Genomic DNA, 121,896 nt, shown 5'->3' with positions numbered 1-121,896 from the left:
AAGTGACTGCGCACACGTGCTCCTATGTATGTAGCCAAATGGGCCGTGGCAGAGGCGGCAGTTTGTGGGTGGAAAAAGAGAGGATCGCGGGCGTGACCTCACGGGAGTAAATACAGTCAGGCATTGAGAGCTGCTTTCCATTCAGAAAAGCACACAGACTTGACAGGTATGAAGGGCAGAAGAAAATAGTTCCAGGTCAGCAGGAGGCGCAGATGGAAAGAGATGGTCTGACCTCCACATAAACTCTGAGAAATAACAAAAAAGTGGAAAGAAAAAGCGGAGATCAAATAAAAGAAAGACATGGGGGATTTGTCCCGGGTCCACACATCAGAGTAACAAGTGTTGATATGAGTTTGAAGCAATATTTAATTTGGCTAAAATATGCTTCTTTTTTTTTTGAGACTGCAAATATCAGCTTAAATGTCCTAAAACAGTGTTTTTTCAAAGTGGGCGTACCAGAGCATCAGAAAATTTAACAGAAGATGAGAATTTTTTCTTTGGAGGAAAAAATAAATAAATATATATATATATATATATATTTTTTTTCATCATACATTTTTAATTATACTTTTTAAAATTAAATATTACCTCTTTTTCAATCAATATTATAAAATATACTTACAAATACATAATGAAATTTTGGTTACCATGCTCATCTTTCTGATTGGCTGCCAGTTGAATTTATAAATTCACATTGATCCCATGAAACGGATACGTTTCTGTGAAGGAAAAGACAGAAGGAACCGTGCAGCCCTGCAGTGAAGGACACTGCTCCTGCTGCAAAAACAAAAAAAACAAAAACACCCAAAGAACTGTGGGGATGGAATCAAATTTGACATGTGATTAATATAAAATATTTCACATTTTCTTATAATCAAAAGAGGAGCTGGTGGTGACAAAATATTTTTTTTTTACTGTGTAACATATAATGACGTAAATATTAAGTTCAAAAAGTCATAATATACGACTTGATAAGTAAATTAAAAAGATATGAGGCAGCACTTATGCTAAACAAAATGAATAATAAACTCAATATCAGATAAAAGTGAAGAAAAAATTATTTTGTAAAGGCACGCATATTCTGTAAAGAGAGTCTCGAACCAAACGTTGCTTTGTAGCGACATGGATTGGAAAAATTTGTGAACCTGTGGTCTAAAATACAAAGGAAAGGGGCATTTCTGTCTCTGGGAAAATGAATCTTCATAGAAACAGATATAGTCTAACTAACAAAAACTCTTTTATAAATATAAATCTCAGGAATCTGAGTGCAAGAAGCAGAGATGCTTCGCCGTTACTAAAAGGCCACCTTCAGTGTTGTTCCAGTCACTCTTGCCACAAGTGAGACAGTTCTTAGATATTAATGACGGGTTTGTTTCATAAATTAAAAGAACAAAAATTGTAATAAAAGTCTGATTTCTGAAGCGAGTCCAGGTTGAACAGACAGAATCCTGACGCTGAGATGGTTGACCTACAATGTGGAGAAATCCAACTATGTTGCAAAACAGACAAATCATATCAGTTACTCAGATTACAGTAACTGGTAATCTGAGTAATTATCAGTTACAGTTTAGCTGTCACTGAAGATGGCGCTCTGCAGCGATTCAGGATCCTGAGTCAGGGCGTAATCCCGTTTACGTCCACAGGGTGATACTTGTGCTCTGCTTCTGAACTAATTCACAGGAGAGAACCTCTGCACGCTGACTTGTGCAGACCCGGTGGGCCTTTCAGAATATTACGTCACTGCCTGCTTTTCCGATATGAGCATGTCAAATAATAAAAAAAAGTAAAAACTGCATTTTATAGACATATTTCTGCACGCGACCCACACAGAAGAAAGTGCAACAACTGCACAAAACTATCTAGACATCTACAAAAGACATGCAGTGCATGTTTTGTTTCAGGTAGAACTGAAACAGAATAACAGAGGGGTGTTTCCTGCCAAATGAACACTTGCAGCATCTCTGAACCACTGGAAACAGCTCCAGCTGAAGCCACAGCAGAATGGAGTGCTGCAGGTGAACTTTCCTGGTGTTGTTGTTGTTGTTGTTGTCGTCAGACTTCATTGGGCCACGGTTCCTCTTCCTCCCCGCAGTCGGTTTCATTCCCCAGAGGGACTCTCAGAGCGGTGCTTAGGAAGTCCTGCGGGACAAAGAGACGAGAGCAAGGTAAACACGTCGACCGGTAAGACCGAGGTGGAGAAACCGGAAGCAGTCGAAAAGCGAGGCGAGGGGTTCGGTTTGTTTCAGAAAGCATGAAATCAGGAACAGATGAAGTGACACGCACTTTAACAGCTCCACATTAGTCAGCATACGAAGGAATAAAGAAACATTTGTCAGAGGCTAAGCAGAAGAGATAAAGAAATCCTAATTTTTGTTTGCTGATACTTGGCTTATTTTATCTTAAAAATTACAACAGTCTTTAGTGGCACACAATTATTGTGTGAAAGAACAGTGATTTCAGACTTTTAACTACAAGGCATAAAAAAAATAAATCTACATATTTGTCCCTGCTGATTTGCCATAAACACTGCTGACCATGCTGCCTGGAAATAAGAAAACAAACAACACAAAAAGATTTTCTAATAATCTTTCTAAAACCTAGAGTACTGCCCTTGATGGTTTTCATTTAGAGTTCCTTGGAACCAGAACTAAGTGAATCAGAAGATAACTCAAGCATTGGCTTCAATTCCAACTATATTTCATGCTTAATTCTTATAATTCAAGGTCGTCTGCGTTGGAAAGGATCTGAAATTTGATCGTTCTGCAGAAATGTCAGAGATGTTCACAAGTTCTCTATGTCAAGTCTTATTTCAAGACTGAAATAAAAAAATAAATGATCACCAATTCTATGACATCTCGTGGACCTGTAACCCCGCGTCGCTGTGGTTTCAAGATTCCAAACTCACACTGTTTACTTTGAGGCTCGATTGGACAGATGTTGTGCAGAAATGTCTCATTTATGGAGGTTTGTTGCTGAGTGACTCAACAAGAACCAGGCAGGAAGTATGGTGTCAATTTATCTAAGGCTTTTATTTCAGCCAAGACCTCAATAACCTTTCTCTCCCTTTCCCCTTTTAGTCTTAAGTCAGATATTTAGAAACCATATTACGCAGCATTCACTTTTTAGAGAGACATTTGGATAATTATGTGCAAGATTTAATTAGTGATATGTTCAATATTCACTGGAAGAAGTTAGATATCATACATTTCTAAAGTTTTTTGCCTAGACATTTTAATGTGATCACCTGTTGTCATGTTTCCAGGTATTTTCCTGACACAAAGCAGAATGAAAGGTTGGGTGTCAGTTTTAGGAAGCTGGCATGAAAATAACTCTTGGTGAACAGGAAGTGATGTTGACTCACAGTTCTGGGGGAAGGAAGCCGGTGTCAAGGGAAAGGAATGACCCTGGTGGTGGATAGGGGGGAATTATGTTTGTGGATTCATGGATTCTTCATGCAGATTTACAGGAAACAGAGCAGATGGCCTATGGGATCTGGTTTGCTACTGAACAGAGTGTGTTGGAGAGCGGGCAGTCCGATGAAGGTTTGAGGGAAAACTTCAGTGGACGACTGTGGAGTGTGTGGATATCTGAATGGCTGAGGAGACGTTCGGTAGGATCCAGAATTGGCCCATGAAGCCAACGGAACAGCTTCAACCTTTGGAGGCACAGAGAACATGAGAAGTAAACGTGGAGCAGGGTAAGAGCTGGTGATGAACTCGATCAGACATCAGGTACACTTGGCTTGACTCTACTGGGAAAGGTTGAGTTTCAGGAGCAGATCATGGAGTGATTGTAGAAAGGTGTGGAGTCTGCAGCAGCACGGCCACGCTACCAGAAAAATTCTGTTTTCATCGGACTCACACACAAACAGTATGTCTTCCCATCTTCTCAGGGACTTTTGCATTTACTTCCACTCATTTAACCCTGACCCTACCCATTACCATAACCCAAAAAGAAACCCCTCTTCTTGCCGACTACACCATAAGGGGAAGTTGGTCCTCGCCACATAGTATTTCTTGTAAAAATGGACCTTACTCTTCAGCAAATACAAGGCCACACACACACACACACACCCCACACACACACTCAAAAACACACCAACCACCAAAATCCCAATACTATAGGTTGATTGTTGGTTCTATCGGTGACAAGGTAAAATATAATTTCCAACTGAAACATCAAAATTGCAACCCTGAGAATAAATATATATTTTATAACATATACTTTTCATTCTTTCGTTGTAAAGTATGCAGTTTGATTGATGACAAAAAGAATTAAGCTTCCAGATAGAGATAAAGAAATCTGTATGGATTATTTTGATCTTTGATTAATTAAATGGATTACTAACCTTCTCAGATGCTAAAGTCACATTAGCTTATTACTTCTCCACACTCATACTAAGGCTATCTCACCTTTTGGGCACAATAAACCAATATTGTCTCAACTGCAGCAGTATACAGTCTTAAGTTAAAGAGCTTAGTGAAGTATGGCCTTTCTTATTGGGTCATTCTGGTGTATGCAATGGCCTGTTGACATGTTGCTATGAAAAACTGGCCATAAGGATGCAATTGTTGATTCTATCAATGTGTGTAGGATCTCAGAGCCTTTTCCCAAAAAAGTTAGAAGGCCATCAGTTTATGGAACCAGTGAGAAACAAGTGAGAAAGATGAAAAGCAGTTGGTAATCTTCCCAGGGCGCAATAATCAACATGTCAGTGAGTTTGTGAGAGCGCAATTAGAAAACAAAACTCAACATGTGTGGCTTGTTAGGAAGATCGTCAAGAGTCTTTGCTAAAATGAACATGACAGGAAAAGAAAAAAATTAGGAAGAGGGGGGGGGGGGGGATGTAAATTTCAAAAAACCATAACATTAAAAAAACATCTGGAGAGAAATAAAATGCTGTTTTCAGAAAACTGACACTCCACCCTGCTGCACCAGCAGCCGATTCGCCAAACGTGGGGAGAGATCCCGCCTCATGGTGTTTGATTGCAAAACATTTCGTGCCTCCAGGCTTTCGACGCCACGTTAAACAAACGTACTCTATTCCTGTAAAACTCTGGGCATCGCCAGCATGAGTCACACCTACACAGAAGAAGTAAATATTAGTCAGCTGGCACTGTGCACCACAAAAGAAAAAAACAAAACAGAACAGAGACACTGCATATGACACCACTTTTGGGAAGTGTGTGCTTTAATACATTGCTAAGTCACACTTCACTTTGACCAATAAGAGCGTGACAGAGCCAAGCATTTGGAAAGTTGTTGTGCTTGTTTACTGATAATAAAACAAGTTTGGATTATTCTTTTCCGACTAACTTGTCTTATGCTTATTAGCAAACTCAGCAAGTCTGCTTTCCATGATACAGTGCCTGCTTAAAACCCCTTCTTGGATGTTGTACCCTGTTTTATTGCTTTTTCCAATCAGAATCAAGATCAACAAAATTTGGCCTTTGTAACGAGAAACATGCAAAAAAACCCAAACAAAAAAAATGTTCCTTTCATTTCTTGACGATGGATTTCACTGAACTCCAGGGGATGTTCAGGACCTTTTTGCTTCCATCCCCTGACATGTACCTTTAAATCACAGCATGAACAGTTCCAATTTGCTTCAACGGCAGAGATACTGATTAACCAGTGAATGGACATTCTAGACCCGCGTATCTTTATACTACAATCACCTGAAAAACACTCACTGCACTCAGGTGATCTCCATTCCACTACCAGCGCCTACTGGCCGGACGTCTGTTAAATTAGATCAGTCACTTTAAATCGGGTGAATATTTATGCAATCATCTGTTGTGTGTCTGACATTTTTATTTAATTGTCATCATTTTGTAGAAAACGGGTTTCAATTTGACATTAGCATTAGGGGTGGTCTAAAGCTAGTTGTGTAAAAGCAACAAAATGGGTAAAAAATGAATGAGGATGAATATTTTTTATGGGCAATGTAAAAATCCCGAACTATTTGTTTAAGTATAGGAAGGGGTGAGAAATTGAGAGAATTACAGTCATGATAGGAACAAAGAGCGTTCTTTAAAAAAAAAAAAAAAAAAGAAAATAAATGCTCTTCTTTCTAAATTTGTCTCTCAACTGCTTTTATTTAAATAAAATAAAAAAACAGGAGCCATTTCCCAGTGTGCGGTTAACACCTCTACTCTCTCCTCTCCCTCTTTGCTTTTCTCCGTTGGCTGAATGAAAGAGTAAGTGGGCTCAGGTTGTAATTACGCTGATGAATGATTACGCTTCACCTTTCCGCATGTAGCGCGTTGTTTTGATCTGAAGCCCTTTCCTACCCTCCCCTGTTCCGCTGGATGGGAGCTTTTTGCCCCTTTGTGTTCAGTAAGGAGATCCCCGTGTTTTCGTGGAGCCCGGTGTCTCCTCATGTTCTTTTCTAACCACCTTTTCTTTGATCTGTTCCTCCGTCTCTCTCTCTCTGACCCTCGAGTGCGGCGAGGTGTGTGCGTTTCAGGTAAGTATGGTTACAGCATTAACCTGTAAGGAGAAACACATGCACGCACACTGTGATGGTCTTGAAATGTGATCACGTTGCGTACGTGTACCTGTGACTTTTGAGAGTCTGAAGAAGCACAATGACGCGTTTTTTGTTTCGAAAGAAAGAAAGGACACTTTGAACACTGAAAGGCCATTTCGAGACCGTCCGAAATTTTACATTTAAGCCGCGTGAATTCGAGCAAATTGGTGAGACGACTGGCGACCAGAACCGGATGATTTTTCAGCTTGACCTCCTTGTGACCTGTCACAAACCCAAAGACATTCTTTGTTCAAGAACCGAGTGGAGAAGACTCAAATGTAGCTATTTTAAAACCCGTCAGTGGCACTGACGGGTTTTAAAAATACAGACAGAGGAAGGAAACTGTATTTTCTCGAACATGTCGAGACTTGTCTGGGGTTTATACTCGGGGAAGGACGGAGCTAGCTTTTAGGGAGATAACAGGAAGACTGAAAAGACGACTTTATAGTTTGTCTTGTTTCATCTCTACAGGCTTTCATCAGCTGAACGTGGAAATGTTGACGGCTGAAGAAGAGCAGGTAAATAAACACAGAAACCGCTGTTTACGGTTACTATTGCTGGCTGTGTTTAATAGTCAATGGACATTTTTATTGACATTACAGAAATAAAGCTGGCGTAATAATTGCTGACACCTCTTAGAATTGGATTTCTAACACCAGTACTGTACTCGTGTTAGAAATTCAAACCAATACTGGTTGTTCTTCGGCTTAAATTTCTACATGTAACTTTGTTTCAATCTCTTGATCTTCTATTATGTGTTATTCTTGTTTACTAACAGTTATCTTTCAATAATTTACCACTTAATTTACCGTCCAAAACATCTGCCAAAAGCTGATTCATATTATTTTTAAAAAGTAATATTTACCCTCTTTGACATCAGAAAGATAATCGAAAAAGATTAAAACCTGTTTATTGTGAATTTGTAAGCGAATCAAATGAAGTACTTTTTGTCTCTGTGATGAGTAAATGAAAACATTTCTATCCCTGTCTTCATATTTTCCACTCCTTAATTATATATCTCACTGATTATGGTTTAGAGAGTTTATTTCTCCTCACTCTGAGCTGCAAAAATGTTCACAATAATTTTGGAACACATTTCTAAAACCACATTTAAAACCTTTGTTCTCAATTCTAAAAAGCAAATATATTAAAATTTACAGTTTTAATCGCTACAAAACAAATGAAACAAGGTGTCGTAAGTAAAATAAAAGTTCAACTTCCTAAAAAAAAAAAACAACAAAAAAAACAGGAAGTGCCTTTGTTTCTTTTTTTAGCAATTTCCAGCCAGAATTATCTTGGAATGTGCAAAGAGGCCCCAGGAAACATCCAGCATCTCTCAGCGGAGTGTAAGATACCAGCAGAAAAGGAAAACATGCACGTCATAACCAACTGGCTGGTGTAGTGTGCAGAAACATCTGTGCAGAAACACAAAACGGAGACCACTGGGTGAAAGTGGGTAGAGAATGATTATCCTGTGCGACTTCTAGACCACGAAACGGTAATGGTCAACCAACAGGACATTTTGATCACTGATAAGCAGCAGAGGATAATCGTGGTGACCGATGTGGTCATCCCAGATGATGGAAGCATCAGGACAAATGAACACGAGACACTGGAGAAATAAATATCAATCCAGAAAGAGCGTGGTGGCTGAAGGCAACTGTTGTGCCCATTAGTTACCTCTCCAGTTTGTTAAGTTGTGCTTTTTTTCCCCCCACAAAGTTTCTAAGTTTCAAAGCAAAGGCCTTACTTCTATGCATATGTGCACAAAACTGAAACCAAGTAGAAACCGTGTTTGGCACTGGGCCTTGCACCGTTATCCTCTCCAGCTTCCCCGCCTGCGAGTTCATATCATTTACTGATAATCAAGGCTTTACAAAAACTTTGTCAGCTTCTCCTGCACATCAAAGATTTTGTTGTTCGCTAAGCGGTTTTCGACATGTAGTTCAGAGAAGTAAAACTGCATAGTGAGCAAATGTGAATCAAAGGTGCTTTTATCGCTTCCTCAAAATAACAAATAAAGCAAAAATATAAAGTATAATTGTTGAGCACAAAAACAAGTCCAACCCAGCTTGATGTTTAGACGTCTTCCCACTTCATCAATCTGTAGTCCTGGGTTTTATGCCGTTCCCTCGGTCGCCCTTTCACCCTCACACCTCCTCACTCTCTCCGTGTCACAGTTGACCCCGCTCCTACGTGCGTGTGCCGCGTTACTTGTCAGAGCGAGCTCTGGGATAGGGGGTCCGCAGGCCCTCCTGCCTCCTCCTTAGCTCACCCAAATAAGCAGAGGAGTGGAAGGGGGGAAAAATGATATGAAACCTGGAGTCACTGACCCCTGGTTCCACAGGCGGTTCACGGAGAGTTGAGTGAGAGGCACAGCACAGCTAAATAATCCCCCCGACCTCCATTGCTTAGTGGGCTGCAGTGTGAGCTCGCATGCAGCATTATCCTCTACTGAATCCTTCTGAAATTAGACTGAGGTCAGCTTTTGGATGCTAAACGAGCAGCTGTTTTAAACTGGTCTGTGCTAGAACAGTGGAAGAGAAACTATGTCACTAATAGTGAACTATTTTAATGAAAAATAAAATACAAATGCTTTCACCAAAACTTTTACATGTATTTATTTATGCAAATGTGGGTCATAATTTGAAGCCAGACAACTTAAAAATCTTTAAAGTATGCAAGATTTCCATATTGAGCGAGGATAAGTGATTTCAAAAACGCACCTTCCTGGAACACAAAGAGCTTTTTCTTTGCCCGATGAAAGCAGGAGGCACCTTCCAAATGTGGGTGACGACTCGTAACATCACAGTCTGGTGATTTTTGAGGTTAAACACAAAACTGTGTCTTTTCAAAATAGACCGTTCGTCAGCAGGACTGTGTCCAAGGTACGTGTGGCTGCTTGTCGGTAATACAAAAAAGTATTATGTCTACCTTTAGCAGGAAAGGTAGACGTGTTCTGGAAAGACGCATTTCTTGGTTGGATACAATTTTTGTCACGAGATTTAGAAAAATTCTAAATATTAGTTCAAAGGGAGCCCTAATCTGAAGAAAAATGAGTTCAGGCCTCATCGATGATGAGTTGAGAATGATGCTCACTCAAGTGAGGTTGGTTGCGAATAAATTCCTTTTGTTGCAGCGGTTTCCAGTTTTCGTTCGGTCTTTCACCTTCAGATGTCTGTACGATCAATTGGTTACTCTTAAAACCATACATTTTTAGCAATGACAATTAGCTGCATCTGTGATTAATTTTCTCCTACGTGTTTTAGTTGAATGGACTCGATTGCAGCCAGGGTCTGACTGCAGAGCAGGGTTTTAACTTTCCATATGTAGCATACTAGCATCAGCTGTAAATGGCTTTTAGAGCCAAATGGCGTGTTATAAGTTAAGGCTGTCTAAGGCTAGGAGTTACATGTCCCAAGTTGTCCTTTCTGACCGCGCTGAATTACAAGCAACAGACAGCTTGTGAGTTTTTCCATATGGTCCCATTTTTTTTTTACCTCTCCAACTACCAAGCTTAGATATTTGAAGTGATTTCTTCACATCATGAAATCAAATCTATAGTCCTGTGCAGACACGGTGTGTCTAATTTTTTATTTATTTTCTTAATTTCAGTCATTGAAATGAATATAATTGCTACAAGCCTAGAAAGGCCTTGTTAATCTGGGCTGTACAGCATTTATAATAATAATAATAATAATAATATGTTTTCTCAAGAAATAGTCTGGTTGCAGAACTTGATTTCACTTCTTCTAAATGATGTTTTAATGGCAGTTTCACAAGTGCTTTCTGACCTTTGGCCTCGCTGTCTCACATGTTAGATCTGCGCTAGGCCAGGTTAGCAAAACAGAGCTTCCCCGTTTTCTTTCTGTCTTCCCAAGCTTCACCCAGATTCCGTCCTATGGTCTTTACTTAGATTATCTGACAGAAATGAATACATGTTGTAATAAGAAAAAGTATTCAGTGTTTGGTAGAGATTGCGCAAGAGAAAATGACTAATCTTTTAAAGCTGAAAAAGTGGTAGCCCACTGTTGGCGTGAGTTTTAGAACTATTTCTTTCAAGTGCTAAATCATTTTGATGTACTTGATGCTCCCTCTAAAATGCTTATAAATGACTATTTTAACAATTCAAATGGCAAATATATCTTAGTATGCTTTAATCGTCACAATGGAGCGGTCTTAGCACCACTGCAGAAGCTAGCATCCACAGCCTTTCTTAGGTTCGCTCTTTGGAGGACAGCGAATCAACGGCAAGAAAAATTAGTGGCATTTCTGGATTGGGTGGTTTGCAAATGGCAACGAAGAGCATGACAAGTAACGTTGATCCTAGTTATTTTAGCTTCCAGAGCTACATTTTCCTTCAAATATTTTAGACATGCTCACTGTAAAAAAAAAAAAAAAAAAGAATCTGTGACTATAGGCAATTTTTCCTCAAGTAATTTGAAATTACATCACACAGAAAAATCCACTAATAGTGAACACTGAACCGTGAATCGGTAGGGCTTCACTGTAGGATAAAATGGATTTTCTGCTCATTTATCTCCTTGAAAGTCAAATGTTGTTGTGCAACTTCAGTTAATGACTTCCACCAACGGTTTGTTTCATGGGCAAATTGACCCAAATTTAATTTGCCTTTGGGATCAATAAAGTATATTTGAATCGAATTGGGAATGAGAACCAGAGTCAGTGGTATTGTTCAGAAAAAAAACAAAACACAATGACATTAAGTTTAAGGAAAGATTGGAGCATTTGTGTGTTTGTTGAGCTTATTTCTCAGCATTCCCTCTGTCCTGAATGAGATCATATAGCGACAGCAACAAGGAAATCAGGCATCAGTGGTCAGTCTGAATGTCTCTGGTAAAATTAAAATCAACTGTGGTTTTATTGTAAATCTAACTGGATTTACAATGACTAGATTTAACAAGAAGTGTCACCTCATTGCTACTGCTTTGCAAAATTTAAGAGTAAATGAGGAAAGTGTAAAAAAAAATTGTTTTGATAAATGAGAAAAAAAAATCCCTCTGACTCAATATCCCTTTTTGTTTGTTTGTTTGTTTTAAACATAATGCTGTACTGTATAGTTTCTCACTATGCTTCCTGGCTCACTTCACTGTTTCCTTGTACTCTGTGTTACTTAAACCAGTTATTGTGCAAAACTTACATAACCTTCACGGTAAAAGAACAAAACACAGGCATGTGTTGCCGCAGTAGGTGGGCGGCTGCCAGGGAGCGGAGCAGTAAGAGGAGGGATCCGTCAGCTCACACCAGCCCCGTCCGCAAGAATGACAGGCTTTTAAATGAAACACCCCGGTTAAAGGGGGGAACTGTTTCTAACTAGGATGGCAAACTGGCAAGCTGGAAGGCTCCGCCACGGACATGTGAAACCTTCGGACGCATTGCTAAAACAGCAAATAATTGGCCTCCCACTCCCGTCACCTCCATAACCTGTGAAAAAAAAAATGCCTCCATCTTCTCCTCTTCTGCTCTCATCATCGTCTCCCCTGTCCGTGTTTCACAGCGGTCCAGGGAGAGGCATGTAAATCTCGCCCCCTTTGAGCAGGCAAAAGGCTCCGGAGAAAATAAATCTGCCGAGGTTCACAGCGAGTTCAGCCAAGCCACTGCTCCAGGCTTTCTCCCTCCTCTCTCTGTCTCTTCCTCTCTCTCTTTTTCTGGGACTGTTGCATCTATCTCAATGCTTCTTTCTGCTCATCTTTTACTCTTTCAAACTGTTTAATTTCTTTTTCTGTTTTTTTCTTTTGTTTTTTTGTTGTTCTTTTTTTTTTTTTTTGACCACTCAACAACTTCCTCCTCTGGCCCCAAACCTCGTCAGAGGTTTTGCTGATATAACTACAATGACCACATCGTTCTGATAAAACCCCCCCTGAGTGAGAAAGACGGTCACGTCAAGTGTTGTGTCTGTTCTGCTTTACTTCTGTGTCTGATTGAATCTAAGTCAAAATGCTGTTGGTGTCTTTTGACAGAGCAGTGCTATGAGAACGTGAAGGAACTCCACGACAGATCTGTGATTCTACTTCAAAACGTAGAACCCAACTTTGATTTAACTTTACATCGGATACTACATCTGATACTGTAACTTTTCTGTCGTGTTGTTTTATTTTTATTTTATTTACTTATTATTATTATTATTATTATATTTTATTTTATTTTATTTTTTTCTCTGTCTATTTTCATCAACTGTACGACAGCGTTTCTCCTTCCGGAACTGCCTGCTGGGCCGGTTCTACGGAGCAACCCAAGGGACATGGGGATTGTTTTTTTGCTTTTGCTTTCCCTCGCAAAACTACGGAAGAGGATTAGGGCAACCGAAAAAAAAAAAAAAAAAGAATTCTGACTTTAAACTCAGAATTCGTTTTTTTTTTTTGGTGGCCCTAATCTTCTCCCATACAAAACGTTTTGCATTCTCTCGCAATAATGTACTGATCAGTCAATGTGGCATAATTGAATACTGTAAGCCTTTCTTGCTGTGGCCATTGTACTTTCTGCTTTAATGTATGTAAGGTTTTTCCATGTTAACATCTCGTTGTGGAATATCTGATGTTTTATATATTTTTCTTTAGGATAGAGATGCACCACAAACCTGTGATATAAGCAGAAACTTTCCATAAGTAGGAAAGAAAGAAAAAATACATTCAAACTATTCGGACTATTTCTGAGTTATTATCGCGGGGTAATAAGTCATCTGACAGTTTTGATTGTGTCTCTTTTGTGTTGCTGGTCTGAAGGGTTTTAAGGAATGTTTTCATGTGCAGTTGCGTCGCAACCTTACACAGACAGACATAAACACGCAGTGTATGAATCCATTTTCAATCGTTCACCAAAGAGTTAAGAATAAACACTGAGGCTCTTTATATGTGTATATATTTGAAATTGACAGGTGTGACTGTGTACTAAATAGATCAGCAAATATTGCAGTAAGCATATTGCAAGGGAATGCAAAAGAAAAACTTTTCCCCATGTCCCCTATAGAGCTCCGTACGGTTCAGAGCGAACAGTGGGAAGAGCGCTAAAGGTGTATTTATACAGGTGAGCGGGAAATCTCTCTCTCTCTCTCTCTCTCTCAACTACTCAATCAATTGTAAAATAATCGAGAGTACTTGAGTACTAAAATATTCTTTTACAACAGCCCTACTTCCTTGTTTAAAAAGTTCAAGTTTTAACATCTTGCTTCTAGTCTTGAGTAGTCCTGTGCCTCCATAGATCTCAGGAGGTACTTATCCAGGTGAGCTAGATTAGAGACCTGAGGTCGTCAGAGCTGTTTACTCAGCGTTCCCCAGACTGGAACTAAACAAGGGGAAGCAGTTTCCAGTTTCTGTGCTCCTCAGTTCTGGGGTCAACTCTGATGAGCAGAAACTGTTGACTCCTGAAATCAGAGCTGAAAACATTACTGATTACTGCAGCTTTACTTTAAAGCTTACAGCTCTTATTGTCGTCACACCACTTTCTGTCAGATCTTAACCATTTTCTTGTTTTAAAATTGTGTTTTTTACAGTTGATGTGTTTCTATGTAATACTGACATTGCATGGCTATTACTTTGACTTTTTTTTTTTTTACTTTAATTGTGACTTTTGGTTTTATCTGTAAATCACTTTGTGCACTCTTTGTGCGTGAACGCCTTTCGCCTTCCCGTAAACAAAGTCTCTGACACATCTTTTTTTGTTATGGTAAGTATTAGTCAGATGAGAAGATTCCAAACTTTTCCACTCAAAGGGCACGAATGTTAAAGTCGACAATGAGGAAAATGCCATCTGCTTGGCAGATTCCTACAGATTTTCTTCTTCTGCAGCAGCTAACTCGATCGCTGAGATTCGGCACGCTGCGTACAGATCGAGCATTGTTGGGCTTTTATTTCTGCGCTTACGTGAATCTAATGAGGTCGCAATCTTTAATCTCCGACGTACAAATAAAAGATCACCTGAATGTGTTCCGAGAACCACAACCAGGAAACTCCGTGGAAAAACAGGGAGACTTACCTCATTAATTCAATCTTTTTCTCTCTTTTTTTTTTTGTCACCGCAAAGATAACATCTTGGAGAAAGAGGGTGCTGTTTATTGCAGAGAGACAAAGAGCGTCTCGCTGGTGGATCACGTCAGGCCGCGGCTGACGGCTTAAAGCTCTCGTCTGATCTGGCTGTTTATCAGAAATGGACAGATAGTTTGCAGAAGGAACAGGAGGTCTGGCCACTGACTGCTTCCAGACCTCTAATGAATGAAGACGGATGTGAGGACACCGCGACTGACCCCCCCCCAACCTTGTAAACTTTGACCTGTGACACAGCATAGCATCGGATCAGCATGTGGCTCTGGAAAGAAAAAAAAGGGGGGGAACTCTGTCAAGAGGGGTTGGCTTCATTTGCTGTTTAATGATGTGACAAACAATGCTTGCAAAATGTATTAACATCCCTTTAACTTTATTTACGGTGTACTTTATTACCACTTTAAGCTATTTTTAGCCGTGGTAAAATTATTACAAACACAGTTTCCTTGCAATGAATGCAAACTTATTAAGTATTCATCCTTTTAGAACCAAGCTTTTATAATGAGCTGAACTTTTGCTGAAAAGCCGACTTTGCTGCGTCCAAATCAGCTTTAAACTTGGCTAGACATAGCAAACTTCTTGGAAGAAAGTGACCCAAATGCTAGTCTTCTACTGAGAATACATTTATTCCATCGAGCCAAATATTTTAGTTTTATCTTTAAAAAGGTCCAAAAGCCTTTTTACGTTTTGGATCTCTGATGAATAACCTCTTTCTTACAGATAGCAGAAAAAAGACAACTTTATTTGCTTGACTTTAGTTTTTTTATTAATTTTTTTGGCCTGCAAGACTTTTGCAACCTCTAACAGTCTTTCTTCCTGGACAGCCCTGTGTTCAGCTCCATCCTTCTTCCCATAAACTCTTCCCTGTCCCTGATGAAGAAAAGCATCCATACGGCATGATGCTACCACCACAATATACAGTATATTGCGACTCTTTCAAAAAAGACACACTTGTGTAGCTTATTACTAATAACTGTCCAGTTAATGGATGCTGAGTCCCTCTCGTCTGCAGCTCCTCCAGAAATAGCATTGGACTTTTGGAAACGGCTCTGTATTGGCGCATTTGAAGTTGTGCCACATCCTTTCCACTTTCAGGACTGACTTGACGAGTTTTGCTGTCTCCACGCAGCGTGATGCTACAAACCAGCTCAAATCTGTGGAAAATCTCAGCGCGCAGTAAACAAGCGAGGAAACAAAGGCACCACTGAGGATCTTTCAGATCAGATATGTAAAGAAAGTCCCAGTCCAAGCATGTCCACAATATGTCCATATTCCATTGATATACAACACCGTTCATTACTTCAAATCACCACTTCTGTCGTTGCCTCTGGAACTAATTGTGCGGCTGTTTGAAGTTTCTCTGTCATTAAGTGCTCCGTGTCCCAATCAGCCAGACTTTGACCGTCTCCCCGTCCTCTAATAGTATTGACGGTTTTTTTTTTTTTTTGCTTGACAAGTGTTGAGGATGCCTCAAAGTAATCTGCAACTCATTCAGCGGGGCTTCGTCCTTAATCTCCGACCCAGGAGAGTCCGGGACTCTCGGTTTATAGAGGGAGTGGTGCGAGTATTAGGTTACACTAAGACTGTAATTATAAGGCCCCTTGGCTGATAAACACACACACATGAATCCTAACAAAGACGAATGCATGGATTGCACTCACACAGACATGAACGCTTTGCTTCGGGATGCAGAACTTAACTGTGGTCAGGGATGTCTAACGTTGAGGCGGCCACCAATCTGGGGCATTTTGCAGCCCCGTCCTGCCTCGCGGCGCCTTTTCAGAGAGCTCTGCTATTGGATCAGACTCTGGTTTGTTTATCCCTTTGCTCTAACTGATTTGTCACATGTGGACATGGGAATCAAGCCTGGATGTGACTGAAACATCCAAGCTTGGGAGGAAGTCTGCCTTAGTCCGGCCTAATATACATACTGAAGTTATTTGTTTGAATGGGAAACGTAATCCAGCCTCAAGTAAGATCTAAACGGATCAAGTTGTTGATTTTAGGGAGGCTGGGTTTGAGCACATTGGATCTAGAGCCGCGTCACTTTTTTGAATATTGTTTTTGGTTTTATGCTAACTGTTAGTTGCGGAACGAGTAAATTCGACACTTTGCTGTGAAAAAAGAGAAACTACTAAAAATAAATGTCACATGCTAATCTCTTTTTGAGCAACTCTCAGAGCCAGATGAGTTTGGAAGTAAAAACACAACCAAACAGGCTTGTTCCAATTCTCCTCAAAAAACCAAATTCATGTTGCACTTTTCAACATGAGTGGCTGACTGTGCTGGCTCTTTGTGCCCTTGGACCCTTGTCCTTCATCCTCATAACCCCCCCCTCATGATCCTGCCAGGCTTTGCCCAGCTTAGGCCAACCTATTCAATGGGACAAACTGCAGGCTCCCCTAATCACCTCTCATTTCGAAGCAGATCAATGGCGCTGATGACAAGAGCTAAAGCCGAGACTCTGGACGAAATGAGGGCAGAACAAAACAGCCTTCTTAAGCGACAGAGGCCTCGGAGCAAATAACCGCAGGGTAAAGGGGTCAGAAGGTTGGTGACCTGGGTGGGAGCAGAGGTGGAGGTGTCTGACTGGACTTAGGGAGGGGTTGGGTCGGAGTCTCCCCCGGTGTCCCTGCTGGTGGGCCAGCTGAATAAACAGCTGGGAACAAGGGCCGTCTTCAGTGTGCAGAAGCACCGAGCTTCAGCCGTGCGATAGCGGTTTCAGGTCGGACCAGGCGAGATTTTAGCTTCGAGACAGCTCCAAGACAACGAGCCGCTTTCTTCACGGGAGAAAGGACAAGATCTGATCTCTGCATGCAGATAAAATGGACACGTAAAATGGTGTCTTGCATTCGTGTTCCTTGAATTTTTTTCTACCTTTTCCAGTGTTACAACCACAAACTTGAATTTCGGCAGCTGAATGGAGGGAAATCCTGGAATAAAACTTGTTAGAAGCTGCAAAAGTCTGGATGCCGAGTGAGAGAATCACTTTCTACATGAAATATACTGTTGTATTGTTGGATTAATACATCTTCATGCGCTTGAAAGGAAGATCCAGCACCAAGACCTCAGACTCAGACTGAGCTACATGCTACATGGAGACACTTTTCAAAGGGGCAGCATTATGTATTTTCCCAGTGCCATTTTATTGCACAAACAAGTAACTATGTTACCTTCAGTTGTTTTAAAACTGCTGTACATATGAAACATAGCTTAAAGGAAATTTGACTTCGCAATTTAACGCCTTGAAATTGGGCCTCTGTCTCTTTAAGAAGCTCCCGCTCTTTCTGACACTTCAGGAAGTCATCACAACAGCATTCTTCTATTAAGCCTGGAACATCTTTCTTAGGAGCGTGGCCCCGAGTCGTAGCCGGTATAATGCACAGTTCCACCAGGTGTTTGCTAGTTGCTGCTGCCGCTAGTCTGATGGAGCTAAGTGGGGGAGTAGCAGCACTTGGTGAGAAAACCAACACAGCTGAATGTCACGTTTGAATGACACACAACATTTTATGAACTGTCATCCTCCTACTACTTCCCGCTGTTTTTGTGATTAGAAACATCCGGCTGTTGATCATGTGACTGGTGTGATTGGAAAAAGCGTTTTTGTTTCGATACGGCGAAGAAAAAAAAACAAAAACCACTTGTCGACAACAGTTTGTTTTTTCTCCAAAATTGCCATGGTTTCGTTAAACGAATTTATTCTCGTAATTTCGATTTGTGCAGTTTTATGGAAGCACGACTGTTTTCTTTCCTCGTCACACTTCACTATTTTGTGTTGCACGTCCAAACAAAATCCAAATAAAAAGCATTGAGATTTTTTGGCTGCAATAGAAAAAGTCTCTGCACAAGTTCACCTAAGGCAACACATCCTCATTTCCGCATATGGTTCTTGCACAGGGACATTTAAACACTAAGTCAGCAGCAAAACATACTTCAGTCCCCTCTCATGTAGAACTCAAACAGCTTGTGTCTGTCGGGGTTCTGCCCCAAAGCAACACTCCTCTCTCTCTCTGCAAGCCATTGATCACCATTTATCTGGTCCTCCACAGGGCATCCACTGTCTCTTCTGATCTCAGAGTTCTCCAGGCGCCTGCTAAAAATCCGACTCCCTCCGCCCGCCAACAACAACAGCAGTCAGACTCCGGCGAATGGTACATATCAGCGCACTGTTTTTCGGGAGATGCATTCTTTTGCAACACCGATTATGTAAAAGCTTTGAGGTCAGACAGCTGGGAAAAGCTGAAATGATGAAAACGTTAAAGGGCCTGGACAAACAGTGAACCCTACAAAAAATGGCAGAAGTTTTTTTTATTTTTTTTTTATTTTGTTCTCCCATATATAGCCTCCTGCCCTTCATCTTTGATGCCAAACAAAACACAGACGAGCTCTTTTCACCTCGAGTCAGATTCTCTTCCTGTTGCATGTGACCCCAGTCCCTGCAAGACGGTATCAATGCGAGTTCAAGTTTAATTTTTTATTACAAACTTCCAACATGCACATAAAGGACACATCCAATGATATACACAGACAGTCTTGTTAGGGGAAGTTGGAGGGCAGGGTGGGTTCGCTCTGAGAATAAGTGGCGGGGGGGGAAGCGGGATCCCCACTGAGAAAGCAAACTTCACCAGTGGAGCTGTTGTTAGTAAGCTGATCTCCGAGCCTCTCGAGTGGGACATTGTCACCCCATGGATCCCTCCTGACAGGCTGTCACTCAACTCAGCTTTCCCCTGTGAGCCAATCAGGGCCCAGCATCAGCAATCATCTGGGAAAACTTGACCAGCAGGGGGGGAACTTAAAGAATCCAGCAAGAAGTTATGGTCAGTGGGAAGGAAGAAATGTTTCTCTGTGGCTCTTTGGTGTGAAAAAAAAAATGCTGATTTTGACGGATGACAGCAGATCAGCAAGTTTGTTTCTTTAGGATGCATTTTCTTATGAACTGTTAGCTTGGTCACATCGGATGGAGGGTGTCTGTGTTTGTCAAATTTGAAGTCTAGCCACAGATTTTGAATTTAGGTGTGAGCTTCATAGAGGCCCTTCCGATGCAACAATGTGGTTAGGATGTAGCTCTGGCTGTAACATCTGCCTCAAAAATTGACATCTACTTTGTTCCTTCTTGTAGACATCATCAACACTGCATCTAACTCCAGTCTGTGATCTAAATATTCATATTCTTCCATTATTAGCCTGTTTTAGATGCATGTTGTAGATGTATTTTAGCTTCTTGTGAGCTTGTCTCAATCAGACGAAGCTGGAACATTCAATATTTAGTTTATTGTTTTAAAGGACTGCCTCTTGTTTCAAATACAGTGCTGTATTTACTTTCCTTTCAATGTTGTTTGAATAATTTATTTTCTCAGTAGTCAGTTGGTGAGTGTTAAAAAGCAATGAGAAAACCTGTTCAACTAGACAAAAAAAAGTGCCGGTAATGAGATCCAGTGCCACCTAGAGGAGCGAGTGATAATTGCAACAAACAGAACTTCACCATTTACTTGAAACAGTTTTTTTTTTTTTTGTTTTTTTTTTTTACTACATGTTGCTAAAATTGTTTAATTGTTTAACCACACATGGTTATCAGTACAGCACTGACAATAAATTCAGGCAGAATTTGATTTTGTGCTATCAGGGTCGGACCCAGTGAACCTTTGAATCTCAATCGGTCTGAGTGATATGAAAGGGCAAGTTTAGGGCAAGGTAAACCACACCGGGCTCTATCTAGAGCTTAAGTGTGGGCTTAGTGAGAGCAAATGCAGGGAGCTACACATGCTCCAGTTAATTCCCCTGAGGAGCTGCATGAGGAATCGGTGTCAGAGCTCACCGTGTCACTGCGCATTGTGAGCTGACAAAGGGCTGCATGGAGGTTCTCTCCTGTAGACCGAGTCTACGGTTTCAGTTCTTCAGGGTGGTTGCCGACATGCTGCAAAGGAATTAAAGTGAATCTTCAGAGCATATCAGAAAAACTGTTTAGAATATTTAAATATTCTAATCTCTGGGGGTATCGGGTAACCGGGTTTCCCTTCCTGTCCAACTTGGAGGTTTGTCTCGTTTCTTGACCGTCATCACCTCGATAATTTGGAGACGGAGGCGTTGCCGGGTCGCTGTGGGTTTATGTGCTATATCTCTCTCTGGTCAGCAGACCTCAAGATAATGTCAAGTTCCAGATAAGGAAGGCTGAATTATTTTTCATATATCCTGAAGGAAAAGTGGACGACTCCATCTAAATTCTTTGTACAGTGATGTGAAAAAATAAGGGCTTTCCTGATTTTTAATCAAAAACTATTCATACAAAATAAAGAAAACTTGGGTGAACACAAAATGCAGCTCAGATTTACTAAATGAACAACATCCAAACCAAACTTGGACAATGTGAAAAGTAATTGCCCTGCAAACCTCCTAATTTTTATGACAGCCTTGGTGAAAACTAACAACAAGCATGTGTAATGACTGGCTCTGAGTCTTTTATATCGCTGTGGAAAGGTTTTGGCCCATGTTTTCTTTGCAGAGTTGTGTAAATTCAACCATGTTGGAGGATTTTCAAACATCAACAGCCTGTTGATACTTTTAAGATCTTTCAGCTGACTTCATATCTCCTAGCAGGCTCTATTTAAGAGATTTCTTGACGCTTCAGTTTTCCAGAAAAAGTGGCTGACCAAAGATCACTGAAACGTTAAAGCTGTACCAAAAACAGATCAAGTCTGTAATGCCGCAAATACTTTTTCACAGCACCGTTGTGAATTAACCGGCTGTGGCCACGATCCCGTTACAGTCGGGTTTTTTTGTCTGACTTCTGACTTCCCTTTCCATGACTCGCGGCTTCCTTCATTTAATTTCACAATAATGCTTCATTTCGCAACAACAACTTCCCTGCAGCGCACCAAAACAAGTCTTGCAAGTGATCCATGGACCACTGATTAGATTCTGCGACAGAGTCCAATCTGTGCAGCACGGATAAGAAAAGTGAGGGACTTGGAGGGGAAATGTTTTTTTTTTTTTTTTTGGTCGCTGGAGCTGAAGTGCGCTGCGCTGTGGTGGGAAAGAAATCTCCTTTGTTCTGGTGCTAGATAGGGTTTTTCGCCTGCCTCCCATTGTCTTGTTACCTTATTAATCTTCCGTGCCGACACCTGATAGCTGACATTGTGGCTCATTTGTCACCCGTGTTTACGTCTGGGACGGCAGAGTTTTGTCGGAATAGGATATTCTCCACCCCCGTGAACTCCCTCAAGGGTGTGGGTGCAGGGATAAGGGACACGGCGATTCAGCCGAGGGGGGTCAACATCTGGGTGGAGGAGTGCAGGAAAGGCCTCTTGGTTTCTAAGGCAGATCCTCTGAGCTATCCTGAGGAAACAAAGGTCTTATCATGTCCCAGAGAGCGCAGAATAGATTTAGAGCATGTTAATGAGTGACTGAGATAGTGAATGAGTCATAATATGGAAGGGAAGTACTCTTTTTTTTTTTCTTTTTTATATTTTAAACGGGCAGTACACCTAGCACATAAATAAAGTGTGGTGCATTTGTACAAATGATAACATTTCGACTCTTGCCTTAAAGTTTGAAACAATAGTTGATCCTTCCCAGAGGAGACAGTGGGACTAAACCTCGGGGAACGAACACGCGCTGCAGTCTGTGAATGTGGCTCCAGTGGAAATCACTTTGACTGGTTGGTGTGTCTGGAAAAACGCAAAACTAAATTCAGGCTGGAGAATTTTCAAACCGTTCAGCAGCTCATTGTATCATCCTAGGAAACCAATCGTTTGAGTTGACTGGTTTCCAGGCGATTATTGCTTTTAAACCAAGTCCACCAATTCTCTTTGGGGTTGTGTTTGGCTTAAAGTTGCCCAGCTTTATCCTAGCTATGTTAGATGTCTGTTGGAAGACCAAATTATGTTCATGTTTCAACTATTTAGGTTGAACGATTTGGAGGTTATCCTATTTTTTTCCAGTCTGAAATCCATTTTATAAGATTCACCAATACCACTGGCAGTGAAATACACTCAGTATGATGCAACCACCACCATGACTAACAGTCATTCTATGGTATGAAAGGCTTAACATAATTCCTCCTAGCAAATATATTCGCCAAATAACATTTATCTTATCTGGACATTAAACTCTCTGTCTCTCACCTAATTAGTCCATATTGATGTAGAACTCACCTCACTTTAGACATCTTAGCCCGTTGACCTTTAGGGTCAAATGGGTAAAACCTGGGTGGAATTAGGTTTTGAAGCAGGATAATGATCCCAAGCACACACATTGAAACTGGTTTAGGAATGGACAAATCAGGCCTCTGAAGTTGCCGTGCCAGGGACACACACTGGTTTAAATCATCTTTACTAGTTCATCCAAAGTGATTGGACAAGCCAGGACCTTATTAAAGTCTCGGAAAAGTTGACATTACAGTTGCAACTTTAGGGGACGTATGAGAAAAAAAATCCAAAATAAATTTAAAGCTGTGTGGTTGTTGTTTTTAAAGTTCATAGAAGTTTATTGTTGTACAATTATAGTCCCATGGGGGAAAAAGTGGTTCAAATGCATCACGAACAGCCAAAAATGTATTTGCCACAAAATTTAAATGAACTTTTAACCGAACCTGTAATTTCAATGCTGATGAAAGTTTTATAGACCAGAATAGGATATTAGACTTATGACCAATTGAGCAGAAAAGAAACGTTTGTAGGCCGCATTGTGGCATAGGTAGCACTATTGCCTCGAAACAAGAACGTCTGGGGTCCCGATGACGGCTTAATATCTGTACAGCATGGAGGTCTCTTTATTCTCCAGCCGGGGCACATGTCATCCGTTCAGACCTTCAGACTCTATCAAGTAAGAATCCTTGCAAAACAGTCACACGCTGGAAGAACGGAAACGAAATAAACAGGTGCAAAGGACTGAAGCGTAGAAAAGGAAAGGTTGGGGTTTGGTAGAGTTCAGGTGTTGCAAAGCTGGCTTGTTTCTTGGCAGGGGGCCAGCGAGGGGAGACAACGCAGCGCTGTTCAGCTCTGAACACACGCTCCGCAGCGTTGGGCTGTTGAATCGATGGACGAGGTTGCGAGGGTTAAGTCTTGGCTTTTCTTAAAGCAAAGAGAACATGATTTGGTTGGAGAAGCAAATAAAATCACATGGCTAAAAAAAGAAGTGCTGTTAGAATAACAAAGCAAAAAAAAAAAAAGAGAAAAGAATCGGGATATATTACACACATCCTCGTTTTTTCATCCACCTAGTCCTTTGGTTCTTCCTACAAGCTTAAACCCTTTCGTTTGATTTCGCCCCGCCGGTTCATGTTCCTCTGTGGCAGCACACACGCTGTGTCAGAGGAGAGACGAGGGGGCCTCGACGGTACACCGCAAACAATGTTTCAAAGAGCCAAAAGTCCCTCAGGCTCTGTAATAAGGAAGGAATAACAACTGATTTTTGTTTCCCCTCCTTGCCCTGTCTTCCAGGCTCGACCGCTCTCTTCACTTCATTATATTTTCATTCGTTTCAATCAGTGTTTCATTTCCTTTTCTCTGCTCTCGGCCCTCTTGGCGGTACGTGGAGGGTCAGAACTGAGGAGGAGGAGGAGGAGGAGGAAGAGAGTGAGGGACGAAGCGCACCCCTCCAAGATCAAAGGCTCGGTTCTATTGTGAAGACTGTACAATGGAGAACTGCTAAAATACCTCCTCCACTGCCCCAGACCCCTCCAACCCCCCCCAATGAGGCCAACTGGCAATAAAGCTGAGGTAAATGAAGTGATTTTAACAAATCAGGTCATAAGTTCATTACACCTGATTTTAGAGCTGCATCAGCACAGTGGCTCATGCTTCCACTGTAAGGTTGTTTTTGGGTGAAACCTACTTTTTTTTGTCACTTGGTGGCAGCAGAACAAACATATGATTAAGAAAAAATAGCTGTTGCTACCACATTGTTTCTGCCTTCCTCCAAGAAAAAAAAAAAGAGTGAAGACTAAATGCAGTCGAACTTATCTGTTCTTATCTTGAGCAACCACAAATGTTATGTCAGCGTTTTGTTTTTTTTTTTTGTCGGATTTGGTTTTTCTGTGCTGAGCAGTTAGAGTTCTGCAGGTTTGTGGAGCAAACAGCTGCAGATGGAAACAAAAAAAAGTTTGGTTTCTTTTGTGTGGTGAGAATGGAAATGTTTCACTTTTTCTTCATATCAAACCTTCCATCTGATCCGCACAGGTACTATTTGTTGTGTCAATAAAAGACGGCATTCAAGAATATAAAGCAATGAATGCACAGCCAAAAAAAAACAAAAACATGTACCAAAGCAAAATTCCTCTGTTTAACCAAATCCGTTTTATAAACACGGTGCCTTGCTAAAGTATTCACACCATTTGAACATTTCGTCACAACACTTTCACAAATTTGAATGAACTTTATCAAGGTTTCATGTGACACAGAGTAGTGCAAGGCTGAAAAGTGGAAGTTTTGAAAACCTGAGCCCAGCATGAGTCTACAGGTCATCCCTGGCTATTTATGAACTTATTCATAAAGCATATCTACAATATTTGAAGGAAAGTACAGCTTGGGAAGCTAAAATTCGGAGGCACAATGATACTAGACGTGCTATTGGCTGTTCTTTGCAAAGCGGCCAATCCAGGAGCACCATTTAATTTCTCTCTCACTGATGGGCTATTCCCGTTTGAGCAAAGATAAGGAAGACAGTAGATATCAGCTTCCACTGTGCTTATTAAGTCATATTGAAGTATATTTGGTGTTTGATCTATCAAAAATAAGTGTTTAGACACCTATTGTCGACCGAAACCCATAAGAAGTTCAGTTTAAAGTTCACCACAAACAAAGCAGCAAACTTGTGGGAAACTGGATATTTTGGCTTGTGCGAAAAACACGCTAAACATGGCAGAAAAGTAGCAACACATGTGACCCTGCACACGCCAACCCCCCAGTGTGAAACCTGGTGGTGGCAGCATCAAGCTATGATGCTAGAGGCGAAAGATTTGAAAATTAAGTGGAGGTGTACCGTCCAGTGAACCTGCAAGGTACAGCCAGAGGTAAAAGGGAATGCTATAAAGCTCTTTCACGCAGAAAAAAAGGCTCCATAAAAGACAAATGACAGGTAGTTCCACAAAGGACAGTCAAAATGTTTGGGTTTTTTTTCCCTTTTATTTCACGATTTCATGCTACTTTCACTCACTCTATCACAGAAGAAAAAAACATCACTAAATTCTGTGGTTGCAAACTGACAAAAACGTTTAAAAAAACCCTTTATAAACGGCGCTGTTCAGATTACAGATTGAGCGATCGTCACGTTACATAAATGGAAAACCCCCAGCTGCTTGAGAGTAACAAAAACGGGCATCATTATTACACGAAGTATTTAGACAGGCCCCTTTTGCTGAGATTCACATCTGTTTTTCTTTTTTTTTTTTGTCACGCTGTGTCGCATACACTGTGGTGAAAGTGTAACCGCAGTCTAGAGCAAAGCAGCGACATGACATACAATATCCTGCCTGTGCACAATCTGGATACGAAAACGGGGGCCTCCCCCTCAAATTCAAGATGCAGAGACAGATAAACCTTTAGTGTCGAGGCCTCGGAGCTGAAAAGTCCCCGCAGAGGAGAGCTGGTGGGTTGTGCTCTTCGAGCTGTAACCACTGACTGACCCCTTCATCCACACAACGGGAAGAAACCCAAACTCCCCTTCAATCTAAAAGGCCCCACACCTTAAGGACACTCTTATGCATTTGTCTTTTAGAGTTTTAAGTGCTCAAGAGTGCTTGTAGTTATTGCCTTCTTTCCTGTTTCTCTCCACCGGTGAGGTTCATCTGTGGGGATGGAGGGAGGAGAGAAGGAAGAAGACAGGCACTTTCATGGCTGAGTTAGGAGCTATTAGCCCCCCGTGCGCTTGGCCCTGTTCTTCCTCCTCTCAGTATTAATCTGCAGTGACAGCTTCACTGTTTACCAAATCCACCCAGGATCCTGGGGGATGACCGACCGGCGCCACTCTGCTCCATTAACCCCTGACCTCCAGCGTTACGGCAACCAGAGCCAGGCCTAGGGCTCGGGGTGAGCTTGGTCTGAGCCACCGGTCGGACACCTGTCCGACGTCCAAGAAAGAAGAGCTCCTGTCACACGAAGCCAATCTGTCCACAGTGATGTATCCCGGCTGAGCTTCACGTAGGACCAGAACAGAACTATACAGCTGTGTCCTCTTGTGAAATTTGTATTAGAAGAAATGGGTGTTAGAAAATGGAGGTGTAAGCTTTGGAGAGTTTTTTTTTTCTCCTAGGTAGTAGCTGCGTTTCCACTGACCATAAAATTGCGCAAATTGAAAGTACGAAATAAGATTTTCTTAATAGAAACACTGAGTAACGTCGAGCAACCAGTGATGGAAACCAGTTGCTTTATTGGAAGCGGTTTCCATCAAGTCTTCTAGAAACACGAGTTTTTAGAAAAGAAACATGTTTTTTGATTTTTTTTAAAAATGCTTGAATGAGGTGATTGTTTTTCTCAGCTGTATCAAAATTTGCGTATTTCGCAAAACTGCAATGGAAACACTCTTTTTGCATCAGATGAGTGATTTGATCAACCAACGGACGCCGCTACTTGCGGGGAAGACGAAGAAGAAGACAGAAGGAGGAAGATGGCGTCACCCTTAGCGAGCGAGTTCATTGTTTGAAGAAGTAAACATGGATTTTAATGGTGGAGCTCCACGTATCAGGACGATAATCAGTACAGCCTGGGTTGAATTTGTAAAATAAATCGAACCTGTGTTGTTCAGACTGTCACGAAGAAAGTCAGATACGGCTCACGTAAGGACAAAAAAAATTTCAAAAATCATATTTAGGTCACTTCAGGCTGTAGTGCGAACGTAGCCAAACACTGGTACTGTTGGTGCGCAGAATTTTTTTACAAAAACCTATTCAAGCTGGATTTGCCATCATCACACCCACTGCCAATTTACACTAAACTGTCGTGTTTTTAAATTTCTTGAAGCAGTTAAACATATTTGACATAGTTCTCCATGAGACTAAATTTACCAACAGCAACACTGGCTAGCTTGCACCATCTGCTGTGAGACAGATGTGATTTGAAGCGCAGATAACACGCTGTTTATATTGACCACATGTTCTTGTAAAGCATGCGGAGCTCTGACTAAGCTGTTCTGGTTGATCTTATAATGTTTAACTTGTGCTCATAAGCACTCTTGGCGCTGGCCAAATTGAGCCTCTCAACAACCGACTACGAGGTAGCTGTGACAGTGTCACACCACAGTGCTGATGCACTCTTATTGAGTCTGTCCTTGCTTGACTCTAGAGCATTTGTGCTCAAGAAGTTGTTGTTTTTATTGCTTTGATCAAAATGAAACGATGTTCAGAATGTTAGTGTGAGAGGTGAAGCCACAAGCTGATTTCCATCTGCAGCAGATGATATAAAACAAGATAAAAACAATAAATCACAGGATTTGTCAAAGTGTAAAATCTACATTTAAAAAAACACAAACAACTATCATTAAGCAACATTTATTAATCGCAGATTTGATTGGTCGTTTCACAGATTGACGGAACTGTCTAATTTCAACAGTATCTTGCCAAAGTATTCACACTCATCCTTGAACATCGGCCACAATTTGTCCACAACAACCACAAACGTCAGGGGGATTTTTACTGGAATTTCATATGAAAGAACACTAACCAATTTATAATTTTTAAATAAAGGAAAAACGATGCATAATGTTCCCCCTTTTTTTATTCCTACAAATACTAACCAATACATTTGTATCCTGCCCTTTTGAGTCAACGCTTTGAGAATCCGCCTTTGTTGCAAAGACAGTGGCAAGTCTTTCTGGGAAAGTCTTCACCAGCCGTCGATGTCTAGACTAGTTTTTCGCCACAACTCGCAACAAGTGGACGGAAAGCTTATGTGAGCGGCAATTTCGAATGTCGCCACAGATTGTCGATTGGCTTAATATCTGGAGTGACGACAGGAATCTGATTTTACCCACTTTTTTAAAAGTTTGACTGAACAGTTTTTTTTTTCACTGAGTATTGTTTTTCATCCAGTTTGAGTCAAACTCGTCATACAGTAATTCACCATAACAATCTGTACATCTGCAAAGTGTCAGTAATTGGGTTGTTTTTGTGTCTAAAATTCATCAGCGTATTTTCTTTTTAATCTTTTGCTTTTAAATGTTTCAAAAGGAAGTTGTGAAATCAATAACCCATCTAAATCCCGCCGCCCCACTTCTATATGATCTGGGCCGCTATTTACAAAACACTAAAAGTTAACATACACGGTTTAAACACTGAGATGAAAACATGAGTTACATAATAAGCTGGGGATCCTAATCATCAGGGCTTACATCTCTTTCGCAGCCTGCAGCTTGGTTGTTTTTTCAAAGAAATATACAATGGCGTCATCAGCATAGGACTGGAGACGCCTGCAAAAGCACAAAATCTTACCAAGTATTTTTGGTCTAGTTTCCAGTATAGATATCTCAGTACTCTTGAAGTAAGACAAACTAACTTAAAAGTAACTTTTTAGTAAGACATATAGTCTTGTTTTAAGTCAATAACCCCTTAATATTGATTAAAAAGTACTAGTTCCATCGGCAGATTGCTTCACTTATAACAAGACATTTTCCTCATGTTATAAGTTAATTTATCTACCAATGGAACTAATACTTTTTCATCAATATTAAGGAGTTATTGACTTAAAACAAGCCTATATGTCTTGCTGAAAAGTTACTTTTAAGTTAGTTTGTCTTACTTCAAGAGTACTGAGATATCTATACTGGAAACTAGACCAAAAATACTTGGTAAGATTTTGTGTTTTTGCAGTGTACAAGTAAAAAGCTTAAGAATTTTTTTTTTATTATACTAACTACAAAACAGAGGACCAAATGTAGAACCTTGAGGTTCATCGCAAATGTTTTGAGTAGAAATCTTGAAGGATGTGTTTGTTCGTCAACTCAACAGAACCAAAGGCTCTTCTTTCAGACCAAACAAGGAGGTGTGCATGCTGATGCTGCAGATGTGTTGGTATTCACAATGTCAAACTTGTACAGTCATAATGCACAAACACTCACAGTCACACTTCCCAGCAATGTGCTGTCATTGGTGCAAAGAAACATTAACATAAGCACTCACACACACACACACTGCGAAAACCATGCCAAACACACTTAGTCTTCTAACCAGACAGTGAGTGACAGAACACCAGGTCTTTCCATCAGCAGCCTGTACACTCACTCCTCCTCCTCTTTTGACCTCTGACCCTGATGACAACCGACTGTCATCACCGTCACTCCTGGAAGATAAACACTCCATCCCGAGTGTTTGTTCTCGTGTTGATGTACGCTCATTTTATGTGTATCTGAGTGTGTCCGTTCCTCTTTAAACATTTGGGTTGTTGTGATTTTTTACCTTTTTTTTTTACTTGACCCTTTTCTTCACCTCTTTTAAATTTTTTTTTACTCATCCAAGTTAATCGTCCTGCGCATACTTTGTTAATCAGCTCCAGTCCACCTGTAGCCTCGGACCGGAGCCAAAAACGACTTAGATTTTTCTGCTGAATGTTCATGGAAAAGTGAGCTTTCGGGCACAAAATGCTTGCCAAAATGAAAAATATTTACCCTGCGTGACGCAAGCACTTCCCTGGCATTTAAACACTCTCAGCTATATTTAGTCCTCACCACCAGACCAAAGTACTGCCCTCATCAAGATAACATGAAAGGCAGAAAATGACTCTTCTTAAGCAGCAGCTCCCCCCTACCCCCCATTCCTCTGCTCCCTCCAATTTAACTGTCTCAGCACATTTCCAGTTAAGGCCTCTGACGCATCGCCGAATTTCTAATTTCCCAAATTAACCGAGAATCCATGTTCTTGACGTTTCCGTACACCTAAACTCAGCTTGCTCGTACATTTTCCGTATTCTTTGTGAGTTGTTTTCTACAGAGAACGCAACAAACACATGCTTATTTGATTTTTCCACAAATGAAACAAATGTGGAACGGGGGGGTGGAGGTTGGCCAAAAGGGAAAAAAAGGGGGATTTTTGGTGGTGTTGGAGGGAAGGGGGCTGGGGGGGGGTAATGAGCAAGAGCCTGAAGCCAATTTAAGGCTCCTCCTCTCCCAGGAGAACCGCTGAGCGACAGCCAGCTGGAAACCATTGACAGGAGTTTGTAGGGGGGGGGTGGTTGTGAGTGAATGTGGAGACGGGCTTGATGGAGGGGATCACAGGGGGCCTGCCTGTCTTCGTGAATCTGCTTTTTGAAACCAAAGAAAGTGAAGAAAGCAAATTTAGGCCATAATATTTCCAAAAACGAGGGTGGGCAGCAAAGAGGGGGCGATGCGAGAACTACAGAGTTCAGTTTTTAAAAATCTACCCTTCTGCCACAGAAAAGCCCAAACGAGTGGAGGTTCATACTTTTCTAAGTGGGACTTGCAGGCCATTCGTAAAAATCCTATTTTCATCCAGACATTTCCAGGTGATCTGCTTTAAAACAAACATTATCTGCTCAAGTGTTTTGTAATATTATAATATTTCATTAAATGGCGTCAGCGCAACAAACAACATCTGCGTCTGTGTGTGGGATGGTGACAATGTGTTCATTTGAGTCATTCGGCTCTTCAAGCAGTGCTGCAACGCCTAAGTAAATCCAACTTTTCTGGAGTGCAAAGGATTGTTTTTAATCTAAATGAATGCCTGAAATTAGTAAAATAACTGTACCGTGAATTTGAATGCAGTTCTTTAGTTGGTTAAAGAAAAAAAAAACATGTTAAGATGGAAAAGTTTTTACAAAATCACTGGTGCCACATTTATTATTCCCTTCTCAGCTCTTCCTTGCCATTTTGAACAATGCTTAGTCTTCAACACTTCATCATTTTGAAACATCCAGAAGAAGGGACGTTTACCGATTTCTCTTGTGAAATGTCTCTGCATCTTCCAGATCTTGCTCCTCTGTTGTGCCGTATTCACTGATGCTCGCCCTGCAAGTTTCCTTTGAGATGCCGTTCTGGGGAATGTGATGACCGTAGAAGAAGGTTGAGTTTGTGTCCGTTGTACCATTTCTGTGGTTTGATCATTTTTCTACCGAAACTCCCACTGACGGTCTATTTTTAGCTCCCTGGCTGAGGCCAACACATTCGTAATTTAAAAACTTTTGTATGTTAAAGAGCTTATGATATCGTACACCCTAATTTTGATTTTCCACATTTCACTCCAACTCTCTACAATTGTTTCTCATATGACCAGATCACAGGTGTCCCGTTGAAAGATTTCTCTTTTTTTCTTGTATGCTTCCCAAACAACCATTTGACATGTAGTTGGTGTCTGGGGGTTGTTTTGGAGTCTAAATGACCCAAAGATGCCAATGTGTCGCACCTCTCAAACAACAAACATTTGAGACCTTTACATAAAATGATTGCCCTAACTATAATAACGGGCAACATTACTACACCTAGAGCATAGCCATAAACATATTTCTGCCTTACTGACGTGCCACGTTCTCTTGTTTTTCCCTCTTACGACACGGATGTCATAGACTGCTAACCAAAAGCTAAAAACACACGTATCATGTCTCAAAGAAATTATTGTGGTTTTGTTTTTCTGAATAATGAGGGGCATAATAGCTGCTTCTGGCAATCAAATAGTAAATACATCTCTTAATGCTCAGTGTGTGTGTCCAACTGAATAAGTGCACTCAAATAAAATAATTGGGAATTTTCTACATTTTTAATGCCAGATTTGTTCATGTTAAGTGCTCTGGGCACATTATAGTTAGTTTTTATCTATCTTTCTAGATTGTTTTGTTCATAGACTTTAGTTAAATTATTTTTCTTTGTCCCTTTGAAGTATATATTGTGTTTCGTTGGGTCCTTGTCGGACCTAACAGTTTGTTTTAGGAATGTACAAGAAGTGTCAAGGAGTATAGAGTTCAAACGCTGGGTTACTGAGTACACAGGTAGAAAAATGTATAACTGCTCAAACAAATAAAATAAAAAAAATCAGTGCATGCTGGTATCTAAATATCTGTTATTTTTTAACGTCTTGCGAGATTTCTCATCTCGATTCGTGAGACCATTTCTCCCCAAATTGAAGTGGCGAAATGATTCACTGCAAGACAACGTGAATAAAGTTTTTTTTTTTCTAAACCAACAGGATAATGAAGGGATTCTCACACAGAAAACAAGGCACAAACATCCTCTAAGTGGACCACTTCAAACCAACACCACACTGTGACATAGCCCACTGACTAACACACAACTTCAGCTGGTCATCTATGTGATTACCACATTACCAAGAAAACTTGGTTATGTGTAAAAAATAATCGGCTCCGGCTTAAAATAATATCCCTTTCCTTCCTCGACTGCTCCCTTTTGCACGCAGGGGGGCCGAAAGCGACCGCGTCAGCCGTGACGAAACGCGTAATAAACGTCTTTGCAAAGCAACGGAGTCCTGTCTCATTCACTCTCTCCCCTTTTAATCTCTCCTCTGGACTTTGGGAGCACTTGTGGAAAGTCTGTTTTTATCAGTGTATCTGTACTGGAGCCATGCGCGGCAGCTGGTTTCCATTTTGCATTGGTCGAAAACAGCAGAAGAAACATGGCTTCCCATGGCCAGGCGAATTGAGGTTTCCACCGCCGGAGTTTTCAAGCTTGTTTCGGATGTCAAAATTAATAACAAATAAAAGACCGAGACGAAACGTAATCCGTCGGCCCTCGCAAGAAACATCGGTTTTGTAAACGTTCAACAGAAATTTCACCGTGACCCGTTGGAAATGAGGAATGTCTGGGGTCTGGAAACAAACAGGAAACGATGAGAAGCATCAACATTTCTAGCCGTCTTCACGTGAACGTTTCCAAAAAGGATCCACAAAACGAATCGCACACAAATAAAAAATAAAGAAGTCCAGTGAAAACATTCACAAAGCTCTTGCTCTGGAGTTGGCTAACAGTCAAACACCTCATCCCTCCCTTTGTGAGATCGCGTCAACGGCTGAAGCCAAAAAGCAATCAAGTGTAATGCGTGCTGTTTCCATCTTTGCCTTTTTTCTCGTCCCTAACCGATATGAAGTTTCTGATCTTTGGAGACGCTCAAATCCCACAGCAGAGCGCTCGCAGCTAACAAATGATTACAAGAGCATGATCACAGTTTCTGGATTCCCAACAGTTGTCCTCCTGGGAGTCGTGGTCACAACTTGGCATGTCCTAATTCTCGCTGGCGTTCTCTCACAGGGTTGATTAGAAAGCTTGTTGTCCATCGCAGATGTTTCTTAAGGAGGAAAGATAAAGTAGCGTTTTTTTTGGGTTTTTTTTAAGGCTCAAATAAAGTACGTAAATCACACCGTGGGTGCAAGAGTGCAGCCACATGCGCGCTTGAAACTAGAAACCTCATCTGAGGTATCTGCGTGGGAAAATACCCAACAGTGATGGCATCAAAGGGAAGTACACGAGGAGGCCGATGGTGCTGAGCTTGCCGTCGCGCTCCGATCGTTTTAATCGCCGGTGTGAAAGTATTCATGCCTCTTTAAAGCTTTTCCACATTTTGACACGCCACAACCACGACCTGGAATGTGTTTTACTGGGATGCAAAGCTGTGAATTGTTGTGGAAAGGAATGATGAATGGGTTTCTATGAAGTAAAAATCTGAAAAGTGTGGCGTGCACCTGTATCCGGCCCCGTTTGAGTCAGTCCTTTGTAGAAGCTGTTGAGGGTTTCTCAAGCAAACGTCTAAAGAGCAAATTTGTTGGCTTTTTATTTTTTTATTTTTGGAGAAATTGCTCAGATTCGATCAAACTTGTCTGTGAACATTGATTTCCAACTCTTCCCTCAAATCCTAACGTGGATCTAGGATCATTGTAGCTCCGGCTGCTTGTTTATCCTTCTTTTCTTCCGCAATTTCCCCGTATTAAGTGACCGTCTTCCCATCAGCGGTGACCAACCTCTCTGTTCCTACTGAACCAAATCATGTGCAGCATGAAACTGCCACCACCAATGTTTCACCAGGGGAAAGTGTGCACTGTTATGCTGTTGACACAAAAATTAAAGTTCCTGAAATGAATTTAAGAACAAGAGACAAGATGTGCAAACATTGCTTAAGTTCATCAATCTGGAATTGTGAGATTTAACTTAATTCTGCAACTTGAACCAAATAATTATTTCACAATATGCAAGAAAAAAGCTGCCCCCACCTAGTTAAAGAGCACACACTTCCTGATTAGTTTTACTCACATTATCAAGTTAAAATAACTACTTATTTTGCTTTAGAATAATTTAAATTATTGTTTCAAATTGCATAAACAAAATTTCTGATCCAATAGTGAATTTCATTAAATATTACAATGACTTATGCTCAAAATTATCTAGTGTGAACAGAACATAGTCCTGAAGATAAATAAAATAAACATTTCCCTTAATAGTGCACAAGAGTCAGATCAAAGTAACGCACATTCATCTCACTCATAGTGCAACATAAAAACATGCCGCTAAGCACTCTGGGAAATAGTTCCCACTCCTGTCTTTGTCTTCTTTCATTTTTTTTAAGTGCTAACCTAAAATCTCTAGTTTATTCAACTGGTGGATGACAAAACTAATAAAAAGTTAACACAACTTACTGCTGTAAGATTAACTTTCACAAACTCACACATTTAGGTTCTACATCTAAAACTCGCTACATTTATTTGACTTAAAGAGCAGAAAATAGTCGACACAACTAAATGTTTTACAGTGTAGAGCCTCACAGCTCCTCGGAAAATGTTCAGAGGCATCCCTCTCCAGAAAACTATGCATTCTTCTGTCAAACGTGAAAATATCACATACATTTCCAATGTCACACAGTGAAATTTGTGCTTTTATATATAAGGAATTGCCAGTTTTATAGGTCAGCCTCTTTGGTACGAGATTTGAGCAAGCGAGAAGTCATGTCAGAGGGGGAGGCCGGAGCCGAAGCGCGTTCTGCCGCATCATAAGTTTTGAGAATGTCATAGCAAAAGTGGTGAGGTAAGAGCCATCCTCCACGCAGCAGACGGTGACACTCCGACTCAGGTTTGCCTAACTTGGTCATGGAGGACCAGTTCCACCAGCGCCCTTGATGGTCTTCAGCTTCCTGTGGGATAAAGGCGCCAAACTGTATGGGTCAAGGCGTCCTCCTTCATTTGTACGCCCAGTGAAACGAAAGGCACAAAGCACACAAGCGAGTTGAAAAGTGTTTGCAACGTATAAGAAGGCAAAACTGGCAAATAAATGACCCGAGCTCCCATAAAAGGCAGATGTTGCTTTAAATCGCAAAAATGCTCTGTTATGACCGCTCGTCTCCAAGTGTTTGTGCTTCATAATTAAAACATTTACTGCAGACCGGCATCATCCCAGTCGTCGAGCGGCTTGAGAAAAATACGTCAACGCTCAAGTGTTTATGGGTCTGTAGGTGATTTGCTTTAAAAAGGCAAAAAAAAAAGAGAAAAAGACATGAGCTGCAAGTTGTGATTTAAGTATTCCGATGAGAGGGAAGGGGCTTGAATTTATTGAAAATGGGTGGAAAAAAACAAAACAAAACAAAAAAAACGACTTTGAGACTTGGGTTTTCGTCACCACAATCATTAAAATCATTAAATCCACCCACAGAAAATTAAAAACAGTTTGGGTTTGAAGGAGGCTTGACACATCACTGCCTTGTCGAGTTCACCGGTCGGTTCTGAAAAGCCGAGGAGCTTTTCTTTCTTTTTTTTTGTTGTTGACTCAAACGTTATCGTGATTCACTGTTAATTACTGCTCATTATGTAACACAGATTCACAGACTCTGAACTCGGTCCATTGTCTCGAGTCCTAAGCGCCGACGCAGCGACGGCGCTTCCTTTGCCAGAGCAACGCAGCCTCCTCAAACACGACTGTCCACAGACGCACAGCCCACCGGCTAGATCCTGCAGCGTAGCACGTATGGAGGAAACGGCTCCAGTTGGAGAAATCAGATCCATCTATGGGGAATATCCGAAAATAAACCCCTCTGTTCTCCCATATCAGGCCTTGTATAAATAAGATAGCACTGCAGGCACACTGCACCATGGGAATTAGCCAATCCAGTCCTGTAAACATCAGCCAATGACTTCTGGCAGGCTGGGCCAGCTCTCAGGAGGGGAGGTTCTGCGCTGGAATTCATAAATAAATCACTTTTTTTTTTCTGGGAGGATTATGTGTCCACACTCCCCGGTCCTCCCAGCACCCTCCCCTTCCTTGAAAAAATAAACAGAGCAAAAGTAGAAATAGCGGCGCATAAGCATCACTACAGGAAATTATGCGGGCCCCTCGCTATAATTTGGGGACATTACTTTTGTGACAATTGCATTTTAGTAGAATAGAGGGTTTTTTTCTTCTTCTTTTTTCCCGGCCTTTCGTTGCACCGCCCCCTCAACTCTGCCGAGGTCAAATGACCTTTATCAGAGTCACTTGGCTTTCTAACCACCGGCTGCTTTGGACTTTTGTTTATGCCATTAACAGGGTTAAAGAGGAAGTAATCGACTTCCATTTAAATGTACTTTCCCAGGACATAAATACCTGCTCAGAAAAAAATAAAAATAAAAATAGAGGCACTAAACTGTATGGGTCAAGGTGTCCTCCTTCATTTGTACGGCCAGTGAAACGAAGGCAAAAAAACACCCACAAGCGAGTTGCTTGTGTTGCTTATCAGAGTTGGGATCTGTCTCCGGGTGAGACGTTTTTAATAGATTTGCGACGCGTGCTGCCTAAATATAAAAGGAGAAATAATGAATGGAAATGCAGTGTTGTTTAGTCAAAACTGGATTTGGAGAGCACCGTGTTGCAAGAATCTGCTTCGAAGAACACTCTGTGAGAACGGCTGTATTGCAATAGCAGCGGCGGCATGCATCACTTCAACCAAGTCGGTCGCATTTCTGGACCCGAATCAGGCCTCCTGTGTGTTGTAAGCACCAAATCCCCCCCCCCCCCCCCCCCAAAAAAAACCCCACATTTGTTTGTATGTGAGTTATGCAACAATAACTGAGAGAAAAGTTTTCTTACGCTTGGGAAAAGTTCTGAATTTTATTATTGTTGCTGTTGTAACAAAGTGGCAAAAGGGCGACTAAAGCCCTATTGTTAGAGATGATTAAATGTGTCTAATCGTGTTTCAGGTCAGGCTAATTACAGTGCAGGGCAAGTTTATTGCTTGGAAAAAGACCATTTTCCTACCGTCAAAAATGTAAACATGCAAAGTTTGCTAAACAACTCCTGAGACTTTAACTGGAATGGCGTGCTTTGGTTAGGTGAAACTAAAGTTTTGGCTTTTCTGCTGCCAACACTTCAGGTGGGTCAGGAATTTATTTATTTTTATTTTTTTTAAAGATGAACATGTGGACAAGCGCCTCATACCCTATTATTAAGAATGGTGGTGGGATCTGTGATGCTGTGGGCTTGTTCATCTTCTAACTGCGATCCATGACACTGGGATCCACCTGGACAATTAAAATAAAAGGCTGGTGGAATCTACAAGATGGCAAAAATATCTTTATCTTTATCTGGGTTTTCAATGGGATAATGACTCAAGACATATCAAATCAGTCACTAACCCAATCTTCTGCCACGGCCTTCTCAGTCACAAGATTCATATTTTGCAGAGAATATGTGTGGTGAGCTGAAGAGAAGAGAAATATATCTTTACCAACGGTGCCAATAATGGGCCCAGCGCTGTGTGAGGGATTTTAGTCTGAATCATCAGTGCCATGATCTGAGGGTCCTCGTATTTTTTGTTCGTATGTTCCCACAGTTTCCATTTATCGCTGACTCTTCTCTTTTTGAGTGTTTTGTTCTTACTTGTGTTCTGTGTATTTGTTTAGGTTTTATTGTTTTGCACCATTCCCTCGGCTCCTTGGGTCAGGTTCTAACCCAGCTGCATTGCGATCCGCTGATTATTTCCACATGGCTTTCATGTCACTAATCACCTCCACCACAACTTTGAGCCAGTCAGTTTCCTTTCTGCCCTGTCAGTTGCTTCCACTACCAACCAGTTTGCTTGTCCTCACCTGTTTACTGTCGTCTTGCTCCAGATCCCGTCGTTCCTGTTCAACGTCCTTCGTGAGTGAAGCAAATTAACAATCGTTCCGTTGTCCTGCCTGGACCTGTGTCCAACTCAACAGCAACTTATGACAGAAGTCAAGCTAACCTCTTGATTGTGACACCCATTTCAGACAGGATGCAGCCACCAAAAACGACAGAAACCTCAAATAAATGAGAGGATTGAACTGTGGTTGAATTGAAAACAATTTATCTTCCTTTTTACACAACATTAGTTTCAGTGAAATGGGTTATTTACAGTTATAGTTACTGAGACTTGAGAAATATTTGCGCTATGGCATGATGCCAGACCCAGTATGCCAGATTTGCGCAGCTCCCTGGTGAAAGTCGAGTAAGAACTCTTGACCTGGCGTTCACTTGAACTTGAACCCAACAACGAGAGCACCCAAATATTTGTTTGTCCAACTTCAGCGGTAAGAAAAACAAAGTGACTTGTGTCAGTTCTCACTAACAAATTCGCACATTCTTATTATCCACTATTATTCCTGAAAGTGTTGCTGCACCCTCCAGGGGACACTTGGCATCATGACTAGTGGAAAATTTTTAGGGGGTGGGTCGGTTGAATGACGGAAACATTTCAAATGGAACCAATGTTAATTCTTGAATTGTCAAAACTTGCATGTTTTCGCTTCGAAAATCAACAAAGCCGCCTCTCTGTGATAACTCCATCGCGTGTGAGTGAGCGAGCCAACACGGTCTGTTCCGCATCCGTCTGCCAACACATAATAAAGGCACATTAGTGAAAGGTGGAGCAGTGGGACACGAAACATTTTTTAAACTCAAATAGTTGGTTATTCTTCTTTAAAAAAAACTGTTGATAGACGGCGCTATCCCGGATTGCCAGCTTTCGTTTGTTGATGGCGCACTGGCTTCATAGAAAAAACGGTTTCCATCGGCCACTGCAGGAAAAATGTTCACAAGAAGAAGTTCTCCTAATTTAATAACGAGCTCGTCAGTCCAAATAAAGATACAAGGACATCATGGAAACTGTAATAACTTTAGTCAATGAAAGAGGGTGTTTTCCCAATGGAGGAGGTTGCTGTTGTTGTTTTCGGCCTTTAGCATTGCTGACTTCTTCTTGTGTGGGCATGAATGGGTTAAAAGGGCGCAAAGACGCCGCAGAGGTGCACAGAAGCATCAAAGTATGGAGCACTGCTCGCCTCCTCCTCATGTTCCGTACTGTCTGCAGCTAAGCTTTTATTCATACAGTTTAAGGCCTAGAAAAACCTTGTGGGTGTGGAGGATGCCTGCAAAAAGGAGACACAAACAGATCAACCTCCAGCATCCGGTTTGGTACGGTTTGCACACAGGTGCTACAAGCCCACAGGACACCCAGTGCTCAGTTTTGGCACACATGCACCGTACGTCACAGATACAAGTCAGGAAATTAAGTAAACGTTAACATCTGCTGGCATGTTGTTAAGTGAGGAAGAAATAGGTTGTTTCAACTCTGAAATAGCTTCAGCACACTTTTTTTTAGGCCCTATAACAACTGCGTCTGGGGAAAGTAAGGGGGCTTCCTTTTTCCACATCAAGAAGATAAGAAAGGAAGTGACATAAGTTCCTGTTGCAGACTGAGCCGCAGCAGCATGAGACGGCGAGGAATGCATGTTTTATGCTTTATGCTCACAGAAGAAAACACAGTGACACAAACCGGGCGAGATCTAAAAGAGATGAACATCAAATGCTCAGTTTTTGTATTTTAACTCTCCTTTAGTGCTCTTTCCCATCGCTCAACTGGGAAATTTGATGTTAATGTCACTTATTTTGCTCAAATAAAGCAAAACTGTGTGGGAATGCAAACTGTTGAGGCAATTCTCTGAAACCATGCAGTGCTTCAGTTATAGCTTGATATCGACAGTCAAGATATTGTCCTGCAGTAACCTGCGCTGACTTTGACTGTGAAAGCAGACAAAAAGCCGTGTTATCCAAGTTTAATCAGATCTGTCAACAAATCGGCTGACTCATACCTGTAATAAAAACCCAACGTGCTTCAATATCAACCATTCAGACACCAACAGAGGAACTCTTAACACTGACGTAAACCCTAAGAGAATGACTTGTGTTAAGAGAGTACACCAGAATGCAAATGTAAGCGACTGTACACGGAGTGGGAAGAGAAAAGGAATACACAAGTTTCTATGCTGCAGGGTGAGATGAGTCCCAGTACTCTTGACCATGGCCAGAGAGGACACATTGAGCAACGCTGTTTGTAAACTGAACCCTGAACTTGCAACTGCAGGGTTCACGGCGTGAGTCACAGCCTGCCTGTGGTGTGGCCAAGGTTTAGCGGCTCAGTAAACATGGCAGCAGACTGCCAAAAAGGAGAAAGTGCCCTGGAAAGTACCTAAGACAATTCACTGCGCAGACTGATGAACGCACGCGTTGGCCTCAATCGTTTGATAAGGCGCCTCTGCCTCTGAATATCTATGGAGGGAGGAAGAAAGCAGAGATTAAAATGTGCAACAAGAGAATGCCTGTAGGCTGAGTGTATTTTTGTTCTGCGTGGCATAGACGTTAGGGCTATTGGCAAACAAGAAACGCTAAAACGGAAACAAAGTGATAAGAATCTGAACGCTAGCATTTGCTCAAGTGGTCGACTTTGTCAACAAAGTGACATTTAGCTCTGGATCCTGAGGGGGGGTTTAGAGCACATCTAACCCAAACGTGGTCTCACCTTGGTTCGTGGGCGACACAATAATGACTCATTTGAGATGTGGCACTTTCTCATAATAGACGGTCTGTGGAGGGTTAACATGCCACCCTCATTCTAGATAGTGGACTCGCAGGGTCACATGAAGGCAGAGTTGACACACTGTCGCAGTCTGAAGTCCAGACTTTGAACCCACTCCTCTTTGGACTTGGCTGCATCTCAAACAGGCAGCAGGCCGTTTGCTTAGGCTGATAAACAACTCCCGGGCACGGAAACAAGCTGACTGAGAACAAGCAGAGCTGAACGGTTGCACATCCTACATTTGGCACATGCACACGTTGACTCTTTAAATTCCTTGACCGAGGGGTTTTGAGATTTTACGAATACATTTCCGAACAAATATGGCTCACTGCGGGCGTTTTAACAGCTCACAGTTTCATAATCACCTTTGGGTTTGAGGACATTCTCGAGCGTCTCAGAGCACACAAGAGTCCTGTGTCTTGTTTCTTCGCCACCGCACATTACATCAAAACATGAGCGCAGGAAATGGACAGAAAGGGGAGTTCTGAACACAACTAAAATAGCTTGTCAAAAACAAAGATCTACGTTGCTATCATTTTACGGTTGCATGTGTTGTCCATTGTTCGTCAGTCTGAGCTCATCGTATACAAAAGGGATATATTCTTAAAACAAAAACAGGTGTGGAGGCCTCTCTGTGAAAGGGAAGCAACTCTGCCTCCAAATCCAAGTCCAGTCTTATGCAACAGGCAAGGTAATTTACTCTAACCCACTTAGGAAAGAAAGAGATCAGTGTGGTGGCTGCAAAGTTCATTAGGCAGTGACTCTATTTCTTGGAAGTCTCGAGGGTGCTCTCTATGTTGGACACATGTTGGGCTGACGTGAAAAGTCCAACTTTGAGGAGGTCACCTCTTTTACAGCCATGAATCACCCAAAAATCAACAAGCCAAGTTGTTCCCACTAGAGCCTTTTTCCACCAAACTCTGCCCAGGGTCATATAAAACATGTGGCATGTCACAGTACACAGTAAAAGGGAGTAGAGTCTAAGATATAGGTTATAAAAAATATTTTTCCCTAATACCTTAAAGGGACAGTTCAGAATGTTTGACTGTTATTGTAGTTATCATATCTCCTGCAAATAAATCTCTTAGAGATCTTAATCTAGTATAAATCTATACTGCTGGTCAAGCTAACAGCTATAGCTGTCTGTCTGGTTCCCTAGACCAAAGTGGACTGCTGCCATCAACTCCAGACTCGCAAACATCACAGTGGTTTATGCAAATCATGCTATTTTATAACCATTTAAACTGTCATCACACTTGCTTTGGATGGTAATTACACAGAAGGTTGAGGAGACAGTGCGCCACAAATGATCTTCCTGTGGAGAAACACCTACTGAGATCAGAACTAGTTTATTTAGTCACATGTACAAGATGGAATTGACTTAAAGAAATGTGGTGCAAGAAAAGAAAGCAAGAACTCAGTGGTTAACGTGAATTGTATTTCTACAGATTATCCCACTGCCTGTCGCATCAGTGTCCAGCTACAGTCCTCAAGGACCGGCGTCCCACGCGTTTTGAATCTGTCAGCTGATTAAAATGGTCAAACTTCATCCCCAGCTTGTTTAACGTTTCTAAAAAGGAAAGTTTTGTCATCGCCACCAACACACCAGGGTTTCCTAGGAGTCTCCCCAGACATCTGCATCCAGACAGCGTCGCCTGTGCACAGCGGTCAATAACAGTACCAGCCATAGGGTGGTGCCAAACACACAGTAGATTTAAATGATGACCAGAAGAAGAAAAACAACTACAAAGCTTGTTTTAATGCACTGTAATGAGGATAAATCTGCCGTTTTCCCAATTATATTTTGATGAGGTACTCATTTAGCTTAGCTCAGTTTAGTTTAGCTTCATTTATTTCTTCTTCCCCTCTTCATAGTAATGAAGTAGTGCATATCGCCCTCTCAGAGGCTGTAGGGAAAACTGTCTGTCCTGAGTGAAACAATATTATTTATCTTAGCTGAAATTAGTATGAATAGGCTTGTCTGTACGAGAGCTACGTCAATCTCTTTATGTTTTTTACTAAAGTGGCACTTTGACTAGAAATCTTTTTTGTCCAAGAGGACATAGCTTATAGGAAGTTCTTCCAAAAAAGTTTTAAAAACAACCAGGCTTCTACATCCTTAAACAACTCCAATCTCAAAATGTTCAGAGTGGTGCGCACGCAATTTCAGGGCAATTTTTAAACCTCCGTCATGGTAGTTGACGGTCCACCACCACTGATCTTGATGTGTGAAAAACATACTAAATACCATAACATAACATAGAAAAATATAGACGGGCGAAAAGCATAAATATAGTCGTTGAAGTGAAAACTAAATGGACTTGTATTGTCTTAACTTAATTCAAAAACATCGATGATATTTTATGAACAAGTAAACTGGCATCACAGTTGTATTGTACTGTACAAAGTAGCTGATTACATAGGAAATTGAGGCAGGAAGCGATGAGTTACATTTGATCTTCCTGTGTGAAACGTGCCATACCATGAAAAGTGTTTTGGGCTGCCAGTAGCGGATAAAATGACGCTCACTTAAATCCCTTTAATATTAGACTAAAACCAGATACAGAAGGGAAGTTTACATGTTACTTCCATGTAAATAGGCACTTGACAGCAGTTTTAAAGGTTGATAAAATAGCATTCACCTGATTTTAAAGAAAAAAGTAGACAGTAGGACTCAGCTTTGGACTTGTCCTCTCTCAAATTAGCCACTCACTAATCTGGGTTTATGCTAAATGAACATGTTATCTACAACTTACAAGACATTAACTTCACTTTGAAATTCCTGAACTACTCCTTTAACTAACTTCAGGAATACTCTGTAAATAATTCACCACAATTTTATTGTTGCTTTCAAGCTGATGGCAATTTACGAGTGAAACTGCTATCGTTTTCCCCTGGGGAGGCTTTTGTTTAGTGTGTGTTTGGGTGCGTGCGCGGGTGCGTGTGTGTGTGTTTGTGTCCCTTTCTGGATCTTCAGACAGGGTGTGACTATAGTTTATGAATTTGACCTACAACTTTTGACATAACAGGACAGAAGATGATAAACAGATGTTCCACAGGATAAAACCAAACAGCCTTCAAGGCAAGCTTGCTTCAGTTCAAAGTGCTTTACACCATAAAAACAATACAATAACCAGTTATGAAACAAGTGATAATACATTTGTCAAAAGCCATCATCATCAAAATATGCCGCTTTGCAGGCAACTTGGAGTTAAGTGCACCCTTAACCCCAGGAAGGAAAATCCTTGACGTGTGTTAATTTTTTTACAAACATATGCATAGTTAAATATAAACACAGAGGGAGTAAACATTGCGATATTTTTTAAAACAGATTTTAAAAACTGCATAAAAGTAACACTTATGTGGTAACACACCTTGTGGTTAGAGTCGTTTAAGCAATGCAGTCACATTAGTCACAGTCCAAACCTAAATTTATCTGACAATATGTGGCAAGACATGAATATTCATGTGCCACTCTCCACTCTTTATGACTGGGCTGTTTTCGCAAAAGTTGTATCTCAGAGCACACAGTCCTGATGTGACTAAATGTGGGGAGGTTCAGGGTTCACGGTTTTGCGAGGCGCTCTGTGTGTCAAAGGATCTGGCCCTGATCTGTGATTATTCTCTAATAAATTCTCTCTGCGTGTGATTTCGTTTTTAAGCGCTCCCTAGGCGTGCTCAGGGGATTTACACGCTTCTAACAATCAAACTGGAGTGTCTGAGGGCTTGTGCTTGCTTTGTCATTATTTACTGCCAAAGTCCCAGGAGCGTCAGGAAGAGAGGAAGCTCCACCCAGCTGCCTGTTCTTCATTAACCTGGCTCAGACAGTCGAGCCGAGTCAAGGCCGCCGTTCACTGCCTCCTTTTAACTTTTATCGTGTCAGCAAGCAGCAAGTACCCGGTCCCCACCCACCAGCTTTGACACATCTGCATACACAGATTTTATTCTTTCCCCATTATCTCTCTGTTTGGGTTCCTCGCAAAATCAAGCCCCCCCTTCTCACTGTGCTCCTTTTCATTCCTCCATCCTCGCTGCCTCCCACCTCCCCTTCCTTTTCTTCATCTCTTGGGCCCTCTCACTGACAGCTGGCTCTGATTATGGCTGTGAAAAATGGGGCATTCAAGCCAGGAATCCCCCCCTTCTCTCAGATCCCCCCACTCCTTAGACATTCCTACAGCATGACTCCGCACTTTCTCCCCACTGCTTTGAGGCCTGTCTTTGCTTCCCTCCCTTCTGCTTCCCTCTGCTTTCTCTGCCTTTCTTCAGCTGTCTTTGTTTCTGTCTTGTTGTTTTTGCAGTTTCAATACTGTACCCTGCAGCAATCAGGAGGGTAAACTTTATGCAAGTACAAGTCTGTATGGGGGGCGGATTTCAGTCTCATGTTTAATTAGACCAGCTAAATATACAAGGTTTATGGGTAGAAAACAAAGGGAGGCAAATTGTGTTTAAATTAGCCATAGATGGTTCTTGTGTAGCATTCAGCGAAGAATTCATACTGTTCCTGACTTTCCGGGATTCTCTGACCATAATGACAAGTTTGAATAAAACATCCAAACATTTGCATTGAATTTAGGGCAGAAATGTCTACAGTGGAGGAAAGGAAGGAAGGAAGGGATGACAGAAAGAAAGAAGAATAAAAGGAAGGAAAGAAGGATGGAAGGAAGGAAGAAAGGGATGACAGAAAGAAAGAAGGATGGAAGGAAGGAAGGAAGGAAGGAAGAAAGGCAGGAAGAAAGGGATGACAGAAAGAAAGAAGAATAAAAGGAAGGAAGGAAGGAAATAAAGGACAGAAGGATTTTTCCCTTCCTGCAACATGGAAAATGTCTACAAATACAAATATTTTACAGAACGTATTCAGCCTGAAAATATATTTCAGTCCAACTCCACGCTTTTCCATACTTTCCCAAACAGCAACCCTGGCCGTTAGAGAGAGACGGAGGATTTGCGGAAACAGTCCACAGCTTCTTCGCAGATGGAGCCCGGTTTTAAAACATGACCAGCCCGCACAAGAACAAACACACTCCATCACTGCCTCATGCGCTGACGTTTATGGTACGTTACTTGACTGTATAATGACTACAGCATGTCAGAGTGCACACTGTTTTGGCAGATTTCTCCATACATGCTTATTTATTTGTCTTAACTGACACAGAGCGAAACCTCACTGTCACCAGAACCCGCAGTAAATGCTGACAGAGTTTTTGTTGCGTGATCTGGCTGCGCTGAAGCCGTTCAGACGGTAAAAGCAGCTCCATCCACACGCCGACTGCCAAACCTTCCACTCTCTCCTGCTCGGCATACTTGAAAATAAAGCGCTCGTCCGGAGTTCATAGCAGAATGTTGACGTCACGTTAACATTTGGCTAGGAATAATTTTCCCATGATGTAGAATAATCGAGGGATTAATGGGTGAGGTTTCACAATAGGACAATAAACCTGTTTTCTCCTGATGAATTATAGATTTCAAACCATTCTCCCACATCTGGACACTCCTTACTCTAATCGTCCGAACACATGCTAACTATTGTGAAGGCCGAAAGTTATTTGATTATATTGAATGGCAGCTGTGCATACTTAGTCCTCGGAAGTGTTTTGGTGTTTAGCTAAGTTTGTCTTTGCCAAAACATTAGCTGGAAGTCAGGAAATAAATTCAGGTCAATCTCTTGTTGAAAGTTTTATTCCTAATCACTACAACATCACGCATAAGCTGAAATTTGACCCAGCAGTATTTCTTCCTTGAAATCTTGACTGCGTTGGTAAAGCTTTGAAACCACATCGAAACCAGTGGCTAACACAAACAAATGCATCAATATAGTGGTACCAGTAGAGAAACAAAAATAGCCTGATTAACTGGGGGCTCTTTTTAACTTAGCTAGCTATTAGCCTGCTAAGGCTAGCAGCTAGCTAGCTTTCAACTTTCTCTTAAAGTTCTAAAACATTCTGTGTTACGTAATTGTGAAATGGACTGTGCTCTTCATTTTTAATTACCAACAAAAGCTGTCTTACCGATAACGAGTATAAGGTTAAACCGCAACTCATAGATGACTCTAGAGAATAGCTAATCCATCCATCGCTGGTCATAATATTGTCTCATTTATGGCCAGTTGGACATTTTGAGTATTCTTGGAATTGCTTCACCTTTGGTCCTTCAAACAGTAAAAGTTGAGACATTAAAGGGATTTCTGTTTTCACCATGTTGCAGGTAGGACTTCTAGAAAACAGCACACCAGCATTGCCTCTCTATGAATCTGATGCATTAGCATAAGTACTTTTTTTTTTAACTTGTAGTTTTTTTGACAAGCTTAAAAATAGAAACTGAAAAAATTATATACATCATCAGTGACATAAATCACTGGAACATTTAAATAAGTGCTACTGAAATGCTACAGCAAGGAGCTGATAATGCCATTACTTCATCTCATGCAATGCTATGCAGACCTTCTGTCTACACTAACGAAGTTTCAGTCACCTTCTTGATGGTTCTAACAACCGGGAAGCCCAAAATATTTTCTGGTTACTTCTGCTAATGATTTGAAAATTTGATGGACAGGGTCTGTATTTTAATTACTGAATGCTGGGAACCCTAAAAGAAAACTGGAATTCTGAAGTCGATAACTTATACACATAGTAGCCTCCTTTGATTACAATAGCTGGAAAAGCTGTTGACATTTGTTCACTACTCACCTTCCTATTTGCAGCAGATTGTCAGATAAGGCACTGTTAATAAATGTTAGGTGTACCCTTACATTTCCAGTGAGCTATTTTAGCAGTCATGTTGACAATATCCATGGCTCAGCACCAATAACTCAGCTACTAGTGCAGTTTATCACTAGCGTGGTTAGTCTTAGGTGTTGGCAGCAACAATTATTCCCAAATAAGTATGCGTTAGTACTCGCTTATTTGTATTAATGTTACTGTGCCATAGTGAGAAGGCATGCTTTCATATAGTCACTAAAAGAGTAAAACAACAAACAGCACCACTTCCATGTTGTGAGTGATTTGAAAATAAAGGTGCAGAAGTTATCATGAACTATCATGAACATTTTTTTTTTTCTGACTTGCCTTTAAGGTTATATGAGCAAAGTCCCAACATCGTCTTTTTGTGTTTGTGTAATCAAAGCAAAATGAACTAAACTAACGCTGGATTCCTCCAGGAATTGGCTGCCGTCGTAAACGTTCAGATTGATATTTGTTTCCTCAGGCTGTACCCACAGGTTTTAACACCTTTTTGTGGTTTTTAATCATTTGTTCTCACCCAGGGGTTGCTGGTTTTGCTTTCACTCACGGCTGAGTAAGGTTGTTTAAGCAATAAAAAATAATAAAGTGAGAAAAACTGTTGCTGTAACATCTATACTACCCATAGTCGTCACTGTGGCTTGTAGTTGTCTTGGAATTGGAAGATTGTGGGTTTGACTCCAGCATCCACATGTTGACAGGAATCTACTTTTCCAACATTTAGTTAAGAAAATACAGACCCTTTGATTGGCCAGTATATATACCAAAGCCCAATATTAATCCAATCCAGTTGCCATTTTACCATCCTCTATCTCTGACCTTCCAGGTAGCAGCTTCTGCAAAGGACTGAAAGAAGGCAAAGGCTTGGATTAATCCCACAAAAATCAAATGCGTGGTTTTCTCGTTCGCCAAACAATGCAGGTTTTACTTCTTGCTCTTTCTCTGCTTTAGATCTGTCTGCAGTAACATATCCAAATCTGAAATGACTGTTCTCATAAAATAAACCAAAAGTCATTGTTTCCAAAAACTCCAGTCTTTTGTGGTGTTTCCTGCATCTTTATATGGCTTCACTCAAGAAAAATTAAACAGGTTTCGATCTCAGACAGCATTAAACGTCTGACCGATACTTTTAAAGACGTGTATTGAAAATCCACAGAGCACAAATACAGCTGACTTGGAATGAAGTAGAACTTTCTGCTTATGACAAACTCTGATCCTTTCTCTCACAGTCTGACAGGGAGTGGAGAAAGCTGTTACAGCATCATCTAAGCTCTCCAGAGGCCAACAGATGTTTTGTGTCATGTTGCATAAACAAGAAAGAACACTTTCATCCATCATGCCGTTGAACTGCGAGCCTTAAGGCCTCTTATCCAGCTTAAGGCGTCTTGTAGAAGCAAAGACACATCAAGGGCGCCAACCTCGATATTACCTCAGTGGACATAAATCAGGCCTAAATACCACGCTTTAAAAATATACCCATTCAATGCCGCGCTGTCTCTTAGACATGAGAAAAGAAAAAAGAAAAAAAAGACGGTTCCGACATCATTGTTTCGAAGCTCTTCAACCTCCGTTCGTGTCAAAGTATTCAACCCTCATTTATTAAAAACAAAATCGTATGTGAGCAGAGGCTGATGTTAAACTCACATGAAAGCCCTGCGATGGAAGCTTTTGATTCACAGGCTTGCGAGTAAGTCAAACTCATATCCTGTGTTTAAAGACTTTCTGAAAATGGCCTCTTGCTCGAGGCATTTCAGGCACCCACCGTAATCAAAATCAGATGAAAGATGTCGATTCCAACACGTCTTCCACAGAGAGAGTTATATTAGGCTAATTAAGCACATTTCTTAGAAGCCAGACAATGCCGCACGGATGATATGTCACTGCTGACGTCACTCTGGGTTTGTTTTTCACATATGCAAAGATGGAGAACTTGACACTTTTCATTGGTATTTTAATTGTTCACTTATCCCCTAAATGAGTCACGGAGCGAGACGGTTGCCCACAGTGGAAGCTCCAGTACTGTACTATGATCCCACCCACATGCTAGCTCTGGTGCTCTGCCACTGCTGCACATTTATCTTTTCTTTTCACCTGCTAACTCTCTTCCAACTGTCTCTTTATTCGATACAGTAGACTTTACCGTTCTAGATTTTAGAGCTATGGACTGTGAGACCATGCGTAAGTAAGACATCTCTTAAAAAAAATAAAATGCCTCACTGCATGAAACAGGAAAAAAAAAAAATCTCATAAAACAACACGACTTTCCTTGATCTGAAGAAATTCAGGACGTGATGACAAATAAAGGCAATGAAAAAGACATTTCCATGAGGAATCAAGAACAGTGGTAAACATTTTGAAAAGGCCGACCCTCTAAAACTACTTCAAGAATGCATCAGAGACTCATCTGAGAAGTCACAAACAAAACCAAAACAAAGAACCCCCCCCCAAAAAAATCTGGATGATCCTAAATATTTTTAGGGAGACAGACAAACAAAAGTCCCTTTACATCTGGTGTAAAATCTACCACAACATTTCAGGACTAAAACAATATGAAACCCCAGTAGGACATGGCGGTGGTTGTGTGATGGGACAGCGTCTGTTTTCTGTTGGGACCTTCACCGATGGAACCACAAATTTGGTCTTTAATTCAAAGATCCCGAAGAAGAATGCCTTCAGTTTGTGGCCGAATACCGAAGTTTATAAAATCATGATTTGAAAACTACATTTGGTATTTACTCGGCTTGCCTTTGCCAGCTTTTTTTTTTTTCTTTTTTTCATTTGTTTGATGATCTGAAGCATCAAAGTGGGACAAAAAGCAAATCTTGTAAAAGACATCTTACATCAGCTGCTGTCTCCAATCAGACAGCAGCAAAATTGTGCCTGGATGGCTGATGACGCACTTGTAGTTCTTTATAAGGATTCTAAAAGTTACAAATTAACATTATAACTCAAATCCACCGAGTCGGACAGCTCCACTGGAGTAAAACACCCAACTAAAAGCTTCAATGACCAGAACGATAGATTGCCTGGGTGTACTTTGGCAGCAGTTTTGGCTTGCAGTTCTGGCAATGATGATGGTCTGAAGGTGGGGGCTGTCAGCCTGGGATTTTTGGTAAATGTAAGTCGGTTGGGTTGAGGGGACTGTAAACTCGCATTTCTGGGAAAGCCATTGACTTTTACAAGCCTTTGCGGAACCTACAAGAGTAGCAAGCAAGAAAAAAGAAAAAAAAAAACAGCAAACCCAAGAGTATTTAACGAGCACAAAAAGTGTTTCCATATTCATGTGTCACACAACACAGCAGCAAAGGGAGCACTCCCCTGGGTTGACACAGTCACGTGGCCTGCCACCGAGAATGATGTGACGTTAATAAAGCTTGCTGGAAGTGGACACAATGAGTGCATTGTGTTGTTTTAGAGAGCATGATAATAATATTAGACTGTTACCAAAACTTGAAACCAAAAAATGTGTTGTCTTTGGTTTTGGGGCTTGAGGCCACACAATGACTGGCAGTAAAGTAACAACAAATATAAATTTAACAAGAAACACAGAACTTTAATTGTTCCTGAACCATCTGGTCCTGCATTAGAGATGTTTGAAATCTTTAAGAGATAGATCCAGGCATATCAGTACTGTCATTTGCTTTCAATTAACACATAATCATTTAATTCTGTCTAATTATGCTTATGTCTGTTCAGAAAATAGCAATCTTGTTTAGCTCCAGTGTAAATGCTTGACTTGATCTGATGTTGTGCAACTTGAGTCTGAATCTGAAATCTGAGTGATCATCTGAGGCCAGTATGCAAAAAAAAAAAAAATCCTTCAATTGTTTACAATGAAGAAACTATTCTTTGAGCTATTCTGTGATCATAAATAAACTATCCTGGATAAAACAAGTCAAGAAGGAAGAAAATGGGATTTGTCTTGCTTAATTAATGACATTTTTGAAAATGTACACTGCTGTTTGGTGTAAAATGTATTTAAGTCGCCTCAAGTTGTCAGACTGACTGAGTTACGATGGCAGCATTTAACATTTCCAGAGCAGAACCTGTTGATCCATACAGCTTTTTGGCACTCAGACATGTGGAACCCTTTGTGTTATGGGGCTCCAGGTCACTCCCCATTGTGTTGTTGAATGTAGATGGCCGGAGCCCAGGAACTGCTCCGGATTGCATGTTAGGCACTGGCAAAGTCCGCTTAAAACCCTGGCCAGGAAAGTCAACCAAATGGACTGATTCTTCTCATTCAGCCTGAAGGATTCTTCACAGCTGCACGTTGTTTTACAGCCAGGGGGAGAAGACAGTCTGAAAGAGGGAGAGGAGGAAGGGAGGCGGACAGGGGAGCAGTTGAGCTGGACAGGCCTTGAAGACTATGAGGCTTGTTTGCTTTGAAGACAAAAAGAAGCGGCTTCAGCTCGGCTTGGACGTAAAACTGCACTCTGGCTCATTAGGCACTTAGACAAAACTCTTGAAGATTTTTTTTTTCCTTTTTAAACTATTGGAACAGACTGTCAATTTAGAAAGGGGGGCGGAGTGGAAGGGACCATTGACCATTTTCTACAAAGAAGGGTTCAACTAAGATTTTAACCGGGAAATATGCATCTGAATCCAGCTGGACTCTTGTGTAGCAACAAAATAAACCGTTTAAGTAATAAGAAAGACGTGTTAAAGCAAGAATGGCAACCTACCTGGCATGTTCCCACCTATCTCTCATACACTGTTCCAGGAAAGGACAAGCTCAGCCTACAAGGATTAAGTAGGCTGAGCTTAATTATACCCTAATAATTGTAGGGTACAATTATTAAAATGTTCATAATTTCTGGACTATTTCTCCCTCTGCTCTCTCAAGCCTTCCCAGATTCACCCATTCACCCATTTTCTCCTTGGGCTACATTTGCAAACTTATAATTTACTTACAGATTCTAACTGAGCACCAATGTTGAAGCAATAATGTGTCCTCTGGTTCAGGCCACGCTGACAGTACTCACCTGGAAACCCCTAGTTTGGTTCACGAGAGCGTTCTGCTGGTTCTACTCACCAGTCTAATCACCGTATTTTTCAAAAGTAAAAAAAATCTTTGAATTTATGTGTTCCAAGGACTTCCATGGCCACAGGTGTACATAATCAGGCACAGCATCCCGGCTGCTTCTACAAACATTTGTGAAAGAACGGGTCGCTCTCAGGACATCAGGAAATTCCAGTGTGATACCGTAATAAGATGCATCCTGTCCTGAAATGTCCTTGCTACTGAAATATTCCACAGTCACCTCTTGCGTGGTGTTATGGCAAAGTGGGAGCAATCTGGGAAAAACAACAGGTCGGACAAAAAAGTGGTAGAATCACAGAGTGGGGCCAGTGAATAGCGATCCGTATAGTTCCCAGAGGTTGCCAAATTTCAGCAGTCAGCATCCACACACCTCCAAACTTTATTTGAGATTAGGTTAAGAACAGTGTGTAGCTTCGTGGAATGGGTTTCCACGGCCACACAGCTCCATCCAAGTCTTACATCAACGAGTGCAATGCAAGGCTTTGGATACAGTGATGTAAGTCAGACTCCATAGCAGTGGTAACGTGCTGTCCAGTTGACAATTTGTCCCTCTTTGGTTGGCGATCCAATGGATGAGTTTGGGTTTAACAATTGCCAGAGGAACAGCACTGCGCCAGGTAAGTTCGTTGCATTGGGCATTATGGTGTAGGACCATTTTTCACATGATGGGCTCATCCTCTTGGTTCCCAGGAAAGAAAATTTCATGCTGCAGCATGGCAAGACATTTTGGAGCATTTTATGTTTCCAACTATTTGAGAGAGGTTTGTCTGTTCCAAAATGATTCCAGCCAGAACAAAGCCAGAACCATAAGGACATGAATGAGTCCCGATCTCAACATGACAGAACACCTTGGGGATAAATCAGAGCAATGACTGAGACAAACCGTTTCATCCAACATCAGCGTCTAACTCACAGCTGAACATTTAAAGCAGCTTTGCAAATAGTTGTTGTCGCTTTAAAGGTTGGGTCAATGGCACATTAAAATCTTTGTGTTACGATTGGGAAATTATTAAAGTTTGTGTTTTTGTAGTTTTGGCAATACAGTCTAACTCAGAGGTGTTCTGAGTGTTCTTATTATTTGTCACTGAGATGCAAGTAAGTACGATTTTACTTACACAGCACATTTGTAAGTAAAAGATAAAAATCTCAAAGCGATGTGTGAAATGTTACTTTAAAGCGGTGCCAGAGCCTTGCAGCCTGTATGTTTTCTACCTGACTAAAATCTAAAGGAGTTAAGAACTTTTATTCACTATTGTGTGCGCCGCATTTCTTTGGTGTGAGATGAACATTCTGGACCCATGGCACCTCAGAGCGAAAATGTATCAATATAATGTTTATGTGAATAGCATGTTCACAAGTGCAGGGAGGAAAGAGCACATGTTGGCAGGAACAAGTAAGAACTGTCAGGAAGCTAAGGATGGGTTAAATAGTTGGATTACAAACACATTCCTGTACATAGTTTTATCAGTAAACTTCTTGCTAGCCATTGTGCAACCCTCAGCGCTTGTTCAATCGAGTCCAACTCTTTCCTTACACTTTGCGGCTATCAAAAAGTCAGATTCCCTCGCCTGTCTGATATATCAGCGTCTTTACTTTTATCTCTGTGTCTTTACAGTTAAATAAAGATTTCGTTTTTTTCTGTACTTTCCTGGGACTCGCGTTGCTTGACTCTTGTTCATTTCCTTGTTCTCCTTTTAACTGAGAGCGGAAATACTTCTGGAGCTTATGTCAACCCATGGGAGTTGCAGCAGGTCAGAGAGGAGTAAAGAGCAGATGTTACGAGATCTTCTCATCGCAGCCGGGTTATCGCAGATGCAGCACATGACATGTGCAGTACCGACTACAGCTCACATGGCTCGTGAGACAGCAATTATTAAAGCAAAGTTGAAGGCTTGTTAAAAAGACATATGTGTTGTTTCCTCAGAAATAAGCACGTATGCTGACCTTGAGCATTCGCATGCTCATGTAAGACAACCAAACAAAGAAAGTATGTTTACTAATCTTACAGCACAGGGCTTAGTTATATTAGCTTATTTGGACTGTAATCGGTGACTGGACGGTGGGGTCGTTATCCAGGGTATGTCAGACACTGTTTATGACGTTTTCCCACACTTTATGGTCTGTTGAGCTGACATTTGCTTGACTGAAATCAAGAAGCCAAGGTGTCAGCTCGCTGGCTCCAGACGAGTTGGTGCTCTTAGCTCTACAGACGTGACTGAATCGTTGCAGTTTATGCTTCTGGATCCACTCTTTAATGGTTTGGAATCGTTCTCTGATGTTGCAACTGGTTAGAAGGACTTATGTTTTTGTTCCACTAAATGGGTTTGAGTCAGATCTTTCTTGTTTCTAACTGTGCCAAGCTTTGGCTACGACCAATAAGCTGATGCTATCGTGGCTCCGACTTCAGGCTGGGCAGGATGAAAGATATAGTTTTGCCAGGATGTGGAGAGACACAGATCATTTTTCACACGCCTGCCTGCCCTGGTCTTATTTTTTCTATTTTAAAAAACAAACAAAAAAAACATTTAAAGCATTTGGGTTTATGATAAAATTAGATTGGTACTTGTTCTTACCTTCCCACTGTTTCTCCAATATAACCCACCAAAGTTTTTAGTTTTGATTTCGCACTGGCAGCGTCTAGCCAGCCGCCAAGAAAACATCCTTTTCCAAACTTTCCTGCTCAATAATGTGACTCCCCCAGAAAAATCTGTCTTCAGTAAGTGTTGACCAATCCTGCTGTAAAAGCTGTATTTAGGTGCTTCTTGCAGCTTCCTGTTGGTACCAATCAGATCAGAGAGCTGGTTTGTGAAATATTCACAAGCACCAATTGTTAAAAAGAACGCTATTAAATGAAGTTGGCTTTGCTAGGTCATCACTTATAGGGATGGCAAGATGAATACGAGTTTTATCCAGAAAACATTTATAACAAACAGAGGATACTTTCATTTATTTCATTAGCTAACCACCTTAGCTCCGATAACCTAGCGCAATGAATAGTGGTATATCTAATGTCCTTTGTTTTGGTTCTTACCCATGAAAGTAGGAATGAAGCAAAATGTACACCCAATGAGAATACTAAATCTGAAATGATTTTTGTATCAATTTTTTCCATTGTTTTTTTTTTTTTCCCATTGGCAAGCGTAGCCTAATTTTAGCCCTTTCAATCCCCTAGGAACTATCAAACCGTGAAGTATATTCATGTAATAGATTGCAGATCATTTTTCACATTCTGCTGGCGACGCAACAAGGCTTTAAAAAGGTTCAGATTAAAATTACAGCTATAATAAAAGCAGATTTATGGGAATAAACGATCACACATCTGATACCGGTCGACTGAAATGTGTTCTTTTCTCACAGATCTACGAAGTTTAAGGAGAACCAACCACTGATCAGTCCGCACATCATCAAAGGCCGACCTCCGAACGCTTGTTCGGTGGAAGCTCCAATCAAACACAATGCAGCCTCTGTCATATTAACAGCATCTGGAAGAATATATCAATAACTGAAATGGTGGCACATCTAATAAATTTGAGGGAGTAAGGAGGTGAAGATTCATACGGGCGACGGGGTTTTAAGCGTTCTTCAGAGCCAGACACATGGACGGAGTAATTCTAGTCTAGAAGTGAGCACACATCGCTGGTTGTGAGGTCCGGGAGGGCTGCAAAGTCGAGACAGATGGGTCAGGATTTTTTGGTGGGAGAATGCTTTCCGTGGTTTTAGCATCATACAAAGCCCATTGATTTTTCCTTGCGCTGAGGGAGGGGCAGAGGAATATCTGGTTACATCATCCAGCACATAACCATGACACCTGGACCACAGAGGGGTCTTGCCAGTTGCCCCCCAGTAGAACAACATGAGGTGGACCCTGCAAACTCCAGGTTGAGGTACTTCATGTTCTCACTGCATGCAATGTGACAAAGCACGGTTTTCAATTAAAAAATAAAAAAAACAGAATTGTGGGGCATTTATTTGTATTGAGCCTCTTCATTCCTACACCCCTAGATAAATTCCACTGCAACTAATTTTGCCTTCAGATGTCACCCAGTCCCAAATTACGCATTCTGTGAAGGCCGTAGAGGTTTTTCAGAAAACGTCAGTGTGATGTTTGCACGCTTATAAAGATACACTAGACTGGAGTCAATGTCGCTTTACTAGTCAAGTCATACAAAATGCTTCTGATACAGCAATAGATGGTTACAATCCGTCTCTGGATGTTGTTTGTTCTCTACAACACACATGTGCACTTGCATCTCCATCTTTGGTGCATTCACTGACAGTCTGTAACATAAATGTATAAGTACCGCTGTATACATTACAGTGAACTAACTCTCATGAAGACCATCGCTTAGGTAGTATCCCGAGCTCTGGACATCTCACAGAACACTGTTCAGTCATCCAAAAATGGAAAGAATATGCATGTGTATGAAAGAAAGCCATGACATGACCCCCTTTTACAGTTTGCAACAAGCCATTTAAATGGATCAAGTGAACATATGGGAGAAAATGTTCTGGTTCACTGTGAAAAACACTGTGTGGTAAAAAACAAACAAAACAACAACAACAACAACAATAAAACTAATCCCACTGTGAAAGATAGTGGAGTTCCTTTAGCATAGACAGGAAAGCTGGTCAGAGCTAATGGGAAGATAACTGGAGCTAAGCACAGGGCAATCTTGGTTAAGAAAAAAAAAACTGTCAGAGGCCGCAGAGGAGTTTGAACTGGGGCAGAGGTTCACCTTCCAGATGGACAACAGCAGTAAACAGTCAGAGCTACGGTGTAATCAAAGCACACCACACCACTTTGGGTTTAATATAATACGAAAATCACCATGAAATACATTGAAGTTTGTGGTTTTAATGCTACAAACTCTGCAGAAGTTCAATGGGGTGCGAATGCAAGGCCCTGTGAGACGTCCAGATTGCAAGGGCTATTAGAAAGCTTCTGATGACGGTCTCACTTTTATTGCTAGACGGTTTTGAACCCGGCTTGGTCCAGTGCGCGAACGGAAAACAAAGCTCTATTTTTCCCATGAGCCCTCTGGACAGACTGGAAGATTGTTCCTCAGGAAGCATGGGTCAGGAAGTCAGATGAGGAAGCTAGTCTTTCGTTCTAAATGCTACCCCCTCCTCTGGAGAGTGCTGCGTCAGCAGAGAATTGGACATTAAATCCTCCTTAAAACGCTGACCCCTCGCTCCCTTGTTTTGTTGCTATTTTTGTGTCCTCATCTTCAACCAAAACATCATAACTCCTCTTGTTTTACTGCGAATTGGCACCAAAGAAGCCACAAACCGAGTTGCTGTTTATTTTGAACTCTGGCTGTGATCGCAATGCTGCGACATATCAATGGCTCGCATTGATGCTGTATCCCACCCAGTGTGAGAAGAAGGGCAGTGGAAGTGAGTGGATGGGCATGTTGGAGCAATTCATGGGAACAACATCGGCAAGACCATTTGGCGGTTCACCACTAACAATGCTGTGGCTACCCTTAAGGACGATTAATTGCTTCAAGCTCTCATTTTCCCTCTTCCCTCAATCTCTCGCTCTCCCTCCCAAAGTCTCCTCGGCCGGGGCTAGTTTCATCCTGCACGATGACCACAGCGCTCCCTTATGATCGCTACAGGTCCAGAACACATGAAAGGAGGCAACCATGGTGCCCTGGCTGTCAAAAATGATGCAAACAAGACATGGATTGGACTAAGTGGAGAGGGGGAACAAGAAAACCTACACATACGCAAAAATCAATGCAGCTTTCCAGCGAGCTTGGGCTGATTCGTGGTCAAGAAATCAAACTCTGCTCATATCTGGCTGTCCTAAACCGCTCATTGCTCAACATGCAGCTGGCTGATGAGTTGTTCTGTCGGTGTTTCGAAAGGCATGCTCGCATGTTGTTAAAAAGTGGGAAGTTCAAGAAGTCTTAAGTAAGCGATAACTTTTAATAGGAGCTGAATCGCCACAAGTTGTATTTCTGCCGTTCTGCATACAGTTCTCTAAAACTTTTTTTTTTTTCTAAAGGAGGAGGAACTCACTGCTGGGCAAAATTTGTTAGAATTGAAGTATCCAAAGAAGGGATGCTTGTTTATACTTTACAACGGTTTAATTGGAAAATTAAACCACCCATTGAGGAAAGTGTTTTTGTTATACACACAATATCTTTTTTAATTGCCTATCTTAAATTAGACAGTAGTAAATTTTTCTTTTTATTTTGTTTTTGTTATTATTATGTCCGCAGTAGTGATTATGTTCACAGTTTAATCAAGATAAGCGTCCTTATGTAAGTATTCTAAAAACTTTCACTTCTTCACTTTTTATCACACTGCAACTGCAAATGTCAGCGTATTTAAATGTTTTATAATAGAGCAATATAAAGTTGGGAATTATAACTTAAACTTTCACTAGGCCATTCTAACTTTAAATAATCTTGATCTTGATTCTTTTGCCGCCTCTGTCAGGTTTTCTTCCATCTGCATTCTGCATTCTGATGCTGACCACCTTCGCATAACATTCCCACAGCATGATAATGCCACCTCCATGTCCTACCACAGGGATGGCATTTTAATGGTGAGTGTTAGTTTACCCTCCGCACGCAGTTATTTAGATCTTATGTGACCAGAACATCTTTGTCACATGTCTCGTGTCCCTTTTCACAGATTTCCAAAAGTTGGAAATACCCAGAAAAACAAAGCAATGGATTCATACTGCTAACAGTGGGTAAGCATAAAGTCCTGTAATGTGAGTTGACTCAAGTTATTTTTGTTTGCAAACTGAGCATGATGCAAGTTGGAATAATAAGTAAATAGGAAAAGCAAGTCTGGTTTCTTTTGTAGTCTAGAACAATTATGCTTGAACAAACTATTTTCACTTGAACGCACGTTTATGGTAATGCCCCCTGATGGCTCATCAGCTGAAAATGCCAGTAAGTATGCAATTTTTTATTTTATTTTATTTTTCACTCCCACATGAAAAAAAATGTGGAGATTTCAGATGGAAATTTACTTGCTTCAACTTCTAGCGCTTGTCAACAACCCTGTCAGTATCCCCTCCCTCCCTGACCCCTCCCCAGAATACACATAATGTCCCTCCAGCAATAAGAACCGTTATTCCTCCTTTGAGACAGCTTTTTTATGAGCTAGCGGTCACATTAAGTGGGATGTGGTGTTGCAAAGATTAAAAATACCACTCTGCATATGTGAGCAATTGTAACACAGATAAGCTCGTGCTTTATATGAGGCTAGTAAGGTAGTGTGTCAGAGCAGAGGTTGATTACACAACATGCACATCTAGCTGACCCCTAATTCTACTCGATTCAACACACAAAGAGCACTGTGTTTGGGTGAGACAATATGCATATCTAGTTTTTGAAGAATTTACAGGAGGTATAAGTGATCTGATCTTAAAGTATTCATATGGCAGCTATCTAGATCTTTAAATTATGTCGGGGGGAGTAAGAAAGAAATGGGGAAATTCTAAATCTGGAGAGAGGAAAGGAAGAACTCTGCCCTCTGTTGGCTGCAATGAAGCACAACAGCAAACTGTTGCTTTAAGAGTCCCTGAATATGTTGTACTTAACTTTTCTTTCATCTCCTGTTCAATTAGATGAAAATTTAACATCCCGTCATCCCACTTAAAGTTTATCAGTGACCTCGAACTCCATCCTCGTCCTCCCTTCTGAGGAGGAGGGAGTGGAAGCAGAAAAGGCAGAAAACAAACCGTGCAGCAAAGGCCGAGGAGTGACTGGCTGCAGCTCCGATGGTGCCTGAAAAACAGGAGGATATCAATGACCTTAAGGCGCTCACGTGTTCTGAAATGAACTGAAACGCTAGCGTCTCAAGTTGATAAAAGTCAACATGAACTGACAGCTCATGACTCTTGTCTTTGCACTTTATCAGCTAAAAATAAAAAAGCTTTCAAAAATACCTTAGAAGTTTGTTCTGTATTGCCGGTTTCTTGTCAAGCCAACCTGTTCTCGCTTTGGAGACGTTTCTCGTGTCTGGAGGTAAAATTGAAAATATTTTGATTTGAAACAATGTGACGGACAAAACAAGACATCCTGCCCAGTGTTCAGAAGGGAATTTTTCAAACATAAAAAAACTAACCGCATTGAGGAAGTGTATGTTTGTGAGCATTGTGAATTTACTGGAATTACTGTTTGGCACTCTGAACCAGGGCTTGGGAAGCGACGGGGGGGTAAAACATGCTAATATGCCGAAATAAATGATGAAAAATCAGATAGTGTGCACAACCTTTTACACAGTTTTGTTATTTGTGGTTAGCTGGCTGCATATAGAAAGTGGGATTACATGTGGCTACTGCTGTTTGTGTTTACAGTTTCTTCCTTCAGTTTACCTGGAAGCAGGTACTGCCTCCTCCTCCTCCTCCTTCTCCTCCTCCTCCTGCCAGGAACAACCATCAAACAATATCATAGTGTAACAATTTAGAAACTTGGGCAGATTTGACTACATTACATAACTAGTTTTATGTATTGTTACTAATAATGTATGTTTTAGATCTGTTCTAACAAAATAGCATGTGAAGTAGAAGTTCAGTTTATTAGCAAGCTTGATGTTAGCATTAGTGCTTCTAATAAGCTACGTGCTAAATTTAATTTAACGCTAAGTCCCTGCTCATCAGAAACTTTTTTAAACATAAGTCTTATGAAAGCTCTTTTGTTAAGATGAACCAACATTATAATAGACTGTTTTGCCAAAAAACAAAATGCCACTGCTAATGTTAGAATTTGAACGTTTTTTATGCCTCATTTACTTACTATTATATTTAACTTCAGTTATTGCTCCAACACAGAAACTTTCTCAGCCACATCTTATAAAGGATCTATATCACTTGATATATCCATTCACAATACAACCCACATAAAAGTATCTGTTCTCTGTCAGTTACTGAACGCAACAAATAAAGCTAACAGCTAACTGATCAAACTATCATCAGCTAAATGCAAAACAAAAACCTCGTCTGAGATTTGTTTCAAAAGTAAAGTAGGCGGTGTTGTAAGACATTCACTTGTAGTGGACATTACATTTATAAACTAATGTGCTTAAACATACTGGAAAGTAGACGTTGATCTAATATTTTATACCCACCAGTCTTCTTTTGCATTCAGCATTAGCGCTGCATGCAAAGCTGGATACAAACATAAATCATTGTTCCAACACAATTAGGTTCTCAACACTACATTTTCCTTTCGGTGAGTTAATGTTAATTCCATTAATATAGCATATATTTATCTCAGCGTATCCTCTGACTCTTCTAAGGTGGACGCAGAGATGAGGAATGAGGCTAGCACTTCACTGAACTAGCATCTTCAAATGAATTTTTACCAAAATAAAGTAGCTGACTTGCCATTATTATACATTTAGTATGCATTTACCAGCTAATATTTTTGACTAATATGCACATAATTGCAATTACCTTTTTATTTCCTCATAAAACTCCTTTAGAAAGTTCACCTTGCTAGCACACTTTAGAAGTAAAGCTGTAGCTAAACTAGCCAAAACTTGATATGAGCGTAAATTCAACTTCATTCACAAACGTTCCAAACTTTTATTGATCTGAAGCATCAATTTATATGCTTCAGATATAAATTGAAGCATTTATATGTTCTGAACATTCAGAACATATAAAATGTTCTGAATACTCTTTTTCATAGCTTACACCAGGCAGCATTAAAGAAAACAATGTAACTTTTGAGGCTTCTTCAATGCTCCGTTGACCTGCCTGAGATCTTTACGACTCTCTGCTGGGAAGTTTCTAGCTGTGAACCTCGCAACTACGCGAGCACACATTACAGAATACTTAAACTCTGTTGTTCTGTTTCATGTCTGGTATGTTGCAGACCTGCGAAGCAATTTCACACCAGCGACATATTTTTTGTTATTTGCACAGTGGGGGGGGGGGCGGGAAAGCCCGTGGGCCATGCTGCTGTAAATATTCCTTAGAGGGAGACAATCGATCTGATTCACTTTATCAATCAGTGACGAGGCCTTTGAACTGCAGACGTGATTTCCAGCGGGTCTGTCATCCCACCCTGTCGTCTGTGAAAACACTCCGAGGGGAGATTGCTCCACACAGGCCTGGCTCGTAAAAACCTTTTTTTTTTCTTCTTTTTTTTATGTTCAAACACGCCCTCGCCGATCGTTGACAGAGTCCAGGAAAAGCAACTGTTTGCATAAAGTTCTTCTGCTTTTCTTATTGGACTGCAGGTCCACAAAGGCCTGAGTCAGGCTTTGTACCAGCTCTCTCCTGTGTTCAAACTCCTTTCAGCAGAATACCACCTTCTCTTCCACCTCCACTCCTGCAAGCAAAGAAACAAAGCTCTCCACCCCCTGTGTGGCTCCTATATAGGCAAAGGAGAGGAAGGGGAAAGGGAATGTTTTCCCTCTCTGTCCCCACCCCTCTTCCCTCACCTCCCCGGGGCAGTACTGTGTAGTAATAAAGCCCCCCCTCTGCCCCTACACCCCTCTCCATAAATCTTCTCCTCATGCCATCCTCCCCTTCTTCCGTCTCTCCCTCCTCCTCTCAGAACCCTGCCTTTCTTTTTCACTCTTCTCCTTTCTGCTGCGACCCAACGCTGATGTAAACAAACAGCCGATAGCTGCTCTGTCATGGATTTCAGCAGGCGGGAGGAAGATGGGCCTCAGTGGATTTGTATAGGTCCCACAGTCTGCAGCCGGCCCCTTTCCTGTGTCTCTGCATGCGTCACCCATGACAGAATGCAGTGTGAATCTGGTGAGGTCACTTGGGTATCGTGTTATCACCTGCCTGGTGAAATGATATGCACATATTCAATTCAAGGAGCGTACCTCTAGGCCTGCGTGTAAGGCACACCATTTGAGCTTTGGTTAAAAAAAAAAAAAAAAGACAAGAAAATAGAGAGGTAGAATGCATATAACTACAGTAGGGGAAAGAGTTTAGCTCCTGCTCTCTAAATTCACTGGAAAGTCCCACAAAGTGACGACAATTAGGAGTAAATTAATTACAGAGCAGTATGGTAGCTGAAACCCTGAGGATCATTTTATAAGTCTCAGTAAACAACCTTCAACTGCTCAAAATTATCCTAAAAAAAGAAATAAAGTAATCTATCTATCTATCTATCTATCTATCTATCTATCTATCTATCTATCTATCTATCTATCTATCTATCTATCTATCTATCTATTTATTTTATGGTGTGCATTATGGCTCATTGCCCAGGGCAGCACAGACATGGTGGCGTCACAATCCAGATTTCTATTACCTGACTTGTATGTTTCATCAATAATACAGTTTTGAGGTGGTAAAACATTGAGGACCTTACGTACGCTGACGTGAAGATAAAGTTTGCAGCTGCTTATGGCCCCCTGCTGGTCTGGAGGAGCTCCAACAGAGCTTAAATTCAAAGATGGAAAGTCAGCATATGCACACAAAGAAACCAAATGAATTCTTGATGGATAACAGAGCAGAAAACAAAGAGAGAAGAGAGAAGAGCCGAGAAAAATGTCCATGTTAACAAGTCGCAGCCTTTTTTTTTTTGTGCGGTTGCTTGTGAACGCAACTTTAAGGTTGGATTCCCTTCTCTGGAAAAAAAGAGAAATTAGATTATATGAGCACATTAAAGGATAGTGTAACAGTGTATTTCTTCCTTTTTCACTAATTTGTTAAAATTGCATTTTAACTATCTCATATCTTATTATCTCAGGAGAACTTTATAGTATTACCATAGGAAGCAAATAATTACAAAAAATTAAATATTTCTTTCTTTAAATTTACTGTTGGCTCACCAGCAGTAGTAGCTGCTAAAAAAAAACTTGTATTCGCAGAATAATATCAACATGATCGAATACTGCCGGACAATATTGAACGCAGGTCAGGTAGGCTTAACCGGAGGTGGCCCTCCCAAGGAAACTCTGCTTTGGGCCTCATAAAAGTTTGAGCCGCCTCTGGGGGGTTGCCACTGATCTGAAAGCAGCCGTGTCTAAGCCGAGCAAACTTCTGCCTCTGTTATTAAGAATTCACAGCAACGTAGTGATGTCAAAGAAACTGACAAGCCAGTGCACATATAAAAAAAAAAAAAAAGTCTGTCTGTAAAAGAAGAGGAACAAAAAAAAAGTTCAGAAAGTAACCGCCCAGCACTTCTGTGGCTCCTCCTCGCCGGCGCTTATAAAGCCAATGTCCGAGCTGAAGCGGGGCAGAGGGGGAGTCTGCAGGGTGTAAAATACATAGGAGCTGCGAATCAGAAACTCCGCAGACCTGCGTAACTTTTCTAACAAGCGGCGGCCGCTTTTTTTTTTCTTTCCTAACTCGACTTGGTTGCTGGAAAGATGACCACAGCCGTGGTGTCGCCTTTCTTCGACTTTGACATGATAAACAAGGTATTTTTGAACACTTTTTTACAATCTTGGGCTTAGTTTGGTGAGTCGCAGTGTGCAGGAATGAGGAGCCGCATGACCGCGGCCCTCTGCTGCCACAGCCGCCGCTGTACGCGCAGCCTGGTTTGTTTTGCTGCGTTTCCACTCGCTGTTTTCTTCATTTAGTCTAAACAATATGGCCGTGTTTTTTGGGGTTTTTTTTGACTTAGTTCATCCCCGGCAGGGCGTTTGTGTTTAATAATTATCTCCTAGCCGACTCCAAGCGTGTCGGTGCCGGTAGTTTGACATTAGTTTTAATGGTTAAACTCGGGTGTTTTTCATTTTCGGCATGTGCCACATCAGCTAACGCAACTGTTGCTTCAGTTCAGCCCCACAGGCCAAGATTGGCTTCGTCTAAAGAAAGAGAGGTGTTTTTTTTTTGCGCTACTTTTTAACACTCGCAGCAGCCACATGCTCTCTAATCATTAACTAGATTTACTGAGCTTTAGCTTTGGTCTTTGCTCCTGGAAGCTGTTGAAGGCTGCTACCTCTCAGGGGCGCTTCCAGAAAGTTTATAAAGAGAGCAGTAAATCTTGGGGTGAGCACAACAACAAAACCCGAGCTATTAATCAGAATATTTGGAGTTTCAGTAAGTTTTCCTCCTCCGTGAGGCTGGTTGTCAGTGATGGATACTAAAAAAAATGGCAAAGAAAACTTGCATTTGTAGTCATTCATATACACCCATTCACACTTTACTCTCCCAATTTCAAACCTGTAAACAAACAGTTTTGTACCCACAAGCTTGAACTGTTTTTCATCTGGTTAAATTTATTTTCTCATAGCAGCATATTTTTTATTTATTATGGCGATAAATCCTTGTAAAATGCTCAAATCTTATTCGTAGTTGAATAGAATTCTTTGTTGTTGTTTTTTTTTAAGGTATAAAAACTAGCTGTTACTACTTATTTCCATCCATTTTGATTCTGATCACAGTTTGGACTGTTTGACTCTTATGTTACACGGTGCATTGGGTCCACTGACCAAAAATGATTCCAAGGGACTAAATTCTAGTGAATCAGAAATAAGCTGGGTACAAAAATAACCACATTTGAAGAGGGGCAACATCCCAAAACATTATATCGAATAAGCATCTCGAATTCCTATGATTAAAAACATTATAAGTGTGTCTGGCTGAGGTGGTAAAGCCCCTGTATAACCCCCAATCCTCCCTTAGTGGCAGCTCTGTTTAAGCTCAGTGAGTGATGACTTCTCTTAGATGTGTCTAACACATTTTATTTCACCTTTCTTCCTCCCCCCCCATTGCTTCTGTTACTTTTCATTCTCATGTTAATCAGTCACCTGTGGTCGTTGGGTGGGTGTGTTGCGATGCAGACCCAAAGTTTCTCTTTGTAGTCCGGCAGGATGTTTTGCCTCTCTTTCGCTGTCTTTCAAATGACGCAGCCCACAGGCCTCTCATGTGCTGCTGTTGCTCCATTTACTAAACAGGCACACATTCCTAACCAGGGCAACTTGCCAAACCAGCTGCTGTTCTATAGGCCTGTATCCGCTTCTGTTGTCGGAGCCAAAAAGGAACAATCGTGCAGTTCGATGGGAGGTTTCTATTCAGTCCCTCCCCCCCCCGTACGCCGGTGACCGTAAATAAAGTCAGCTGGCTCCAAATGAGTAAACAGAAACCAGATGTGTAATCTAATTTTTGGATTAATGCTGCTGTTGCGTGCGTACGTCGTTGTGCGTTGCACTCAACGTACCGTCTCCAGTGTAAAGCATGGTGGAGGCACTGATATGCTGGGGGGATGTTGGATGGAGCTACTGTATCCAACCATATCCAACTGCAGTCACCATTACAATATCAATATCCTAACTACTGCATTTATGAAGGACTTGTTTTGGAGAAATATCTGGTTGACTGTTGACTGTCAGATGGCATTGTACTGAAAACCTTCTTGCCAGTGCTGTATCTGACCACTTGGATTGACTTTAAATTTTTGTCCACATTTGTTATTGATCTTACTGATCCTACGGCTCAGGCAGTGCGGTGAAGACTTTTTTTGGTGATGGATAATAATGTTACAATGTTTTGTTCTCTTAATACTATGCAGCCCTACTTTTTAATATGAGATATCTTTGAAACCCTTGTTACGTCAGTCCTGAAGGCAATCATAGACTATGCTCTCATACCACGTGTTTCTTTCTTTGCAGAACAATAAATTCAGCTACAGCAACAACCTGGGGGGCCCTCACCCAGTGTCTGTTCCTTGCACTGGCACCAGCGTGCCCCTCTCCAACGCCACCGGATCCCTGCTGGACAGGAAGGCGGTGGGATCCCCCGCAATGGCAAGCGTGTTCCATCGGCGTCACTCTGTCAGCAGCACCAAGTTCAGCCAGAACCAGTTTCTGAACAGCCTGAAGACGGTGGAGCACTCCTCACTCATCTCAGGGGCTGGCAACGCCAGCAGCAACAACAAGGAGTCCCGCCTGCGAGACCGCTCCTTCTCTGAGACGGGGGAGCGGCTCCTCAACAAGTGCCTGGGGCCCTCCAGCCCGACGTGCGGTGGCGGCGGCAGCAGCCCGGTGAACTCCAGCCGTTACAAAACGGAGCTGTGCAGGCCCTTCGAGGAGAACGGCACCTGCAAGTACGGCGACAAGTGTCAGTTTGCCCACGGGGTGCATGAACTGCGCAGCCTTAGCCGTCACCCCAAATACAAAACCGAGCTGTGCCGCACCTTCCACACCATCGGCTTCTGCCCCTACGGGCCGCGTTGCCACTTCATCCACAATGCTGAGGAGCGTCGCGGACCTCCGCAGCAGTCCTCCCCTTTAAACTCTTCCAACAAGATGGAGAGGCCCCGGCTGCAGCACAGCTACAGCTTCGCCGGCTTCTCCAGCTCCGGAGGACTTAGGGACAGCCCGACCTCGGTCACCCCGCCGCCCATGTTCTTCCCAGACGAGGTCCCAAACTGGCCCAGCAGCAACCCTTTCACCTACTCCAGCCAGGAGCTGGCCAACCTGTTTGGGCCGAGCCTAAGCGCCGGTACGGCAGGCGCGGAGCCAAATAGCGCCGCGCCGCCCTCTCCGACTGGCACGCCTTACTTCTTCAGACCCATGTTGGAGTCCCCTCCGCTGTTCGAAACCCCTTCTAGCCCCCCAGACTCTCTGTCAGACCAGGAAGGCTACCAGAGCAGCTCTGGCTCCGAATCGCCCTCGCTGGACAACAGCCGCCGCCTTCCCATCTTCAGCCGCCTTTCCATCTCTGATGAGTAACGGCACGCATCTAAAGATTGGTGACACAAAGAGAGCATGGCACTCCCCTCTACCTCTTCCCTTCTGTTCCCCTGAGCTTCCCCTGTCCTCCCTTACTCCAGATCCTTGTCGTTTTTAAGGATGTAATAATAAAATTAAGGGAACTAAATTGTAATTTCACCCCAGCTGATCTGCACATAAAGTTTTAGAAATGATGCCATGTGTCATAGTGCCAAACGAGGAGTGGAAACTGAACAATGAAAATCACAAGAACAACAATTGACTGTTTTTGTTTGTTTTCCCCAGGTGCCACTTGTGTATTTTTCTCTTTTCCCTCTTTTTTTTTTCTTTTTTTCATTCATGAATGTGTAGCAGTACAAGTGGCCTTGGAAAGGGGGAGTGCATTGCACTAACCCAACCTTCCCTTCCCTCCCGTCTTCCTGCTCTGTGTCCCCGATGACATCACTTCCCCCTGAGCTAGCTAGAAGGTGCTCACTAATGTAATTGTAGCTCTGCAGCAGACGTTTTTTACAGACTGATACGAGACAAAAACAAAGTAACAGACCCTGAAAATATATGAATAGTTTTTTTTAGTTTTTTTTTTAAAGGTTTAATAAAAAAATAAAGTGCCTGGGGCGGCTTCTGCATGCGTTTAGGGTGAATGGACTACTGTTTTTCGCTTCTTTACCTGCTCCCACGCCACTGTCGGTGCTCCTCAAGTCCCGTCTTCTGTTTCTGATCTGGGTGAGTCTGCAGGAAGGACTTTTGAACTGGAAGTTGGTTAAATACTCCCCTCGCCCTTTCATCTGAGTTTCCCCTCCTGTTGCTGGTCACTGGCTTATGTATTTTATTTGTCACTATTTGGGGAAGGAAGTCTTTATCGAACTGATCATTAAACCTGTATGACTTTGCTCCCGCTCCCCCACCTTGTCGCCCTCTCCGGTCTGGGGGATTTCCAGCATTCCCATGGTGCAGTTCAGATCGGACCTCCAAGCTGTTTTACTTTATCCCCCCCCCTTTGTCCCTCTTTACAACCTGCTCCACTGAGCATTCTGTACTCATTACACCCCTTTTGCTTTCATTATTTGATAATTATTTTTTATTAATGTTATTATTACGGTTATTATTTGAAAAAAAAAGAAAAAAAACTTTCCAGACAGAAGGTTTGCGTGTCACTGCTTATTTAACTTATCAGAACATATTTATTGGTGATCATATGCATTTTTTTGTTAATTTTGTTTTTTGTATTTATCTGGATAATGAACAATAGAATATATTTTCTTTTATGTTAAATTATGATCTTCCATATTAATCTAAAGATTGTGAAGATGTTTTTTGTCAGTTTTCCTTTTTTTTCACAGTTTAATATATTGTACTTCAATGACTTTTTGTTCTGCAACCTACACTTTGTCAGAAATGAAACTAATTTAAAGCAGAAAAAAATGCAAAAAAAGTTTGCGTTTTTGATTATTTATTATACTTTTTTTTTTTTTCCTTTTCCTACTCCCTCTCATTGGACTGCAATTCCATCTGAACAAGATTTGCTGGTGTTCATTCCAGATGTTTTCCCTGCACAACTTGCAACAATCTGACGGTCGCAGTTGCCAACTGTTATTACATAAATTGAGCTTTTTGAGATAAAATTCTTGGAAAAAAAAAAGCCTGCCTCAACTGGAGGACTGGTATAAAATGGATTTCCTCCCAGTTTGTTATTACAAGCAATAGCTGTGACCAAATGAGTTGAGGAAAGAGTTTGTTTTTTTTTCTTTTCTTTATAATTTGATCGGATGCTTGACGCACTTGCTCGGCCCCCCTTTTGACCAGTGGAAGTGCCTCTTTGAATACATTCCAGGTAGCTAAAGGCTTCTCAGCCTTTTTATATTTGATTAAAAAAAATAAAAAAAACAGAGTACAGTTTTTAAAGTCTATTGTTCTGTGTTGCCTTCACGTGTGGTGGAAGAGGTGAAAGGATCATGACACAAAGAAAGTGAAACTGTTGAATGTATTTTTTTTTCTTTTGTTTTTAGTTCAGCCATGTGTTTTCACTACAGTAATTTCTGTGAGTTTATATCAAAACCTTTTTTCCCTCTTTTTTTTTTTTTGTAAGTATTGATTGCAGTTAAGTCAATAAACCCCATATTTTTTGGAAAACTTAACATGTGTCTCGAGTTCTATCTTTGGGTTGTTGGTGCTTTTTATGAATTTTATGTGATAAAGCAACACACAGTAGTGTATATTCATAAATTCCCACTGGAATGTGGGAATAACGGGCGGATTTCCTTTTAGTATTCCCCCAAATAAAAGAGTCTGATGCTGCGTTTCTCCTTGAACACACCAATCCTGTAGTGAAACATGCATTTATTTTTGCAGGGAGAAGGAATGTGGGCACGGGGCATTGGATGCTGCATAATAAGCTTAAATCTTTCAGTCCTTCAAAGTCAATTTTTTGCAGATGCATCTTTTTGCTGCAATCACAGCTGCATGTTTTTGGTATTTTTCAAACGGCTTTGCATATCTGAACGAGCCACTGCACTCATTCAAAATGGATCAACCTCAATTAGACTGGAAGAGGAACACCTTTAAATATAACTTAAAATGGACAACCTCTGGCACTTTGTCTAGAGGCCTCAAAAACATGATTTGCTCTATGCCGCTGTAGGTCTGGTGGTGTGTTTAGGGTTGTTTTCCTGATAGGTGAATTTTACAGTTTTGCTCCACTATTGTCCCTGTATTTAGCTCAGTCAGTGACTTATTTCTTCCCCATAGCGTGATGTTTCTGCCACAATGTTTCATTAAGGAGGTGGTGTTGTGCAGGATCAGATTTTCTAGGTACTAATGGTCTATATGGACAGTAATCATACAGGAAATGTGGGGGGGAGAGGAAAAAGTCTCAAGGTTAAACCCAAGATGCTATTAGTATCAGATTTTTATTTTTATTATTTTCTTTCCCATTCAGCATTTATGCTGACTTGTGTTTGCCTTATGATGAAAATTTATTGAAATGTGTGGCTGTAATGTGGCAAAATGAGAAAAAGGACAAAACGTGTGGCAGAGAACCCTGGAGTGACTCAAAAGAACCAGACATTGCTTTGCATATCTTCACTTCAAACCCAGACCTCTGTAATGCACTTTTAATAGTGTCAGTTATCCAAAGCCTCAAATAACACAACAAACTCGACTCTTGCTTTGCATAAAGGTTCACAGTGTGTCCACAATTGTTGAAAGGAAAAACCAAATACCAATGGAAAACTAGATTTGCCTCCCAGAACCAAAGGGAGTTTCAGTGTGGTGAGAGTTGATTGGTCAGCTGCTCAGGCTGCAGTCAGGGCTATTGACCCGGGGATAATCAAAGTCTGATTGAGCAGGTTTGGTCACACAAAGAATCAGCACTCCTAGTTTCAGCTGAATTATTGATCAGAGCATTCCGTAACCATAAAGTTTCCAGGAATGAAAAGTTATGCACTCAGGCAATGACCAGATCGTTGACACTAAGTTGCAAGCTGATCAATAAAGTGTTTTGAGAATGTTCTTGGCGCGGACACAACAAACAACTGCGTTTTGTGCTTGTTAGCCACCGTTTGTGACGCCGTTCATCTGATGTATTTCTAAAGAAAGATAAATGCATAAAGCTATCTCTGTTCTTCATACCTTAGCTTCTCCTCCATAGACTCAGCTCAACATCTGTGCTGCTTCTGCTTTTCCTCTCCCTTCTCTCTCTGGACTCTTCTGCCTGTCTGTGTTTATACTCTCTCAGATTGCAAAAAAAAAAAAAGGAGCCTGAACAGGAACTACTTTTCTCGACACAATGGTGAGTGCTGACCCATGACCCCTGGAGATCTTGTGTTGCTTTATTTCAGGGAAACCAAGGCCCTCTAGATTTCTGTCTTCATTATCTTTACTGCCACTCCCAATCCCAAACAAGCTACAGTGTTCGCAAAAGTATTTACACCCCTTTTACAAATTTGGATTTTACATACAGAAAAAAAGCTTTTTTAAGAGGAGGGAGACACCAAGTAGTATATATTTGCAAAGGCAAAGGAAAAATATATATGTATATATATTTTTGGTACTCTGAAGCTCCACCCCCAAACCTCCAGAGTAAAAATATTTGCAACCAATGATCTTAAGAAGTACTTACTAAATAGTATTTACTAAATAGTAAATACATAGAACATTTGTGATGAAAAGGCTTCATAAAGACCGTGCCACAAAGGTTAGGGAGAAACATGCAGAAGATGTTCATCACCTGTTAGAGGCTGCTAAAGACTTGAAACCAAGAGAGAGGTTCACCCTGGGCCTAAACAAAGAATAATAAAGGTAATTAAGAAATGTTTTAAATCCATGCTGGAAAGGCACAGTCAAAGTTCAGACCTAAATCCAAAACAACAACGGGTACGAATACATTTTTTAGGTGATTTCTTTAGATTGTGTCGAAACTTTTGAGAGTTTATACGAACTGTTATGTTGATGATTACCTGCTTTACATTAAAAGCAACAGAAACACTTTTTTTTGTTTTTTTTTTACTGGAAGTTACCCAGTGTTTCCAACTCCAGTCCTTTATGACCTGACCATGTTTTAGACGTGAACCATTCATCTAAATCAGGTGTGTTAAACCAGGGACAGCTCTACAACATGAAGAACTGACTTTGGCTGCCAGTGAAGTCACCCGATAAAACCAACAAGCTTGTCTGGGTGCTTCTTCTGTTTATTATTTTCATTAAATAGAGTTTTTTTATATATAACTTTGGTGGTGGTGAAGTGCAAAGAGGAGAAAAAAAGATAGTTCCTTCCTCAAAAGCTTTATCATGTTGTGTCTTGATTGCATCAAAGGGAAAGCAAAAGAAGAAAAGAAGAAAATTAATAGTAAAGGTCTCTCAAGCTAAACGCAGGGGACTAGAGCTCACACAAGCCTTTTTTTTTAGAAGAACTTAAAATGCGCAGTTTGAAGCACATGAAAGAGGGCTGCTTCCTGTGCGTGCGGTCTGTGCACAGAGGCACCTTGATATAAAGTACCAGGAAGTGGCTTTTTGTGCCGGCGAAGGTGCCGGATGGAGGGGGTCGTCTATTCTTTGAGATGTGGCAAAAGAAAGGAGAAAAAAACCCCGAAAAATAAAAACCTTCCATTTCTTCAAAACAACAACAGGTTAGTTTCCAAAATAAAGACAGAGCAGTGACACATATGACACTTATGGTTCATTTACTTGCCACCTGTGCAGTGGGGAAAAAGTGATTGTATTGCTCTGCTCTGAGGGGGCCAATCGTCGCTCACCTTTAACCTGTGAGGTTGAGCAAGCGCATGCCGCAGCATGTACGCCGTGCAACTGTGCTATCAAAAAAAGGACTACCTCCTTGTTTGAGAAAGAGTTGAGTAAATAACGCCGATGTGCTGACTCTCCCTTATCTGTTTAGCTCTTACATCCGAGAGGCCGGCACATATCTGTAGACTGACGCTCGTGGACGCCCGTGCACGGTTGAGGGCCCGTGCACCAGGAGCAGGTGTAGTGGAAGAGGTGATTAATCACCAAACAAGGGCTTAGGTCAACACCGAGTGTGCAGGTTAGGTTACAGGCTTTGTCTGTAGAAAACAGAGACACAATTAACCTCATTCAGACACAAATACCAGAGTTCAGGGACCTGCAGTAGAAGCATCCGCCCAAGCAAACATGGCATACTTCATGTGGGGGCAGAAATGTTCTGCTCAGCGGAAACAAGCGGAGAGCGAGTCGTGTGATAAAACACTCTGCACAAGAAAACACTCTGATTTCCTCTGATTTCAGCTTCCAGATTCAGCCTTTTCATGACAGAAAACTAAGTGACAAAGAAAACAAACAAGGGTCTAAAATGAGGTGATGATATATTCCAATAACAGAGCATATTTATACCACCTGGCACTGGGTGCTATCTGTTTGGTATTTCATTGATTTTTATCAGGCGTCACAAAATTATCCATTTCACCAGATTAAAAAAAAAAAATCCACTACAGATCAATTCTGACTGTCAGTTGCTCTATTGCACATCTGCTTTGACAATGAAGATACTTCCAGTAAATAACACACAAAAATTGCCTTTCCACCCATGTGATAGAGTAGCATGTGATTAGATCTCCCGCAAAGCCAGGCTGCTAACTGGAGTTAACAAACTGGTTTGACCGAATCATCTGAGGCTGCGGTTCTTCCTCCGAGTCTGCAGTGTTCCTGGTAACCCCACGGACTTTCTATGAGTTCAAGAATTCGCTCTGTGTAGTTCGTCCATGAACACTCACGATTTCTGATTCAGAACAAAGATCGAGGTCAATCGGGAAAAGAACAACTCTAGTTCAGGCGACCATTAAGTGTTGGTGACTTCTGAGGGATGACACAGTAATTCACCAGTCACTACACTAAAACAACAGTAAGACTGGGTGGATCATGAGCTACTCATGCACTTTATAGACATATTGTCAGAGATGTTCGTGGATGTTTTATGTTTAAACCGCTGTTGACAGACACTTCAAAATACACAGCAAGACAATAAAAGTGTTACTATGGTGAAATTACAGGTAAACAAAAAGGTGCAATAAAAATAAATGCATTCTTAAGTGAAACTTATTTGTTTATGATGGTCTCTTTTGTCACTGTTACCTTACTGACAATAAAACGTAGTACTATCAGTAAGGTGGTGGTTCATATGAAACCAGTAACTTGTTAGCGTTGAAATTACTTGGTTTAGCTGAAGGGCAGGTGAGAAACAGAAAAATACAAAAACTCCTCGTCCTTTGCCAAAGGTTACACTAACACGAATACTTGCACTTCTAAAGCCCCAGCGGTCAAAGTGGTGTCAAAACGACCGTAGCAGTAAGAAATGAGGCCACAATTTGACATAGTTCCAGGCTTTCTAAATTATAGCAAACAATGCTAACTATGCACATTTCAGAGCCTTTTCACAAACCCATTGACCTTACCGCTGCAGGACATACTCATAAACCTGACTCTGTTGATAAAAAGGTCCATTTATGCTCATCTTTGGTTTAAATAGACTGTCAGCCTCCCTGTCTGTGGCTACTCAGACTTTACCCTCCTCTGTCTTTCGCTGAGGGCCCCACAAAGGAAGGGGGTTTCAAGAGTTAGCACATTGTTTTCCAAAATAATAAAATTCTTAGCTTAATTATGGGAATGTGTTATATAATTTGTGTTAACAAGGGGGCTTCACATCTCACCTCTAATCTCTTCCTGACAATTATAAGCCTGTGTCATAAGTGTTTCTCTGTTTAGGAAGTTTACACTCCGAATACAAAGCAGTGCAGATTACCCACAGAGAAAGTGGAAAATCCAATACTTAAATCTGCTCTGTGATTTTTGATCACTTTTCCTTAAGCAAAATATGCAATTAAACACACAATCCACAACCACTGTTTTGCTTTTTTTTTTTCTTCTATCCCGTGGTGTTTAGGATCTTTATCTCCGTAAACAATCAGAGGAATTTTCACCCTCACACTTCCAACATGTTTCATAAAATATCCGATAGTCATGCTCCAGCAGTCACTGCCAGGCTTTTTTACCTCACTAATCACTGTAATCTTAGTATATGTTTGCGGCCTTTGGCAAATGACAGGCTTTTATCTTTCTAGGTCTATGTGTTACAGTGAGACTGGCTGTAGATCAGCAAAGACAAGAGTCATAAACAGACGCTGATCCTGTGGGTTTGAATCTCTGCGCTCCACATTGCTATTACAAAGGCCACTGAGGCTATAACACACTGCGCAGCGGGTAATGACCATTGGCCTGGATCCAGTGTACCATGTGCTTCTCTTCCTCTGGGCTAAGTGGCAACCCTTCACCTGTGAAAGAAAGAAACAGACAATACGTATGTGTTGAGGTGAGGTGAGGAGGCTTCAGAGCGGAGCTGCGGTGACGGTTGTCTGACAGGTTATGGAAACACACCCTTCCACTCCTTAGTGTGACAGAAAAACAAACACAGAAGTAGAAAACTGGCTCTGAGCCTAGCGCTAATGGACAAGCGATGACTTTTTGAAACAACACGCTCCGCGCTCTGTAAGGAAACCCGAGCTGAGCACCGGCCTGTGGGAGACGCCGTCCCGAACCCGAAACTGTTGTGCTTTGGGTTTTCTGGTCCGTCGGTGCCGAGCGAATCACTGCCTCACTTCCCAAGAGTACTTAATCACTTAGCTCTTCCTGTCTCATGACTTACAACATCACCCAGAGAGCGACCTTGCACTAGCAAAACAACACCTGCTCTGTATTTTTGACCCAATGCTCCAGATTCACTGAAGAGCTCCAGATTATCACAAATGTTTATATGACAACATTGTTTTCATTAAAAGAAAACAGCTTGGAAGGATCTGTAAACAGAGAGCTCCAACACGCTTCTTCACCGAGAGACTGTAAACAATCATTGGTTCACTACCTTCCCTTCACGTGACCCGTCGCTCTTCCTGGTGCCCAGTGCTCTGAAACATCTGGATGTGTCCATGCCTGAACGAATAAACCAGCAAGAATTTATAAAGTCTATTTTCTTAGTCACATTCATAGGGTTAGACTGCCTCTGTGCCACTGGTAAAGAGCAAGGTGGGGGGAATGAAAAGTTCATCTGCCGGGTTGTATTAACGGATTTGGCAAAGAATACAACAACAGAGGAAAAAGTTGAGTTGAGTTGCAATTGCAGCTTCAGGTGTTTTGGGGTTTGCCTCTACCAGAATTACCCAAGCTCCCTCAGATTGGGCGCAGATGGCCTGCCAACATCAGCCTTCAAGCCTTGTCACAGACTCTCAGTTGGAATAAGGTTTTGAGTTTAACTGGACCATTTAAAAAAAACAAATAAGCATTGCTCTAAACCAGTCCATTGTTACTCTAGTTGTATGTTCAGAGCCTTTGTCCAAATGGAAGGTGAAGCGCTAACAGGTTTTGTTCCGGGATTACTCTTGAGGACTGAAGTTGCAGATCCCTATATTAGGGACATCAGAGTACAGGGAGGGTGTTGAATACAAAAGTATGCCACATCTTTTAAGATTCTTAGTAAAATAATGTGAGACCCATGTGTCATTTTTTCTTCCTGCACAATTATGATGACCCATCACTTAAAAATCCACGTGAAACACATTAAGGCTTGTGGTTGTTACCTGAAAAGATTTTGCAAACTTACAAAAAAAAAAGGGGGTATGAATACTATTGCAAAGTGCTGTGTTTTTCCATGACAGAGCTATGCTGAAACCCTGCGCTATGCTCAAATCCTGCCTCGTGAATGAGGTTAGCTTCAAGTCGGCGAAGCGTGCTGCAGCTAAAAACGGCACGTTTCCTTACACATGACTCTCAGTTTTGTTTTGCAGCATCTGTTTCCTCTGGTGGCGGCAGCGCTGGAAAACAATCTCGTTCTCACTTCTTAGATGCAGTTTTTGGTTTCTCACCACTCCTGTGCCGATTTCTATGACCTCACACAAACACACGCAGACGCATACACACACTTGTCTAGAAATAAACAGACTCCTACACACCCTTCTCTCCTACAGATATGCAGCAGATGACGGGCCCACAAAGTTGACTAACCACTCTCTTAGTCACTCAGGCCTAATAAAAGTAGAAGCAGACATCAGATGATGAGTGATAATTTTACAGGAAGTCCTTGCTCTGTCTTGCGTCGAGGCCAAGTCTTCACTTTGCACAGACGGCCGTCTCTTATCTACAATTTAATACCCCAAATAGCCACATTATGTTCGGTAAGATTTTACATTACCAAACAGAGAGGAGATAAAGGCCACGGAGGTAGAAATATTGGCACAATAAGGGCAAGAAAGAGGAGATTGATAGAGATTATGACTGAACCTAAGTCAATGTTAACACCGGTGTAACCACTGCTGGATGATTTATTTATTTTTTTTCTGCTTGAATTGTAAACAAGACCCAGATATCTGTCCTTGGGAAGTTAGGGAATAGTTAAAAGTGAACTCTGTATCTCTCTGTTTTGGCGTGTGCGTGTATTTCACAATGATCTGCTGGCTGAGGCTCACAGAGACGGAGATAAGACTCGACTGTGAGAAACTGCAGCTCTCACACCCACTCAACAGGAAAGAGCGCACGCCGCCAGCACAAGCGCGCAAGTTTATCCCTCCCCTCCCGGGGGGGATGCTCACGCGGACGTTAAGGTCACGTTTAAAAACCGACACCTTTCCCTAGCAGATCACGCGGGGCTTCTCTGGCCCTGGTTGTAGGTCGTTTGGAAGTGTCTGACTTACTGCTTACATTTCTTCAGGCAAGTCTTCCATCGAGATAAGGCCCTACCTGAAACCTGTCTAGCTCGCTCCCGCCCTGCGCTCAACCCCCGGGGCCTCACCTGATAGCCTGTCGCAACACGCGCTCGCACAGGTAGGAGAGGAAAGGAGGATTAAAGTGTTACCCTACCTCAAGGTTCGGAGTGATGGTGGTGTCAGGATATACAACAACAATGTCAGAGTGTGCCCACAGCCCGCTGTTTTTGCCTGGGTCTTTTTGTAAACTTTACTGAAGGCTGCAGAATCGACCTAAATCAGCATTATTATTATTATTACTATTATTATTATTATTATTATTATTATTAATATAATAAAAAGAGGTTCAAATCCTGAGATGTGACGGGTGGAAAAGATTTAAAACTTCAATATAGTTTAGTGGGATTATGTGTGACAGACCAACACAAAGTAGTGCATGAATGTGAAGAGGAAGGGAACTAATGTATTATTTTCAACATTCTTTTACAAATTAAATCCCTACATAAACAAAACTATCTCCATGCATAGTGGTGTTGGCATCAGACGTCTTGGTGGACAGAGTTGATTCAGTGATGAGCGGTGGGTGATGATCCACGGTTTTCGAATTCCTTTACAAAGAAATTGAAGCACTTGTATCCATACCCCTAAACACCCCTAAAGTCAAGTCTAGTCAGCAAGGAATAGGAGAGGGGTCAGAGTTGAGGTGGAGGTTCGGGACTTGCACCAATAGCTACAGAAGAAGGAGGCTCTACGAACATTGTGCCACACTTTTCACTTTTATTACTGGAAATAGTTTGAGAGCCAATACATCATTCATATTCAACATTTTGCATTAGTCTATGCTGCAAAATCCCCCCATAAGCCTCCTCCTTAAAAAAAAACGCATTAAGGTTTGTTTGTGGACTCAGTGGGACAAGATGGGGAAAAAAGTTCAAGGGGTTTAAATACTTTTGAAATGTACTTTATTTCGTGTGAGTATTGAAAGAAGGAATGTTAAAAATGTTGACTGAAAAGTTGAAATAGTGAGGTTTAAAAAAAAAAACAAGTGAAAAAAAGCCTGTCTTTGTTTTAGTTCCGATCACATGGTTTTGCTGCTATCGTCTTACTTATTCTGGCGTGACGGCTGCATGCCTGTTTGCTAATGTTACCTAACGTTGGATGAACATCTGAAATTCCTGTGGATTTTTGACTCTTAGACAAAATGCTTCTGGTTCCCATAGATTATTTTTCACCCTTCCAGATCAAGGTGCGCTAACAGACGTAACTTATCTTACACCTAAAGCCATGAAACTGTTTTTGTTGAAGTTCTGATTCTTATTTTAATTTCTCCAATTAATTTTTTTGTCTTGATGAACATTATAATTTCAAACTGTTGTTTTTTAAAGGATTGCTATGTACCAACACAGTTAATGTGTTAAGTTTCTTTCTGACAGATCAGGCTTCTTCTCTTACTGGCCCCAAAAAAATCTGAAGAAGCTGAAGAGACGCTCAGGTATTTTGCAAGTTGCAAGTGTTTCAGTTCCTCCATGGGTTTGTCCCACACTATTTCTGAGATTTTTGGACGGTCATGCATGCACTGCTTTTTTGAGCCGTCCTGCTATTTTGGGGGTTTGTGGGCAAAATGGCAAACATCTGTCAATATTTTCTTTTGTTTCTGTGTGTTGTTGAGCGATGATCCAGGCGAACCGAGTTTTCTTTCTACTAATGAATTGTTTCATGTCTTGCAGGAGTCTCGTCCTCTCTGAAAATATCATTTTTTATCTTTTATATCTTGGGCTTTAGTCTCTAAATGTTTGTTCAGACCAAGATGTCCACTTTCAGCACCATGAATTAAATGGTAAACATATGACTTTAGTGATTTTTATGAATTGGACCCTCAAGCTTGAATTAGTGTGCACTCTCAAACTTGCACATACATACACCCCCACTAATGTTTGAATAATTGTCTCAACATGACCTCATGCTCTTTGTTGCCATCAACAAGCCTTGGGCATAATTCTGCCTGTAAGACTGACAACTCTTGATGACAGAACTTGTGAAGTTCATTGACTGGTTTGCTGCCATAGAAATTCCTAATAAGCATCTTCAGGAAGCATAATATGAGTCTTCCAAAGCTTTTTCTTAATGTGTGTTTGGGACAATTATGCTGTTGGAACACCTATTGTTGAACTTTACTGTCTAAAGTTCAACAATTTGACTCAAAATGTGTGTATGTTTGGGTTTGTTTTGTTTTTTACAAATTAAAGGGAATTTGCTATGGTCAGCAGCAACCCAGTAAACACAGACACCCAAACATGTAACCTGAGTTAGTCCAGGATCTTGTTGATGGCGACACAAAGAGTGAGGTTTCTGGACAAAAAGAACCAGAGTGAATATAAAACGAAGCAAAAAAAAACAAAACAACAACTTCAAAACGAAGGTGACCCAGTACAAAAAACAAGTTTGTACCATTCAACAACACCAATGTTGGCAATGACTAACAATGGATCTTTAAGGGGAAGCTTAACCTCATGCTGCAGCATCTCAATCAGAGCTTTGACTCTAACTACGAGCCTTCAAAAGTATCTCATTTTCTAGGTAGGGTTATGTTGGTTAAGACACTGTTGGTGTTAGCTATTTACCTACTAGCATGTCCCAAATGTTCACCAGATTACAAAAAACAAACTTCTCTACCTGTTGTTTCAGCTTAAATTTAAAATTTCACTTTAAATTTGTACTCCAAAAAAGTCCTAAAGTATTTTAGAACCAAGTTTATTAATGGGGCAAGAAGTACCAGTAAGAGCAGGGAGTGTAGTCTTGAATCTGCCTTAAAAAGAAAAAGTGCTAAGCCACTTACACAACAGCTTTATGTGTGGAAACAATAAATCTGTTCCCTGAGGGGAACTCGTGTGGGTTTTCCACTCTGAGACTCAGGCATCATTGTTATCAGACACACAGACTAACAAGAGGAGAAGGGAAAAACAATGTGTCAGAGACGCTTGAGGCCCAAAAGGAAGGGAGAAGCACAATGAGAGGCAAAAGAAGCCCTCGATAAATCACCGCGGTAACTGTTTCCCCACCTGCGACCACTGTCTTCCCAGAAAGTTAGCTTCCCTGCCCTGGAAAATGAGCAGGACCTTAACACTCAGACATGGAGTCGGAAATGAAAAAAAAAAAATGGTTGGGATGTTAAAACCACCGGGAACAGGAGGAACAAGAGCATCTCTTCAGGATAGGAATGATTATTTCTTCATATGATGACTCTGCACAGCTGGGTTTGCACGGCTCATGGCTTGCACATCATCTTTTGCACATGTAGAAAAATAAGCATAGATTCGAAGGACATTTCAGTTCCCAGTCTTAATAAGGTCAACTAACCTCAACAAAATCAAACGTCTGACACAGAAATCCTGAGGTCATCCATAAATCCCCGCGATATTACCATTAATACACCATCAGTCAGGTTTATGGGCTAGTTTAAGAAAAAAAAAAAAGGAAAAAAAAGCTTGTCAGAGGTGGAGGCTGACACAGTTCGGGTGTGTGTATGTGCAACTCAGCCGTATGTAAACACACCCCGATGTGTATGAGCATGTGTGCCGCGGGGGGAGGGTTGTTTACTTGGGCAGCCTCTCAGAGAGCGTCTCCTGGCCGGCTCCCACTTCCTGCCCTCGCGCCTGCAGCAGCGGTCTGTCTAGTCACCCGCCTCGGACTGACAGCGAGACCACATGCTAGAAGACTTATTGGCCTACTTTAGGAGACGACCTGTGGGAGAGAAGACAAGATGTATACGGGCCTGCTCTGGGTGGGGCTGGGACTGTTTAGATGGGAGATGAGGTGACGGGGGGGGGTGAGGAGGCAGGGGTCTTTGAGGTGTCTGATATTTTTTAATAAAGCTCTCGGCGAGCTTCCCTGCTTCCCTCTGAGTGCTTACAGCTGCGAGGTCGAAGAAGCAGGAGGAGGAGGGGAGGCCGAACAGGGAACAGGAACAAGAACACAACTGCGCACTTTCTGAGGTCTGTGCGGACGCAGAAAATGTCGTCCAGAAATAAATTTTCCACCTTCGTTTTGGCGCACCCTCTAGAGCGGCGCCCCTATGCGTCGCAAGTAGGACATACCCATAGAGAGCGCCCTTCACAGAATCACATCCGGAGCTTTCTCAGAGAGCTCAGCAGAGCAGAAAGGATAATCAAAGTCTTAAGTTATGCAATGGAACGCTTCCATGTTCCCCCCAGACAGTGATGTTGGCTTGATCGTCCAGGATGTGCTTGATAAGTTCGCTCAGGCTTACATCTATAGAGCCTGTAGCAGCTCGCTAACACAGTTTCTGGATAATCCTGCAGTTCCAGGGCCATACATGGTCTCACTACAGTGAGACGTCTGACCCACCCGCCGACAGGCATACAAAAACCAGGGTTTGGCAATGGCTGCTTCTAAACGGCCCACTTAGGCTGATTGGTCCATGTTGTTGCGCTGTGGCTAAGTTTCCACTGTCCGACAACAGCGGAAAAAAAAAAAATCCCCGGAGAATTACGAACGTTTAGTACGACGCGTAATTAAACATGGTGCGCAATGATTCTTTCTGAACCTTGCTCAAAGTGTAAGCAATTGTAAGGTAATTGCGAGCTTTCCACTTTATGACAAACACATGTCTGCTGGGGTGTTGTTGTGCTTCACACTCGCAAAAAAAAAAAAAAAAAAAAAAGAAAACAAAAAGAACCAGAACTAGAAGAACCACACATAACCAGCTGGCTGGTTATGTGTGGGAAGTGGAAAGAAGGGCCTGCACTGTGGAACTTCACGGTAAGAAGTGGGTTGATGAATGACTGAGAATAAAACAAATCTATATGCCTGCATGGTTATGTACTGTGCCTCATAAAAGTGTTACTACCCGTTAGCATTTTGAATATTTTCTGCCAGGAAAATCACTAGATAAATGTTTTTAGTGAGATTTTATGTCATAAACCACATAAAAACTAAAAATGGATAAAAGTGGATACTGCACGCCCTCTCCACAGTAAAACATGGTGGAGGCATCGTCATGGTATGTGTTTTTCATCCTACTACGCTAACGTCATAAAAATCAAATCAATGTGTGTCTGAGCTGTACTAAAACATAGAAGCAGTCACAAGTAATCATGTCAACCGTACAATCTGAAACGTATATATGTTTTAGATTCTGTTTATGGTATTGTTTTGCTTAGACAGTGGCAAACTTTTGCACCTGATATAAGTAAAAGTGCTGGGAAAATGTTTTTTTGTTGTTTTTTTTACCCCTGGAAAACACAAGAAACAACACCGCAACAAGTCAGAGTATGCCTGATTCTGCTTGGGGAACTTCCCAGAGATGATCACCAGGAAATCTAATCCATATTTTATAACAGCAGGCATGAAAAATAAATAATAAATCAGCAGTAAAATGCTGCCATGTCTCTTTTGTGTCTGATCAGTGGAGCTGTAGAGGCCCACATTCTTTGCACGCCCCACGAGGGGAGGCCATCTCATGCGGCTTGTCAGCAGCGCGTGTTAAGCTGGAATAGTTGCGCCGTTACTTCCCAAAATTGATTTGATTCTGGGCTGTGTTTGTCTTGGCCGCCGCCCGCCGCTCTCCGCTGTGGTTGTGGTCTGAGAGTGGAAAGGCAGAGGGCAAGAGGGGAAGGAGGAGGAGATGTCAGGGGGTGGGGGGAAGACGGGCGTGGAGAGAGAAGCAGGAGATGTTGGTGTTCTGAGAATTATGTAAGACTTCAAACGGGTCCAGTCTGGCGAGGGGTGTCGATGTGAGAGTTGTGGGCCCCTCGGGTCAGGTGGCCTCTCACATAGCCTCCCATATGGTCCGCATTTCTCCCCTCATTACCGCTGCCTTTCGTCTAATTGCCAGGTAATGTATCGTCGCTCCCCTTCCCGCCACTGTTATTCTTCTCCGTTTATTAATGGGATTCACAGCGGCGTGGTGCTCACGGTGATGGAGGAGATTGAGGCTCCGGGTCTGGCATCTTGCCGGGGAGAGGCCCCAACGCTGACACTTTATACACCGGCAGGTTTTACCAAGGTGTTCATTTCAGGAGCTTCTTCTCTCCTTCATCTGTTTCTTTTTTTTTTTTTCTGTTCCCCCTACATCTGAGAAAGTTAAATCAAAGCTGGCACTGACATAGGAAACCTTTGGATCATCTCGGTGTTACATCCTGTTTCCATCAGACGTTTGTCCCATACAGATGGAAACATGCAGGGGCCTTGCAGACACACTCATAGCCCTTGAATTTTTTTCACATATTGTCACTTTACAACTGCAAACTTCAGTGTATCTTGTTGGGGTTGGGATATTTCTTCTGCTTTTGCCTTTTAGTCAGGCTTAAATTTTTCACGTCATTAGACCGATTTTAAAAGATACCGTTGGGCCATGAGACTCTGAATCCCAAAATTTACTGCAGTTCCATGACTTTTTTTTTGTTTGTTTTGCGAAGTGCCTTGAGATCACATGTTGTGAATTGACTCTATATAAGTAAAACAGAAATGCAATAAAATTCCTTTTTACTTTTTTCAAAGTTTAGTTACAAGGTCAGTTACACCACTAGCCTAGTGAAAGAGTTTGGATTTTGACTGAAGGTTGAAGCAGTTCTTGAATAAATTCTTCTATTTTGGAGAGACGTGGTCTGTGATTATGTTACATAATATGTGTTCAGCGCTAACGTCAACATCTGTTCTGTAACGCCGCACCTTACCAGAAATGTATTCATAGTGTAACAATTGACTTTGACTGACCTGATAATCAGGGACTTGGTAATTTTGGTCAAAGTGACTGCTAACAACTGTCTTCAGCACTAGTTGGTAATTATTCATAGCCAAGTCAAGTCTATTGCAAAATCTCATAACCCAGGTAATACAAAATGCTATTTTCAAATTATTGTTTCATTTACAATGAGGAACAAAGCTATCAAAACTAACTTGGCCCTTTGTGAAAAAGTAATCACCCTCTTAACTTAATAACTCTTAGCAGCAACAAGCATTTGCAATAATTGGTCTAATCAGTCTTTTACAACCCTGTGGAGGTATTTCTGGTCCTCCCATCTTTGCAGAACTGTATTAATGCAGCCAGATTGGAGCACATCCCAGTACGAGCAGCTGTCTTAAGCAGCATCTCAATTGGCTAATGTCCAGACTTTGTGTAGGCCACACCAAAACGTTCCTCTTTTCTTTTTTTTTCTTCTGAGTCATTCATAGGTAGCTACTGTGCTCTGTTGTTCTATTTAGATTATATCTAGGGTTTACAGGTCAATCAGGCATCAGGCTTTTCATATTTTGTAATGTGAAACCACAACCTTCAGTGTATTTCTCTGGGCTTTTAGGTGATAAATCAACGCAGTCCATACTGAAACATTGTTTTTGACACTTTGTTTCTGAATTTAAAAAATAGAAATAAAAAAAAAGTGTGGCTTGCATTCATATTCAACCCAAAAGAGTCAATATTTTGCAGAACCATTCTCCATAATTACAACTGCAATCATGTAGGGGTATCTCTCTATTAGCATACTAATGTAAACCCTTCCTATAGCTCCGGCTTCAATGGTATGTTTAGGTCCTGTTGTAACATGAATTTCTGCACCAGTCTGAAGTTTTCTACGTTTTCACCAAGAACTGGAATTAATTTCACTCCATCCTCCCATCAATTCTGGTCAGCGTCCCTGTCCCAGCTGAAGAAAAGCTTTCCCCACAGCATGATGCTGCTGCCACTATCCTATTGAGCATTTCAGCATTCAGACCAGAAAGTTACAATTTGATCATCTCTGACCAGAGGACTTTGTGCCACATGTTTCATGTATCTCCTACATTGCTTGAGGGAAACGTTAAACAAGACTGCTTTGGAAAAAAATAAATAAATAAAATTAAGGGGCTTTAACACGATTGTCCAGTATTGGGGGGGGAGGAAGACAAACTGTTTATTCAACCAGAAAAACAAAAGTGCAATCTGTGAAAGTGGCTTGTGGCTACTTCTCATCAGACCTCAGCGGGCCAGCAGCAGCTCTGTGGAAACAATGACTCAAAGCTTGGACCTTACTGTACCTCTTCACAGCTCCTGATGAGGGGTTGGAAATGGTGATTATTTTATTTCGACGTAGAACAGATTCATTGTTACAACTAACAAACACGCAACGCTTGCGAGAGAATGAAATCACACGCCTGTGAAATAAAACCTCTCAACTACAGTAAAAACAGCAGCCATGTTTCCATAAAAAAAAAAAAGGGGGGGTGGATGGGGGGGCATAAAGATGTGTTATTGCCACAGCCAGACCTCTGGGAGACTGCTGGCCCATCATGAGCCTCTTATTAGACAACTCTTGTCAGGGAACTTGTGGCTTAATCTTATAAAACTCTAAACACCCACTCCCTGTGTGCTCCACCACAGGCTTTTTAGTTACCGCTCTGCCTTTTAGTGCTCCAGCTTTGTAAATGGACTCCTACTTTTTAGACTCTCTAAGATAGAACCTCTTCCAACTTGAAATGTCGTGGAAAAGCACAGGTTGAGGAGGTGCTCTGAGAGTGACGCTGCTTTTTTTTTTTTTCCCACACTGTTCAGCTGTTGTTGTCGAAAGCTCCAGGTTTCATCAGTGCAATGCCTTGCTCAAAGCTCGTTGCAGAGGCATCGGCCCTGCGACACAGCGGCTGTCTGAAGACACGCAAAATCCACCAAACCCTCAACTGTCTGCTGTAAATACTTTGTTTACGCCCAGGTACCCATGTTACAGTCTATCAACTTCTTTTTATTTTTAGCCAGACAATTTGACTTGCGACTAGAAAAGAGGAACTAATCATTGCCGAGCTCCGTGCTTGTACAATTTTTTTTCTTTTTTTTTTTTTTGTTTAGCCTAGGGAAACAGGAAACAGCAGTGATAAAGGAAGTCAGTGCATAACAACAACAGCTAAAGCTGTGGTGAGAGCAGCAAAATGAGAGTATAACTCTATGCCATCCCGCGGGATTCGGATCCTCAAGAAGCATTAAGCAAACAGGAAGTGACATTTAGCATCAAAGAAAGTAAACAACAATTAAGGAGCAGAAGTGGAAAGTTGCCTTGACTTGACCTCAGATCATGTACTATAAAGTCTCTGTTGGGTTTCTGTACCGGCGGGGTCAGCCTTGAGTGCGTTTAAGCTGCTTGGCTTCGAAAACATCTGTTTAGATTTAGACGTAAAATGAATGATCGAGCCTAAAAGATGCAGCTCAGAAGAAAATGTTTGCTACATAAAAAAGCTTTTAAGGCTTCCAGTGGCATCTAGCCGCCTGTGATTTATCAGTTTACTGCGTTAGACTCGCCTCAGAGGTCAGAATCCACATCTGGAAATAAAATCGCACTCGAGCTGAGGGGATTTTAGTCGCAAGTCAGAATATAAGTGGGATTTGCTAGATGTTGTGGTGCTAGCTATTTAAGGATCGTGATCACGAATAAAAGGTTGTGCAGTATGTTTGTCATTGGTCAAGTGCAATGCAAACCACAATTGGTGTAGTAATGTAATATGTTCTTTGTGTTAGCCATATTGTATTCTCATTCTAGAGGTGCTCAGTGACCTCCAATTGACATAGCTGTAATTTTATTTTGTTTTCACGGGATTCTTGTTGACATAACTTGAAATACCATAAAATCATGCATCATAACCCTTCTAGGAGTGGAGAAAGCTTTGGATCTTTTTGCAACAATTGGTTATTTGCACAATTACATTAAAGATGGTCAGTACCTCTGGTTATCTGGGTCTTGTACTTGTTTGGAAATTATCCCACTGGACTCATGATAAGCCAGTTAGAGTTAGCAACTGAGATGGACTGATCAAGGCAGCATATTTATGAGCAGTGACCTGGACGTTGTTTGGCTGAGACAAACTTAGACAAACTCACTGTAGCTCTTGCAAAAATCTGCTGCTAAATCTATATCTGCTAATATAGTATTACAACCAATGGATATGAATATTTTCATTTAGTTATTATAGCTGTTAACAGCTAAAATGTTGGTCTTCTTCTATCACTAGCATTATGCGAAGGTGTGTTTGAATGGATGACTGTTGTGTAAAATGCTTTGGAGTCCTCTGACCTGACAGAGCCCCGTACAAACGCAGGCAATTTACCATTTCGATCAAGATCTAGTCCGAATAGAAGTGCAATAGAAGTGCACTTGAAAAGATATGAACCAAAAACAGTGGAAAGGAACTTATCACTTAGTTTTAAACCTTTGGAAACCATATTGGATTTTGATTTTTTTAAATTTACAAAAAAATAGAAGCCTTCCTTTCTATTCTATATCCTTTTAGTCAGAACTTGTAAATCATATTTCTTGTCCTTTTTTTTCAGCAAATCCAAGCCACGTCGTACCGCAGTTGTACATAGTAAACCTTTCGGTATTTAGGACTTAAATGTGACTTAAATGTGAAGTTTGAAAACCGTTATCAAAGTTATCACCACAACAATCAGCAAATCCTGCTGGTTTTCCAACTCGCAACTAAAACCAGATTTACTCGAGTGTGATGTCACTCCTAGATCTGAGCTCCAGCTTCCGAGACAAAACACGGCATTACTCTGCCGGCCGTACGTAAGTAAACATCAGGGGCAAATTAGAGCTAGACGCCACAGAACTAAATCACCAACTTTCCTCTTTTAACAAAAGACAAGCAAACTTAATCCCGAATTAAAACGCAAATAGATAACCTAATTCCAACCTACGCCTCCCCAGATCCGTTGTTCTCCGGTCCGGCATTTGGTGTGAAACTGTGTCTCAGCAGCTGTCCTGGTTTGCTGAGACCTCTCAGTCTCCAGGCCAAGTTCCATGTCCGCTCTGATTATAGCGTCAGAACAATGGGAGCAATTGTGACGCAGCGAGTGTGGAGCTACGGCCGTTTTCATCTTATCCCTCTCGCACTCTCGTTCGACACACACTGCGATGGACTTAAAGCCCTGAGAGAACCACATGAAGGTAAAAATGTATGGCGGGCATGATATATCGTCGACTGGATCCTTAGTGTTCAGGCAGCCTGCCAAGACTTGCAGCAGGCACTTGAGATCCATCAGAGTAAGAAACACACACGCCCACACGCGCGCACCCCTGCAGCCAGCGCCTCTAACACATGCACTCTGGCTGCAGAAGGCTTCAGGCCCACAGGGGAAGAACAGTCTGACATGCCACACAGTGAGGCTCTCTGCAATTAAACACTTTATCACACCACAACCTTCTCCCTTTCCATTTCTCACTCCTTGCACACACCCCCGACAAACACACAAAGGTGTAATCACTCGCAAACACACTACCAAACTAAAAACTGCTATTATCCTTCATTAGGCACACACACACTCACACACACACACGCCATAACACATTTCACAGGCACATTCCCGATGAATAAACCCAGTCACAGTCATACACTGGATGCCTGCACATGGTGATATAGTCATGAAAACGGACATGTTATGATTTGTCCCTCCAGGGGGGCCAATTAGAGGACAGGTAGAGCTTCTGTAACCCATAACCTTTGACCCAAACCCCCTGAGGGATCAGGGGAATTACCATGAGTCAGGAGACCCAGAGGGGTGGACAGGAGTCCTTCCTTTCTCGTTGTCTGTCACTGCGTCCTGGAAAAGTTCCACTTTTCTGCATGTGAACCCATCTGAATCCACAAACTGGTTGAAACAGGCGAGTTTTTAAACATACACACATGCATGGTTGTATACACTGATGCAGCCAAGTGTTGAAACTGTAGGAAAAGCCATTAGATGAGACTAAAGAGACGGCCGATCTCATAAGATAAGCAGTTAGTATATCTCACCTGAAATAGATAACTCACTTATTGTCTTCATTTAGTCTAAATTCTGATTGTTTACATAGGCTGCAACCTTGAGAAAATGAAACAGATTCAACATATTGTATAATGCTACTCAGTCATTGCTACTTGCTTCACTGTAATTTGGGGAAAGGAGGTTGGAGGCCGTGTGCCACAAATAATCTTCCTGTGTGAAACACGTGCTGACAACAGCACATTCAAAGTGTCTCCTCTCAGAGGCATTAAGAGCAAAAATATTCTGTCATTTTAAGTGAACTATGTGTTATGGATCACATTTTTTTTAGGTTTCACGTGTTACGATAATTCAGTTTCACAGTGTAAGCGCTGTGAAGCAATAACTTTTAGCTCCAGCACAATGTTTTGATCCCTTCTGAATGTGTTGCTCAAAGGTGACAGGACAGGGAATTCTGCTTTGATTAAATAGCTTTAAATTTTATTTCAAGTACGGCCTCCTGCAGAGTTTGTGACTTTGTATAAGTTGCGAAATGTAATTACTGCGACAGAATTACGAGTTGTAGTTTTATTGGAGAAAAATCACAGCTTTTGAACCAAAGGCGGGAGGTTCTCTCCCACTCTCAGTCGACGCTGCTCGCAGCAGGAAGAGTTGCTGCTCAGTCGTGTTTTGGACTCCACAGAGGAAGCGCTCGCAAATGGATGGCCAGGCTAAATGATGTTTGGGGTAATTTTTCCGGGTCTTATAACAGCTTATATTTCAAAACAGCCTTTCCTCCAGAATGAGGTCGGTAAAAACACGAGGAGCACAGTCCACAGACGTCCTGCGTGGTGCCTGGCCGCGAGTAGGCTTTGTAAACGTTCATTATTAAAAATGTTAAAGACGAGTTAGACCATATTTGAAAAGCCCTGCGGCGACTCGGTTCTGAGAAACACCATGACACAATCTCCTGGGAATGTGCCTTCCCCGTCTTAAAGCACAACATTTCTCAACACGTGCGTTAAACAATTAGACAATGTTTATTTCAGTAGATTCTGTGTTCGTTTCGTATCAGGAGATTTCCCACTGGAATGACAGCTTCATAGGAAAGCAGGACATGAAGCACAAAGGAACTTCAGGGAATCGCTGAAAGGATATCAGATAACAAAAGAAGATCTGCCTGAGGTTAAACCAGGAACAGTAAAGAGCAGGTTAGCTCACAATAAATGCTCCAGGGCAATAGCCTGTTTCCTAATGCTTGATGTGACTGACTGGATTTGTTGCATACATTTACTGTACATCTCCAGGACATATATTTAGCTCTTTTTTTGTGAAAATATATTTATTAGCTTGATTTGGAAAGTGATTGAAACATTACCCAGCTGGAGGGAACAAATTAGGATCCATTTTGCTTTTTTTTGACAAAGGCTTTATTTGTTTTTTTGTTTCTATTTAAAGTGTCTCAGTATTTGAAAGAGTTAATATCGAGAGAACGGACTCAGCCCACAGCATCACAGATCACCCACTGTGCTAAACAGTGGACTTGAGTTGCTTTTCTAAATACTCAGCGTTTGCCTTGCCTTGGAGAATCACATCCGTTCCTCACACAGCCGTATTTGTCTTTAGAAATTATAACTACAGCACGTCAATCATCTGAAAAACAAACTGACTTTGTGTCTAACCTCCCATGCAGCTTGTAGCTTGGCTTCTTTCTGTGGCGGGAAGAAATGCGTTGGTGGCCTGGAGTTCAAATCTCATCCTGGAGTCTTTCGGCAACAATTTTCCATCATCTCTTCCTCCAGAAATCCAGAAAACAAGCATGTTAGGTTAAAAAACACAACTTAATAATTAATTTTGGTAGTGAGTGAATGGTTTGCCCAGTGTGTCTCTGTGACGAACGGGCAATCTTCTCAAGATGCACCCAGCCTCTCATCCATCTGTGCGTCACTTTTTATTGTAAAACAATCCTTCACAACTGGAAAGTTATATAAAGTTTATAAAGTCTAAGAAAACCGAAAGGAAATCAGACAAGAGAAAGAAATTTCATCTTGTTTTACGTCGTTTGCTGAGAAACACAGGCCGGCATGTATACATTTCTCTAGTGCTATTACATTCTTTAGAAGGAGTCTTTCAATATTTTTTTTTTTTGTTCTCTGTATAAATTTTTCCTCTCTCTCTGCTCTGAAGCTAGATAAAAAGAAGCGACCGGGGCGGAGGAGGCTGAACCTGCCTGTGGGGTGTTCTCTACAACAACATCTCAGATCAGTGTCTCCTTTTTGCTCTTCTGATCTGCGCAGCTCCCATCAAAGACACCGGAGCTGCCTGGCTGCGGCGGCGTGGATGGGCCCAGCCCTGCCCGCCGTGCGCGCGCGCGCACACCCGCAGCCATTTCTCTTGCCCTCCACAGGTAGTTGGGTTACTAACAGGCTGCTACAGGCCGGCATCTGGGATCCTGGCTTGTGTGCGTTTTTGTCCGTGTCATTGTATGCTTGCTGAAAGCTAAACAGACTTGCCAGAAAGGGCAGACATGTTGCCGCACGCCGCCCAGATCTGCTGTGCTCATCTCAGAGCAGTACGCTGTAAGATAATCTTTATATAACACTTTCTGAAAGGGTAGACGGATGTTACACGGGGGAAGAATGCGCGGCGATTTGTGGGATGAAATGCAGACATGACAGAGACTAAATAAATGCAGAATTTATGAGAAAACCTACGGAAATGTTAGTAGTTTTTTTGGTAAAAAAAATAAAACAAGATTTCCACTACTTTGGATTTTGCAATCCCCTTGCAACAAAGCTTTCTAGAAATGAAAAGCACAAGTCCATGGAGGTCAAAGGGCAAAAGGGTTACACACACACACAAAAAAACAAACTTGCCTCATTCCAAAAGCATTACCTGGATGTATTACACCTAAGTCTTCAGCTGTGAGGGTTAAACACATTCTGTTAAAGTCATCGGGGGAAATTCCCAAAAACAAAGTCTAAAATCAAGCAGTGCAAAGATTTTTATTTTTCTTATTATTTTCTTCTCTTTTTTTGTGTTTGATTGATATGACATGTGGACGGATTAAGTTTTAAGTCTTAAAATCCTGCCTTTAAAGAGGAGTCAAATAAATTGAGGGAGCCACAAAGTCGATGATTTACTTTGGGGAAATTTGGACATAGCAACAGCGAGTCTCCAGATTGGACTCCTCTTATCAGAGTAGTTATTTCAGATACGGCTCACAACTATAACAAGGTGACTCATTTGTGTCAGAGAGCGTAACTGCAGCAGTTAAACCAAACAACGTCTCCACTGAGTCAGCTCAGACACTGAAAAGTTTATCATCAACTCATCAGCATATTTCTCCAACTCGTCCCCCCTGTACGAGGTTTTCTGACCGTTAGCTGCATAAAGTCAAAGAGTATCTTTCACTCTGGGAACATCAGCTGACAAATTGATTCTGCTCGACCTCCATGGCTCAGCAAGCATCTGTAGACAGGCTCTTGTCGACCATATCGTAGATTCGAGATAAAACAGATAAATAGATGTTTGAGCATCTTTATTGCCATAACAAACATAACAATGTCAGAGAGTATTTTATAAATATGGTCAATGTTCTGTCTAAAAAAACGCGATGCACTGATCTGAGATTTCTTTGGGTCCGATTTCCAGTCACCAACTTTGCAAAAACCTGCTGATGTCGACATTAAAATACTTTATTTTTGCTTTACTTAAAATTTAAATAAAGTAGGGGTTTTATCTTCTCTAAAACACTGAAAATCTACAACTACAATCATATTCAATTATGAATTAGTAATAAATTCCTGAAATAAATGGGATTTTCAGTATTATTCTAACTGCAGGTTATTGAACGTGGGTCCAAATAAACCCAACTAAAAAAAGAATAAAAATTCTCCACATGTCTTCTCTACTCCTTTTCAAGACTGATTATACCTTGCTGACTTTTTTAAAATTTCTTTTTAATTATTGTTTTACTTGCTCAGGATATGGTGCTCTGCCAAACTGGTTCAAGTCTCATTTGGCAGGATGAGGCTACTTTATTTGCTAATTATTAATCTGAGCAAATAAGGGAGGTTCCTCCAGGCTCCGTTATACTGCACATTGTTTTTCTGTGCCACCTCATAGCCACTGCAGTTGCTGAGTCAGCGTGTCCAAAATGTCATCATTTCCTCCATCTTAGTGGAGGAAATACAGAAGTTATTGTCTTTGATTCTGGAAATGCAGGATTATGAAATCAGCTCCCTCTGACAACGAGGCTAAAGCCAATGCAAAAAATAACAAAAAAAAAAAAACACCAAAACAAAACTGGGTGTGATTATTCATCTCATTGCCTACTACCATCTCACACATGTTTACTCCAGTTGCTATACGATGTCAAGATTGCTTTACGACGTCACTTTTATTGTGTTTTATTTTATTTCTCTTTGTTTTAATTGCATTTTAAAGTTTTTCTTTTCACGTCACGCCCACATTTTCAACCCACTACTTGTTTTTTAATGCAATTTCATGATCTCTGTTCCTTTATTTTCTTGTAAAGCGGTCTAAATAACCTGGGATGTAAATAAACGTACATTTCTGCGCCGTGTGTTCCACTGTTCATTAATTTATTGTAACTTTGCATGAGCCTTGAAGAGTCTGTCTATCATAAAAGGTTATTAATTATTGATATCAGCATAACAGAATGTCACAACATGAGTTTCTAAGAGAGCAGCCTGTATTACACAGCTCTGCAGTTAAACAAGATTTTATTAAAACAAAGAAAGGGGAAATGATTACAGACCTGTGATTTTACACTCTGTTCAGTGTTTCGTATTAGACTGTAGCACAATTTCATAGTGAGAATTACACACTGTAATCAATCTGAGTCTGTTTATTGGCTTACCTATAAACTGAACATAGCTAACAATTAGTCTTTTCCACTCAGTAACACACAGAAGAGGAAAATATAGTACAAATAAACTGCATGCCAAGTCATGGTGCGTTCACTGAAAAAAAAAAACATTCTAGTTTCCCAAATCAAACACAAAAACTTCCAGTTTTTTGTGTTTGATTTGTGTTTCGGTAAATCTATTAGCGCAATAAATGTTCTTTATCTGTTTCAACTGGGTGCTGCATGTCTAAAAGTTAAGCAAAAATGCAGAACTTTTAAGATCTTCTCTCCGTGCAACAAGTAAGCGTCACGTTGAAGAAGCAAAATGAAAGTTGTGCGTTTTTGTGTGAACCAAATTGTGTGCTAATGAGCTTGTCAAGAGCCACAAACTGTAGACACCCCTGGCACAAATCCCTGAAAAACAACCTCACAACCGTGAAGTCGGTTAAACGTTTTCTCAGCAGTACTTGTCTGTCAGGAGGCGATTGCGCAAGGCAGTCTTACATCAGACACCCTGTGACTGCTTTGATAAGAGTTGATGGACGTGATTGCACTTCACGCCTCAGGTCCTTCTCATAGTGGCAGGGCTATATACTGAGGCAGGACGAGACATGCTAAGGCTAAGGGGGAAAAGAACACAGGGATTGTCTCTATTGCCCGTTATACACATAAAACAGGATTTGTAGAAACATGCAGTACAGCCGTCTATACTAAAAGGGCCAGAAAACCAGGTCATCTAACTCTGAGGGAGACTAAATAAGTTCAGGGCTAAGTTCAAGTACATATCAGCACAGTGATTAACCTATAAACCACTGCTTTACAATGAGGTAGCATTCATTTACAGACAGGGATAATCACACTCAGCATCATGGTGCACACTGGGCATGTCTGTGTTATTCTGTCCCATACCAAGAAATCTCTGCGACAATCAGTGATACAGTCCAGTTACAGATAAGTGCAGCTGTTGCCAAATTGAGTCTGGAGCTCTTATTTTATTTCACAATTCAGAAATTAGCGCTGATAATGTCTGCAGTGCATTCTTTTTCATTTTGGGATGTATCCATGCCAACACAGCCCACAAAACAGAAACAACAGGATTTTGAGGAAAGAACTGACAAAGAGGAAAAGGTCAGACTTTTTATATAGAAAGTAGAAAGGCTTTTTTTTTTTTTACTCCAACCATATTGTACAGTCAAGACAAAACAGATTAATGCATATTTGAGAATCTGCATTTCCATAAAAACCTTTAACAACATCTGAGAGCATTTTCATGATTCACAATGTATTCACTGGAGAATCCTGCAATTTATTATACAGGTGTCTGTGCAATTAAACCCAACTGAAAACATGCAGCTTTTTATCCTCTTTACTCATTTACAAAGACAGACTTCAGTTTGGTAACATTTTCTTTTTTTTATTATTTTCTTTGTAGTTTTCTCTTTTTTTAACAGCATATTACGTGGTACTCTGCCAAACTGGATCAGATCTGATTTGGCCACTTTGTGACATGTGGTAATTAATTGTGTGTCTGCAGGTGGTTCCATGTTGTCCCTGAAATGACATCATAATTTTGAAGTGACTGTAAATGAATTCACTGGTAACACATCTGTTAGCCAGGGAAGCTACCTGTACAGCACTGCTTTTTCCTGCTGATGTGACTCTGTTCGGATTCGTTCCTATGACCCTTCCTACTTAATGACGCGACGGATTGCTTAAATCCCGCAAATATTCTCGAGGATTTCATGTTTGTTTCACATGGATTTGTGGAGCATCTAGAAGCTAAAACCAGAACCACCACTGAGAGCGGCAGGATGATGCTCCGGGCTGAAGGCATGTGACAGATGCTGATCATTTCCTGCGTGTTAACACGATTCCTACAATCAGTTCATGCGTTTCTATCTGAACGGTGGTGAAAATATTAATGCAAATGTTTTGGTTTTCCCATTTCTGATTGGACAAGGATTTCTGAGAAATGAAATGATGAACAAACTCATAAATCATAAGAAGAAAAGATCTTTACATGGCTAGGAAAAGTTAAGCAAAAAACCAAAAAAAAGATTATTCTTCTACGTCCTAAGAGAAAAATCAGATGCGCCTTTCCAGTCCACTTCAAGACTACAAAGAAATTAGTAAATGTTGGGATTTTCCCACCGTCATTTGTGCCACTGCATTGATGGAGAGTTCCTGTGTTTTTCCAGGTCTTCTTGCTGTTCAGCCAATTGCGACAGATCAGCTGATCAGGTGTATTGAAACAGCTCACAGTCGCTGCTGATGTAAAATTAGCATGGCAAGCTATTTGGTCGAGAAACAGCAACAAACTTAGCAACCAAGTTGTGAAAGTGTTTACATTAAATATCCTCCAATAAATAGAGCTCTAAGATTTGAGTTCTTTGAAAATCTCAGAGAACCAATGCAGTTTTCTACAAACTGATAGTCTGCGACAGGTGAGCAAAATACCACCAAAATTATTTTCAGGAAAACCTCTCGTCAAAATCTGAACCGTCCCTTTGCAGCCTAAAATTAGATAAATAACCATTTTGGTTTTCTCTCACTGAAACGCTGTGATTCTGTCATAATACTGAAAGGAACATGACAGGCACATTAGTTGATCTTTGTTTAAGTTTTTCTTTTTTACCTCTAAGATGTCTCGTTTCAAATGACGGATACTCCGCCTTTGACAAAGCTGCAGAAACATGCCAGCACGCCGCTTGTATTTTCAGATTATACAAGAATCAATCAACAGGTGAAGGCCACAAGGTTTAGGGAGAGGAGGAGCCTTTGAGAGGTTTCTTCTAGAAAAAACGTGTTTCAGCAGAGAGATTTTATGAGCTTGTCACATATGACCTGATTGCTATACAAAGCAGTTTCCACGCCCAAAGGCTGCCATTCTGCCAGGTGTGTGTATTCTTGCTGGCAACTTGTTTTTTTTTCTTTTTCTGGGGGGGGGGGGTGTCTAAGACACCTGAAGAGGGTTAGAGACCAACAGGACACACCTTCTCCCCTGTTTCCATTTCCCAATTTACATTACCGTAAATGTGTGGTTAACCAGGAAAGAGGCAGCTAGTGCAGGCAGAGCAAATCCTGAGGGAAGCAGATTTCTTTGAGAAATCCAGTTTTTTTTTCGGGGGTTTGGTGAGATCAGAGGTACTGTGGATTTGTCAGGGGCAAGCCTGCAACAAGCCTAAGGACCGGGTGATTATTGTGGCAGAGTTTATGCACTTTTGGTTTGGCTAGAGAGCACATGTTGCCTCTCTGAGCTACAAACAAGCTCAGATATCAAGGCCAAAAGTTAGCTATAGCTTCTGAGCCTGGAGACCGGAGAGAAGGAGATAGGAGATGGGAAAGAAAGCTGGCGAGCCAAAAACAAGTCCATGAATGAAATAAACAGATACGGAGAGGAAAGGAAAGAGCGGAGCAAATGACAGAAACAGCATGAGAGAGCAGAGAGATGGAAGGGATGAGGGGGGTGGGGGGAGGGAAGAAGAGGAGGAGGGAGTGACTGAGCATTGCTTTTCAAGAGCAGAGAGAGAACAAAGGCTCTTTTGTGTGGAGTGCTGAGAGAGTGAAGTGGAGCCAGGGCTTAGGGAGTGTTTAACAGTGTACACCGACTGCATTCCTGCAGTGTGATTACAAGACGCGTTTAATTTATACTCAGGAAATGGACTTAACTCTTTGCTTTCCTTGTTTTCCATTACACTCGACCTGTATCTGTTCCCATTCTCGTTGTGTTTTAATGCGATCAGGTAAACCCAGTCAGAGTAAACTTTAAACTTTCACACTGTATACACAACTCACTTTTTTTTTTCTTTACAAAGGGGTCAATTCTACCCAACGTTGAGGCTAACTTATATATATTAAAACGCAGAGAGTTTTACAGCGTAAAAATTCAATTTTACTTAAAATCATGCGTCTGTTTGACTTTAACAATCGACCATTAATCTTTTCTACTTTTCTGTAGGAAGACATTTCAAAATAAAATTCTTGTAAAAGCTCATAAGCACTTAATATTTTACCTCTCTTGAGCTCTTAAATCAGGTGGGGCCAAGATCAAAGTGGACATTTATCTTCTTAGTCAAATGTCAAAATTGTTCATGTTTATTTACACAGGAAGTGAAGATAGAAGGTAGTGTACCATCAATGATCTTCCTACATGAAACACAAACTTCGAATGGAACATCCAGAATATTTTATTGCCATTTTATTTTTTGCCTTTAGGTACTTTATTTTTAGACAGATGTTCCAGATGACTTTATTATGGCTTTATTAGATAGATTTGTCAACAACACAACAGAGATTGGAATCGATCAACAAAAGTTCAGTCAAGTGTGTTACAATACTCAAACATTGCATGTGGACCTTAAAAGAAGAATTCAATAAATTAAAAAAAGGCTACCTAATTGTGAAACAAATGCAAATAAGTCATGCAAAAATAAAACTAAAAGCTGTTTAGCAACAAAACAAACAGCTGGGAACAGAGAAGTTCTTTGTTTTTATATTTGCGTCCTAGACTGAAGGAGTAGGAAATATCCAAAAGCAGGACAGGAGTCATCATGGCGGATGGAGCTGGCAGTCACCTTAACTATCTGCTGAACCGTCCAGACATTTTACATGTTCCCTTCACAGTATGTGTTTCACATAGGAAGATGTTTGGTGACGCACTTCCTCCCATCTGCCTCCCCTTACATACATCACTGCCAAACGTTAGCGACTGAGCAAAATCAGATCAAATTGTTCAAACTTTAACAGAGTCCACACCTCTAGCAAACAGTCGCTTGTCAATAGCCGAGGGTCCAGATCCTATGAATGAAGCAAAGCGTATAACAAGGGACCGGTTTACACAGGTAGTCATAACTGCCTTTAAAAACAGATTGATGTCTCTGTTGCTCTTTTTTCACTTTTAAAATGTTGATTATTGTGACCTCAATTAAATCTGTCCCTTCACTCAACTGGGGGGCATAACTTCTGAATCCAAAGCTAACTCAGAAGTGCCTGATTAACACCATGGAAACTCCTTCTATCCATTGTAACAACCTGGATGAATGGAGCAGAGAGTTAAAGGGGAAATCTGAACGCTCTAGCGGCCGAAGTCAAGCCTTGTGGACGCCAACCTCTGGCCTTGCTGCTGAGAAAAGTCCCGACCCGTGTCTGGAAGCAATCATCGTGGCTGGATGTTATCTGGAGGAAACATCTGATCTCAGATCATCGCCTTCCCTCCCCAGCCTCCACTCCGTCCAACCAGGACCAGACAATAGTACAACCTATGTGTGTCCACTTTATAAAAGACGAGCCACTAGTTGCTTCTTTTAAAGCACACTTCCTCTTGCTTTTTGTTGTTGTTGTTGTTGTTGTTATCCCAACTCTCGTACCACTCCCACACATCCAACGCCGACTGTATTCATACACTACAATGTAAGATGAAACTCCTGCTCTGGGGGCTTTCATTTCTTCCTCCCTTTTCTCCCTGCTTTAAATCCTGCTCAGTGCTGAGTGATTTATGGGGGATGGAGGAGTGTGGGGGGGTTCTACCTCTTTTCTTTTTCTTCTCTTAACATCTTTGCTCAAACCCTCTTTTCCAGTAATGAGCCTGAGCATTGTCCAACTCACTCTTAAGCTTCCATGAACAGCCATGAAGAAAAAAAACATAAGGGTAAAGAAAAACCAGGGGTGGGCTGAGAAATAAAAAGCATGAGGAAGAGGAGAAAAGATTTTGAAAACTTTTTTTTTTTTTTTAAAGACAGGACAGTCCAACTCCCACCCACCACAAGATTAGCTTCCCCTCAGGAGAACAGTATAAAGATTTAATTAGCTGACCATTTCTTTATGGCTTGCCATTCAATTGCCTTTTTTTCCCCCTTTATCTGTATTTCAATATGCCTGCTCTGCATTTTCCAGACCACCTAAAAACTTAAACCTCCCTATTTTGTTTTCAGTGTGCACTTTCCTTTTCTTTAATCTGTGCAGGTCTATGGTGATGGGATGGGCAAGGGGGTGTAACAGCCTAATGTCCATCAAGAATAATGTAAGGTGTTCAGTTTAGCTGCCAATCAAGGAGGATTACACTTTCTAATGAGGCATGTGAAGTTTTTCAAAATGTCATCTTTATCCTAAAGCAGCAAACCTTCGTCTGGTCAAAATAACTTTAGTCCATTATGGGCTGGACACGAGACCTTTGGGGCGGCTGTGTGGTTTAACACGGAGACACTGATTGGGCAATTCACTTAATTCTCTCGTTGTGGATCAGGCTCACTCAAATTCATCCCACAAACACTTAATTGAAGCTTTGGCTTCTTTGTCACCTCAAGCATTTACTGTGGAGCTTTTTTTTTTTATGCAAAGGGAACATTATTCTGTCAGAGGAAGGCTGTAGCCCTGAAGGTTTGTGCCGTGACTGGACTTTTCTTGGTGGGTGGTGCGTGTCAAAGAATGATCCCCGACGAACCCAAGTTTCTGCGGTTTAAAAAAAATAAAATAAAATAAAAACACTTGTAAAAGTTTTGGACGCTCCGAAAAGAACATGAAAATCTTCATGAAATGGTTTGGGTAATGCAGCTGACCGCCGTCTGGCTACCTGAGCAGGGTATTAAGTGGGTAATATAAGCTAGTCCCGACCAACTTCAACTATGCTCTGCATGGAGTACAGTTTATACTTGTCTATAAATAAATCTTTATTGCATATGTAGTAAAAATATTCTAAAGATGCTCACAGTTGGGAAGACCGCCATTTCCGAGCAAAACCCAAAAAGTCCGGTTAAGGTTTAAGGATGGGGGGGGGGTTGGAGGAAACAGCTCAGCGTGCCTGAGGGCCTGCTTTGTCAATTGAGCTGAGGCAGAGGAAGGGAGAGCGAAGAGTAAAGCACTTGGGGATAAAAGATGGCGAGAAAGGAGGCATGATGAAAGTTAGTCCGAAGAAACTCTTTTTTTTCCCACTTTGCATCAAAGCAACGGCTGGCAAGAGAAATAAAAGAGGCAATCTGCATTTCCATGGGCTGCTCCTGACCTTCCAGCCTCCCCCTGGCCCCAGCCCCAAACCTCCTCATCCTACCTTCATTATCCTCCTGTACCTTAGCCAACCACCAGCCACCTCCCTTTCCACCCACACCTTTCTCTTGCGCTCACACAGCAGAAACACTGGAAACTACTCCTCGCTTTATGGAAACCAACTGCAACCCTGTCCTGACCTGCATCTTGCTCAACTTTGACTCCCTTCCAAACTCTTAATAGGGTTTTTCCAGCAAAGCAGTTCCAGTTCTTAACCAGAGCTGGCAATGAAGCCAGTTCTGCACCAGTTTCTTTAGAAAACAGCTTAGATTTTCATAACCAGGTAGCCAAAATCTTTGATCATCCGTATTTGGGATTTTAATTGGGCATCGCAGTTGTATTATATACATGGAAATACTTGTCTTAGGATGAAGGCCAGTTATTAATGCTGCTTTAAACTACATGTAACATTTTAGAATCTGATCAATGCAATCTGTGCTGGAAAACAGAAGACACAGAAAGGTAGGAAGCAGAGTTTTTCTACCTTACTTCATGAATGATTGGTTAAGATTTAACAATAAAGAAAGCATCTAGAATATGCAGCACATTAGTCAAATTAAAAACAAACGGCGAAAAGACAAAGCGACGAGAAGCTAATGTGATTTCCTTTTTTATTGCTGTTGTTAATATTATACATATAACAACAAAAGTAACTTGGGAGTTTGAAATGTGAGGCTCACGCCACATTGTGATTGGCTATTGGGTTCTTGTGGCCCCGCCTCCAGCTCCCGATAAACGCGATTGTTTTCTCTAAGAGTTGGTACAAAGATAGCACCAGTTGATCAGTGCCAGAGTTGGTATTTGCTGCGATGAAAACACAAATGACTTCCTGATAAGATAATGCTGAAGACTTTTTAGAAATATGTTTATATACGTTCAAGGTTTAAGTCAACTGAATACGCTGCCGCTGAGAGGAAATATATTTAGGCCTACAATCCCTTGTGACATTAAAAAGAAACCGTACTACGCTCAAACACGTAACCGCTGTTGTTTAGACACTGGACCTCCCACATGAGATCTCTCTAAAGATTTGATCTTTTGTTGTCTGAAAGTAAAGACGTGTTGGTGTGTGAAGAAAGGTCAAACCACAAATGGAGAACATCTATGAGACATGGGTAGCCATGGCCGAAATAAGGTTTCCGTGCCCACATCTAGAGAGTCGAACTTCCTCTGGAAGACTTAGGACAAAAAAACAAAACATAACCGTGATGCATCTATCACCACGCAGTGTGGTCGGCTGGTGTGATGTGGTTGGGTGGAAAAAAAACACACACACACACATGCACACGCCCACTAGATGGCAAATGGCAGAAGAGAAAGTCTGACAGATAAAATACTGCTTAACACCTTCATGCAGAGAGATGTGTTCTCTTTGATAAGAATCTTAATGTAATGCTAAACTGTGAGATATAGATATAAATATGATTATAAATATCTCCTCTTCTAACTGTGTTCTAAAAGACCGAAACGATATGAACCTTTTGCCACAAAAGAGGCCACAGTATCTTATGTCAAGCTAGCATTATTTTCAACTTACAAACCAGATTGTTTTTTGTCTCTGTTCTGCAACATAATTCCACCACTGTTCCTTGTTTCACTATGATGTTTTTGGTGGCTTTCAGGAACGGACTGGCTTCCTACTATTCCCGGGAAAACCAGCCGGAGAGAATTTTTAAACTGCAGGACAACTTGGAAACTCCAAGTAAAAGTCCCTATTCGGCTCTCTTTTGGTTTCACTATTACATCCCCTGACTTCTTGCATCCACCGTGCAGAATGAAGGAAGCACATCAAAACACACTCACATTAACCTTTCTGTTTAGACAACAGCAGGATTTGGAAGATATGGATGCGCTTGTCCAGATTTCACGCTCTCCTGCTCAAACGATCGAGGTTTTGACCTTCAAGTTTATGAGCCACGATGAATGTGTCTCTCTCTCAAAAAAAAACAACAAAAAAAACGAAGCCCCCTGCTGTGTGCAAGTCATCTTTTGTTTTTGTCTTTCTCCGCATATCTGAATTTTAGTTTCTTCCCCCCCCCCCGTCTCTGTGAGTTCAAATGTTTCATGCCAGAACGAGATGGTTGGCATCGCTTCATGGCAGCGGCAGTTTTGGTTTGGCGAAGGAAGCACGCCTGTCTGTTATAGTAATTATCAGTTAGTGGGGAGAAAAAAAATTGCTCAGCTAAATTGTTCTTCTTGTATGTAATCATAAACACCTGCTTTGCGGTAGGTTCAACCTGATTGCTGGGCTAAAGGCAGAGCGGAAAAACAACATCAGCTGTACCAACTAAGAAAACAGGGAACAACCAAGCAGGAAGTCTCTGAAAAACTAGAATCAAGAATAAAGTTTTTTACTAAAAAATAACAAACTAAATCAGCCCTGCATTGATAGTATGAAGGATTTATGCCGGTGACAATGTCTGAGTCGACCTGGAAGTAACCTCAGTGACAGAGCTCGCACTCGAAATAGACACAACTTAATAAATAGTACTCAGCATTCTGGGTGTGCCGCATTTCTTCTTGGCTGAGGTTCCATTGGCTGAGGTGTGCCGATCCCTCGCATCGTACGAAACCTAAGAATGGGCAGGAAGTCAAAAGACGGATTTACTGTTCGCTTTAAAACAAGGCCGAGCTTGTTGTCTTATTCATTTGTAGCTCGCTGCTCTATGTAAACCACATTCTCTTTGCTTCCAAGGAAAGTGAATACCATAAAAGAACACTCTGTTTTACTGTGCTGACTTTGGTCTTTGACTGGTCACTAACAGTGCAGAGAAAGCCATTCTGACACCCAGGAAATTCATCTTTTATGGCAATAGCGTCATCTCCGACTGAAAACAAGTCTAAAAATACAACCTTTAAATCTTGTAGGATTTCACAAGGTTGGAACACAGAGTAAGAGATATTTGAGCATTCCTGCTTGCACAGGAAGTGTTGATGATGCAGAGCACTCTAATGTGCATCGTTGGAAGTAAAAGTAGGCCCATGACATCGTGGGCAGTTCAGTAGACCTGAACTGCTTTTAACCCATCCATATTTGGCTTCATTGACAATCATGTCAAACGTGAAGTTTTGAAAACTTTACATGTTTACTTCTGGTATTGCAGGGCAGAAAAGGTTTTTCTTTTTCTCTTTTTTTCTGGCATCACTTCAAAGCAACTAGCTAGCACGTACGTAGCATTTGATGATTTGGTTTACTGCCTTTTACACGTCACTTCCAGGGGTGCCAGTAATAAATATGGTCAGTACTGCAACTTACACAGCTGGTTTACTGTAAGAACTGAGGCCGAGATAATAGCATCAGATCAGAACATGAGCAAAACGGAGAAAAAACCGAGCATTAACTTTAGACATACAAATATTTAATACTATAAAAGCGCAGCTTTTTGAGCAGATGTCACAAAGTCGTGTTAAATAAATGGTTTTTCCAACACTTACAACCAACATTTTGTTTGGAATCATTTTTTTTCTCGTTTGGTTTTGCTGCTTGGTTCTAATAAATCATAGCTGAAAAAAATCATTTGAACTGAAACTACTCCCACATGCTTTCACTTTATTCTACTTTTGGCCCTGTTCTATTTCTCAGTTTCATACAGAAACCTTTCCAGTGGCAGGCAAAAAAAAAAAAAAAAAATACAGGACGCATCCACGCAGCTTATAGACTGCGACAACAGACGGTCCTTTGAAACCAAAACTTTTAAGTTATCAGGAAACAGACCTGGAATCAGAAATTCAGATCATTTTTACATTTTCGAGATCTAATGTTGTACCAGCCCAAGAAAAAAGGCGGAGAAAGAGAAAGCAGACAAACCATCGTTCTTAGAGACGAAGAGTTTCACCCTCAGGCAAAAAATATATAAATCAGTCCTGCACAGCTGGGAGCAGTTTGAGAGAAATGTGGGCTGTGATCAACGCAGGTTTGGATTTAATAATTCAAATTGGAGGGATTACATGAGTGGAAAGACAAGTGCACCTCCTAGCCTGGCTTTCCCCCATCCTTGTTTAACTAGGCCTCTATTGCCAGGACCGTCCTCCCTCCAGAACCCCCACCTCCACCTCGTCCCCCACCCTGCTTACCCTGTGACCCGTTCCCTGCATCACTCACGGGTCATCTGCAAGAAGAAAGAAGGATTTAACGGCCAACTTGGCCCGGGAGGGCCCTCAGAGGTGGGGGCCTTGCACGTCTCAGCGAATCCAAACCTTCGGCTGACTCCCCCCTCTGCTCCTTCCCCCTCCCGTCTCCCCGGTTCCCTCCCGCTGTGCTTTTCTTTCCCCACTAAGGAACGGAGAGAAAACATGGGCCCTCACTTCTTGGGTTGATTATTAGGGCTGGAGAGCACGTCTGTCAAGAGTTCAATGATGAGGAACAGAGACACCCGCTCCCACAACGCACCATCTTGTAGAGGCATGGCGAACGACCTCTGTAGGAAAAATAGCTTCAAGGCTTTTTCATGCTTATTCACTTTCTTGCTGAGAAATGGAAAAAAATAAATAAAAGAAAATCCTGCCATGCATGAGCCTGTAAGGTAGGTATGTACAGAAACTGGAGGCAGTAGCTTGTTAGCTTAGCATTAGACCTGGGGAAAAAGGAAACAGGAGGCCCGACTCTGTCAGTCAGAACCTTGCTCAGGATTCCTACACACATTGTCTGGGAAAGTATGGAATATAATTAATCCAGTTTTGCATAAGTTTGGAAAATAAAATAGACTATGAAAACAAATATATGTAATTCTGAACTTTATTCCCTATCCCATTCTCTAAAAGTTTCATCCATTTTCTCCTTAGAGTCCAGTTCCTGCAGGTACCATATTTAAAGGGGCAGCATTATGTATTTCTAAGGCATATAGTTGCATTTCATAGCACAATTGCATAACTACGGTACCTCCAGCTGTACATCTTAAAAGAAATATGACTTTGAAATTGGGGTTCTGTCTCTTTAAAAACTCCTGCTCTTTCTGACACTCCACTTTCAACAAGCCATCACAACATCACTCCACTATTGACCTTTTAACAACATTTTTACCAGAATTTCACTGAGAAGCAGCTCGCATAATGAGCTCAGCGGATGCACAGTTCCACCAGGTGTGTTGCTAATTGATGGTGCTAGTCTGGAGGGGCTGAGTGGGGGCGTCTGCTCTTGAAGCTCAGAAGCTTGGAAAATGCAGCTCTAAGGAGGAGCTGCGTCTTGAAGGCGGAGCTAGGTCCACCCAGCTGAATGGTTGCCATGGGAGATACAAGGATTTCTCAAACAAGCTTGAAAGAATGAAGGCAACACTTTAGGTACAGTTTTTGATGAGAGAATAGCGTAATAACTTTTATGTTTACTTTAAATATCGCTGCCCGTTTAATGCTGGACAACTGCTGAGACATCATCCTTAAATTTAAATTCACATAATTACCATTTTTCTCTTGCAATAAAAAAAAAAAGTAACTATCAGAGTCTTGAAGCTTTATAGTGTGCCGAAAGTGATCGTTCAAACTGGCTCTACTGTACACTTGACTTCACTGTGTGACGCCGTGGTGGTGGATAGGTAACAGAGTTTTATGGTGTTGTATTTACACCACAGACCATAGTGCCGTATAATCCTGCTCATGCTTCCCTCACCAGGAATGTGAGTCACACAGTTTCTTCCTGCAAGTCAGCGGGGGCGGGGGCTTAGCAGGCTCTGCTAGGTAAAATAAGAATTTGGGGAGCGAAATTATGTTTTGTTATCTAAGAAAAGGGACTAAGAGATTAAGGGATCAGGCAGGAAATCACAAAAGCAATCCCATCTTTTTTTTTTCCTTTTTTCTTCCAAAAGCGCCTCATGTCAGCCATTGTGATGGGAAGCCTTAGGAGGCTTTTTGTTCCTTCCAGGAGTCCTCAACTCATTGCTTCACTTCTGAAGCTGCGCTGGCCAAGTGGGGAAGTAGGAGGGCGGGAGAGGGGGGGTGATGGTGGTGCGATTTTGCCTCTGGGTGGGGTGGAACGGAGTGAGGGACTTGTAGGATTCTTCTGGTTTGATCAATAACCCTATTAAAGACTAATGAATTTGGTGGAGGCAGACTCAATTTGATTGTGAGGCTTTATTTGAACATGGCAGGAAGCAGCAGCAGCAGAAATACATCAAAGGGAGGCTTTGTGAAGAGAGGACCAGATTAGGGCCTCTGACGCAAAGATGGACCCAGTGAAGGGGAGACGATGAATACACACACACACACACACACACGCCCACAGAGAGAGAGAGAGAGACAGAGAGAAAGAGCCTCAGCACACAGGCCAACACACTGCAAAGGCATTCAATCTAATTCCACATTTTCCATTTACTTTCATTGGATGTCTACACGCACTGCTACCCAGAGGCACATGTGTGCACTAAACCAGCTGCACAAAAACACACGGATGCTCAACGAGATGCATATTTACTGTGAGGGACCAGCAGATGGTGGAGCAGTATTAATCAGTACATAAATCACAGTTAAAAGAAGGACGGCATAAACAACCTAAATCGCGCATTACAAGTTATAAATAATCAGGCAATTTTTTTTTTTTTAATAGCACTGGAATGATTTTAATTGTCTACCCATATCCTGTTGCAACATGTTCAGATAGCATGTCACAACGGCATTTTTTTTTTTCAGAAAGTGCAATGACTACAACAAGTGTTATCTAATAGATTATGTTGAAATGCAGAGATTTTGCCTGTCAAAGTGACGTTTGCGCAGCAGGGTGCTATCCAGTTGCTGTCGTTATGTATAAGACTTTTATTTGGAAGAAAGAAATAAATGCATTTAACAACTTTTCAGAGAATCTTCTTCCAGACTGTAAAAGATGGCAAATCTAAAAACTTTTTCTGGTGTTATTTAAAACTTCATGCGACTGAAGGATTTACTGTTCTCACTTTTCTCAACAGGAAGCACTCGAAGTCGACCTAGTCCTCGTGCAGTTGCCCATCCCAGCTGTTCATCATCATTTCTCCATTTGCACAAGTATGTTTAGAAATTTATAGATAACATTATTTTATTGTGCAGAAATTTAACATTTCATTTTGCACTTAAATTTTGTTTATGTTAAGTATATTGTATGTCCAATAATTTCCCAATTCTAGACTCAAACCTTTGCAAAAAGCAGAGTTTAAAAGCATATATGGTTGACCCCCTTACAGACAGGTGGGGATATAAACATGCAATTGTTTGTGTAAAATAAGTAAAAAATAAGTTTAATATATTGTAAATTGACATGTTTTCACTTAATGATTTAGATTGTTTTTGTAGTTTAAATATAATAGTAAAAAAAAGATTTTACAGTTAATTGTTGTAGGTTTCTAAGCAAGGTGTAAAGTTTAAAACCAAACTAGACTTATGAAAAACACAATTGAGAAACCAAAGGGTCATCTGTAACTAAAATTACATTGAGCTACTGTGGTTTTACTTACTCTTTGTCTCTCCGACAACGCTAATCTTTTTTCCAACTGTTTCCATTACAACTATACGTGCAGTACTTCAATTACGGAAATAAGGAGATGAAATCATTCAGCAAAATCCTATAACTACTTTCTTTACTCAGGAGATATCAGAGGTGGAGGCAGTTCTGAAATTGAAGTGTTGTGACGACAGAGTAGGAAGGATTGATTTATAAAGACTGCCTGTTGGGTTTGCCAAAAGAGGATTGAAAAATCTTTTGCTTCTTCTAAAAACTGTCTCTGGCAACAGTGTTGTGCTGTGTAGAAAATGAATAGAAGTTCACATCAATACTATGGTATATTTACAGTTTTTAAAAATATAATTTCTGGTTCACAATCCTAAATAATGTAAAATCAATCACACCCTAGACCTCCATGGTGTGGAGAACGTGCTTCCTCTAGATTCTTCTTCTGATGCTTCTTGTTGAAGAAAGACAGATTTTCTCTGTAGTGACATCTACTGTTCAAAAGGAGAACAACAATGAGTGTATTTAAGAGAGCAGGTAGTAAAGGTTCATGTTGTTGCACGAAATAACCTACAACCAGACAAAACCACTATTTTAAATTGCAGTATCGCTAAAACTGTGCGCGCTCAAGTGATCCTAAAGAAAGTTACGCTTTTTGACATCGTGACATGTGTAGTCTGTCAAGTGACCAAGGTTGCGTTTATGTGTAATCAAGTGCCATTTAATTTGCATTTCTCACTCAAGGCAAAACCAATGTGTGGGAGAGAGCTCTACTAAGAATAAATTATAGAACAGAGCAGAGTAATGCTGCTAAAAATGAAAAAAAGACTTTGCACCCCGTTTGTCAGACTTTGGTGTACTTATTTGGTTTCTGTGAACACATATTATTGCATAATTGTGATGTGAAAGGGAAATGATACATGCCTCGGTAGCTGTGGCAACATAGGCAGTTGCCGGTGTTGGGGTCCAGCCATGGGAGGAGCAGAAAGGACTAAACTACGGAGAACAAAAGAAACAGGTAAAAACTTTGAATCCCAGAACGCACTGGATTAATCTATTTTCAAGCACAGTTTCCATAAATAGGAGTCACGGTTAGACACTGCGTGTTTTTTAGTCAGTCTCTTTGGATTGGGGACTAGTTAAGGTCTTGGATCTCGCTGGCCACTTAAAAGACTGCGTCTTCCAGGAGACCTTGTTTTTCAAGGTTTCTTGGAAGACCTCAGTCTACTGAAAATAAACATGAATCTGGCTAATCTGAGCTCCATCAGAAAAGAATCTGACAGATTTTGTTACATTTGCAGGTATACATCTTTTGGGGTATGTCACCAACAGCTTTGTACAAAGAGATTGACATTTCTACCAGTTCATATTTGTAGAATAGTCAGTCAAGTTGGATTGAGAGCAACTGTGACCATCAGTTTTCAAATCTGGCCAAAGATTCTCATTTGGATTGATGTTTGGACTATTGGTGGGCCACTCAAACAGTAGCGAAGCATTAAATGGTGAATGGCCTGTACTTTTACAGCACTCTAGTCCAGAGGATCCCAAAATGCTTCATCACCACATTTTGTTATGTGTTTAGGGTGCATGTACAACATCAGTTTTCCATGTTTTGCATTTATTTCTAAAAAAAAAAAAACGAAGAAAAAAAAACAGACTTTGTTTCCATCTAACCAGAATATATCTTTTTATGTGTGGTATGTCTTATAAAAGTTTTGCCATAAATGACAATCACATCCTGCTTTTTTTCCCCTTTTTTTGACATTCTTCTATAAAGCCCAGAAAGTTGCCCTTTCAGCAGATTCTCCAACCCCAACTGTGGATTTTCTATGCACAATTATTCACAAGATTGAGTTGGTCTATCACATAAAACATCCCTCAAGTTACATTGAAGTGTTTTGTTATGATGTGACAAAATGTGAAAAGGCTCAAGTAAATTCTTTTACAAGACCCATTAACCTCGTCTGAGTCACTTGTTCTATATTTGAAGGGCTGTCCTCTCCCACACACTGGTTTGATTACTGTGACCAATGTGAATGAAATGGCAACAGGCAGATGATTATACATAAATATAACCTTTGTTACAAGTCTTAGGGTATGAATATTATCCCAAGGTAGTTTGTTTAGCCAAATCAGAAACCATTCACACACGCACGCACACCCCCACACACCCCACACCCTCATCCTGCCCACTCCCCCCCGCCCCCTACTTTAACGATGCCCTGCTTCCTAATAAACTTTTGTGGCGTTTGGAATCCATTAGGAGCAATATCCCACTTCTCAAAACATCCTGGCTCGTTCTGGGGGGGAGCAGAGCAAGGAGACGAGAAGCCCTGAGAGGGGAGGGCCTCAAATTTCCATGTCTATTGAAGGCAGATGAAGGAGATTTGAGCAAGGCTGTGGAGTCTCATATGATGGAGAGAAAGAATGCCGTGAGAGTCGATCTAAGAGGTGTCAGAGGAGAAACACCGAAGGGAAGATGCCGTGTTTAACGGTTTTTGAGTAAGCTTACGACGCTCTGCTCTCTGACTGGCTTGTTGCAAGCGACAGAGATCTGGTTTACGTCATCGCCTCTTCGTGAAAAGCTGCTCGGCCTCAAGAACCAGAGATCAAACCAACCGGCCGAATGGAACAATGGAACGTTCCTCAAATAAAACAAATGAAGCGTGTAGGTGCTGAATCCATCCTTCAGATGGCGATCATAAATCTGTTTGGAGGCAGAAAGCTGAAACTTTGTTGTGTTTCTTGGTAAGAGCCTAAATTCCTTCCTCAGAACAAACATAAAACACAAAAACTGTAGCTCAGCAGCTGCTTGCGAAGGACCCAAAAGAAACCGGCTGAAAGAGCTTTTACTTTCCTATTCTTTTACTATCCAACATTCGCCCTTGAAAACGTACACAGGTGTTGTGAGGTCCTTCTTCAAGCCGCTCTTATGCTCAGAACCATTCCGACCGAATCAGCTCTGGTGGGTGTTTTCCTGCACTAAACAAACCTTTAATCCAATACAGATATCAGGCACTCGAGTGTCGCAACAATTGTTCCCTCTGTGTGAAAGTAAGCCGTTATCTTAAAACACAAGAGCTGCGAGACAAATGTGTGGCAGAGTGCCAGAAGGGGGAGGCACGGGAGTGACGGGCCTGAGATTACAGACAAAGCAGGAGTAAACAGCGCCTTCAGATAAAAAAAAAAAAAAACATTCGGGTGTACTTTTAACAATAGTTCTTTCCTGGCAGGGGAGCAACAACAAAGGGCCTTCCTGTATGCGCACCCTCCTGCATGTGCCCTGACTTCCCCAGGACGCCGAGACATGCGGCTCACCGCATATACATCAACACTGACCCTACGTGCTACTGACCCTTGACCTCTTTGTGGCTTTCTAGCGCTAAAACACTCTTACTTCAGCAGGTTACATAACAGGGTTATGTGTTTGATATGGATTCAGTAAATTGTGAAATTTTAGTCATAAAAGTAACTCCGGAAGACGTGTTAATCCTGATGGATGACATGCTTACTCAATTGCCATTTTCAAACTTAAAGGTGCCGAATGCAGCTTTCATAAAAAAATGTTTTTTTTTTTAAATGTATTTCTTAAAGCTGTCAATGTGCCATGACAGTATTATATCCTCCATCTGCTCTCTGTGCTGCTGCTGCTGCCGTCTGAAGAAACACACTGCTCCTGGTCAAAAACCAACAATTAAAGCTAGGGGGAGGGACTTAGCGCTGTCAATCAACCCAGGAGGTGCGCGCAATGTGCTAGTGGAGGAGAAACTGCTTACTGTTACAGAAAAACTGTTTATCCAACGTCGTCATGAAGCTGTTGCACAGGCATGATTAACAGCGTTAAGACCCTCCTTCTGGGTCCGACTTGTTGTTTCTAGTTAGTACTGGGAGCACTGGGTGAAGGCAGAGATTTTCACAGATTATCTGCCTCATATCATACTGTCTAGACGTAGTTGGACATAGTTTTATTTTAATTTACATGTAAAAATCTGACACCCCTAAACAAAATCCTGTGACCTGGTAAATGAGAGTTTGCTTTTCTTGCAATTAAATCTCTGCATAAGTGCAGCTGTTCCTTAAACGTTTTAGAGGTTTTGTTTTAGAGATAATAAGTGAACAATTACACTTTTCAGTTGATCATCTGAAAATGGAAATTGCATGACCCAACTTAAAAAAGTTTGTAGTTGGGTAAAGAGAGCAGTAAAATCATAATCAGACAAGACACAAAATGCTGTGTGAGGCAAAAAAAAGTCTTTCTATAACTGAACCTCAATAATGTTGATTTTTTTTGGTAGCATAAATCGAATTCATCAGGAACCTCAATTGTGACCCGCAACTCAATGCGGTTGGGTGAAATTTGAATATTTCTTTCAAGAATATGAATAGTAAACAATATAACAGATGACAAAATCATAACAACAAAAGCAGCGCAAAAGGATTCAACTATGTTTGAGCAAACTTAGCTTGTAGCAACGTGAAAAGCAAGCAACCCTCCCCTCACAGCTCTAAATTAACATAAATTATGCTCATTCCCACTCTGGTTTATTGAATCCTGCTTGACTCAGCTCCCTTCAAAGCAGCGCAACGATCCCAAGAGGCAAACAGCTATCTAAAGAAGGAGTTGCAGATCAGACCCGTTAACAAATTCATCATGTTTGTCTTGTTTTTATAAGTCCTGGCAACACACTTTCAGCTGAAGTAAAAAAGCACATTTGTGCATGGCACGTCTCGGCCGACCCTCGAAAGCCGCTTTACTTCTAAATCATGACCATAAATGACGCCTGCACTCGGGCTGCTTTTATGATTCGCACTGAGGAGGCGGAGGGGGTAGGGGGGTTGGAGGGTGGAGGGTGGGTTCTGGGGATCATAAAAAGAAAAGAGAAAAGGAGAACACAGGACTTGTGGGTAATTGTGGCTCAGAGTGGTGGGAGAAGGAGCGTATGGGAAAGACTCTGAGGCCAGATGTGTGAGGAATGTTCTGGCTGCTGCAGCACACAGAGGGTGGATGGATGGATAGATGGGATGGGGGCGGTTTGGAGGGTGGCTGTGGTGCTGGAGGTGTGGGGGTGTGTGTTGGGGGGGAGAACCAGTCGAATTACACAGCCTGCAGATTGTTAAAGAGCTGTCAGGCCTCCAGCGTTCTACTGTGTGTTTCACATCATCTCCAGAGCAGCTACAGCCTGTCCTCTCAGTGGAAAGAAAGCAAGTTTCTTTGGTGCTCAGGGTTTTTACACTTTTCCCACAGTAAAGTTCAATCCAATCACTTCCAAGCTTTTTCAAGGTAAGTTTTCAAACTTTTCCAGCACCGCACCGAGGAGATTAAAGCAGCACAAATGAACAAAAGAAGACCGTTTCAATTCACTATGAAGTGATGCCATTTATTACTGTTATTGATAATGTCAGCAGGGACAAGATAGGCTAGAATAATAACAACACTTTGTGCTTTGAAATGTCTGTCTCACACACACCTTATACACCTGACTGGCCCGAGAGCAAAACAGAATGCACAGGATTAATCTACAAAAGAAATCTCCCAATTTCAATAATGTTGTTTTAAGCCTACCTTCGATTCAATTACACAGAAAGTCATTGAGCCATTAGCCAATAATAAATGTTCATTACATTCAAACAATCCAAACCAAAAGCAAGATGATCTTCTTATTCAAATTAAAAGCTTAAAAAAATCATCCAAAGACAAAACAAAATCTCTAAAGAATGTTCTTGCTAGGTTTTCTGTTACTTAGAAAGTAGAAATAATCGTGGTAGTTGTCTCTATACAAAAAGTAACGGACACATTCATGCTACCTTCAGGAGAAATCATTGAGAAAAGTTCAATTTGGCCCATTTTGGTGACAAATATCAGGGTTCGTACAGTTTGGAAAATCTGGACAAGAGTGAAATTTTACCTACATGTATGTCTAAAGTGTTGATTGGTATGGAGACAAAATATATGGAGAAATATTTGAATTTCTAAACTCTAGTTCATTTACTATTGTCTACGTTTTCTGGCCATCCGTCCATCGAATCACTCACCAATCAATGTATCAATCCCCCCATGTTTGTCTGTACATCCGTTTATTGCTCCATCTGTCCACAAATCCTTCACTGCATTCATCAGGTTTTCCATTCATCCATCCGTCCTTAAAGCCCAAACATTGGACAGTTTTATGGCATTAATTAATAGAAAAATGCCCTATTCATTTATTACAAATTGGCTGAGAAAAGGACCGAACCCTCTGGAAATTAGAGTTTGGAAAAGTCTGGACTTCTGACATGAGAAATGTGTAGGAACCCTGGTGTTTGTACCAAACCACCGACCACAGGACCAAACTTTAAAGCTAATCCATCGTGATCATTCCACAACCTCAAAAACCTGGGCATGTGCTCACAGAGCCTACCCACAATGCACCTGGTGAGCTCAACCTGCGTCACGGGTAGATAGCAAAGCAAAAAAGAAGCGAGGGGGGAAAGAGGGGAGGAACCGAAAGAAAGAAAAAAAAAGAAAACACCCTCCATCTGCTTCCCATCATCTTCATCCATCTCCCCCACCCCTGTCAACCAGACTCTTTCTCCCTCTCTGTTTCATGCTCTGCCTCGCCAACTCATCCAGCCCTCCACCACCACAACCACTGGAGCTGCGGCATGGATAAATAGTCCCCAACAGCTGGGTCTGACTTTTGACCAGGACCACCCCTCCAGACAGGACCAACAACATTGCCTTTTCTTTCCCACCACAACCACTACCACCACCTCCTCTCTGAGTGTGTATCCTGTGTTTCAAAGACGAAGCCGAGACAAGTCAGAGTCTTTGTTTATGCTATGATTTATCTGAGCTTGTACATTACGGCTCTGTTCATTCAGATTCATTACTCGGGCATTTCATAAATGGCCCTCTGACTGCCCTGTCTGACCTTGGTGAAGGTTTGTTTACAATTCCAGACTTGCAAAAAAAAAACAACAAAAAAAACGGGGATTTGAGGTATGATCATTCGACAAAAACCTATTTTCCATGTTTCCTTTCAAATGTTTCAGGACTATACACAAATACACCCGAGCCGTGCACGGCTCCAATAAATTCTTGATTGTGCCTTTAAGTCGAGAGCGTGTTGTTTGTTCAGCTGCTCGAGGGCCTCAGAGAGAAACCCGGGGAGGCCGCGGAGAATTCATACCTTCTATTCATCACAGAGGAAGGGGAGGAGGGAGGAGTTTTTAGGACGAAGAAAGAGCGAGGAAATGAAAAGACAAGAGCCTGTTTCTCTCCCCCCTCCTCCTTCTCTGCTGAGTAAGGAAAGAGGTAAGCTCAGCTTTCTGACAGCTGGGCCGAGAAACCTCTGCTCAAATGATCAACGACTCATGCCTCATTTATGCAACCATTAAGGCACAAATTGCTTCAGATTTGCAGCAGTCAATAATGTCAGTTCCAGACTGAAAAGACAGAGTCTCTGTTTATCTACAAAAGGATTTTCATCGTGATGCACCGGATTTTTGTTTCAAAAGGTATACAGGGGAAGGTACTACAGATAGGTTCAGTCGATGTAAAATTGAATGCTAGCTCACAGGAAATAGCATCATGGAACCATTATCAATGGGAACATTTGCATCACGTTTTTGTACAACTTTTTAGTACCTTGAAGAAAGCTTACTTTTAGATAAGATGTTCTAAAGCTTTTGTACTTATGAGCAAATCTCTATTATTAAACTACTTACAAATCAGAAGCAAAATAAACAGCAAAAACATATCATGTGCCCTTGAGTACCAACTACAGCTTGACATCAATGTCTTACTCGTCACAAGTTAACTTATTATTGCCTTCTTAGGTACAGCTTCCCGTATTTCTTGAAAGTTCACTGAGCTTCAGGGATGCGAGCCTGTACCTGTTGAATCAGCCGATTCCAGAGGTTATGGGATTCAGGTCTGAAGAAATATCAGGCCCCTTTATTCGAGGTACCCCTGTATCCAGCAGCCACTTCCTAATGACGGGACCTCAATGTGCTGCAACATTGTCGTCCATGTTGATGAAATTAGGCCTGTGTTGGGTCACAGTGACAGGAATGATGACATTCTTCAGGCAGTATTGGTTTTTCGCTGTGCCATTCACAAAATGTAGTGCAGTTTTGTCAACACTGTATCACCACCACCACCAAAAGCTTGTTTAAAGACAGCAGCAGTTGATACACAGTGCTCTCCTTGATGTCTCCAACATCGCCGGCGGCCATCTTGTCTACTCAATGTGAAGTGACTTTCATCAGAACCAACCAGTCCTTCATCTGGTGTAAATGCTCCCTCGTGGTGTGGTCAGGGGTCCTTGCAGGTCATCTAGAACAAGCTGAGGTAAATAGTTTCCAATGGCCAGACGGAAGACCTGTCTTAAATGTGCATAGAGTTGAGTGAAATTCCTCATCCGGTTCCACAAGAGAACTGTTCACAATGAAACGGTCATCAGCGTGGGATGTGGCCAAAGGACATCCACTTCCATACCTTTCTATGACTCTTCCAGGCTCTGTATCATTGTTGCAATCTACAGATGACACTCTGTGACACTATGACCTCAGTGGCCACTTCCATCTGAGAACATCCTGTTTGAAGCCTTGCAGACACAAAGTACTGTTGATCAGATGTTAGGTGTTGTCTCGTTCTCATGTCAAAATGAAAGCTGAATGTCTCCAACTTTTTGTAAGTAGTATATTTCTAAAAACAAAAGAAAAAAGTTAGACATCAGCTAATACACAGTTAAACAAGATGTTACAACTGAAGAAAGGCAGAAAGCGTAAATGAATAGCAATGCAATAAAATGCAGTTTGTGTCGTCAGAGAAACTTTGTTGTGGTATTATTATTATGGTTTGGGCCTACTTTGCTGATTCTAAGTAGAGGTTATCTTTTCGCCACAGAAGAACAGATAAAATCTGAATAATGCTAACGTGACATCTCAGTTGACGTCATGTTTGTAAACCAAAGGTTAGAAGAAGAGCATAACCACAAGTATAGAATGACTAAACCGTCTCGCAACCACGTTTAACCTGAAATGACATTTCTACAAAGATGCTGAATATAAAACAAAGCAAATGTCAGGATTTGAGTTTTTCTTTGTGTTTATTTTAGGTTTCTGTGTCTATTGAGTCTCCATGTTGTCCTGTCTACCCCTTGATTGTTCCCAGCTGTGTCTCGTTTCCCTGATTACACTCTGTGTATTTAATCCCACCTGTGTTCTTTGTTCCTCGTTGGGTCCTTGTCGAATCTGTTGTGTCAAGCTGTCTTGCTGTCAAGTCTTTGGTCAGACGTCCATTGTTACCAGTCGCTACCAGTATTGAGCCTCAGCCTTCCATTCATTCTATGCTGCCTGGACTTTGGATTATTGTGCTTTTGATCATGAAATCATAATCATTTCTCCATAAACTGGGTCCACTGCGTCTGCCTCACCACCTCGACTACCGCGTTTCATGACAGCAAATGGAAAAAGATGAACAAAGTAGATTAAATACTTTGAAAGAATAAATGTCAAAGTCAAAATTTCTCAGTTCAAAACTTATTGGAAAAAGAAAGAAATGAACAATTCTCCAGAAGGTATTGGTACTGGACAAAGTTATTGAACCAGTGGTCACTCTTGTACTTTTAGTTCAGTCAAAATATTCACCCTTTGAAACATATCTTTGGTTGGAAAATAGTATGACAGGCCTTAAAACTATTTGTACAGTCCTAACAAAATGTTCAAAAAAATGTCCTAAAGAAATGGGAAACAAAACCAGCAAAGGCATGTCAGGATTCCTGAGAGATGTGTCTGTCTCTTTATGTGAATCATCCGCTGTTTCCATAGTGCGGTCGGTCAGAAGTTGTGTATAAAAGCAGAAAGTGAAGTTGATGTACCAAATTAAGAACCTATTTGTCCAATTGGACAACATTTATTGGAAACTGAAGGAGTGGAGGTGCAGTTGGGAACTGAAGTGCCCAGGTAGAAATTTGGATAAATAGGCAGCACATTGTAAGAGCAAGTGTATTTTTGATGAAGGAACAATGTTACAACATGATATGAACACCAGATTTTAATCCTGACCATGACTGACTGTCTTTTTTTCTTTTACCTCAGAAGAAATGGATCTTCTAAGTCTGTGTCCACGAAATTCCTTAACTTTTTGAAGTTACAATTTTCCATGGAGTTTGTAGTGACTCTATGTAATCTACAAAGTGTAGCTGCTGTTTTATGCCTGCTTGTACAGGTAAAACAAAACATCAAAGCTCATTGGACTAGATAATATGTGATGCTGGATTCACAAGAACAAAATAAGATGACATTATAGCGTTTTAATATTTTTGCTACACACAACAAACTTGTATTCTTAAATCAGTGGATTAGCCACAGCGTCATTGGACTTTGTGGATCACTTTCGATCCAGCTTAATTACTGTTCGGGGTTAACAGTGCTGAAATGTTTTAAAATTTACTTTGACCCACAAGGAGAGAAACACTGACAAATGATTAGAGCAGTGGTTCCCAAAGTGTGGGGCGCGCCACCTAGGGCGGGTGCAGTGCCATTGCAGTTGAAAAAAAAAACAAACAAAAAAAACCTCTCAGGGATCTGTTCATGTTTTAACCCTATTTTGCACAGAGGCTTTTTTTTAAATGTATTGATGATAGCAAAGTTGAACATTGTTACAAATAAAAAACAGGAAATATGTTTGAAATAACACTGACAGCAAAGAATACTCTTCTACAGTATAGAACTAAAAAAAACAGTTACACAAAAGTGTTTCACTGTAAAGATGGTTTGTAGTTTGTTTTGTTGCAACCTGAAGTGTAAAATAAACTAAAGTGGAGTTTGAAAACAAAATATGTGTATAGGTTTATGTCTGGTTGAACGATGTGTGTGCCCAGTTGATTTTTTTTTCTTCTTTTTTGGGAAGGATTTAATTGTAATCTATAGGGGGGCCCAGAAAATCTTTGGGAACCACTGGATTAGAGGAAGATTAAAGAATCATACAATAGTAAAATGTAATTTTCTTGCAGAGATCTGGAGAAGTAACAACAGTCTGGGAAGAGACCTTAAGCCATGTTCACACTGCTGATCTTAATGCTCATCAGATTTTTGTTTTCGTTTGCTGAGACTGTTTTTTTTTGCATTGCTGTTCACATTTCAATTTTAATGCATCTGTCATCAGACTCCAATGTGAACAGCCTACAGCTCTGAAGTAACCTGAAGAAGACCTGACATCACCACACTGCGTTTCCTGAAGGGAATATGAAGGGCACACATCAACTGCAGCGTAACAGTTTTGAAATTGTGCCTCTAGACTGAATAAAATTACAACAATCTCCATCCATAATCTGCTCAATGGTCACTTTGTGGATGTCACATTGGGTTTCGTCGCTTCCCACCTGCGTGGGCGCAAAACAGCTAACCTGTCACACTTCCATTCACACCCAGGTTGTTTCGATTTGGGAAAGCATATGAAAAATAACCCGAGTATGAACTGTGCTGTTCATTATGGACCACTAAATGTGCCGTCTGAACTTGGCTTTAAAGGGAGCAGGACAGGATTAGCTGGAATTCGAGGTAAGCGATTAACGAGGTGACAATTACAGGCGCAAGGAACAAGTGAGGGTAATTATCTGAATGTTCTGCAACTGTGGTGAAAAATGTACAAAGACATGGAGGTGTAGTGGCTAAAATGATACAGACCGAATTGAGAAAGAAAGCAGGGAGAAGAGTGGAAAGTGATTACTGAAAGAAGCAAATTAACCAAACGATAATCCACTCAAAATACAATTGCTAGAACAACAAAATGCAAAATCAAAGCCCAAGGATTCACTTTAATATCAAGAAACCATAATCATAGTTAAAATTAAAACAGCAAGTAGATAGTACTTTCTGAGACGGGCTTTGCTG

General features: G+C 41.3%; 1 protein-coding gene and 2 long non-coding RNA genes across 4 annotated transcripts; 2 read left to right on the top strand and 1 right to left on the bottom strand.

Annotated features, from left to right (window-relative positions):
* Positions 1–594: 594 nt before the first annotated feature.
* On the bottom strand, positions 595–61,133 carry LOC116709056 (uncharacterized). Of its 2 annotated transcripts, none has more exons than XR_004336808.1 (4): positions 61,056–61,133; positions 60,849–60,894; positions 3,362–3,655; positions 595–2,139 (listed from the first exon to the last, which is right to left on the bottom strand). It is a non-coding gene; the product is annotated as an uncharacterized LOC116709056 (long non-coding RNA). The 2 variants fall into 2 exon arrangements; XR_004336809.1 differs by having other exon boundaries at positions 3,465–3,655.
* A 4,170-nt stretch (positions 61,134–65,303) lies between these two features.
* Positions 65,304–70,896, top strand: zfp36l1a (zinc finger protein 36, C3H type-like 1a). Its single transcript, XM_032547333.1, has 2 exons — positions 65,304–65,503; positions 67,700–70,896. The coding sequence occupies exons 1-2, from the start codon at positions 65,453–65,455 to the stop codon at positions 68,759–68,761; spliced, it is 1,113 nt and encodes a 370-aa protein (XP_032403224.1). The 5' UTR covers positions 65,304–65,452; the 3' UTR covers positions 68,762–70,896.
* A 20,820-nt stretch (positions 70,897–91,716) lies between these two features.
* Positions 91,717–95,283, top strand: LOC116709057 (uncharacterized). The gene is made up of 2 exons (XR_004336810.1): positions 91,717–91,911; positions 92,888–95,283. It is a non-coding gene; the product is annotated as an uncharacterized LOC116709057 (long non-coding RNA).
* The last annotated feature ends 26,613 nt before the right edge of the window (positions 95,284–121,896 follow it).

This window comes from Xiphophorus hellerii, chromosome 19 (genome assembly GCF_003331165.1).
Source record: "Xiphophorus hellerii strain 12219 chromosome 19, Xiphophorus_hellerii-4.1, whole genome shotgun sequence".
NCBI lineage: Eukaryota > Metazoa > Chordata > Actinopteri > Cyprinodontiformes > Poeciliidae > Xiphophorus > Xiphophorus hellerii.
Note: the sequence above shows the minus strand (reverse complement) of the source record. Positions and strands in the feature narration are given on the sequence as shown.

Bases quoted from the DNA above. Each gene is read 5' to 3' on its own strand.
- zfp36l1a (XM_032547333.1), top strand. From the start codon at position 65,453: ATGACCACAGCCGTGGTGTCGCCTTTCTTCGACTTTGACATGATAAAC. The intron at 65,504-67,699 runs GTATTTTTGAAC...CTTTCTTTGCAG, and splicing joins ACTTTGACATGATAAACAAG to AACAATAAATTCAGCTACAG.